Here is a 143,548-nt window from a genome sequence, read left to right as displayed (position 1 = left end):
ACAACTGCCACTAGGTGGCAACACAGGCCACTTTAGTTCATCCCTGATCAGGCACTCTCCTCATGCATGCATAGGCCCACTGTATGGCCAAGGAATGAATCAGTCTCCAGAACTGTACACTGACATATCTAACTAAATATGTCAGAAGAAACAATTATAATATTGTACAATTATTGAGCTATATTTGAATGTATGATGCTTTAAGTAATTGCATAATTTTCCATTGCACGAAGAGAAAACAATAGTTTCTTACATTTACATTTACATTTAAGTCATTTAGCAGTTTCTTACCAGCAGCTCCCTTGGTGTGATGGAGTTGTCTGTGTACATGCACAGCTTTTCTGCAGTTAATGGACGACTCTCCTTTAACTTTGTTGCAAGGAACATGCATACAGCTCCTAGAAGTTGCAAATAACACTTTCTAGTGGGCGCCACCGCTAAAAACCTGTCCAAATAATTAATAGCCAAGGGGAAAACATCTTCCTCACTCTTCTCCTCTTCACAAACCTGGTGGGAGAGAATATATTATATTAGCCCTACTATTTTTTATTTTTTATTCTATCAATATTTACATGAATGTCTGCAGAAACAAGAACATATCCCATTTAAAAATGTGCACGATGGGAAAACCAAATGTGATCTATGTTGTAGATATTCAGTCAGTGGATCCGCATTAAAAGCTTCAATATCAAAGATCTCTCAGTCATCATAGCCTGTAGCGGAAATCGTGCCCAAACACCTACGCTGCGCATTTCGCAGATGTCCGTCATATTTTCAAAAAATAATTACAAATATCAATAAATTAGCTACAGCAGTGAAATTGTATGCGTAATGTTCATAAACCATTCCTAAACCATTCCCGAAAATTGTGAGAGTCATTTGTCTTCGATTATAGTTCATAATGGCAAAAACGAAAGTAGCCTGTGCGTGCTTGTTCTGAGGCAACAACTGGAAATATTTTTAAAAAATTGTCATAATTATTCAGAACTGACAAATTGGATAGATTCAACATGAAAATGAAGATTAGAATGTCTTCTTTCATTTGACTGATTCCATGACCAATACAATCCAGGCTGTTGACATTCAGCGAACTTAAATGCATGGTGATGACTTTAAATAGCCTGGTGGAATTTCCGAGGCACCACATGCCTGGCATGGGTCATTTCTCAGTGAATTAAATTGTAAAAATTCGGCTACATGCCATGCATGTCAGCTCTCAAAACAACCATGCTATGAAACTGTAATAAACCATCTGAATAAATACACAACCTTATTACAGAGTTATTAGAACAGGCGCCTATGAGCAACATGCAAAACTCTTACACAAAAATGCACACACCCCCCTGTAGGTTCATTTGGATTATAGAAATCAAATCGTATTATACATAGCACACTTATTCGAGTGATATAAGTAAATGACATGCCTTCAAACAATATACCAGACCAATGCACACATGCTTTCAAAACAGCAATATACCTGACCAATGCACATGTAGGCTAAAAAAACACAAACCTCGTGCATCCATCCTGCAACCATTCGCCTCATGTGTGGCTGAATGTCCTTCTGGACACATTTAAAATACGAACATTGCGGTAAAAACCTGTCTTCAATGGTTAGCAGATTTTGCAATACTCTGTCGTCATCAAGAATATTGGGGTCACTTTTGGCTAGCACGACTTTGTCCTCGAAGCAAATAAGTTCCATGTTTCGGATCTTGCCCTTGCAGAAAAAATTACGTCAAAACAGTAGTGGGGACAGTGTAAAACAGATGGATAAGTAGTCTATTCGGGAGAAAGCATGGGTGGGTGAGACTGCTGCGTTTATTCCAGCGTAGTCCTGCCACTCGATAGCCTGTTTCCTCTCAGCCCTGGGCTTTAGGCTACTTGCCGCTTATTGAAGTCTGAATAAACGCAGGGTAGGCTATAGGCTATGATGCAAGCATATCTCATTCTGCACAACAGTTGGCTAGGCTATAGTGCTAAATTAAACAACAAGCTTTTGCTCTGTCTCTTGCTGTGCTGCTAGAAGCAGGAACCGGATGAATGCCACCTCACTCGTTTAACTTGTCCCTCTCCCCACCCCAACTCCGGTCTCACACATGCGCTGATGCAGTGAAATCGAAAATTAGGCTATAGAAATGTCAGGCAAAAACCTAATCGATCACACTAGCATTGTGAGGTTTCTGTATCTCTTACATCTTAGTTTGTCATATTTAACCTGGCTACTGCTTCTACTACGGCTAACAAATATGAAATAAATGTGTTATTATAAGATTATAACTAGGCTATTCTTAATTGGCACTTAATTGGTTAATTATCAAGAGCTTGGAATCTATCAAACTAAACTGCAAGCTTTTCTTCAGTTGAACTATTTCAATACTTACAGAACAATATCCTACCTAACCTGTTGAAAGAGGAACTAAACATACTTGAGCTGAAAAAGCAACATCTTACTGGGACAAGTACACAAATGTCCTCTTTCACAATCATTACCAAAATAACAATGAAATATGGAGTTTCATTGAGAGAAACAAACTGCTGCAGCATCTGCTGAGTTTTTGTGAGAACGGAATGCCCAGAAAGAGAGGGGGAATTGTCTCTATGGGAATGTCAAGGTTAGTCAGATTAGTTTTACTTCAAAGAGGACAGGCTGAAAGCATTCAGTTTGCATTCCACTTTCAGGTCAGACAGATATGCAATTAATATACACCTATGGAGGAACAAGTTGACAAACTCAGCTATGGTGTGCAGGAGTCTCAGCTGGGACCCTGGCTGCTATGCTCATACCAGGCAGCCATAATCCAAACCTTGGGGGAAACGGAGGTGTCAGACAGATCAAGCTCCCTTTAGTCAGTGCTGCTGTGTGTGCATGTGTCTAATGATAACACGTGTCAGCTACTATCACACAGTCCAAGTCGCACAGAGGTAACAGAGACTGGGCAGAGCCCTGGGAAAACGTGGAGGAGCGTGAAATCACCTTGATCCAAAGATTCCTGCTGCATACCAGCCCACTGAACCCATTAGAGCAGGGGCTCCGAGACATACAGGCCCCCAGATCAGAGCAGATCACACGATGACACCAGGGTCAGATAAAGAGACACAGACACACAGACACACACACACACTGGGTGAGAGAAAGATAGTGAGGTAAAGAAAGATATTAGCTAATCCCTGAAATTGGCCTAAAGGTCAACGTCATTATATTATGAATGATGTGTGATCGAGTGAGTAATGCAAGCGAAACAGGTAAATAAATACAGCAATGAAGTGTCAGTTAACTGCCAAACCTGATTATACCGTTCCCACATAGCCAGGGACCCCAGTTTTGTACCTGACAGTCTGACCCGTCAGGGAAAACTCAGGGCACCACGATGGGACATGAAGAGGCACAAAGTCTATTTTGGTTTATTTGCAGCAGAGACGAGCATTCCAAGCTGGAATGCCTGTGTGTGAACAGTCAGTGGTGAGAACCTTTCTCAAAGCTGCAGAGTGTTACTGGAAGCCAATGCAGTGAGAAACTCTCTCAGAGCTGCAGAGTGTTACTGGAAGCCAATGCAGTGAGAAACTCTCTCAGAGCTGCGGAGAGTTACTGGAAGCCAATGCAGTGAGAAACTCTCTCAGAGCTGCAGAGTGTTACTGGAAGCCAATGCAGTGAGAAACTCTCTCAGAGCTGCGGAGTGTTACTGGAAGCCAATGCAGTGAGAAACTCTCTCAGAGCTGCGGAGTGTTACTGGAAGCCAATGCAGTGAGAAACTCTCTCAGAGCTGCGGAGTGTTACTGGAAGCCAATGCAGTGAGAAACTCTCTCAGAGCTGCGGAGTGTTACTGGAAGCCAATGCAGTGAGAAACTCTCTCAGAGCTGCGGAGTGTTACTGGAAGCCAATGCAGTGAGAAACTCTCTCAGAGCTGCGGAGTGTTACTGGAAGCCAATGCAGTGAGAAACTCTCTCAGAGCTGCGATGTGTTACTGGAAGCCAATGCAGTGAGAAACTCTCTCAGAGCTGCGGAGTGGTACTGGAAGCCAATGCAGTGAGAAACTCTCTCAGAGCTGCGGAGTGGTACTGGAAGCAAATGCAGTGAGAAACTCTCTCAGAGCTGCGGAGTGGTACTGGAAGCCAATGCAGTGAGAAACTCTCTCAGAGCTGCGGAGTGTTACTGAAAGCCAATGCAGTGAGAAACTCTCTCAGAGCTGCGGAGTGTTACTGGAAGCCAATGCAGTGAGAAACTCTCTCAGAGCTGCGGAGTGTTACTGGAAGCCAATGCAGTGAGAAACTCTCTCAGAGCTGCGGAGTGTTACTGGAAGCCAATGCAGTGAGAAACTCTCTCAGAGCTGCGGAGTGTTACTGGAAGCCAATGCAGTGAGAAACTCTCTCAGAGCTGCGGAGTGGTACTGGAAGCCAATGCAGTGAGAAACTCTCTCAGAGCTGCGGAGTGGTACTGGAAGCAAATGCAGTGAGAAACTCTCTCAGAGCTGCGGAGTGGTACTGGAAGCCAATGCAGTGAGAAACTCTCTCAGAGCTGCGGAGTGTTACTGAAAGCCAATGCAGTGAGAAACTCTCTCAGAGCTGCGGAGTGTTACTGGAAGCCAATGCAGTGAGAAACTCTCTCAGAGCTGCAGAGTGTTACTGGAAGCCAATGCAGTGAGAAACTCTCTCAGAGCTGCGGAGTGTTACTGGAAGCCAATGCAGTGAGAAACTCTCTCAGAGCTGCGGAGTGGTACTGGAAGCCAATGCAGTGAGAAACTCTCTCAGAGCTGCGGAGTGGTACTGGAAGCAAATGCAGTGAGAAACTCTCTCAGAGCTGCGGAGTGGTACTGGAAGCCAATGCAGTGAGAAACTCTCTCAGAGCTGCGGAGTGTTACTGAAAGCCAATGCAGTGAGAAACTCTCTCACAGCTGCGGAGTGTTACTGGAAGCCAATGCAGTGAGAAACTCTCTCAGAGCTGCGGAGTGGTACTGGAAGCCAATGCAGTGAGAAACTCTCTCAGAGCTGCGGAGTGGTACTGGAAGCCAATGCAGTGAGAAACTCTCTCAGAGCTGCGGAGTGTTACTGGAAGCCAATGCAGTGAGAAACTCTCTCAGAGCTGCGGAGTGGTACTGGAAGCCAATGCAGTGAGAAACTCTCTCAGAGCTGCGGAGTGGTACTGGAAGCCAATGCAGTGAGAAACTCTCTCAGAGCTGCGGAGTGGTACTGGAAGCCAATGCAGTGAGAAACTCTCTCAGAGCTGCGGAGTGGCACTGGAAGCAAATGCAGTGAGAAACTCTCTCAGAGCTGCGGAGTGGTACTGGAAGCCAATGCAGTGAGAAACTCTCTCAGAGCTGCGGAGTGGTACTGGAAGCCAATGCAGTGAGAAACTCTCTCAGAGCTGCGGAGTGTTACTGGAAGCCAATGCAGTGAGAAACTCTCTCAGAGCTGCGGAGTGGTACTGGAAGCCAATGCAGTGAGAAACTCTCTCAGAGCTGCGGAGTGGTACTGGAAGCCAATGCAGTGAGAAACTCTCTCAGAGCTGCGGAGTGGTACTGGAAGCCAATGCAGTGAGAAACTCTCTCAGAGCTGCGGAGTGGTACTGGAAGCCAATGCAGTGAGAAACTCTCTCAGAGCTGCGGAGTGGTACTGGAAGCCAATGCAGTGAGAAACTCTCTCAGAGCTGCGGAGTGTTACTGGAAGCCAATGCAGTGAGAAACTCTCTCAGAGCTGCGGAGTGGTACTGGAAGCCAATGCAGTGAGAAACTCTCTCAGAGCTGCGGAGTGGTACTGGAAGCCAATGCAGTGAGAAACTCTCTCAGAGCTGCGGAGTGGTACTGGAAGCCAATGCAGTGAGAAACTCTCTCAGAGCTGCGGAGTGGTACTGGAAGCCAATGCAGTGAGAAACTCTCTCAGAGCTGCAGAGTGTCACTGGAAGCCAATGCAGTGAGAAACTCTCTCAGAGCTGCGGAGTGGTACTGGAAGCCAATGCAGTGAGAAACTCTCTCAGAGCTGCAGAGTGTCACTGGAAGCCAATGCAGTGAGAAACTCTCCCAGAGCTGCGGAGTGGTACTGGAAGCCAATGCAGTGAGAAACTCTCTCAGAGCTGCGGAGTGGTACTGGAAGCCAATGCAGTGAGAAACTCTCTCAGAGCTGCGGAGTGGTACTGGAAGCCAATGCGGTGAGATAATTGCATTACAGATATTGGGTAATGGACATGACATGCACAGCTTCAAGGTTTGTGTGTGGTAATGGGGTTAACACATTTGGTAGAGTTATGTATGTGTAGGGTAGTAGGCATTTTACATAAGAGACTCCCATCCCTCCTATGGTACTTCTGCAGAGCAAAGTGAACCTATGAAGAAGCCAATGAATGCGGAAAAGCTGACCTGGCACAGAATAAAAACAATAGAGAGCAAAAGGCATGTGGGTTGGCCTAACTGAAGCCCTAGTCATTCCTTTCAATTTGAGTCCTGTTGAAGACTGAGGGAAGATTATAAAATATTTACATAGAAAACATAGACAGACACACAGATGTAGTCTATGCAGACATGCATAAACAGACAAATTTACCCTCAGACGAGCAAGATGGAAATTAATGGAAAAAACTATACATTCAGAACAAGAAAAAGAGGGATTTTGCATCGAGAGATTCTCAGGGAAACTGAAAGCCCTTATTTAAAACCCAATGGCAACATTTGAGAAGACTTTGGTCTTGAACACAGACCTGAGTCAATGGTTCTATCCCCCCTTCTCTCAGCCCCTCCTATATACAACTCTCCCTCGATCTCTCTCTCCCTCTATATCTCTCTCCCTCTATCTCTGTCTCTGACATCCATCACTCCATCATAACCAGCATCTCTCCGAGAACATTGGCCTACTCTGTTCCTTCCATACACTCAGGAGTGAGAGAAAGAGAGAGGGCGCAAGAGAAGGAGGGGTGAGGAGGAAGGGAGGAAAGGGGGGAACGCCTAGCACAAAGGGGGAGCTTGGATTAAGTCACGAGCAGCTAGCGAAATAGGTCGGATTTTTACAGGGTGAGATCACATCCTCTCCTCTGAACAGAGAACAAAACTCATCCTCTGATGCCTGAAGAGTGCACTGTGATGAGCCTGAGACAGGGTCTGTGTCTCTGTATGTCAACCTGTACGTACAGTATACAGTATGCGTATATGAGTGTGATGTGTGTGTAGGCTATGAGCGAGTGATGTAGTTCCTGTGAATGCCATTCTTGGTAGAGGGACTCTGCGTTATATAACTAACCAGGCTGAGGCTTAGGCCCCCCCTATGCTGCTCCGTCTGTCAGCTCTACAGTCGGTTCACAGGAGGTTGGTGGCACCCTAATGGGGGAGGATGGGCTTGTGGTAATGGCTGGAGCGGAATTGGTGGAACGGTATCAGCTTCATCAAACATAGTTTCCATGTGTTTGATGCCATTCCATTAGCTCCATTCCAGTCATTATTGTGAGCCGTCCTCCCCTCAGCAGCATTCACTGAGTCAGTTCCCTTCCTCTCCCTCCGGTTGCCTCTCCTCTCCTCACATCACAGACATCTCAAAGCGGTGAAGAAGGGAAGTGGTCTGAGTGGGAGCCAATAGGCAGTGGGCTGCCTGTCACAAGTGGACCGGGTCTGTGTGGTCAAAGATCAGGGGAAGGGAGAACACAAACAACTAAGATTCCGGTGAGGGAGCTCCTGTCAGCAGCAGCGTCGGCTGGTGCTTTCTGAGTGGGGAGGATGCTGTATTTGGTTGTGCTGGGCTGAGGGGGTGTGTCCTTGCGACCACCAGCTTCCTCTTTAAAGGCTGATTCATCAGGGACAGGATGTCCAACAGGAAGACAGGCCCAGGGGGCAGATATACCAACTGAGTAGCTGGTCATACATACAGTTCTGTACAAACTGATGATTGCTGTTTTTCTGTAGCCTGTTGAAAATATGGTGTGTTAATCAGTGGCGAGCAGTTTCCAGTAAAACATTTTCAGCTAAGTTTATTTTAAGGCACTGGCCCCACTTGTCCACAAATAACATTGCTTTCTTTGTCTCTGTGACTTCCCTCTGTCTTTGCAACGTTTCCTCCCCAGCACACTTACATTTCCCTACAGAGAGAAAGGAGGAAATAGGCCCTAGCTCACATGGCTGAAGAAAGTGCTTTGAAAACTGCTATAGCAAGGTGATCCGACTCCCTATAAATCGCTAGCAGGGGAGGGTAGACTCCTGGGTCTGCTCTGGGGGCCCTGTTCCTTTCCTGTGTATGATGCATGCTAACCATGGGCCTCTTATTCCTATACCAGGCACAAAGAGACCTCTGTGAGAGGATAGCCATCTCAGCTCACATCTTAATTCACCTTATTGGTCTCATTGCTTGATTAGATTGAGGGAGGACGCAGGGCGAGAGAGCTTCCCTGTCGCCAGACTCAGCCATTCAACAGGAAGATGGAAGTCATCATGCAGCCCAAAGTGGGACTTGGATTCCATCCTGATAAAAGGGTTGTGCAAGCCAGACCAGGGTTGAAATAATTTGAATATTTCAAAAACTTTACCTGTGCTTGATTGTGCTCGCCTGGTTTACTGGACCAATAGAAAAGTCTCTATAAGTGCAAAACCTGCTCACCTGGCACTCCAGCCAAGCTAAAGCAAACACTCAATGAATTTGAAACATGTCATATAGTATTTGAACCCAGGTCTGGAGCAAGCACAGAGCGTTATCCTCAAACACAGCAATGGCTGGGGACACTGCTGGGCTTCAAGCAATTCAAGGGGGGGGGAAAAGCCTGTGAGGTACAGTAAGTCTTTCTGATTGATTTCCCAACATATTTCTCTCAAAGTGAAAAACCATTCTAGGAATCATGGCTTGGTCAAGTAGAATCTTGCAGCACAGGCTTGGTTAGCCCACTTAGGGACCATAGGGTGGGGGCGGTAGGGCCTATCGCCCAGAGATGGCAGTGGCCATCTACAGTCCACTCCCAACCGCTCACCACAAACCAGTCCAGCAACACAGACCGGCGTTTAACAAATCAAATAAACCAACACTCTCACATTACGATAGTAATTTTAAAAAATCCCAACAAGATTGCATAATCTTACATTCCAAACAGCCTAGAGAAGATCCGAGATAAGCACCAGGCATACCAGTCTTATCGCCTTAACTGCAGGAAATGCCATGATATGAATTAGAGTGGTGAGGTCGGTGTGACCGGCAGTGACCATTCCGCCTGCTACCCCCCGTCCCCCAGGGACACGGCCTGGCTTTGATCCTGTGATTTCTCTTATGGAGTGGAGGACCAGGGAGGCAGAGGAGGCTGACCTGACCCGGGTGGTACCAGTATTGCGGTGGTCTGCCTGGGATCAGAGCGTGTGCCATCAGGCTGGTATGTCAGTGCTCTGTACCCACCAGGGCATTCCTTTGGACCAAGCCAAAGAATTTCACATACTGCACACTGAAATCCTCTAATCTCAAAACTCAATTGGAGAAATATGAGACTCAAACATGAATGGTATGGAGCCAGTGTTGATTGCTCAATAATGTGGTGTTGTGATAAGTCATGTCCTTTTTCTTCTTCTTCCTTGTTCCTCCTCCCCCAAATTACACTGAAAATATGTTTAATTGTTCTCCCATAATTCCCTGCCTGTCCGTTCAGAATTATGGTCACTGTTTTCCAATGTATTTTTTCACATGACACACTACTTTGGGCACAGACCTTTTTTTAGCTGGGAGCCGAAATTCAGTTCGACAGACTGGATCTTTATTTAGCAAGAGGGCAATAAGCACTTTCTTTCTCCACAGTGAAAACCAGTTGAAATACAAACCTGGAGATGAAGAACCTAATAAGACCTGATACTGGTGTTGTCACACAAAGCTAGAGACACCCAAGAAATGGGAGGTGTATCAGAGCAGGCTGATGATGGTGATGGCATTATGATGGGACCAATCAGAGAGCAGGGTTATGATGATTTCATTATGAACGAACACTCAGAGAGCAGGGTTATGTAAGGGATAATCAACGAGAGGCTATGCATGTTATGGAAAATAATGAACGAAGTGGATGGTGTGTTCTCGCGCGATGTGGAACTGACCCTCCACGGAGTTTCATTGTTTCAAGTTGATTATCGCTTTTATACCATGCCTATAATTTAACACATTTGACGCAAGAAATGTGTCCATTTGCAGGTAGAAATGTGTTCAACATCTACTGTAGCTAGCAAGTTTACTAGATAGCTACAGTAGTTTCCTTGGTAACCAAACAGTTGCTAGTTTGGCTAACCAAACCATCAGTCCTAGCTTGCCATTATGAAAATTCAACAATGCCAATAATATTTTCAATTCGACTTTTGCTTTCAAAAACAGCACAAACATAAAACATAAGAATGAACTATAAGCCATTGAATTATACCGTGCTGATACAGTGAGTTGTAGGGAAATAATGCATGCTCTCAAATGCCCTTCAAGCCAATCAAAAATAAGTATTCAACAATGCCATGGTAAGACAATGTGTATAAATGTCAAATTTGTCCCTCATTATTACATCATCATAACACTGCTCTCTGATTTGTCCTTTCTTAATGACAATTATCTTATGATGGACTAATCAGAGAGCAGAGTTATGAAGACGTCACAATGAGGGCCCAATCAGAGAGCAGGGTTATAACGTCATTATGAAGGCACCAATCAGAAAGAAGTGTTACGATGATATCATAATGTCATAATTAAGGCCGGGCCAATCAGAGCGCAGGGTTATGAAGGGACCACTCAGAGAGTAGCAGGTATATTATACACACAACATGTCACACACACAAGCCTTACTTAAACATTTTGAGAAACAAGTGATATACAATCAAGACTAAAACATTCCCACAAGGACTGTTCAGTTCACTCCATTGGGCATTTTAATACCAGATACCCCTCTGAAGAGACATATCCTTCCTCCACCCTGAGGTCAAACGAGAGGAAGTCATCAATTCTTCCCACCAAAATTCTGGGAAGAAGAATATAGGATTTTTCCCCTTAAACATTATTATTCCAATGTCCACTTGTGTGAGAGGAGAGAGCGAGGTTCATAGTGCTTCCGAGTCTTCACTGTGATGCTCCAGGCTCATCCTGGGCCACCATTTCCCAGGACCAAGGTCACATCCCTGGGGACCACTCGTCCAGCTTTGGCCCCCATCGCTCTGGATCCTCCGTGGTCTTCCGGACTGGGAAAATGGCCCACCAGGCCATCACACTGACCTACATAGTGCACTGTTGGATGGCCATTCTATCAAATCCATCAGACATACAGTGCACTCAGATTGTTGTAGCCTTTTCATATCCAGGAATGATGAATGTGACATATCCAATGTTTAAAAAAACAAACTTTCTTCTGCTGGAAGCTGCAGTTTTCCGTTATTCTATGTCAGACTAAAGCCATGTAAACAAATCATAATCACAAATCTTGCTTTATCTGCCTGCTGTCATCAATTTACACAGCGATGCACACTCTGTAATTATATAATCTGGGAATGGCTTGATAAGAAAAAAGCAAGGTTGGGTTACAGAACAATAACCCTATTGGAACTCTCATTGATGCCAAATACAGAGAAAGTGTCCTTGCTGTTTTTGGAATTGAACAACCTTGGATGTCTGTGTTTCCGAGCCTTATGTAAGCATCCATAACAGGAAGTAGTGAGGCATGTGTTATGGTTGGAGTGATGGCTGTGCTGGGGCTCAGGCCCTTGGTCAGGATTCCCACTGCCACTGAGGAATTTAAGGCAAAGGGAGGCTCTCTTTATGGTTAGCCCTGGTAGACATAAATACTCCAAGGGAGATGGAGGAGGACTTTCAATGGGGAAAAATAACAGACAACGTACAAAACTGAGCAATGAATCCGACCACAATGCAACAGGACATTTTCATTGCAAACTAATCGAATTGTCTTGGTAAAGAGACCAAAGACCTTTCAGGAATCTCTGCAATGCACAGTGTGGGAGGAGTGATTATCCAAACCGAGATGTTTGTAGACATGACAGGGCATTGAAGGTGTGTCTCTTTTCTCCATGTCCTTTGCTGTCAAGGTAGTCATTCCTTCTGAGATCACTACTCCTGGGTGTGTAAACTGAGTGTGTGTTTGCAGGCCAAGGGTATACCCACTGGGATAAAAAGTGGTTGAATTAACGTTGTTTCCACATCGTAAAAAAAACAACAACTGCAATGTGATGACATTGAATCATCATGGAAAACTGATTGGATTTGAAAAAGGTCAACGAAAAGGAATTTAGGATTTTCTTCACCCAACTTTTAACCTAACATTTTTTGTTGATTTCCAGTTAAATTCACATGAGTTGACAACTCAATCAAAACTAGATGTTGAAATTATGTCTGTGCCCAGTGAGTACACACTAGTGGGAATATGGGGTCCTGTGGAGATTCCCAGTTCCCCAAAACAAACAGGCTATTAGTCTACACTGTGACCTGCTTGCAAATCTGTTGAAAAGGGAAGAAGAACAACAGAGGTATGACTACCCAGTACATGCAAGGGGAACATCATACAGGCCCTTCCACTGTGTGCTGGGTAACCACAAGAACCAACACGACATTTGGCAAAGGATTTTCAATATACAGTATCAGTCAAAAGTTTTGTACACATCTACTCATTCAAGGGGTTTTCTTATTTTTACTATTTTCTACATTGTAGAATAAGAGTGAAGACATCACAACTATGAAATGACACATATGGAATCATGTATTAACCTAAAAGAAGTGTTAAACAAATCAAAATACACTGCTCACTTAAACAACACAATGTAACTCCAAGTCAATCACACTTCTTTGAAATCAAACTGTCCACTTAGGAAGCAACACTGATTGACAATAATTTTCACATGCTGTTGTGCAAATGGAATAGACAACAGGTGGAAATTATAGACAATTAGCAAGACACCCCCAATAAAGGAATGGTTCTGCAGGTGGTGACCACAGACCACTTCTTAGTTCCTATGCTTCCTGGTTGATGTTTTGGTCACTTTTGAATGCTGGCGGTGCTTTCACTCTAGTGATAGCATGAGACGGAGTCTACAACCCACACAAGTGGCTCAGGTAGTGCAGCTCATCCAGGATGGCACATCAATGTGAGCTGTGGCAAGAAGGTTTGCTGTGTCTGTCAGCGTAGTGTCCAGAGCATGGAGGCGCTACCAGGAGACAGGCCAGTACATCAGGAGACATGGAGGAGGCCGTAGGAGGGCAACAACCCAGCAGCAGGACCGCTACCTCCGCCTTTGTGCAAGGAGGAGCAGGAGGAGCACTGCCAGAGCTCTGCAAAATGACCTCCAGCAGGCCACAAATGTGCATGTGTCTGCTCAAACGGTCAGAAACAGACTCCATGAGGGTGGTATGAGGGCCCGACATCCACAGCTGGGGGTTGAGCTTACAGCCCAACACCGTGCAGGACATTTGGCATTTGCCAGAGAACACCAAGATTGGCAAATTCGCCACTGGCGCCCTGTGCTCTTCACAGATGAAAGCAGGTTCACACTGAGCACATGTGACAGACAGACGTGACAGAGTCTGGAGACGCCGTGGAGAACGTTCTTCTGCCTGCAACATCCTCCAGCATGACCGGTTTGGTGGTGGGTCAGTCATGGTGTGGGGTGGCATTTCTTTGGGGGGCTGCACAGCCCTCCATGTGCTCGCCAGAGGTAGCCTGACTGCCATTAGGTACCGAGATGAGATCCTCAGACTCCTTGTGAAACCATATGCTGGTGCGGTTGGCCCTGGGTTCCTCCTAATGCAAGACAATGCTAGACCTCATGTGGCTGGAGTGTGTCAGCAGTTCCTGCAAGAGGAAGGCATTGGTGCTATGGACTGGCCAGCCCGTTCCCCAGACCTGAATCCAATTGAGCACATTTGGGACATCATGTCTCGCTCCATACACCAACGCCACTTTGCACCACAGACTGTCCAGGAGTTGGCGGATGCTTTAGTCCAGGTCTGGGAGGAGATCCCTCAGGAGACCATCCGCCACCTCATCAGGAGCATGCCCAGGCGTTGTAGGGAGGTCATACAGGCACGTGGAGGCCACACACACTACTGAGCCTCATTTTGACTTGTTTTAAGGACAATACATCAAAGTTGGATCAGCCTGTAGTGTGGGTTTTCACTTTAATTTTGAGTGGGACTCCAAATCCAGACCTCCACGGGTTGATACATTTGATTTCCATTGATCATTTTTGTGTGATTTTGTTGTCAGCACATTCAACTATGTAAATAAACAAGTATTTAATAAGAATATTTCATTCATTCAGATCTAGGATGTGTTATTTTAGTGTTCCCTTTATTTTTTTGAGCAGTGTATATTCGAGATTCTTCAAAGTAGTCACCCTTTGCCTTGATGACAGCTTTGCACACTCTTGGCATTTTTTCAACAAGCTTCACCTGGAATGCTTTCCCAACAGTTTTGAAGGAGTTCCCACATATGCTGAGCATTTGTTGGTTGCTTTTCCTTCATCCCAAACCATCTCACATGGGTTGAGGTCGGGTGATTGTGGAGTCCAGGTTATCTGATGCAGCATTCCATCACACCCCTTCTTGGTCAAATAGCCCTTACACAGCCTGGAGGTGTCATTGTCTTGTTGAAAAACAAATAATACTCCCACTAAGCGCAAACCAGATTGGATGGAGTATCTCTGCAGAATGCTGTGGTAGCCATGCTGGTTAAGTGTGCCTTGAATTCTAAATAAATCACAGTGTCACCAGCAAAGCACCTCCACACCATCACACCTCCTCCACATTACCCACACATGCAGATAACATCTGTTCACCCACTCTGTGTCTTACAAAGACACGGTGGTTGGAAAGAAAATCAGACCAAAGTATTGATTTCCACTGGTCTAATGTCCATTTCTCATGTTTCTTGGCTGAAGCAAGTCTCTTCTTCTTATTGGTGTCCTTTAGTAGTGGTTTCATTGCAGCAATTCGACCATGAATGCCTGATTCACGCAGTCTCCTCTGAACACTTGATGTTGAGATGTGTCTGTCACTTGAAATCTGTCAAACATTTATTTGGGCTGCAATTTTTGAGGCTGGTAACACTAATGAACTGATCCTCTGCAGCAGAGGTAACTCTGGGTCTTCCTTTCCTGTGGCGGTCCTCATGAGAGCCAGTTTCATCATAGCTCTTGATGGTTTTTGTGACTGCACTTGAAGAAACCTTCTTGAAATTTTCTGCATTGACTGACCTTCATGTCTTAAAGTAATGATGGATTGTCGTTTCTCTTTGCTTATTTGAGCTGTTCTTGCCATAATATGGACTTGGTCTTTTACCAAATAGTGCTATCTTCTGTATACCACTCCTACGTATCTTATCACAACACAACTGATTGGCTCAAACAGATTAAGAAGGAAAGAAATTCCACAAATTAACTTTTAACAAGGCACACCTGTTAATGAATTGAAATGCATTCCAGGTGACTACCTCATGAAGCTGGTTGAGATAATGTCAAGAGTGTGTAAAGCTGTCAAGGCAAAGGATGGCTTCTTTGAAGATTCCCAAATATAAAATATATTTGGATTTTTTTAAGCACTGTTTTGGTTACTACATGATTCCATATGTGTTATTTCATAGTTTTGATGTCTTCACACAAAAAAGGGAAGAAGAACAACAGAGGTATGCCTACCCAGCTGTGTCTGCTTCCTCAATACAGTGGTACATGCAAGGGGAACATGATACAGGCACTTTCCACTGTGTGCCGGCTAAACACAAGTACCAACATGACATTTGGCAAACACATTTCAATATGCATGACCTTAGAATAGACATTGGCTGACATTACACGTCAGGAACAATTCACATCAAGAGGTCGGACAGAAAGAAAACATGTCATTCAGTCAGAGCCACCAAATGTGTTTCTTCACACCTTAACTGATAAGTGTGTCGGGTACGGTATGGAGCATGAGGGATCTACTGGGAGAAAGAGGAGAGATAACACATTCCCTTAAGCTACACTCATTTCCTCTCTCAGGCACTGTTGCTGCCTCAACAGCTAGCTCACCAGTTGAGAGAGGATGTGCTGGAAAATATGCCTCAGCATTGAGTTACTGTAGAAGAAAAGGAAAGATGCTTCAGCAGTATTGGAAACGTCTTTTTTCACAGTCAAGGCAATAGGCAGTGTCATGAGATAGGCTTTGGCTGGAGCTAGCTGGGTCACCCTTCACAAGCTGCACTTCGTGTCCCAAGATGACTTGTCACAGGAAGTCAGGAGGCTAGGTCATCACAGCAACGGCGTACACCAGCCAAACTAAAACTAGCATGCATTTCCCAACACAGCCCACAGAGAATAAAATATCATCCGTAATAGTTTATATGAAAAAAAAATACATTTTTTATCTTACATTAAGTGTGATTCAAATATTTCTTCACTTTATAATGGAAATTAATTAAATAGGTGGTGACTGCAAAGACAAAGATACGTGTGATAAATTACATCACTATCTTGCCTAAGATACCCATTTATATGATGCATGAACAAATTCAAGGCCTGGCTATTGCAACAACCACTCTACAGTACACATCTCCTTTCGATAGTCAGTGAGGCATCTTCGTCTGACAGTTCTGCATACTCTGCTCTTTACCCACAGACGCCGAGTTGCACTTTCTTCTTGACAGGAACTGTGATGATCTCTGCTCACCACCCACGAGCCACGCTGAGCCTCTCCCCTGCCCTCCATTCAACCCCCAGACTGCCTCGTATAAATATAGGGGGCACCAGCGCTCACAAACAGGAGGGTGAGAAGGTGGGTGAGATGGGCACATGCCAACACGCTCAGTTCTGCCCTCACTTGTTTGTCATACTCTATGGGTTTTCCCAGACGTGCCAACTGCAGCGAACATGTTCTCACAACATCTACAGATAACAACAAAGATGAGGAGGAAGCTTATGCAACATTTCCACAAACAACAATATCACAGAATCAACATGCCTCGCCTCTGGTGTTGCCTTCAACAACCACATAGCAGGAAACATGGTGGCATGACTGCACAGCTCTCTGTACAAACAAATAGGAGTCTTTGCGAGACAGAGGTGGGTGGCTGGCTGGCCAAAGGGAGGGCAAAAGCATGCTTTTCTTCACATATTCACTGTAGCCAAATAGCCTCTCCTCACGTTGCCGCAACAAATTGCTGGTTACAAAACTAATGGGATTATCTTTTTTTTGTGTTTTTTTTGCATGTTATTGTCCCACTGATGTAATTTGCGTCCCCAAGACACACATCTAAACCGTGAACGAATACATAATCTTATTTCCAGATGTGTAATCTTCCTTCACCATCACCAAACATGAGCTAAGGGTTTCAGAATAAGCGGTGAATGAGTGCCTCGTGGACTTTTGCATTATAAAGACCAAAGACACAAAACCACGCCCCCTGCACGTCCTTAAGACGTTTGCATCCGCTTTGAAACGGGGATACAGAGGGTTGATTTTAATATCACACACCATTATAGGCCTATTGACCAGAGAGATCTCAAGAGGTACAGAGCCTCAATACTACTTCAATTGAAAACTGTGTGGGTAGATGTGCACTCAATGATGTAGGCCTAGCTCTGATTCTGCATAAGCACCCAAGAACACATGAAAATCCTTACTGCCATGTCATAACATCCAGAATAGGCACAGCTCTATCCACTTTGACGTCGACAACAGCGCCACATTGTGAATCAGATCAAACGTCTGGGCTAGCCTGGGGCACATTATATCAGATTCAATTTTAGGTTGAGGCCCCTTCATTCATTTCTGACATTTACAGTTGGAGCAGCTCCCTCTCGGAGGCCTCTTGTATCTGGCTCTCTCTGTGGCCCCAGTCAAGTCAGCCACTCTGGAAAAACCCAGCAGTGCATCTGACTTGCATTGCCTGGCTCCGCCGTGTGTGTTCCGTTTGGCCCGCATCGCTGGTGGAGTAGAGCGCGCCAATTACCAGCAACTGCTCTCTCCGAGACGAGCATGATGTCATCCCCCGGTCCGCCATAACAGACTGCAGATGAGTGGGGGTTTGGACTAGAGAGGGCTGGGTCTCAAGACGAATGAATGTGCCTCACACAGGCACAGCAAAGGCACTGAAGACTTAAAACAAGGAGGATTTGACTGTACAAACTGCAGAAACACAGACTTCTAATACAGAATTCATATTTCCTCAATATTAATAGGTGCTTGCGTCACTTTGCGGTGCAAAATCAAAGGTTGTGTAAGAATTTAATTAGAAACACGCCGACAGTTGATGTTCGTGCACCAGCAGTCTCAGATAACAACCCAGGCTACAGATGGGTGTGGCCGACCACATGGGTATTAATGACTGATGTCATAGCTGTTAGCCAGCAAAAAACGCCTCCAAGGCAGGACCTCTGTAGAGAGGAACCACACCCCTGAATGAACCACACCCCTGAAGACACAACACGGTGTAAAGGAGAGAAAACTACCGACTGAAGGGGTGTGCTCCCCTGGCCTAGGGCTCTGGAGGACAATATTTTTTTTGTGTGGAAAGCCACAGATAGCCAACTGTGTCCTCAGATATCAAAGGAAGGATGAACAATACAGCACAATGAGGCACACACACACTCACACACACACCACTCCATTGATGACTGGGTTTTGGTATCACCCCAGAGGGTTTGGCGCTTTTTAGGAAATGTTATAAAGCCACATCAGAGGCTGTCTCCCCTCCCAGAATGGACCTGTGGGTTACAGAAGGCCTCCTTTCGTTTCCCCATGTAATTCATCCAGAACTCTCCAACCACACACTCCCCACCAGGAGTACAGGCTCTTTCTATAACCCCACTCTAAGAAATAACTATTTGTTTTGCACTATTTAGGCGTGTAACGGAAATAGTTTGAAAAAACTGCTAGTTCAGTGACATTCAATGAATGTTATGACAGGGAAACTCCGTGGCATCATCATCATGTACCACACACCTTTAAAGGACGATTCCACCCCAAAACTATGTTTTGGTATTTGTTTCATCTGTCCATTGTTTTTGCTTGTCAGCAATCACATTTTCAAGATATGTAACTGTCAAAATACAGAAATCATCCACATATGATGCATTTTGCATCACACACCGACGGTTTCTGTATTTTGAAAGTTACATATCCTGAAAATGTGATTGCTGACAAACAGACTATGTCAAGAATGGACTAATGAAACAAATACCAAAATATCGTTTTCGGGTGGAGTTTTCTTTTAAATATAGCAGTGCCCTGAAGGTCTCAGAAACTGCAAGACAGGAATGCACTTAATTATATCTGTGTGTAAGAAGAACCAACCAACACATACATAAAACAAGATCAACAGATGGCAGGTTAAGACAAGAGAAAGTGCTAAACAAAATGACATTTGAAAATGACTGGGGTGTTTATCAACAGATTACATTCAGGATGTTTATCAATCTTCCTGGATGACATCAGGTTAAGCCCAATGTTTATCATCCTCAGAAGTAAGAGGTTTCATGGTAGACACTTTCACTGAGGGAACGTTTTCCAACGTAAGTTGAAAATGCTTTTTCAAGAGCATCTGGGGCTCCTCTTCTGCTGCTGAGAGCAGAGCACTTTGATTTTTTAAATTGAAACTTTATTTAACCAGGCAAGTCAGTTAAGAACAAATTCTTATTTTCAATGACGGCCTCGGAACAGTGGGTTAACTGCCTGTCAGCTCAGGGATTTGAACCTTGCAACCTTTTGGTTACTAGTCCAACGCTCTAACCACTAGGCTACCCTGCCGCCCCAATGGAAAGCCCTCTGTTAATCTTCACAGGAGGGTCATAGAGTAAGGTGAGGTCAGAACCTTAACAAACCTCAATAAACTTTGAACTCTCCTTGTCTCACTCCTTTGAAAGTGTGATTGTGTGTGGTAGAACTAGCCTGGCTACCATAGAACGATGTGGGGCTTCAGACAATGTAACTTAGCTCAACAGAAGACTGATCATTCGTATGCTACGCCATGTTCAAAATCCTCCTCATCTTTAAGAGAACACAATTGAGAAGACCCATAGGACAGTCTGGTCTGGGGTTAAGAGGAAATGACCTCATAATCAGAAGTCCCCTCGCTAAATCTCAGTCAATCATGGCTCATGATAGACTGATGGTTTGTTGAATGTCTACACAACTACGAAAACAACAGTCTAGGCCTAAATGTTAAAATAATAACTCTGCTCTGTCCTCTTGACTAAGATCACACCCTATTATATAGCTGCCCTTCTCTCTCTCTATGGACCTCCACCCTTTCAGTCTGCAAGGCTGTGTGTGTCACTGTCATAGTAACTGGTGAGCTATGCCATGGTTCACATTCCACTGCCATCCACCTCCTGCCCTGCCCACATTTTCCCACAGAACTTTAAACCCTGTGAATGAGAGTCTGCCTTTGTTTTCATGCATTTTTCCTCCAGATCCCAGCAACTTCCCCATGGTAGGAATGCAGCCCGAATGCCAACACCAGCTACCTGCATTAGAGGGCCTTTGTCCGGAAATAGGAGCAGCTGAAGAAGAGAACAGGTCAAAGAGCTTTGACAGTTGATACCTCGGCTCGAAGGAGCCAAGTCCACAATCCTTAGCAAATGAACAGTACATACAGTCTGGATCAAAGTTTAAACATGGCAAAGGGGCACAAGCAGAGAGGCAAAAAAAGCATGTCTGCTCAGTTTGAGTCACAAGAGTTGGAGTCACGGGTCACAAGAGCCTCCCCCCACACGCCCCCCCCGCACAAATCATTAACTTTTCTGCTGATGAGAGAACTGATTGCACGCATAGCACACTCGACACGATCACTATCTAAGGCAGCGTCCCAAATGGCACCCTATTCTCAATATAGTGCACTACTTTTGACAGCCCAAATGTGTCAGGAGCCGATATAACACTGTGCTGTGGACTTATCATTTCAGCCCAGAGCTTGGAATGACGAGGCAGTCATTTAGCCTGGAGTTCTAATTCCATACGTTCCTGCATGCTGACAGTACAGCACAGTGAGAGAGACCTGAGGATGCTAGATTAAATAAGCATAGTCTGGGCTTTCAGCACTGCTAAGAGAAGGGTTATAATCAGTGCATAAATTCATTAAATTCACAGCAATTTGTGATGAAATTCCTAAACCGATGCACCTATTTCCTGACATGATATGGCAGCATGCTGCTCTTCTGATAGCGTATGAATATTGTTAAATTAGATAGGCTACATGAGACATGAGTAACTCCTTGAACAAGAAACCCACATTCTCAAAGTAAACTTGAGAGGAATCTAAACATTTGCAATCATTTCCAATACCAGCCAAAATAAAAAGCCACTGTATGTGTGGGAACCAATGAATGCCGCTGTACATGTTGGAGCAAGAGAATACAGAGGCTTTTGCGATGGCATGCACAGGCAGGGCCAGCTATCAGGGCCCTGTGTGAAGACAACAGAGAGGACCGTTTCTCCCCTGTAACCTGAGAAGGCTTATCTCACGGAGTGAGACAGATCACTGATCTGGCCTGGAATCCCGGTCTGACAACTAACGAAGATAAGGTGCTAACAGAGGGATAGTAATAGAGGTGGAATGAATAGAGACTGGGACATCGTATCATGTTAGCTGTTAGCCAACGCGCTGAAGAAGATTAGACTGTCTGAGTTCATTTCCTGGGTGAGCAGCAGACACTGCCAACTGTCTACAAACACAAAGCGAACCAAATCCGAACCACACTTCTCCCTCAGTCTCGAATCTTTAGTTCTGGTGGTCAGACATATGATACAACATCCTATTAGAAAATGCAGACGTGCGGCTTTAGTTTTACGACCCTCACGCCAACTAGACTCATAGGGAGCAAAGCTGACCGAGGGGAGCGGTAAACTTCATGAGGTCCAGACTCCCTCTGGAGAGGATATATTTTATGAACTCAGAAGGGGAAAGCTGAAGCACGGCAGCCTATAGATGACCTATAGATGTTCCCAGACAGTTTAATTTATGAGTGAATCTTAGACAAGGGTTACTGGTAAGAACCTAGGACTATTAGGAATACCATTTAGCCAGAGTATCGTAGGAACACATGCCTGCATTCACAGTCAGTCAGTTCTGACATCAATATGAGTGAAGGGTCATGACCCTAGAAGCAACGGTGAAGTGTCACAGGCCACCAATCAAAGTACATCACAGGGATACCTCCACAATGAACTGACAGATGGATGTCTCACTGCTCAACAGATGGAAGACCATCTCACAAGAATTAGGCGTTGGCCTACATTTACCACTAGACGGTACAGCTATAATTAATGATAAACCTATTGTGGCAGGTCAGAATCATGCACCTTTGCTTTTCAAGAGACAACAAGTGGATAGTGTTTCAGTGCTACATTCCATTATATTATTCTACATTGATACGAATGGAAATATCAAAGTCATGCAAAAGACATTCCCATTCAGTTCTTGTTTGTTATTATTTACATCCTCCCTTCACCATGGACACCAGGGTCTGCACACTCAACACGGAGAGCAAAGCAGAATCATTTCCTCTTTGAAAACCCATTTCATGACAGCCGGTAGATGAGCTAGAGATTTCACGATGACAGGTTGACTTGGATTAAAGTAGAAGAGTAGGCCTAGTCATGACAGGGTGAATGTCAGAGATGAAAGTCGTGGTCAGTGGACATATGGAGGAACATAGGCTTTTCTTCACGGTGAAGTAAGTGAAAATTCAGCACTAAATCAAACTATTCTAACTAACGCCATTGGCAATGTCCTGGTTCTAGATACGAGATGGTGACTGCAAAGGCAACACAAAGGGGTGGTTTGTCTCTCAATCCTACGAAAGTCAATGTCCTCTGAATAATTAGAAAATGTTGCATTAGACTACTAAGCCTTGAGAGTCAACGGGCATTTCTGTGAATGGAATCCTCTGCACAACAGCATATACTGTAAACACTGCTCAAGAGGAAGGAAGGAAGACTGGACGGATGACACCAGTGATGTAACACCCCTCTTTCACAGCTACTAAGTCGATCAAAGCAGTGAGAAATGCCCGAAGGAAGCCATGTTGAATTCTGAAACTGCCATCTTTGGCAAGACAGACGGAATACTGGGATGGGTAGGGATATGTCACAAAGATTCACTCACATTCTCAAGCAAACCACTGACCTGAGTTCCTGAATTCCACCATAAACCACCCACACTCTCTTAGTAACTGGTACACACACATAAACAAAGAACCCAAAGCATTAGGAAGCCTTGTCCAAAGACAACACTAGCACTTGAGCGCTGCCACACTGCAAAGCCTGTAGAATATCATCGCCTAGATCAGTTTTGGGGGGAATTCAGTCCAGCTTTCAACTTACTCTAGAAACTTGTAATGGTAGAACGAATGCACAAGGTGCAATTTCGAAATTGGGAGGTACATTATCAGTTTTCCTTTTGTCATGTCAGTCATTGCATACCTTAGAGAGCTATTTAGAACTTGTCAGAAATGTCCAGATGAAGTAGCCCATGTCAGCTAAAGCTTTTTAGCTAGGTGTTTCAGCCCATAGATTTTGTAATGATGTTCGAGTCCCTCAAATATCACATCAATACACATTAGACATGGCAAAATATATAGATTTGCAAGAAAATCTGCTTTAAAACTGCAAAATGTTCTCTGCACCCCATGACAAAATGTGTAGAATTGCAGGAAATACGTTTTAAACCTGCAAAATGTTCTCTCTACCAACAAGAGGGCTGTGGACAGTGTGTGTCACGAACAGTGCTTGTGCCCATAGAAATAGATGACACTGTGGTCAGGCAATGAGTTCAGCTGACCTACATGCTAGTTTAGTCTCTTCCCTCGCTCTTGGCATGTTAAAAGAACTGTCATTGTTATGGGCAGAGATAAGTCACCTTGCCAAGATCTAGAAGAGTAGATCCTGTAAACACAATACAGTAACCAATACCCTCCAGACCGACTGAAAACCTTCCAAATACAAGAACGGTTCATAAGGTGCCTCCCATAAGGTGTCCACTGTCCAGGTGGGTAATGACAGTACAAAGGACAGACGACAGACTGGGAGGCTCAACAATGGTGGTTCAGACATGTAGCGTGTGCCACACGTATGAATAGGAGCTAATGTGTCGCTTGTGTTAAGGTAAGTTAAGTGTACACTGGAGCCACATGATGTGCTATGGAGGGGTGTGTCACGGCAGGTGTTCTCCCCGAGTGAAAATTGTGGCACACGCCAGCCATCTTGTGGTTATATAATTCATGCAATAACACCTGGTTCGTGTTGACCTCATTGTAACTGGACATCAATAATTAATTTACAACTATAACAGAAGAGAAAGAGACATAAATAGAGAAAGAGGTCTGTCATCTTACTCCAAGCTCAGCATTATTTTGGACGCATTGTTCTATGTCATTGTTGTACTGAAATTCAAAACTGTTATTTGAACTAACAAGGTCAAATATCTCCAGATGCAAACACACCTGCGTCCTATTTTTCTGTTCATTCCTCGTGTTATTATTTTTCTATTGTTGGAAAGTAAGTAAGAATCTCACTGCTTGTCTACCTACACCCGTTGTTCACGAAGCAAGTGACAAATGACATTTTATTAAAAAACAGAGCAGCATTTATAGGGGGCAGCCCAAAAATATATATCTGCCAATCAAGAGTGAGGTTTAAGACGCAGATACAAAACTGTCACGGTTATTTAGGGTCGAGAGTAGACTCAAGCGTCAACTCTAGAAATGCAACATCTAAAAGGAAGTGACATGCCAGAAAAAGCACTGTACATTTTAATTTAATTTAATCTTTATTTAACCAGGCAAGTCAGTTAAGAACGCATTCTTATTTTCAATGACGGCCTGGGAACAGTGGGTTAACTGCCTGTTCAGGGGCAGAACGACAGATTTGTACCTTGTCAGCTCAGGGGTTTGAACTCGCAACCTTTTTTCAACTAGTCCAACACTCTAACCACTAGGCTATCCTGCCGCCCCATGTACATCACCACTGTACACACTGAATGCATTACTCTGCTACTGTCCGTTGACTGTGGGTGGGAGATGCCCATGTAGGCTACTACCAGTGGCACTGTGCAGATGTCTTCCATTCTGTCAGTGCGAGGCAGGCTGCGAGCACACGGGCACAATTTCCAACTGGTCCTCAGTGTCTTGGCTAAGGTAGTGGGAACAATTTTTTATTAACTATGTGTGAGATTCCCCAGACCGACGGCCTTTACCAAGTTTTACATGTACTCTAAAGTATGTACTGTGAAGTATGTTGAGTAGGAATAGGTGGATTGGAGATATTCTATCTGCCCCTCATTCTCCTTCTCTGAGAGAAAGATTATTGGCAAAGGGCCAATAGAAGAAAAATAATATAGAAGAACAGAAAATAACAGAATAGAGAAGACGACAGAAGAACATAACATTTCAATGCATGTCATTCCAAACCACATTTAAGTACGAGTATTGAGAGAGCCTGTGGCACATAAGGTGGGTGTTTTAGGTCTTGCAGAGCTCACTTCAGTAACTGTAAAAAGACGCAAAACATTTTCAGGTGTTGCCTGGGAAAATTACAGTTTATTTCTCTGTTGACAGCATTATATTGGTAGTGAAATTGAAACAGAACAGAGTACCGGTAACTACTGTCTAAACCAATTGTTCTGAAACAAGGTGAGTCACATATTTCCATGTCAGGCAAATATTATCACCAATGAGTCAATGGCCTTTTTCAGGTTTTTCCCCCAGAATACCTCAACTCAGCACACTCTTCAAACCACCCGTCTTATCGTGGTTTCAGAACGTGTGGTCTCTGAAGCTTACAAGATGACTGTACTAATGACAGGGTGAAGGGTCTTTGCCGCCACCTACTGGCTAAACTCAGTAATGCCCTATGATTGTCCAAAGTATCCAGCATAAACAAGACCTCTAAACATATACACCCCACACCAAATATACTTAAACAAATCCATATAATTGCACATAAACAATGACCCATTACCCATAATTTTAAAGTGACAATTACCAAGATAAATGACATCCCCAATGCTACATGAAGACAACAACCCCTCCACTAGGTAGTTCACCCTGCAGTGAGTGCACCTTGTGTTTGCTCCTTGATTCCTAAGGTCTCCAGTCTCCACTCTTTATCCATTTAGCTCCGTCAGCCTGAGGACCACTCCTGTTGCTTTCCCTCTGGGGTTTGTCTGTAGAGCAGCATATATGCTGTGTCTTCTCTGTTAACATAGGATAAGACACCTGTCAACTGATGCCGCCCCCAGAATTGATCGTGTATATTACTGAGAGATGTCGCCATTCTAAAGAGAAGCAATTGTGTGTTAAAACCTTACCTTTGACTTCCTCCATAGGTGTTCTGTACTTCCTTCCAGCAAACCTGTGTTTGTGCAAATGTTGTTACTTTTAATGATACCAAAGAAAGGTATATGCATAATACAAACTTGCTGTAAACATTCTTCCACTCATTTTCTCTTACCTGCCGTACAGAACTATCATTCGCGTAGTACCAGCTTTGGTTCTTGTGACGAACGTATGCTGTGTAGTGTCCAAACATGGCAATGCCGGAGTGCACTATGACTGCACACAAACTGTACTGGCTGTCACTCTGAAAGAACAAACAAATACAATTTGATGTCTGTCAGTAAAGCTGTACTATTTCCCTCCAATTATGTTGTGAAAAAAATGTAATTGTGTTTGTAGGTCCATGTGTAATTTGTTTGTGAGCATAATGTAGTATATTATTAGCATACCTCAAACAAATATGGTAAACATATGCCTATCTACCTGTACATAACGTTCTGACAGTGCCTCTGCTGTCAAGATCTCAGAAATGTTCAGGGTTTCTGGGAAGGTGACTTTGCAGTGTAGTTTCCTGGTGTAACCATGGGAATTACGGAATCTCTTCAGGTGAAGACACAAGACAAGGGGCAGGGAGATGAGTTTGAAGCCCTACATAAGAAAGAACAAAATGGAGTAATTCAGTTAACAGGCAAATCACAACAGTCTCTACAATGGAACATCCTTTCAGTTATAAAGAGCTGACCTGTTGGGATGGCTTCTTTTCTCCACACCTTTCACAGTAGCACTTATCTCCATCCCATAGCTCCTGACGCTCGAAGAAGAACTGTATGCAGTCCTCCTGGAAGACCACAGAATAGGAAAGACACAGAGACTCCATTTTAATTTTAAACAAACCACATCCTCCCTTTGACAGCTATCAAGAAAGGACAATGTAACATTCACGGCTAAGTACATTGAATAGAATCCCAATATAAGAGAAAACTCAAGCCAAGTTTGAGGGAACCCTCACCAGGGAGTCATGGCTCTCCCTTATGTGCATGGGGAGGCTGAGTAGAAAGCTGGTCCCAGTTTCGATGTGTTTACATTCTAGACACTGAAGGTATGTCTCCATGGTAACCTTGTACAGAGACTGAATCTCCTGAGCCTGGGGATGGAGAACACAGACAGAGAAACTTCCTATCGTATCATCTCCAACATGCTTTTTGCTGGATGTCTCTGTTGTTATTTTTTAGTTGATCTAATATTATGTCAATTTAAGTAGTACATACCAAGGCCTTGTCACTCATCTGTTGTTGGATAAGGTTTAGAATGGAGAGGAATACCTCATCTGCATCCTGCTGAACATAGACTGAGAAACACATTCTTGTCAATGTTAAAGTTGCAGACAGAAAAATTATATTCTTTATAATCCATAAATGTCGTTGCTTTTTCTCTCCATGTAATGCCACGTGGACTATTCATACAGCAGATGTCATTTCTGTCCAGGCAGTGCAGGAAGTCTCGATGAGGAGCAGGCTGGGATTGGTCACTCTGCATGGCTAGTAGCGCCTTCCTCAGATACAGAGGGACACTCTCCTTGTCAACTGGGTTCCACCTAAGAACATAGCATTCCCAGCACTCAATGCTTTCCCACAAGCAGCCTGATAACTACCAGTAAGCTAACTAATGTCTTTGTTACATGTTGATTCTTAATAGCAAAGTATTGTAACCTGCCACCTGGCTTACCCTTCTAGCAGATCTACCAGCTCCCAGGTGGCAGAGAAGGACTGCAGCAGAGCGTTCACACAGCATGACAGGCCATAGTTCCTCAGACCTCTTAGGCCTATGGGCATCAATATGATCAGAACAACATAGCTGCATGCCTCAATTCTATCCAGACAGTTAAGTAATAATAATAATGTCTCACAGGAGGTTGGTGGCACCTTAATTTGGGGTGGACCGGCTTATGGTAATGGCTGGAGCAGAATCAGTGGAATGGTATCAAATACATCAAACCTATGGTTTCCATGTGTTTGATGCCATTCCATTCACTCAGCAGGCTTCTGTGCTTGTGTCCATATTGATCAATGCAAAGTGTGTGGTGTAAATTGCAGTGATGCTACTGCTGATTATGTTCAGAATTTCTTCCTGACCATGTGATCGGAACAGGCAAAACTCAGGACCCTATAGCGCCTCAGTAGGGTTCAGTTATAGGGAAAAGTGTAAAACAGGTCCCGTGATCAGGGAAAAATAACCAGCCCATTGGCTTGTTTCAGAATCTACTTTCCATCATATGCATTCAATCCAAGCCCCTACCTTGTGACCTACTCCCTATCGGTAGACTCCAACGACGGCCGCACATTGAGAACATTCTTCGTGACATCGTGGCTATCGTTTTAGCTGATCTATTGCTGGACTACTGTTGTTGAGTTAAGAAGTCCAAGGGGTCCACCTCCCTGTGAGTGAAATACAAATTAATAACTGGATCGTCATCATACATTCTTACATAGCTGAGTTTACTCAACTTTGAGAAACTAGTCTAACATTAGAGGTGCATTTTTTTGTGAATCCAAAACACTGCATATAGCATAATATGTATTTATTTTCAGCAACTATTTCACTTACTTTATCGATCTCATTGACGACCCACAGCCCTGAAAAAATCATATGGAAAAGACGCGACTTGACGCGACTACCGCAGCATCACTTTCACTTTCTATTTCTGGCAAACTTTTGGTAAAAACGAAACTAACGAAAATGAGTCCATGATATCGCCATCTGCCGGCCTTTGGGCTAAGTGCCATTCATTTCTACCGATTTCTATCTTATCTTATTGTTGGGCTTTGTTGGGGTCGCCACATACAGTATTTTAAAACAGCATTGACCGTCATTTGCCTGTAAAATTCCATGTCAGGACTATAAAGTAGTTGACAGCGACAGTTTACACAAAATGACCCTCTGTTATGTAAAAGGTTGTCCACATAGTTCTAGACAGCTGTGTACGCAACAATTTTAAATCAGCATGGAGGCAACCTTGGGCAGCAAGAGAAAATATGGGACTTATTATGGGACAAGATACATAACTATTGATGGGGACCTCCCTCAGAGCGGTATGAAACCCACATAGTTGGTTGGATGACATTCCCTAGTGACAAACCTGATCAAACTAATTTATTCCATGGAGAATGAGGATGAAGCTCCCAGGAGTTGAGGTTTTCATGTCAGGGGCGTCATTTCCTAATCCTAGGGTTAGCCAGCTAACCATAGTCCTAAAGCTAGCTAACCGGGCAAACAGTCCGCATGTCCCTAAAGCCAGCCCTATAATACCGCTAAACTGGATTTGCCTTTTAATTGGGATTGGAATTATTTTAGTTGCCAATTTTAAATTGTTGAGCTAGGTAGGATATGGTGACTGCCATACTCTGCCATACCCAAATGACACCCTACTTCACAGGTCCAAAACGTTGGTCCCAGACCCGAACGAGGACAATCAGACCCGGATCCAAAGTCATTTAAAATTAAAATAAAAAGTGACCAGACCCGAATGGATACAATGACAAGTCCGATTTTTGGACCCGGTCACTTGTTTTATTTTTTATTTATTTTTTTACCAATGATGATAAACCCTAAATTGCTGATATTTGTATTTCCCAATGAGAGGTTTTGAAGCCACCGTCCGCCATATTGGTACTCCTCAGCAGGAGCAGTCCTCATAGACGGGTTGGATGTTAAGCAACAAAATCGATTTATGCGCAACTTATGGGGCAAAACAGATGGGGTTATCTTAGATGGTCGACAACACGTTAACTCTTATTATTTCTCCAAATGTTTAATGGAAACATAAATATATTTGCATAATGAGCACTTGTTGTCTCTCAAATACATCGTTACAGTTGTTGATTGGCTTGCTAGTGAATTTTTGCCACATTAGCACTGACATAAAATCAGTCCCCAAAAAAATCTAAACAAGACATGGTATCAAGCACAAGATAAAACTAGCTGAAACGAGCCATCTACAATTCCCCACACGGCAACTTCTTGTCATTGTTAACAGCTATCGCCACATCAATGCTCATGCATTATTTATGTGACGTTGTCAGCCAACCCATCATTACAATTACAATCACTTGGTTTAATTTCATTCTTGGCGCATAACTTTACACTTACATTCTGGTGTGTTCATAAGAATGAATAAAGTGCTACTTTAATGAGCAAAAATATACTTTTCAAAATGTTTACAAAATTGTGTTTAATGCAAAGAATACAGATGGATTATATTTAAAAAATGAAGGAAACCCCTAATTATGCAAACATTCAACTAATGCACAGCAGCAGATACTGTAAATGTACTGTACTACAAATGTATAAAGCTTATAATGTACACAACTACTTCATGTTGTGAGGTTCGCAATTTGCCATTATTTAATAAAGTGTGCAAAGCTATCATCAAGGCAAATGCTGGCTACTTTGAAGATTCTCAAATATACATTATATATATATTTTTTTTTTATAAACACTTTTTGGGTTACTACATGATCCCATGTGTTATTTCATAGTTTTGATGTATTCACTATTATTCTACAATGTAGAAAATAGTAAAAAAAAAAAATCCCTGGAATGAGTAGGTGTGTTCAAACTTGTGACTGGTACTGTATATTTTTATGTAGCTATCCCACTTCGCAGAGAGTAGTTACGGTATCGGTACCTAATAATTTGGTCACTGGATCTGATACCTTGTATTAGAAACAATACTGAAGCTTCTGACAATTGTGGGAGCAAAATTGCAAGATTATGTTATAATTCTGTAATTGCATCAACTGGTTGTTTTATGGAACAGAATAGAGGGTTCTTATAACTCTACTGTGTGAACTGAAAGTGGGCCTCTGGGGGATTTAACACTGACAGGAGATTTATGATGTCTTTGGATGACACCGCATTCCAGAGTTAATGTTTCTGTACTGGGGTACCAGGGGGAGATGGCTCCAGTATGGAGCTGGGGGGCCAGACCCTGGTCTATACACAGTTTTTACAGCAGATACTGTCTGTGAATTACAAGTATCTTTCATACAAATCTTTACATTGTGGCCCATTCCATACATCTGTTGTTTACCATGTATACTGAAGGAGGATGGACTTTGCTATAAAATGCTGTAACTGAAACAAGCTTGTTCAGTTCTTAGTGATCACCTCCAGGGGTGATTACCGACCAGCTCCATTACTGCACTAATTAAATAATAAAGTTTGATTGTTTTGAAGAAATCTAAGCCTCTCCTTTTGATTACAATAATTTTACCACACAATGTACTACTGGAGAATACGGGTGACCACATGTCTTATTCAAATATCATTGTTGTTGACAATTTATGTAACCAAAATTATTCACAGTTGTCTTCTCATTTCCATATAATCTGTCACGGTCCTGCGCCCCTATAGGGCATAAGCCAAAATCTCTCCTTATATCGCTGTCTGCTAATACATTCAAATCATGTTCAAACAACATTTGAATATCTTTTTCCTTTCTAACCATGGATGAGGCTTTCCTCCAGAACTTATAGGCAACCTTTTACCACTATCTTCATACACTCTACTGCCTCAATGTCGCTGTGGCTGGGACTTTCGTCCCTCTTACAGATCTCAGAGCGGAATACCCCCACCATTGTCGAAAACGGATAATTGCACGCACTAGTAATCATAGTAAGGTGCATCCCAAGATTAGCTGTAATTTGTCAAACACATTTAACAGAGTGCTAAATCCATTTCTCTAATTCAAGAAAGCACAAGTTTTTGCCTCAGTTTAATATCAAAGGGTTCACAGTTCACACCTCACAGTCAGCCTCAACTAATGACACATGAGTTGTCAGATTTAGGTGCAGGGGTTGGTGCTGGTCTGTATTTTGGTGCTGGTCTAGGTGTTGGAGCAGGTACAGGTACAGGAGCTGGACGGTAGTATTGCTGGTAGTCTTGCGACCATGCGTCGTCATCACCATAATGGATGAGGTACTCTGGGTACACCTGGTGCTTCTCAAACACCACAAAGATGGACGGGTTGCTGACGTCATCCACACAGCTGTCGTAGAAGATGGTGTCCCCTCCGTCTTTCGAGGGGGGCCGGAGGTAGTGGGAGTGCCCTTCGGTGTAATCTCCCACTAACACACGACAGACAAACATGGACCTCATATTTGATTGGCCAGTGTAGCTGTTGGAGTATTTGGCATCCCTGGCAAAGTAACTCCCTGAAATTGGATGTTAGGGGGATGAAGGGGTAAGCAGTAATCGTTAATCACAGGAAAATATATTATATCAATGATATATCATCTCGCTTTATGTTAATAATGAGAAAGAAATGTAATAGCACAAGCACATGACACAGCTCACCTTTCCCATAGGCTGTTCCGTTTAGTCCACAGATCCGCCAGTCAAAGTTGTTAAGGCAGATGGCATCGAGGTATTTGGAGTCTGTGCCATGGAAAAGCTGTTTCTCCGTCACATTCCTCCCTCTGTTGTTCTTCTTCATGAGATCCCTTTGCCTTGCAATCAGAATTACACAAATACATCTCTTTGCCTTGCAATCAGTGTATGTCCTCTAGAAGCACTGTAGATAGTGTGCAGAATGTATTGGAAATATAAAAAAAAATGTATTTTTATTTCTTTTGAGATGATATTTGTGACAGAAAGTTAGTCGAGAGAGAGAATGCTTGTATAATGTGCAATTATTGTGGGTGCAGTCAGGAAGTGAGCATCAATCTGTAGCACATCCGGCCGCGATTGGGAGTTCCGTAGGTCGGCGCACAATTGGCCCAGCGTCGTCCGGGTTTGGCCACCATTGTAAATAAGAATTTGTTCTTAACTGACTTGCATATATATATATATATATATATATATATATATATATATATATATATATATATATATATATATATATATATATATATATACACAAATACATTTAAAAAAAATATCAGCAAAAAATATGAAAAAATACATCTATTCTAGACCAATCAATAACTCAGGTGATTGTCAGTTGAAAGTGTATGTAGTCTTAGGGAACGTACCACTGAAAGACTTCCCAAAGGGCTTTGTTCTGAATCCTCTCGATTTGGCGGATGCTGAAGCCTCTCATGGTCTTCTGAAAAAACCCTTGAATCTCCTTAAACTCCACTGACAAGCACAGAAGGTCGACTCTCTAATAGGGACATGACGGGAGAGAGAGAAACTGTCATAATACACCATTAGCCTACCATGTAGGGACAGATTGGAGCAGTTATTTGCCCAGGAACAAAACAAACAGCCATCTCCATTGGTCTAAATAGCAGGTTCCTTGCATCTGGTATGTACTGTATATAATACCTTGTATCCTGTTTCAGGAGTTTGTGCCTTGTCCCAGTGTCCTGGTAAAGCTCTGAAATTTGAGTGATTGATCGGAGCCCTTTTGCTGAAATGTAGAAGAACAATAAATATTTTCCTTGGTGCCCCGACTTCCTAGTTAATAACATTTACATGATTAGTTTAATCACGTAATAACAATTACAGATAATTAAATTTGATAAAATAACAGTGTTCACTTTAATGATGCCAAAGACACGACATCTGACACCATTTTAATCAGGAGTATCTCCTCTTTGTAATGATGTAAGGCTGGGCAGCGAGCTCTGCTGTCATCAAACTCTAGTCTTTAAAATGTCAGAAATCACACATTACTGTTGGAACGAGGCTGCCCCATTGTTTCTCTATGGGGAAATTGTACAAGGACATGACATGACAGATTTTTTTTCACATCGGACATAATAATTTTATCAGGAGAATCTCCTCTTTTTAATGATGCACCAAGTCTGGGCAGCGAGGTCTTGCGGTCACCGATCGCTACACCAGAAATAGTCCGAAGTTAACATTTTTCCCTACTTCCTTGTTAGATGTAAGCACACTTGCCATCGAGTTGTTATTTATCAGTTTTGTCCTAAGTACAGATTGTAGTTGTAAAATAAAAAGGGATACTTTCTTTGGTGCCATTTAGGGGAAATGGAATTCTAAGTATCACTTCAGTCAGAAGAGGCTTATCGAAGGTTCGCTTCAATTCATTTGCTATTCGCGCTGGTGTTCCAGCTCAGCCAACGTTCCTTGGCCATTTTTCAGCCTTGGGTGAATTTTTACTTATTCTATTGGCCAGCCTACCAGCAGAGCTAGCTGATAAATCGAGCTCTTGCCAAATCCAGTCAGGAGGAGAGCGAAAACATATTCTCCCCCAAGAAAATCCTTCAATGCAGATATTTGCTGTTCTTTCGATTAAGCTATTCCCTCCAGTTCTTATATAACTGCTGCTATGGCAGCATCAACACCAACCTCCAGGCGCTTCTCGTTGTCATCATCAACTAAACCACCCCCACAGATTATCAGAGGATGCTGAGGGAGAGGGATGTGCTCAAATGGTCTTAATCTGGTTGTTGACAGACTGTATCCGTGTGGCGAAACAGAATGTAAGCTTGCGTGATCAGGATGGTTCGTACGAGGCTATAGTGCTACGGCAAAAATCAAAACGTGCCCCCAGTCAGCTACTCCTCTTCTATAGACATCTTTCAGGGCAAGAGAACACACGAGGAGCCTAGTGGTGAAGTGAGTGAACAATCCCCAGGAGAGTCATTTATAGATCAAATTGATCCATACAAAAAACATTTACAGCTTTATCTTACCTGGTTTTGATAGTTTGTGCATCAGCTGAAGAGACAAACACAGGCCGTCTTCTCACAATCTTCTTGGTGCTGTACTGCTTGTTTGTTTGAATCATGTCTGAAAAGGAACAGAGCTGTTGTAACAACAGACAGTTCACTTTACATTCAGATGTCATTCTCTTGCCATAGTGACCATTCAGAACTATCTCAATTTGTCACATACAGTAGTAGGTGTAAGAATCACTGCATATCTGTTCGTAATATGCTATGTATGGTGTATATGGTTTTAAGGCTGCAGTTGGTTTATCTTGGATATCATGTCATTTGTGCTCACCTGGGAAACTGAGTTCATAGGTCTGTGACCCCGCGGTGAACTCCATCACAGCCTTGTTGTCTTCCTGGAACCTCTTCTCCAGGTCTTCACTGGTGATGGTGGCTGCCCTGTGTCCACTGATCTGTAGGGCAAGACAGAAAACATGGGGGTTATGCATTGTTAGCATAATTGTGATTCAAAGAGGGACTGAACTCTGTCCTATTCAACCATCACTATTCAACAGTGCTCGTCGTCACTCACTGCTGATGCGTACTTGATCCAGTTTCCAAACTCATCCTCCCAGAACCAGGCCCACTCTGTGGTGAGGATGAATATAGGCTGTAGCACAGAGGAGACGGTGGAGAGACGCCGGGCTTTGTTCAGGCCGCAGGTCATCGTATCGAAACACACAGGCTGGACTCCACGACTAGACAAGAGAGAATAAAAGACAGCGAACAATCAGCAATCACAATAGGATAAGCTGTATATCACACTAACTAGAAGCGTATATGGCATTAATAACTCATTGTATTAGCAACTAGCAACATTTGCCCACCATTGACCAAGTGGCCTACGTGTTACTGTTCATTCAAGTTCGTTCTTCTTAAAGGTAGAGCCCACCTGTATGTCTTTGCTGGGTCGCAATAGTCCTTCTCAATCACCTCGTTGTCTTGTAGAGCTGTCCAGTTTAGTCCCTTCCTCACCTCCCATTGGTAGGGCATGGTAGAGTGGGCTTTAAAGCACTTATCTGAAATATGAGTAAAGTTAGGTGTTGAAGTCTTATGTTTATTAAGCTGTACGCATTGATTATTCTTAAAATTATGCTTTGAAAATGCTGTCTTACCACCGTGTATGCAACTGCCCTTGATGAAATACATACATATTTCAGATTTATCTGAAAAAGAGAACAGGATATTTAATTTACCATGCCAATAGAATCAACATCTATAAATTTTGATAGCTTGTGACTGGGAATGTTCATCATTCATCTGCTCTTAATACCAGTTAATAACCATGTAAATACACTGTAACTGAGCGCATGACATAGTTTCTGCTAAATTCTAGGTTAATTTAAACAAGAAACCCACAATTAACCTACGTATTGATTCTTGTCATCAATTATGGGCTATGACTGCATGACCACCATGCTATGTGCAGTTGCCTAGTGGTTAGAGCGTTGGGCCAGTAACCGAAAGTTTGCCCGCATCAAATCCCTGAGCTGACAAGGTACAAATCTGTCGTTCTGCACCTGAGCAAGGCAGTTAATCCCCATTTCAGTTGAATGCATTCAGTTGTACAACTGACTAGGTATCCCCCTTTCCTCTTGCCATTACCATGACGAGGTTTGTTGGACCGCTGGCTTATGTTAACGGTGGCAATAGCAGCATCATGCTCAATCTCTTGGAGTGCCCTGAATCTGGCAAGCATAGGAGTGGGGAATAGGGGTGCTGGAGTTGCTGCAGCACCCTCCAAAAATATATAATTAGCCTACTCCTGTCTAAATAATACACCAAAGAGACGCAATTTGGGCAGCAAGCGCACCAAATATCCAACTGCTTGTTGCGTTGTGGCCATAGAAATAGAATCAATGGAAGGGTCTTGGAACCTCTAACCCTGGCAATTTGTCTGGTAAACTCATGAGTACATTCAAGATGGCTGCCAGTCCTGACTTCAATGGACACAACCGTTCTATGGATTCTATTTCTATCATTGCGGTTGTCAGCGAAGAGCAGCTATAGGCCTTTTGTAAATGTCTAAATACAATCGCGGGAAAAATGTAGTTTGAAAATAAAATGCCTCTTGCTGAAAAGAGAAGACTAATCTGTCTGCAGATGCTACCAAATGTTTTCTCAACAACTCCCAATATTAAGCGAACAGCACATTTTTTTTTTATTGGCACAAGCGAATCGGCCATCACCGGGGAGTAGCCTACTATTCATGCCTTCTTTAACAATGGGTAAGCCAGTGCCAATGGATATTTTATTTAGCAGCCTATACTCTTGCCCAGGTTCTCTTAAACAATGAGTTGGGCCACAAAGTGGGCCCTTGTCATGTGAGAGGTGGGTTGCTGTTATGAGAATGCATCTATAATCACACACTATTTCTTCTAACACCTACAAGATATTAGGAAGTAGCATTAGGTTCCACTAAATGCTATGTTCTCATAAATTATACAAACTCACTTTATTTAATGACTATTTAATGACTTATGACATGCTAATAACAGTGTAGCCCTTATCGTGACTACTCGGTGGGCCTCTGTTAGACTTGTTACTTGTGTTAGCAGTTGCATTAGCTTTACCTCTTTGATGTTGCCCCTTGCCTTGCTTGGCATGGTCTTGCTTTTGCAACCACTCCCTGTTCATGTACACAGACTTCAGGGAGGCAATGAGCTCGTTGGGCACCCCTCTGTCCTGCAGGATTTTTAATGGGTGGGGTTCGTAGAAATCATGACACCTGGGACAGTTGCAGCTACCCCTGAGATACATCTCACAGATGTGGAGCCTCTTGCATGTCTCGCCATCCTGGCATTTGCCATACTCTCCAACACCGTTGTTGTAGTTGTGGCACACCTAGCAGAAGGAAAATGTTTGTATGAGAAAAAAAATACACACAAACACACATGCATGCACGCACACACACACACACACACACACACACATGCATGTAGGAGTACACACACACACAATATTCTGGGATATTCCATTTATATTTCTGCACACTACAGCACAAGACTGGAGGAACATGAACTTAATTTAGATCATGATCACTAAACACAAGGCCTTAACCAGACAGAGTATACTTTAGCAAAGGGGCCTACTGCAGTGTTACGTACTGGTGGTAAGAGGAAGCCATCATTCTGAAGCAGCAGGGTGCACAGCTCAGATCTGTTCAGTTTCTCCAGTCCGTGTTCTTTCAGGACTCTGCTGTTGTCCCCCGAAGTCAGGTCATGGTTGAAGCGACATCCTCCTCTGTTGTCAGAAGGAAACATTTTCTTGACATACCCTTCCATCACACTGGGCACAAACTGGTTGAATCAGCGTTATTTGTCAATGTATTGTAACGTGAAATCTACGTGGAAAATACACTGAGTGTGCAAAACATTAGGAACACCTTCCAAATATTGAGTTGCACCCCCTTTTGCCCTCAGAACAGCCTCAATTTGTCGGGACATGGACTCTACAAGGTGTAGACAGCGTTCCACAGGGATGCTGGCCAACATTGACTCCAATGCTTCCCACAGTTGTGTCAAGTTGGCTGGATGTCCTTTGGGTGGTGGACGATTCTTTTTTCTTTCTTTTTACCCCCTTTTTCTCATGATATCCAAATTACGATCCAATTCCAATCTTGTCTCATCGCTGCAACTCCCCAACGGGCTCGGGAGAGGCGAAAGTCGAGTCATGTGTCCTCCGCAACATGACCCACCAAACACCCGCCCGCTTAACCCGGAAGACAGCCGCACCAATGTGTAGGAGGAAACACCGTTCAACTGACGACCGAAGTCAGTCTGCAGGCAGCTGGCCCGCCTGTCACATCTGCTCCGGCAATGCCCTCTACTGCTCATCCTGTGTCTCCTTGACCTGCCGCCACTCCCCCAGTACTCTCTCCATCTCCATTGCTCTGTGTGTGTGTGTGTATGTGTGTGTGTGTGTGTGTGTGTGTGTGTGTGTGTGTGTGTGTGTGTGTGTGTGTGTGTGTGTGTGTGTGTGTGTGTGTGTGTGTGTGTGTGTGTGTGTGTGTGTGTGTGTGTGTGCGAGTGTGTGGGTGGAGACAGGTGTGCTGGAGTCAGAGCATATCCCCACCAGCTGCAACCTGTTCCAGTCTCCTTGACCTGCCGCCACTCCCCCAGTACTCTCTCCATCTCCATTGCTCTGTGTGTGTGTGTGTGTGTGTGTGTGTGTGTGTGTGTGTGTGTGTGTGTGTGTGTGTGTGTGTGTGTGTGTGTGTGTGTGTGTGTGTGTGTGTGTGTGTGTGTGTGTGTGTGTGGGTGGAGACAGGTGTGCTGGAGTCAGAGCATATCCTCACCAGCTGCAACCTGTTCCAGAATCAAGACCTCTATAAACACTCAGCCCTGCCACTTCCACGCTGCCAGATCGTAATCTCTGATCAGTCAGTCTACGTTTCTAGCCGTTTGTTACTATTCAGATCCTGTTATCCTGTTGTGCCTGTTTTCCTTTCCGCTACAGTCCTGCCCGCTCTGACTCTAGTCCCTGTATCCAGTCCCACGTCTTGTCATCCTTCTACTCGGTCCTGGATTCCCCACTCTACTACTCCCTTGGATTCCCCTCCGGACCTGCTTACCCTGTCTCAACCCTTCGCGCCTCAGCCTCCACACCTGGTTTCCAGCAACCCGCCCAAGCTTCCCCTAACCTCCACTCCATCTCCCCCCTGTGTTTCAATAAATACCTTGGTTACTTCTTCCCAGTCTCCTCGTCTGGGTCTGCTCTTGTGTTCCCCTGTTCCACTCCACATAACACTGCCACAGAGTCGCTAGAGCACCTGGCCAAACCCTCCCATAACCAGGACAACGCTGGGCCAATTGTGCACCGACCTATGGGACTCCCGGTCACAACCGGTTGTGACACAGCCTGGGATCGCCCCGAGTCTGTAGTGACACCTCATAGACCGCTGCGCCACTCGGGAGGCCGTGGACCATTCTTGATACACACGGGAAACTGTTGAGCATAAAAAACCCAGCAGCGTTGCAGTTCTTGACACATTCAAACCGGTGCACCTGGCACCAACTACCCTGCCCCGTTCACAGGCACTTTAATCTTATGTGTCAAACCCATTCACCCTCTGAATGTCACACATACACAATCCATGTCTCGAGGCTTAAAAATCCTTCTTTAACCTGTCTCCTCCCCTTCATCTACACTGATTGAAGTGGGTTTGACAAGTCAATAAGCGATCATAGCTTTCACCTGGATTCACCTTGTCAGTCTATGTCATGGAAAAAGCAGGTGACCCTAATGTTTTGTACACTCAGTGTACATGTTACGATATTGTGTCTACATGTAGGTGAAGGAGTCAAGCGCAGGAGAGCAGAGATGTCCGAGTAGCGTTTTTTAATAGGCAAGTCCACCGAAACATATAGGTCAGGTACAATACCAAAATAAACGCTTTCGACAAAAAAGAAACCAGTTACTCACGGAAGTAGGAAAAAAAACGCTCCTAGAACTTATACACACTCGGTATATTATGTGAAAATAAACGGTCACAAACTAAACAAGCAACATAACATGAATAATCCCGCACAAACCTAAGCAGTCAACAGGGGTAATTATACACACAGAAATTAAAGCAAATGAAACCAGGTGTGAAAGAACCAGACAAAACTAACAGAAAAAGAAAAAGGATCGTTGATGGCTAGTAGGCCGGCGACGCCGACCGCCGAGCACCGCCCGAACAGGGAGAGGAACCACCTTCGGTGGAAGTCTTGACAGTACATTTGATTTGAAAAGTTTTTGAGGGTGAAATTTCCATGTAGACAAAGCTTGTATAAAATATGTTGAATTTGTACCTTTGAAATCATGTCAGATCTTCAACGTTATATCCAATATCAGATTTTAAAAAACAGACTGGACAGCATATCCTACTGGATAATTGATTTACAGCTCCTCTTTGGTCTCCCAAACAGGATTTTAACCAAGCCCAGCCCTGATATTTGTCACTGACTACAACCAATGTGCTATTGTGAGAATTATTATTAAGAGAATTAATAACCAAATAGATTTACTGTTGCTATCGAAGTCATTCCAAAGTGCAAGCACAGCGCTGTTTATGACTTCAAGCCTATCAGCCTAATGGCTAGTGTAACCAATGTGAAATGGCTAGCTAGTTAGCTGGGTGTGCGCTAATACTGTTTCAAACGTCACTCGCTTTTAGATTTGGAGTAGTTATTCCCCTTGTGCTGCAAGGGCCGCGGCTTTTGTGGAGCGATGGGTAACGATGCTTCGAGTGTGGCTGATGTCGATGTGTTCCTGATTCAAGCCCAGATAGGGGAGAGGGGGACGGAAGCTATACTGTTACACTGGCAATACTATAGTGCCTATAAGAACATCCAATATTCAAAGGTATATGAAATACAAATGGTATAGAGAGAAATAGTCCTATAAATACTATATTAACTACAACCTAAAACCTCTTACCTTGGAATATTGAAGTCTCATGTTAAAAAGAACCACCAACTTTCATATGTTCTCAAGTTCTGAGCAAGAACTTAAACGTTAGCTTTTTTACATGGCACATATTTTACATGGCAAATATTACTTTCTTCTCCAACACTTTGTTTTTGCATTATTTAAACCAAATTGAACATGTTTCATTGTTTATTTGAGGCTAAATTGAGTTTATTGATGTTTTATATTAAGTTAAAATAAGTGTTAATTCAGTATTCTTGTAATTGCCATTATTACAAATAAAAAATAAAATAAAAATTGGCAGATTAATTGGCATTGGCTTTTTTGGTCCTCCAATAATCGGTATTGGTATCGGTATCGGCGTTGAAAAATCATAGTCGGTCGACCACTAGCTAAAAGAGCAAGGATTTCCTTGTTACCAATGCCAATTCTAAAGTATAGTTTTAACAGTCATGTACTAATGTGGCGCGCACAGCAAAAGGGCAGCCAACAGGCAGCCAATTAATAACTAAAACCCCTTCTTTAATCTTGAAATACAACTGTGAGTTTATTCTCGAACTATAGACACTTTGTTCTCAAAATATTTTCACTTTAATCTCGAAATATTGCCACTTTATTCTTAAAATGTCATTTTAACTTTCTCAAAATATTGCCACTTTATTCATGAAATGTATATTTTCAAAGTACTATCCGTGCAAATCAAAGTGCCACCACCCATCACCATTTTTGTTTCTCTTCACTTGGCCCTAAAACTAGGCTACAGATTATATTGTTTTCCTGGGTTAGGCCCAACATGTTATCTAATTGCAAATACCTAATAGAGCCCCACAGTGGAGGTGTCATTATACCCCCCCAAAAAACTAGCGGTCAAACAGGGAAATGGTTTTTCCAACATTCATTTTTCTCATATGGAGTTTTAGAAACACTTAAAATAAGGGCTGTGTTTTGTGTCGGCTCACCCTGGGGTGACGTTTTGATAACCATGTAAATCTCTCTCAGAGAAGGTGACTTTTATCAATATATTTGGCCCTATTTACTCTCATATTCGAAAATGATAATTAGCTTCAAAGTAGACATCATACAGGACTACAAATCCCAGCAAACTCCTGCACATCATCTCTCGCTGACACCTTTGCGAACAGTATTGTGTCAATATAAAACTTACACAAGACAGTTCACAGAATTGTCAATTTAAAAGAAATGTAGCCAATGTATTCGTTAGTAAATTTGCCTCGATTCGGCAGTCTCATCCAGATCATCATAGCATTTGTAGTTCCTTATGATAGCCAAGTTAGCAGCTAATTAGCATTTCATTTTGGGGGGGTAAATACAGGGGAATATATTGATAAAAGTCACCTTGTCCTAGAGAGATTTACATGGTTATCAAAATGTCACACCAGGGTAAGCCTACACAGAACACAGCCCTTATTTTAAATGTTTCTAAAATCCCCTATAGGAAAAATGTATGGTGGAAATTTCACTGTGACCTGCTGCTGACTATCAGTCAGTGAGCAGGTTGTTACTGAGTGAGTGGTGGGAAGAGGTGCTTGTGTGTGTTGAGAGCACTAGTTGAGAGAGCACTGCAGCAGGCAGCTGAGTCATGGTGACAGAGCAGCACACGCACATGTTGTGACAACTTTTTACCAATTGTAGGTAGGTTATTTAGATTAGTCATTATGGAGACACCTATTTCCAAATCTTTTTCCATAAAACATATTCATGTGCAAGAAGTGAAATGACGGAGACAAAGCATTGGAAAACGACTTTAGGCACACTAGAGTGCTTTAGATTGTTGGTTTAACGTAAACTGCATTCTAATGTTTACTTTTCTTAGGGAAAACCAAATCAAGCAAAGGGTTTTATGCATGCGCAGTTCTTGGGTCTCGAGTGCTGTGCAAGTGGAAATTTGAAATGGAAGTTATGGAATTCCCCTATGTGCTTCTGTTGTAGGACAACGTGACTTTAAATGTGGAGAATGATAGATAGATTTGTATATGTTGGCCATCAAGTAGGCTATTAATTTCTATGCCATTTGATACAATAAATACGTTGAAATTACGATATCACTTGAGTCATTGCAAATCAATTTGTGCCACTTGTGTTGCCTACCTGGAGCTGAAAAACATATTTAATAAATAGCCTATAACTTCAGTTTGTTGTTGTAGCCTTGTGTTATTATGCAATTATTAATGGCAATGTTAAGTTAATTAAATTGGAAGTTATCAATTGTGATCATGATCACAGCTCAATGTCAGTTTCATTGAAATTAGATGTAGGTGGCCTATCAGGGGCTATGGGCTACATGCATCTAGTTCAGCAAACCATGACAAAGTTGAATTGCAATTATAAACCCTGTTTTTAGAAAAAGGAGTTTATTGGATAAATGTGGCAACTCCTCTCTTGCTGTAAAAAAAAAAAAACTACTGCGGGGCTAGATCTCAGGCCGTGTGGGTTGGTTTTGAGGGGTCATTTGTTAAAAATATTAGCTACACCTGGCAACCCTGGTGGTTCTCTATATACACCAATAACGCCATAAAGCAGGGTTCCCAACTGGCAGTAACGGTTGTTGTTTATTGGCTCCCCAAAGTTTTCTGAGCAAAAAAAACAAATATATATATATATTTTTAATGATTTGTTTATTTTTTTTTTTTACATAAAAGACTAATAACACCAGCAGATTAGCTCCAATTGATTTTAATTTCAGAAATCTGTTCCCAAGTATTCCCACCCATAATAGGAGAGCCACTTGATCGTTTACAAATGTGTGGGATACTTGCGGTCAATTTGCAGCAAAAATATTGGTAATTATGATCCCTGCCATAAAGCAAAGGGAAAGGCTATGTGCCAAAAGTTCCCCAGAGCGGGCCTTGTGGTTAAAATAACGTCACTCACAAACGATTATAACAACAGTAACACAATTGCGAAGAATTGAAGTTCCATACCTTCTCCGACTGAACGGGCAATCTCCAAGCAGGAATCGTTTACAAAAATGTAAATTTCGGCATCCCTGGCAATCGCTGGATCTGCACAGTCGAACTCCAGTCCTGGCTAACACCCTTTGCTCTTCGTCAAAAACAACAAAACAAAATTTAGCTTGATTCGTAATTACATCCCGCACCGAGACGGGCAAGTCACTGTAAAAAATCGCATCTAATTCATCGACGGTCATTGATCCATGGTTAGCACAAATACGTTTAGTAATGGTCGATTCCGTCATTTCTTCAACCGGTTAAAAAACGTTCTATTCTTTCCAATTGGTTCGGAACACTAACAAGAACACTATATGTTTAGAAGGGAGCTGGTGAGTGAATCGAAACTGAAACTTAGCATAACCTTTATGATCTTTCCTTCTTCTGCAAATGCAATGAAGCCTTCATATTGCACAAAATAATTAGCAAGATCTTGACACTAGCCAATGTGTTATATACTATTTATATAAATAGGCCTGGAATCTTTATCATTGGAACGTAAATATGGAGGTCTACTATCGCCTGTCTACTGTAATAAAAATACCAACTATGCCCAGTAGATGTCAGATGCATCCCATCCAAACTCTAGGCCTAGGGGAAATTTATGTCAGTCAAATCACTTTGAGTGATCAGAATTATTTAACATGTCATTGTCAATATATTGCCATGAATTTGTTGTAATGTCCATCCTTTACATGTCTGAATATTTTTTCTAGTGTAATGCTGCATACAACGTTAGTGTAAGTGGAGGTTGCGGAGGGAAGGATGACTCATAATAATATCTGGAATGGAATGGTATCAAACATGTGGTTGTGGTTGATACCATTTTATTGACTCCATTCCAGCCATTATTATGAGCCATCCTCCCCTCAGCAGCCTCCACTGGTGATTGTGCTGCTGTTACCATATGCCAGGGAGTTACACACTACACCCACGGCTGCACAGCAGGATTGAAACCCTCTCATATTACGTTGGTGGCAGAGGTGGGATCGCCCCTGTTGCCTGGCTTATGTTGTAAGTGTACTATTGAGTGCCGTTTTGGGCTTCATGCAAAAGTACACATAGGGAGAGTAGGGCCAATTAGCCGATATTAAGCATATAATATCCTACATCAGTGGTCGTCAACTCTTACCCTACGCGGTTCGGAGTCTTCTGGTTTTCAGTCTGCTGGGTTTTTTCTACCTAATAATTAATTCCCAGGTATAAATTTATTTTTTTTTTTTTTTAACTAGGCAAGTCAGTTAAGAACAAATTATTATTTACAATGACCGCCTACCGGAGAACAGTGTCTTGTTCAGGGGCAGAATAGCAGATTTTACCTTGTCAGCTCATGGATTTGATCCAGCAACCTTTTGGTTACTGGCCCAACGCTCTAACCACTAGGTCACAACACTAGGCCTGTGCAACAAGGGGGCCGGACTCAATGCTGGAAATTCACCTAATTTCGCCGTTTACACATCAAAGTCAATGAGCAGCACCACAGAGATGTCCAACTTTTAGTCCAGTCTTTCAGGAAGATAATTAAATCAGTCCCCGATTAGAGAGGAACAATTTAAACATCCAGTGGAACTGGCTTCAAGGTCCCGAGTTTCGTTTGAGGGGCCTATGTGGCCCCTGGGCCACTAATTTACATTTTTATTGGGCCCACTTTTGATGGCAATGAATGGACATCTCATTCCAAACTCATTCCACCGAGGGCCGAGTGTCTGCAGGTTTGAGTTTTTTCCTTTCATTTAAGACCTAGACAACCAACCACTCAAGTACAAGGGTGATGCGAAGACATGCTGACACTCGCTCTTCCCTGTATAAATATAATCTGCAATATCCAGATATGGGGTATCCCTTTAAGAGAGTAGTGGCTACAGAGGAGTCTGGCTGCAGGGTAGACTTAAGTGTGTTTCTTGAATATTATTATTTAATTGGCTCCCTGGATCTCGTAGGCGTCTCTTTCTAGCAATGAACAATTTGGAGATCTTTCTCCCCAATAAGAAACCCCTACGAAACTCGGGAAGCCAATAAGATAATTCTGCACAAGGAACGCCTTTTTATCTAGGCTGCAATCAAACCCTCTGCAACAAGGGGGCTGGGCTCAATGCTGGGAATTCACGTCATTTCGCCGTTTACACATCCAAGTCAATGAGCAGCACCACGGAGATGTCCGCCTTTTAGTCCAGTCTTCCAGGAAGAGAATTAACCAACGCGTCGCCGAAATGTAGAGCACAGCACCAACAGAAAACAAAGAACTTTCACGCGTTTATGATGAACATGGTCATATAATGGATTGATAACAAACCTTAAACGTATTTATTACGTGGCCCGTAACCCTCCAAGTCAGGGAGTCGGGTGTGGGTGTTTTCTTTCTGGTTTATTTCAAAGAGGAGAACGGGAAAAGGAAAGTGGGAAGAGGAGAACTTCCTGAATTTAGCGAGACATGTCAGAATCCCCATCGCAGATCATAACCAAGGTATTTGTTGATTTTATAAAGCAGAATCAAGTTCTAGGACCCCGGGGTGAGATGCGCTTGACGCAGTCGTGTTGTTGACAACTGCATCGTATGTGTCTATAATCATCTGTTGCTGAGGGGAACGTTTCGCCGCTCTGTTGTAGACTATATCAGCGCATGGTAAGTCCATCCATGCTGTGCGCAAGTTTACCGACTTCGCAGCACACCTGAGATAAACGTTTTTCGTCACGACGTTCATTTTCATAGGCTATTGGTGCTTTCAAGAAAACTGGGAACTCGGGTGAAAAAACGAGGTCAAATCATGACGTCAGTGATCTTCAGGTCGGAGCTGTAGAAAGAAGCCCGCGTCTCCGACTTGGAATTCCGAGTTGGATGACCATTGAAACGATTTTTTTCCCAGTCGGAGCTCGTTTTTTTCCCGAGTTAACAGTTGTCCTGAACGCGCTAAAGTCGGAGATTTTCGAGTTCCCAGTTGTTTTGAACGCGCCATATGTCTTGTTTTAAAACCACCAGAAATGTTACTATCCTTATGGATCATATTAGCCTACAATTAATGTTACCGGTTGAAACTATTAATGGGAACATACATGTATCTGTCACTATTATATAGCATACACACAGGTAACTCATTTTCTATACAATACATTTTGTATATGTAAACCTGAAATATGTAGGCCTAAAATATGTAAAACAGTTCCAGTGCAAAAATGCATGCTGTTTATCATGTTATTACATTACAATAATGGTCTAAAGATGGATCTTCAAATTTTCAAGTGACAAGGAAACCATTTGGTATTGTTGGGATGCAGCCTAAACGAGTAGGCCTAAAGATATTTTGGAATGATAATGTTTTGCAGAGATAATGTAGGAAACTCAGTCTCTTGCTCCCTTCTTGGCCCTATCTGTACCTGCACCCCTTTTTGACCGTACACAACCTTGTCAAATCTGGGCTGTACAAATGCAAAATCTCTTAAAAGTAAGACTTGATATAGTGTGTTACTGTTGGCTATAGGCTACTGAAAACACAAAGTATTCTTGAAGAGTAGGGCGGTCTGCATAATAAAATGAGATTAAAAGCTCATTGCTACATATGCCACAGTGAGTTCCTAGTACAGTAAGCTAATAGGAACTAGCCATTTTAGATTGACTGGTTGGATGAATCACCAATCCATGTTATAAGATGTTGCTGTTGGCAAACAAGCCTATAAACATCATATTCAGCAGCACTGATTGGCCCATACATACTCACCTGTTAACTGTTGCTGTCTATAGAAGGTACAGAGTAGAAAGAGGCAAAATAATGATGTTAGAATATCGTTGTACACAACAGCACATGCATATATTGTCGTGTTGACGGGTTACATTTTGTATAAGTAAATGTGCACAAATATCAGTAAGTTCAACCTCCTGTTTAGTGACTGTCTGCATTGACCTTTTTATGAATAAAAAGATTGGCTATGTGTAGGTACCTTTATCCCGTAGATAAAGAATCTCTTTAAATGGTGTTATAGTTTCTCGGCGTGGTGATTCTCAGGCTGTTTGGATTTAAAGATGGTTTTCGGGGAGGTTTGTAACTAAGGCATGCTTTGTGTCTCTGTGTATCTATTCATAGCAGGAGAGGAGCTCATTCAGTCCTTCCTCCGCGAGCCCCCTGCCAAACTCCACTTCCTCCCCCGTCCATGCTCCCACAGCCAGGCCAGCCAGCCGAATGGAGGATGAGCCTGCCAGGCTGCCCGTGCACCTGCGTGAGTCACACACAAACATACACACACACACACACACACACACACACACACACACACACACACACACACACACACACACACACACACACACACACACACACACACACACACACACACACACAACTCATGACAGGCACACACAGAGAATGAATACATGACAGTCATAATCAACAAAACAAAAATGGTGTTTTCAGCCTGCATTTCCCTTATTCCATAAACATTTGTTTTGAGAGCTTTTGACCTCAGAAAATGGCAGATTGAAAGCCATGATTTACTTTAGCTACTTGCATGTCACGTCATGACGCCAACGGGCATCATTCTCCCCATGTGGACAGACAGACCTACTCATGTGTCCCTCCTCTGAGGTGCAGCAGACCCAGGGTCAAGGACCAACACAAGACGTCTTTCCTGGACCATAGCAGAGTCACTGTACTGGAACACTACACAGTAGAACACAGCAGGACAGTGACAGCCAACACAACTCAGTACACGGCAGTACAGCAGGGTTCAGTACAAAAACACCTCAGGGTACTAAAGGACAGCACACAACACAACATAGCTCAGTACAAGAGGATAGCGAACAGCACAGAATAATAGCCCAGTGTAATGGAGGAGTATAACATGTAAAGGTAGGAGAAGAGAGGAAGTAGGAGATGGGCTGGGCTGGGGAGAGTCTAGAATTAGGGAGAGAGAGTGAGGTATTACAGGATAGAATAGGACAGGGCGGACAAGAAGGAAAGTAGGGAGATGACTGTAAATTTGAGGTAAGGTGAAGAGAGGATTTGATTTGTATCGAGAGGGCAGATGCGTATATTGATTTACTTTGCTACTTTACATTATTCTGCACTGATGAGGAAGAGCGGCATGTAAGCATTTCACTGTATCATTTACACCCGCTGTATCCTGTGCACGTGACAAATAAACTTCGATTTGAGGTGTTTACTGATCTGACATGGTTGGAAAAGTGAGAGCATTGGTCGAAACCATGTTTTTTATTTTATTTTTTTACCTATTCTTAAGACCAGTAAAATCACCAAGGGCCTCAAAAAAGAGAGGAATCAAGAGGGACGAGGAGAAAAGGGAACATGACAACCGTGTGCTGTCTGGTGGAGCTGACGGCAGGTCTCAACCGGCCACTGCCTGACCCAATAAAACAACAGGCGGGGTTGGATCACGGCCAGGATATAGACTGGGTGTTTATAGAGTCGTAGAGTCACTGGGCCTGCTCTGTGTGAAAAACTATTCATATTTAACCAGGCACCTTTTAACATGTATGACTTTTAGGACTTGAGAGATTCATCTTTGTAGTTCTTCAGTGAGTTTGGATATAAATCTTCCCACTGGGCACAGCCGTCAATTAAACGTCTATTCCACGTTGGTTCAACGCAATTTCATTAAAACTATGTGGAAACCACGTTAATTATACCAGTATGTGCCAATGAGTTGTTGTGGGAACTTTTGAGGGTAATTGACCTAAATATTGGCGGTTTGTTGATGTGTGTTTGGCAAAGATATGGTGCAGTACTCATAAATTAGACCAGTATATTAACACACTTTGTGGTAATCTCAATATCTAAAAGAAATGACCTGTAGTGTCTATGCATGTGGACCATATAGAGGAAATTCCCCATTTCCACTTCCCCTTTTGTATTGTCATAGAAAAAGGAAGAACGTTTAACATGTCTGTTTTGGTCTGAGGTTGTCTGTTAGGGCCGTTTATCTGGGCGTGGTGAATGTGGTCTGCTGGACTGTGAGATTCGATTCAACTTTTTGTTTGAATCTTTTGATTATGCAAGATTTCCCTCTCTTCTACATGTCTTTAACTCTGTTGAATATATAAACTACCCTTCACCTACAGTACCCAAACTTCTTATTGGAACCTTCTTTGGCTCAAAGCCATCACTCTTCCTGACAATGATCTTTTAGACAACTTGTAACACGTTTGCTCCCCTTCCGAACACATCACACAGCTGGATCCAACTGGCACACATACTGCGAGAGACAAACCGTCCACATTCACATTCAAAGGCAATTTGTCCAGGGAGAAAGAAAGAATGAAAGGGGGGATTGCACTGTGGGCAGAAATCCGCCTTGTCTATTTCCTGAGGAGGAAGTGGATTAGATCAGGGTGAGAGTTGCAGCCTTCTCCCCACACTCAAAGAAGGCTTCTTTTCTTTTGAACCCTTTTAGCCAGGAGTGTTAGAAACCACCCCACTCTGAATGGGAGAGGTTTGCCTCTCCCTGTGTGAATGTTCTTGAAGTGGTGAAGTTAGTTACATTTCTCCATCACATTGGCGGATTTTCACGTTAATCCTCCCAATTTCCTTTCTGTTAGTTGTCTCATTGTTGAACTATAGAACATGCAAATGAAAAGAAAATAAGCTCAGCTGTAAAACACTATTAATTCTACTGTTTGGTTGCACTAGATGTCAGCACTTGAGTGAAGTGGATGACTTTTCAACTCACAATTCCATTCCATTAATCGTGTTTACTTAATTGTCTTGTGATGTGTCAGCCTCAAGGTCACCCACCGAGCAGACACTAAGAAGCGCAGCAGAGTCATTCAGGCTCACTGCAGTCAGGGATTCACGCTATTTACTGACGTCACAGCGAGTCGGGTGGGCACTGATGGGGATGTAACATTGAGACACCTGTGCAAAGGGACAAGTTCAAAGAATAGGGAGTGAGTGTCTATGGGAATGTGTATGGAGAGTACAGTTTACATTGAACATGGAAGCTTATTGAGCATGAGAAATCACTTGCTGGGTAACTGAGAATGAAGCCTCTTCTTGGAAACTTGGCTTGCTGCTGTTTTTCTTTGTAAACCTTTCTCAATAGATTGTGTTTGCTTTGCTCACAGCTGGGGTTCTACTGTGTGTGTGGCTGAGAGTGTGACTGTGTGTGAGAATGTCTTTGTGCACAGGCATGTTGGTGTGTGTGTGTGTGTCCGCATGTCACTCTGTGAGTAATTGTACAGTGTGCCTGCATATTCGTTTGTGGAGTCTTTCTGTATGTGTAAAGATGTTTGCGTGCATATCAATGGTGCAGTACATACAAAGGGTGTGTGTGTGTGTGTGTGTGTGTGTGTGTGACTATGTATACCCCAGTGCCTTTCAGAGGGGAAATTTCCTGCCCCTGGAAGCCGTTCTCATCCTCAGGAATTTCCTGAGTGGGCAGACTGCGCTTCCTGAATAAATGTTGTTTTTCCCCCCTTCGTTCCCTTTTCTCCCTCTGAAAGGGGAAACTGTTCTCACATGCCAACAGCCAAGTGGAGAGAAGCCCCTTCTCTTCCTGTATGAAACACTCCACATGCCATCATGGAAGGAAGGGGGTCATAGTTCCCCACCCCAAACCCGACAGGGAGCAAACTGAGCCCACCAGACAGACTGATGCTTAAAAGACATCGCTATGTTGAGGATGCTACCCATTCTCCCTTTTAAAGGGCGACTGCACTTCCTTTGGCTTTGTTTTGACGGTTGCTCAATGGAGACCATGACTGAAGCCAAACCAGAGTTGTCTTCGGGGTGTGGTTTGATGTGGGTGTGTTATGTTTGTATATAGACCCTTACCAGTACACGACACACTGACAGATGCACGGGGCTCTTGGCTGCAGTAAGAAAGCCATTGCCATCTGTGCCCATTCAACAGCCTAGATTTAGATTTTATTACTTCTAAACAAAATAACTTTTTGTGGTTCTCATACACTTACAATGACGTTTTGATTATAGCTTGAACAGTCGCTAAGATTATATTTGGTTGTGATCTTTGCAAAATAAGTATTTTGGATGCCGCATTTGTTAGCTAGAATGCTAACGCTCATTGACATAGTCTGTAGCAAAAGCTAGCCAAAGAGCCATTTTACTTGTTGAAGTGTTTAAAAAAAAAAAGTAAAATGCAGTTGATTTGTGATGATGACAAACAATCATATGAGCCTTAATCCAATTATAATCCAAAAGTAGTGTGAAATTCCATCAAAAGCAACATGTAAATATAGAGGCTTTTTTTGCTGGCGTTCTATAAGAACTCCCCAGTGTTCTTCCACCAACTTGTGTGTATCGCCCTCGTGAGGCAATGTTTGCAACACAGAAATGGGTCTATTGTACCTTGGCAGGTGTTTGTCCCTCCTGAGTCACTGTTGCAACAACAACCACTTCATCAAAATGTTAATTAATTTAGACGGTTTTGCAGAGGTCTTAGTCACGCAATTTTACATCTAGCATCTAGCTAAGGTGTTTGGTGCAGTAATTCTTAAGTAAAAACATTTGCATGAAAAACTAGTCTGTGCACTGCATACAGTCTATCGAGCCGGGAAAGTTTGACTCCGCGCTCAGGACTGATTTCTGAGAACAATATCTTTACAATATCATCTGCAAGCTGTCAAATTATTGTAAAGAAAGCACAAGCAACACACTGTTTATCAGTGTACAAAATCACTTGCTAACTCTGTGTTTGTCAATGAAGCTAGCAAGTGGAAGCTAGCAAGTGGAAGCTAGACTGCTTATCAAGTCAGTGGAGAGTTGTGTGCTTTGGTGCTGTTATTTTTTTAAAAATATATATTTTTTACTTTCTCAGTGTCTATTACCAGAATGTGAGTCTGCCTGGCAGTGTTTAATAGGGAATCGTGTTACAAAACAGGTCGCTGGGGGACACAAGGTGGGTTTCAGAATATTGAAAAGTGGTCTCTGATCTCAATACTCATTTTGCCGAAAAAAGTGGCTGACTTGAGTGATTGACACTATCAAACATCAGGAAATGGCCACTCCATAGAGGGCTTAGGGTCAAGGGTTATTTCAATGTAACATTGGCGAATCAGTCGTCTTATGTAAACAAGTCAAGAGGCGCTGTGTAATGGGCAGATCTGTTTCACTGTCTGGAGGTTCTGGCTGCTATGATTGGATAGAGCGCGTGCAGCTGATGGAGCGCAATCAGTACAGCTGCTTCTCTTGTGTTAGTAGCCATGATGATTGTAATCCATACCCAACCCCCCCAGTAAGTCGCAACAAACTATTTTACAGAACACTGTTTTGGATGAGACTGATTTTATGACCAAAATTATCGTATTTACACATTGTAGATATTTTTGACCCTAGAATTCATGTTTCAAACTCATATCGATGCCACATATAACCAACTTTGGTTTTAAACGGCCTAAGGGGCAGTTGACCTTTTTTAAATGAAGAGTCTACTGCAGATTTCATTAGCATAGATGACATGCTAATTTCCATGACATTGTGGTATAATACAGAATAGTTCTGGATTGAACAATGAGATCAAACTGAGAACATCTATTCACTTGAACATCTCTGAAACCTCTAGCTGGGCTGATGTATGTTCCTATTACATCTGTATAATTTTGTATGCAGCATTGTATGTATGCATGCATGTGTGTATACATACATGCATGCATACATACATACAGTTGAAGTTGGAAGTTTACATACACCTTAGCCAAATGCATTTAAACTCAGTTTTTCACAATTCCTGACATTTAATCTTCGTAACAATTCCCTGTCTGAGGTCAGTTAGGATCACCACTTTATTTTAAGAATGTGAAATGTCAGAATAATAGTAGAGTGATTTATTTCAGCTTTTATTTCTTTCATCGCATTCCCAGAAGTTTACATACTCAATTAGTATTTGGTAGCATTGCCTTTAAATTGTTTGACTTGAGTCAAATGTTTCGGGGAGCCTTCCACAAGCTTCCCACAATAAGTTGGGTGAATTTTGGCCCATTCCTCCTGACAGAGCTGGTGTAACTGAGTCAGGTTTGTAGGCCTCCTTGCTCGCACACGCTTTTTCAGTTCTGCCCACAAATTTTCTATAGGATTGAGGTCAGGGCTTTGTGATGGTCACTCCAATACCTTAGCTTTTTAACCTCTACAACAAAGTCAACGTTTTAAGTTCCTTGCTCAGAACATATGAAAGCTGGTGGTTCCTTTTTAACATGAGTTTTCAATATTCCCAGGTTAGAAGTTTAGGTTGTAGTTATTATAGGACTATTTCTCTCTATACCATTTGTATTTCATATACCTTTGACTATTGGATGTTCTAATAGGTACTTTAGTATTGCCAGTCTAATCTCGGGAGTTGATGAAGTCCTAAACAGCGCAATGCTTGAAGCACAGCGAAGAGCTGCTGGCAAATGCAGGAAAGTGCTGTTTGAATGAATGCTTATGAGCCTGCTGGTGCCTACCACTGTCAGACTGCTCTATCAAATCATAGATTTAATTATAATATAATAACACACAGAAATACGAGCCTTCGGTCATTAATATGGTCAAATCTGTAAACTATCATTTCGAAAACCAACCGTTTATTCTTTCAGTGAAATACGGAACCATTCCGTATTTTATCTAACGGGTGGCATCCCTAAGTCTAAATATTGCTGTTACATTGCACAACCTTCAATGTTATGTCATAATTCTGTACAATTCTGGTCAATTTAATTACGGTCTTTGTTAGGAAGAAATGGTCTTCACACAGTTCGCAACGATCCAGGCGGCCCAAACTGCTACATATACCCTGACTCTGCTTGCACAGAACACAAGAGAAGTGACAATTTCCCTAGTTAAAATAAATTCATGTTAGCGGGCAATATTAACTAAATATGCAGGTTTAAAATATATACTTGTGTATTGATTTTAAGAAAGGCATTGATGTTTATGGTTAGGTACACATTGATGTTTATGGTTAGGTACACATTGATGTTTATGGTTAGGTACACATTGATGTTTATGATTAGGTACACATTGATGTTTATGATTAGGTACATATTGATGTTTATGATTAGGTACACATTGATGTTCATGGTTAGGTACACATTGATGTTTATGATTAGGTACACATTGATGTTTATGATTAGGTATACATTGATGTTTATGGTTAGGTACACATTGATGTTTATGATTAGGTACACATTGATGTTTATGATTAGGTACACATTGATGTTTATGATTAGGTACACATTGGTGCAACGACTGTGCTTTTTTTTGCGAATGCGCTTGTTAAATCACCCGTTTGGCGAAGTAGGTTGTGATTCAATGATGCATTAATAGGCACCGCATTGATTATATGCAACGCAGGACAAGCTAGATAAACTAGTAATATCATCAACCATGTGTAGTTAACTAGTGATTATGTTAAGATTGTTTTTTTATAAGATAATTTTAATGCTAGCTAGCACCTTACCGTGGCTCCTTGCTGCACTGGCATAACAGATAGTCAGCCTGCCACGCAGTCTCCTCGTGGAGTGCAATGTAATCGGCCATGATCGGTGTCAAAAAATGCCGATTACCGATTGTTATGAAAACTTGAAAAATGCCCTAATTAATCAGCCATTCCGATGAATTGGTCGACGTCTACTTTGTTGTCCTTAAGCCATTTTGCCACAACTTTGGAAGTATGCTTGGGGTCATTGTCCATTTGGAAGACCCATTTGCAACCAAGCTTTAACTTCCTGACTGATGTCTTGAGATGTTGGTTGCTTCAATATATCCACATAATATTCCTACCTCATGATGTCATCTATTTTGTGAAGTGCACCAGTCCCTCCTGCAGCAAAGCACCTCCACAACATGATGCTGCCACCCCCGTGCTTCACGGTTGGGATGGTGTTCTTCGGCTTGCAAGCCTCCCCCTTCTTCCTCCAAACATAACGAGGGTCATTTACGGCCAAACAGTTCTATTTTTGTTTCATCAGACCAGAGGACATTTCTCAAAAGCACGATCTTTGTCCCCATGTGCAGTTGGAAACCGTAGTCTGGCTTTTTTTATGGCGGTTTTGGAGCAGTGGCTTCTTCATTGCTGAGTGGCCTTTCAGGTTATGTCGATATAGGACTCGTTTTACTGTGGATATAGATACCTTTGTACCCGTTTCCTCCAGCATCTTCACAAGGTCCTTTGCTGTTGTTCTGGGATTGATTTGCACTTTTCGCACCAAAGTACGTTAATCTCTAGGAGACAGAACGTGTCTCCTTCCTGAGCGGTATGACGGCTGCGTGGCCCCATGGTGTTTATACTTGCGTACTATTTGTACAGATGAATGTGGTACCTTCAGGCATTTGAAAATTGCTCCCAAGGATGAACCAGACTTGTGGAGGTCTACATTTTTTTTCTGAGGTCTTGGCTGATTTCTTTAGATTTTCCCATGATGTCAAGCAAAGAGGAACTGAGTTTGAAGGTAGGCCTTGAAATACATCCACATGTACACCTCCAATTGACTCAAATGATGTAAATTAGCCTATCAGAAGCTTCTAAAGCCATGACATTATTTTCTGGAATTTTCCAAGCTGTTGAAACACACAGTCAACTTGATGTATATAAACTTCTGACCCACTGGAATTGTGATACAGTGAAATAATCTGTCAGTAAACAATTGTTGGAAAAAATTACTTGTGTCATGCACAAAGTAGATGTCCTAACCGACTTGCCAAAACTATAGTTTGTTAACAAGACATTTGTGGAGTGGTTAAAAAACAAGTTTCAATGACTCCAACCTAAGTGTATGTAAACTTCTGACTTCAACTGTATGTGTGTGTGACCTTCAATCCTGTAAGCGTCTGTTAACGTGAAACATTGTATTTATTCTAATTTCTTGGTTGTTATTCTATGGCTCTAAGCTCACATTTGAGAACCAGTGTCCACAATAAGATTTTAAAAAGCAGTCAGTTGAAACATTCAAGGGCATAGCTGGCCCTGTTTGGTCTGTTTGAACAATAACCTCTATCTAGCACGTACATGTTCAGTGGTCTGTTTACCCAAAGAGAAGGAAAGCATGGTAGCTGGTAGGTGTGCATTTTAAGATTCACAAGTGTAGCTTATGAGGTACAGCATTAGTACAGTACTACTCGTTGCTGCATTTTCTAAAAGAGGGTTGGCCTTCTCTCATAAAAAAAAGCATAAATAGAATCAGTGAAGGCGGGAACCTATTGAAAACAAAATACAGTACATGAGCCAGCTTGCCCCCAATGTGCAACATACTATCAAACAGGTTGCGCAACTTCCTGCCCAATAACCGAGCGTTTGATTGGTCACCTGTTTTTACGCTTGTTTTGACTGGATGAAGTCCAATCTGGCTGCATTTGGAACACAGTTTCTGATGAGGTGAAGTATGTTGTTTGCATATTGACCTGGAGCGAGAGAAAGAGAGGAGGGTATGAAGTGAAGGACAGAAGCAGGGAGAGTGAGAGAAGAGAGGGTGTGAGTAGGGGAAATGTGTAAGGTGTCACCCTCCATGTCTGACTCACAAGGTCAAAAGGCCTCCCTTTTCCTCCGACTCTGCATGATGAAAAGCTATTTTCAATCAAGAATGAAAGAGCAATATCCGCCTCTCATTCAAGAGGTGAATGACTAGAGAGAGGAAACGTACTTGATGTTTTGACCAACGTCCTGAGCTGTCAAAAGCATTTGCAAACTTCTATAGCATTTACAGTACAACATGTACAAAACATATTTTGTTATTCATTCCAGGTAAAACTGTACACACACTACCGGTCAGACCTTTAGCGGTCTACACAATGGACCCATATTTCCCCTGAATGTTCTGTTTTGCCGAGAGAGGAGTAAAAGAGGTTGGGGGGTTGTGGAGGGTAACAACGAAACAAGATACCAGTGATCTCATCCGTTCCTCTCCTTCATTCATCCCATGCGCTTACGAGTTGCCCCGGCAACAGCGTGCATCACTGTGTGTGTGTGTGTGTGTGTGTGCGCGTGCGGGGGCCTGCAAATCCACAGAGTGAAAATTATGTGTCATCAGAGAGGATTAGTAGCCCATGGTTTAGTCAAGGGCCTTTCGGGTGGATTCGCCGGTTGTGTTCTGGAGTGTTTCATCCCATACACAAACACGCTGCACACCAGAAACCCGAGATGGTGTCCAACAAAGACACGGATGGTGAAACGAGAGCGGGGGCTGAAATTGATTTGGTCATGAACACTGAAACAATAAATCTGCAGGTTCTTACACAACTGAAATGTGAACAGGATTGGGCAAAAAGGGCAACTTCTCTGAGCCTGTGAGGGACAGAGTAAGATGTAGGGCTAATCAAAGAGGCACGGCCACTCTCTTTCCTCCTGCTCTTTTTCTGGCTGCCTCAGCTTGTCTCTCTGTGTGTGTGTGTGTGTCTGCTGACTCTTAATATCCGTTTCTCTTCCTGTTGGTCTTCTTTTTTCTACCACTTCTCCGTTATTGTTTCTGGTTCCCATCACTATCTCTCTCCTCCCCTCCCTGCTCTATCCTTTTTTCTCTCTCTGCTCTCTACTTTGCTGCTGACTGTTGATAAACCTCACAGCGTTGCTCCCTAACCTTACCGCAGGAAGTTTCCTGTGCTGAAACGGAGCCCATGCTGGATCGCTTCCTGCCCAAGTGCGTTGTGGGACACGTTTGTTTGGGCCTCCCTCCCCCACTCCTTCCTCCGCTGGGCCCTGTGCAGATGGCTTGGTCCGGCAGGCCGGATCTCAGAGGAGTTTTGGCAGTGTTGTGCCTTCCCTCTTTTGCTCTCTCTTTCCCCTCTCTCAATCCAGCCCGGGAGAGAACATACCACTGCAGTGACCTCACAACCAGGTCCTCCCTGCATGCTGTACGCATCACTAAGGTCACGTGATTAAGGGGTCACCCGTAGGCGACACAGCTGGTGGATGCTAAGCATATGGTAATTAGATCTGTTCTCTTGTTAGGTGCTACCGGTAACTTACTGATGGTGTTTGTTCTCACCATGGCAGTCAATGGCATTGTTCGGTTGTTCAATCTAAAATCTAGAGCTGCCATTAGAAAAATAAATCTAGTTGAAAGGATATGAAAACACATTTCATTGGGACATTCTAAAATCCCGACATACAATGGGCTGTAGTCTTCATGTTATTCTTGAACACCGGTATCCAACTGTTGTAAGATTTACACCTTTACTCATAACAGGACTCTTTACTTGTCATATGTGACCCATCGGGGGCCAATTGGCCCCTGATTGAAAATCCAGCTCAACCAGATGCATGGCCCCTGTGACAATCTGTAGTATTTTTCACAGACTGGTTCTGGCTTGACTGTTTGTGGAGACTATGTAAGTAGACCCTTTGTAGTGATGGAATGGGCCACATAAAACATTCCATTACACATCAGGTTCTTCACTGGCTATATAGTTATGTTCATCCGCTATATTCTAGATTAACTTCCCTTCACAAGTCTACCACAAGCCCTGCCAATGTCTCTTCTCTCTATCTGAATATGGAAGGGAAATGGGAAACTGGCAGTCTACGAGCCGTTTCTTTTTATATTGATTGTTCCCTGTATAAAACGTCCTTTGTTTGACGGGTGGGGGGGGAGCGATCGCTCTGAAACCGCGCACGGGTTCCGATTACTCCTGTGACAGTGACATTGCGCGCGCCGCTGGCCAAAGATAACAGCTGTCCCATTCCAAGAGGAAGTGTTTGAGGCCTGGTGATAAGTGAGACGTAGAAACTGCTGCCCTTTGTCTGGTGTACGCGTGATGGATGCTGCTCTGGTGGTTTGGTGTGTGTGTGTGTGAGGTGAAGCACAGCGATACTGTAAATCTGTTCACAGGTTAAAGGTTAGAGCCTAGTATGAATGTAAATATAGGCCACCCAGTACCCAATGAAGTCATCTAGATCAAGGCTCTCCAATGCTGTTCCTGGAGAGATACCCTCCTGCTACAGACAAAGAAACAGTTCCTGACAAACAACAATGACTTTTCTGTCAATGATTTATGTGCTAAACATCTAGTACTCTCAATTGCAATACGATGAGCAAGACTGGAAAAACAATACGACTTCACTCATATGCCGTATAAACCCATTGTAAGGCTTTCTAGCTGATATGAATTACATGCGGTTTACTTTCTAGACATCCACTGCTCTCTGATTCCCGCACTCACCCACACCATTGTTTTCTCTTTGAATACTATTGTATTGTCCATGTGTGGGTTGAACGAAAAATGTAAAGTTATTTAAAAAAAAACTTTTTATGTCAGTTTCCTAAATGAATGAATTGAATGTACCTCCAGGTTTGAATCAACCACATTGTTATTGTTTAGGTTACAAGGAACAAGTTTATAATTTTCCAAGTAATGGTGTCGGACACACATTTGTGGTGAGTGTTGATTCCTGGGCTGTTGCTCATTGCAGTCAGTCACTAATGCGTTTGGGCGATCCATCAGTGCAGATGTTTCGCTCTCGTAAGTTCCCACGGCAGTGAAATAAATATTTCAGAGCCTGCAGGGTGAAAAACGTCAGAGCTGTTTCCTTTGGTATTCCTCAGTGTGTCCTTGCCATTTATCCACTATGTGTTAGTGTATAAATACATGTGTATTAGACTAATCTACCTTTTAGACTGACTGAGAAAAGCCACAGGTTTTCCTTTGCAATCTACCAAGGTTAACTCAAAAGTACTGACAAACAAGAAGCAAATATGAAATGAACATACTGTATGTGAGTACGCCTGACTGAAGTTAACTCTTATTCGACACCTCCTCCACTCCTGCACTCTGCTTATCTCCCCTCATACCCTCCCCCCTTCTCTCCCCCCCTCTCCGCTAATCTTCGAATCAATCCCTCTTACTTTGATCTCCTTCCCTCATTTCCCTTTTTGCTGCCACCTCTGTCTCCTTCCTCCCTCTCTCCCTTTTCTCCTTCCTTTTACTTCCCCTGGTCTCCCTCCTTCCCAACACTTTCTTCTCATTTCTCCCCCCTCGCTCCCTCCACCCCCAGGCCTGCAGCCGGTGTTCTGGAGCAGGGAGGACGTGGGCCAATGGTTGCGCTGGGCCGAGAGGGAGTTTGCCCTGCGTCCCAACACCAGTGGCAGTTTCCAGATGAACGGCAAGGCCCTGCTCCTTCTCACCAAGGAGGACTTCCGCTACCGGTCGCCCCACTCCGGTACGCCCACCTCCCACGCCTCTGCCCTTATTAATTCAAACGGTTGCTATGTTATTAGAACACATTTTTTTCTAACAACATGCTCATGTTTAACAATAATGCATTTTGAAGGGGGAATGACTTTGGAGAAATGGCACACTGACCTAAGATAATGGCCATGTGTCAAGAGCATACAATGAGTGTCTTTTGATAGACCTTTAGCCTATATTTGTCAAATATGTTGATGGATCTGCTTAGCTGGAAGAAAGCAAGCGGAAGAGCAATATCAGGTGACTCAGCAGCTTCCTTAGTGGCGTTGCGGTCTGTCTTTGTTGTTGGGGGCAGGCAGTAGGAGACTGGTTGGGTAAACGGCCGATCAGGAAGTGCAAACCAAACTCAACCGTCACCTGCTAACACCAGGAATTTCCCCTGCAGTGCCGTGTTAAACAGCAGGGCCAGAAAGTGAGAACTGAAAGGGGTTTATGTGTGCAAGAGTGTGTGCCTGTGGCGTCTTCACTTCCTATATGAGAACTATTTCCTTGATGATCTGACGGGAAGCCTCGCAAATTGAAGTGAAAAAAACTCCCTCCATTCTATTGATTCTCTTTGAGGGAAATACTCTCTGAGCCCTTCATATACAGGTAGCAAGTTAAATCTTTCAGGGTGGCTTAATAATGCCATTTTTTTTACACATTGAGCATAAACCATGTTATGCTAATGCCATCTCTGTTGTAGAAGATACTACAGGCTTTTGTTCATATTGTCTTGACACAATCAACCGTGCCTTAGCACAGGAATCTTGGAGGTGCTACAAAGTGAGTCACATGGTTGGTTTACGACTAGACTTGCCATTAGGATTCTGTCACGTCCATGACCACCTCAAATAGGCTGCTTTGTAGGAGAACAGATGAGGTATGGAAGTTGCCAGGCAATAATATCAAGTCTTGAACTGCCTCTTGGCAGGCTGACTCATTAGCAACACTATGACTCTTGTCTTGGTCTGTTGGCCTCATTTACCATCTGTTTGGTCCAGACCATGTTTTTAAACTCCAGTAAAGATCTCTGGTCGGAGCCTGATCCTTGTGATGACATTGACTGACAGCTGCTGCCCTGTCTATGGGGTGCACCATTGGAGGGGCTCATACGCTAACATCTGACCTCTAACCACTGACCTGTGTATCCTGCAGGGGACGTCCTGTACGAGCTGCTGCAGCACATCCTGAAGCAGAGGAAGCCGCACGCCTCCTACCCCTCCGCCTACTTCCCCGGCAACTCCTTCCACCCTCTGCCAGAGGGAGCTCTCCAGCACCACAAACTGGAAGGTCAGTGATGTTCATTAGGGCACACTGTAGCAAAAGGCTTTGTAATGGCATATGTAAATCTGTGTTCAGACAAGTTCAGGTTATACATTACATTTCACTCTCCCTACTGAACACCAGCCTGATGATGTTCTTGAGATCACACTTACTGAAGTAAGCAGCATACCACCCTGCATACCACTGCTGGCTTGCTAAGCAGGGTCAGTCCTGGTCAGTCCCTGGATGGGAGACCAGATGCTGCTGGAAGTGGTGTTGGAGGGCCAGTAGGAGGCACTCTTTCCTCTGGTCTAAAAAATATCCCAATGCCCCAGGCCAGTGATTGGGGACAATGCCCTGTGTAGGGTGCCGTCTTTCAGATGGGACGTTAAACGGGTGTATTGACTCTCTGCGGTCATTAAAGATCCCATGGCACTTATCATAAGAGTGGCTAAATTCCCAATCTGGCCATCAAACCATCACGGTCACCTAATAATCCCCAGTTTACAATTGGCTCATTCATCCCCCCTCCTCTCCCCTGTAACTATTCCCCAGGTCGTTGCTGCAAATGAGAATGTGTTCTCAGTCAACTTACCTGGTAAAATCACAGATAAATAAATAAAAAGGAAGAATAGAGAGAGGTGATTACAGGAGAGCATTGAATGTGGGGGGGGTGCAGTGGCATTGAGTTCAATATCCTTAGGATGGCTGTTCATTATTGGAACATGATCTTAGAGAGCCAGTCCAATTGGAAAGCATTTCTCAGACCAATATGAAATCAACTTATTAGCCCATGGGGGGGAAAGACAACATTTGAGGCCCATTATGGAGTGGAATATTGAACGCATTACCATTGCGTCACTTTCCTGACAATATTATTTTGTTTATTCATCCAACTTTTCTGCCAGAAGGATTTCACAATTCTGTTCTTGCCTCGGGGAATTTGTCGTGAGTAATTTCCCCTGAAGAACCCAACTGATCTGACTTCTGTTTCACAGGAGTTACTCAACAATCTTATACAGTTGCTTCAATTCAAGTATTTAATTACACATGATCAGATAAAATCAGTTGGTCATGTAGCAATACAATTGCAAGAAAGCATCGCAAATATGCTTTAAGTGAATCTGACAAAAGTAACAAGTGGTGCAATGGTCTACTCTAGACTCTCTCTCGAGAGAGAGAGGTGTTTAAGTCTCTTTTTACTATCCACCTGAAAAGAGGAAGAACTTCACCTTCTTTGTGCTACACTTTGGACTCCTTTCACTGGAATGGTTAGAATGAAATGGGAGAAGAGTGGAGAGGTGTTGACATTGAAACCTGCTCCACAAGGAAATGCTTCTATTTAAACAACCTTTGGTCTAGGAGTTGATTATCTACAGTTCCTCATCTCTACATGTTTTATAGGGGAAGTGATTGGGTTAGATGATTCAGATGCTCAGGACTTCCTTGTTGTTCGGTATGCCAGTTTTGGTATGCAGAAGCAAAGATATTTCTTTCTTGCTTAGAGGCAAAGCATACTAGCTATTCACATGTTAACACTAAGTAAATGTGTACTCAACATGTTGTAATATTCTACCCAGTAGAGGGCAGTCCAAACCAATCACTAATAATCCACCACCCACATACATTGAGACATGATGAAGTTTGTAAATGTGTGTAGTGACATCTACTGGACATCATGTAAATATGTTGGAAACATATCCTAGGGGCTGCAGGTAGCCTAGCGGTTAGAGCGTTGGGCCAGTAACCGAAAGGGTGCTGGATCGAATCCCCGAGCTGACAAGGTAAAAATCTGTCATTCTGCCCCTGAGCAAGGTAGTTAACCCACAGTTCCCAAAGCACCGTGGATGTCGATTTGGGGGGTTAGGTTAAATGCGGAAGACACATTTTAGTTGAAGGCATTCAGTTGTACAACTGACTAGGTATCCTCCTTTCCCCTTTATGCAGAAACGGTACGGCGAACACCACGTGGTACAGAGCCCCAACCCCAGCACCCACCCACCATTGAGCTCCGACACCGCTCCCGCTCGCCTCCCCGCCTCTCCCCCCTGGACCCCAACTACCCACGTCCTGGTGCCGAGGACCACCTCCAGACGTCCTCCCAGCTGCCCGACAGCAACCACCACCTGCCCGAGGACTTGTACACTCTGTCGGTGTCCCCTGCTGCCCCTAACGGCCGCTGTGCCACGCCCCGCGAAGCCCCCTGCCCAGGCAGCCCCGGGTGCCAGGACGCTGCCCCCCCCCGTGTCATCCAGCTCATGCCCAGCGCCATCATGCACCCCCTGCTGCTTAGCCCAGGGAGAGGAGGTGTCGCTGGAGACTTCAGGCACGGTCGTGGTGGGCCACCACTTCAGGCCCCCCATGAAAATGGGCGTGAGGGGAAGGGCCACATCCAGCTGGCACTGGCCCACCACCAGCAGCACGCTCTACATCAGCAGGAGGAGGCGCTCTACAGGAACCACCACGTCATTGTGCCCGTCTCACCACCAGAGGAACAGGCAATGCCCATTGGACGGATAGCAGGTAACTAACGCTCCTGAAGGTTAATCTTAGAGGGTGGTGTTCACGGCTTCAACCAACTCTGGAGGAAGTGTGGCTAAAGTTGAAGTTAACAGGTACTGTCTGAAATGTGTCACCTCTGACGTGTTTGTGTTCCCAGACTGCAGGCTGCTGTGGGACTACGTCTACCAGCTCCTCTCAGACAGCCGGTACGAGAACTACATCCGCTGGGAGGACACAGAGACCAAAGTCTTCCGCATCATGGACCCCAACGGCCTGGCTCGCCTGTGGGGGAACCACAAGGTAACGAACTACACCCCACAGTGTTTGATTGGAAAAGGCATTTTCCCGCAGTGCTGGTTTTCTTAAAGTTCTGTGTTAACATTCTATCTTGTTCTATTGGTTGTAACAGAACAGGACCAATATGACGTACGAGAAGATGTCACGAGCACTGAGACACTACTACAAACTGAACATTATCAGGAAAGAGCCAGGACAGAGACTCTTATTCAGGTATGGTAGGGTTTAGTTAAAACCCAATATTTATTTGAAGTAATAAAAACAAAATGTATATACACTTGTCCAGTTTGAGTTAACTAATGATTAAACTAATGATTAACCACTGTGTATGTGTGGTTCAGGTTCATGAAAACCCCAGATGAGATTATGAGTGGACAAACTGACAGGCTGGAGCACATAGAGTCGGACACAGACGATCAAATCTACATCAAAGAGGAATGCTGAGGCCTCTGGGAAATGGAGTCCACTAAAAGTGATGAACTACTACAGCCGCTGATGCCTTTCAGAAAGCTGCTCGAACAATCGTTTCAAACCAAGAGCGCCCGGACATTCACTCTATCCAAAACTCAGAGGAACTTGATGGTGACGTCTCTCTGCCTTTTAAAACATTAGAAGATTTTCTTTCCAGACAAATCTTATCAGTTGTTTTCTGTCTTAATGCAAGGAGTTCAAAGGACCTGGTGAAAAGTATATCTCATAAGACATTCCTTTTCCCTGAACTGCCACAGCAAATCAAATCATTTCATGCTTGTCATGTCATACATTGTTGATTTTTCTTCCCCATGTGTGCATTAAGTATAAGAAAATGTTGCAATTTGTGCAACTAATGGGAGGGGGTGTGTAGCTGGAACGTTTTCACCACAGAATAAATCTTTTTGATCAATTTGTATGGCTGATCTCTTAAAAATGCATCTGACCTTATTGCTTGACGCCTAAGTCTAGCAATCATTCCTGAAACGATTGAATGAAGTGATATGTAGGCTAAATGTTTGGTGATTTTTATTTTTTTAAACATTTCTTTTTTTTTTTACTGCCAACGTGAAGTTTGGAACTTATTCTGAAACAATCCACATGGTGGCAATGCTGCACCACTTCTGACTGTAAAACCAACATAGTTCACTGCACTGTAGTCCAAGTCCAGCTCTGCTGAAGTTCACAAGGAATCAAAGGTCCAGTGCAGCCATTTTTATCTCAATATCAAATCGTTTTCTAACAATTGTGATTTTGTTTAAAATTATAATGGTCAAAATTACTTCTTGGCAAAGAGCAATTTCTCATTCACAATTTCACAGTATTATTCCAACCTCCATAGTGTGGAAATATATATATATATATATATATATATATACAAACAAGACAATCACGTTTTTGCCTGCACTGGGCCTTTTTAAGAGGTTCATTTAATTAAGTCGGTGCGATATCCAAACACACCTGTTCCCACGTGACAATTAAAAGGTATACAATATATCTATTTGTGCAAAATTGTCCCCTAAGGCTCACATCTGCCAAAGTTAAATTAAATCTCGCACGTTAATAGACCAATGCAAATATTACTCCTAGGCTATGATGTCATGTCTCCTACAACGTTCAAAAATCATATTTAACGACATGATGCCGTTCAATGTCATGAATCGAAATTCCCATTGATCTTATTTGCGTAAAACTGGGCAAAGACATTTTTGTGTAGTCCCTTAATGTGATTGACCAATGTAGGCTTATTAGTGTGTTTACGCCAGTGGCGATTGATGGTGTTAGTGGCCTTGTGTGCCACTATGATGGGTTATTCCAGAGTCTGTGATGAGCGCTGCGGTCGGTAGGTGTCTGTATGATAATAAGTTAGTGCGCACGGCGTGCATGCAGTCAGTCTCTGATGGAACTCAGTGGAATACAGACTGGTGCCGCAACTGAGGCAGAAGTCGGGACAATTTCACTTCAATTTTGAGTTTATTACTCAATTTTATATGAGATTTTATTTTCTCTCACTTCAAGGGTGATCACACTCGGTTAAGACTGAGAAACAATAATGACAGTGTATTCACACGTTGGACAATACATAGTCTGACTCTTATCAGAAAGCATAAGAGGAAGAGAAAGCACTGAATAATTTTCTGTGCTCTATCAATCTACAGTCAAGCATTTGTTCCAAGAAAACGAGCAGTGTTGCGTTTGTGTGCGCGTGGATTTAATTTTCGGATATCTATCACTGTGTCAAGCAATATTGGACCAGTCCTACACACATCTAGGCTGTGCTGATGTCGCCCGCGGACAGACGCACCGCTGGATTGTAGCAGTGCCGATGGATTAAAGGGCAACCTTAAAACATTTGGAGGGCGCGAAGGTAGCGGGCAGCAGGTATGAAAATCATGATTTTAGCATACTTGGTCAATTTTGTGCGCCCTTTAAACCATTGTGGTTCAAGTCCCTCTGGAGCTTTTCTGTAGTGTCTGGCTTGACCTTTCATTAAGAGTCAATGAGGCATCCTAGCTAGTGGCACTTTTTTTCTTTAGTGTGCGCAGTCAATCATTTATTTTTTTATTGCGTGCTACAAGATAATTCGTCTACAAGGAGCTCACCTTCTGGGCACATGCCATTTCAACATCTAGTTTTGATTTACAGTTGATTCAGTTGTCAACTAACTTGAATTTAATGTGAAATAAACAATGTCACCATGTCATTGGATTTAGGTTAAAAATTGGGTGAAAAAAAGAGGACCTTTCCTTAGGATTTGCAAAAAGTAATTGACTCAGTTTTCCACCTTGATTCAACGTCATCACATTTGTTATTGTTGAAATGATGTGGAAACAACGTTGATTCAACCACTTTTTTTCCCCCCAGTGGGCAATCTCAAGAAGTTCTTAACTTGAATCTCATCAATATCCAATCAGGTCTGAAATAATTAGCGCGATAATGACTGGGTTCGTTTTAGTCTTGATGTTGATCATACTAGCTCACAGCACGAGTTTAATTGCCAGTCAATCGCCCTCATCTCGAGAAAGTGCACCTCGAGTGATGTGTGGACCAGCATTTATTAGGCTATGCTAACAGCATCCGCTCATTATTTATTTTCTCGAGATCAAAAGTTTAACCACTGAAATTTCTGCCATCATTGTAACTATTTAGATTATAATTACAAATTAGACATCCCTTAATCCTTATGTCCCCTAAATATGGTTCAACTGTCAAATTAGTTGTCTATTTGGTCTTGGGGACGTTAATAAGGGAAAACCATATATGGTGATTCTCCATCCACTCATTTTATGCACAGACATCCATTGGTCTGCCGACAGTGCAACCATTGTTTATTCAGTGGGCTGCCATACAAGTCAGAGTTGCTGCTTCAACATTGGTCCACTGTCGAGGTCCAATACTAAATAGGCTTGTAAATTCACAGGCTAAAAGCATCAGAAGGGCAAGTGTGTCCTCTGGATAGTCATGCAACCTAATGACTAGCTGTTCAACCCAAGACAGTATACCAGAACAAAAGCATAGGGGATTTATGTAGGCCAACTGAAATCTATGATAGCATTTAAAAACAACAGGGATGCAAAACTACAAACATGCTCTCTCACTGTGGAGAAGCCAAATGTGTTTTTGTCTGATCAAAACCTGGCTTTTCAATCAAATAGGTTGTCTGTCTCTTTCTATTTTTATGTGTGCCTGCACCTTACACCCCTCCATGCCAATTCAGAGGCACGAGGTGTTCTTGCATCACCACCAGCAGCGTAAAGATTTACTGAGAGGCTTGATATGAAATAGACTGCAAAATGTGGTCTCATCCTACTGGCAGCCATGGCAAGCTAATGACAGCCTTGATACATACCATGATACACTATAAATTCTATCAAGTAAATGTGGAGTCTGAAGAGCATTGTGGTGTTCAGGTATGACGTTATCATAAATCTCAGTCAGTAGAATATCTAAGCTGTTTGTCAGGCTGCTACTTCTTAAAATATCCCATATTTGTATCTCTCCTGCTCATCTCGTCTCACACTGACATTGTTAATCAGATGACATGAGCATTTGTCACCAGTGACAATTATATTACACCTCAGGGAGAAGGGATATGGATTTCAAAGACAGGAAGAATTTGCACTCGCAGGAGGACGAACACGCACGTTAGTGAACACGCACACACAGGTGCATGCATAGTAGTTAATCAACATCAATAACATCTACTGATAACTGCCTCAACTCCCTCAGACAGACAATTGATGGGCACATCCCTGGCTCTTATCAGACTGGCTACACTGTGAGGGGACATATCACAGAGGAATGCCCTCTCCAGCTGGGTGACCTGGTGCCAACTGTCTGCAGCTGTCTGGCCAGAGCCAGATGATGATTCTCCAATGTCACATCCCTGGTGTGTACTGTGCCCTTTCCCATTCAGGGCATTACCATTGATCCATCCATCTATGAATTTGAGAGTGGTTACATTTCCCTCAGCTCATTCCTTTATTTTATCAAATAAAGTGGCAGGGGTTAGGCTGTTGAAATGGCAGATTAGGCCTTTACATGAGCAAAATGTCTTATTGGTGAACCCTACATTGACCTGCTGCTATATTAACCCATAAACCATTGTGGTTCAAGTCCCTCTGGAGCTTTTCTGTAGTGTTTGGCTTGACCTTTCAGTAAGAGTCAATGAGCCATCCGAGTTCAGGTGTTCCCAAAGTGGAGTCTGAGGAGATACTGCAGGGGGTCTATTGCAAGACCTCAATATATGTCTATATATTTTTTTTAAATACCCTTTTATGAATATTTCTAGCAAGAACCATTTAATGAATTGTGTACGAGATGCGTGGAAAAAGTTGGGGGTACAATACAATGTCATATTATTCATCCACAATTTCTGTTCTTAACCTTTCAGATGCCCAACATGGGCATGGGAGGCTCACGGGGATATTTGTATCCACAGTACTCCATCATTTCCATTTTTTTCTACTCAATTCTTCTTGTATTCCCCCAAAATGTTGTTTTGAACATAATGCAGTGTAATTTAAGCTTTAAAAATGCAGCTCTTGTCACGACTCCCGTGGGTTGAAGAAGGAGACCAAGGAGCAGCGTGGTAGGCGTTCATATTTATTAAACTGAACACCGCAACAAAATAACAAAGTAGAAACATTAAAGTGCACAGTTCTGTCAGGCAGCTAAACAGAAAATAACTACCCACAAAACACAGGTGGGGAAAAGGCTGCCTAAGTATGATTCCCAATCAGACACAACGATAGACAGCTGTCCCTGATTGAGAACCATACCTGGCCAAAACGTAGAAATAAAGAGACTAGAATGCCCACCCTAGTCACACCCTGGCCTAACCAAAATAGAGAATAAAAGCCTCTCTATGGCCAGGGCGTGACAGCTCTTTTACTCTGCCCTATGGCAAAATGTGTAGAATTGCAAGAAATTAGCTTTAAAACTGCAAAATGTTCTCTCTGATTCCAGAGAATGTAAAATGTTCTTTCTCAGGGTCCGAGACTTGATTAGTCTGGCCATGCACTGCAGAAGTCTTTAGATGCACTATTGTAAAGTGGCTGTTCCACTGGATGTCATAAGGTGAATGCACCAATTTGTAAGTCGCTCTGGATAAGAGCGTCTGCTAAATGACTTAAATGTAAAATGTAATGTAAAGTCATAGTAAAACTGCTTGTATGCTATTTTAGTCACACTAAATAGGAGTTGTGTTCTGGTATTCTGAGAGGGTCCCTGATATATTTGCTATCACAAAAGGTGTCCCGGATGCAAAACAAGATTGGGAACCTTTCTCCTAGTTCACTGACAGCAACCTTTTGACACTGTGCTGATGTTTAGTTTTGGTGGTTCAGCTGACATTTCTGAGCTGTAAAACTCATTCCACGGTCACAGATTGATAAGGGTCACGGGTACATGACCTATAATCCTAATGGTGATTCTATAAAATCAATACATTTTGGATTTAATCTAGTAGACAATTTCTCTAATCAGGCCTAGATTACATGGTTAGAATATCCTTCAGAAGGACACACAGACAAACTAAATAGATGTAGCCTATGACCTTAAGTACTTTTGTCACAACTTTTAATATCATTGTGACATATCTGTGGTGTCACTTGAAAGACATTGTAATGTGATACATTTTATATTACTCCGCAAAGAGAGAACCTATACTGTAGCTCTCGACTGTTCTGGGCTCCATTTTCTTTGTGATCAAAACAAAAGACTTCAGAGGCCAAGCTCTCGCTCCTTTCTCCAGAAACTATAGAAATGTATGAAAAAAATTGGTCGTTGATTGGCACCCGCTGTGCCTGCGTTTGATGTAAGTCGGAAGCGAGGGGTTTTTCCCCCTCTTTCTCTGCCTGCCCCATTCTTTTTGATCAGCCTTTTCCAATTGGAGTTTAAACAAATTCACCAGCCGCAGAATAAATAAGGGAGCAGAAATGCCAAAATAACAGCAAGTCCCGCCCCTCACCACCTTCCCTATCTAACACAACCCCCCCCACACACACTCTTAACATACACCTCATAGATGTTATTTCCCTCTCTCCTACTCTCTCGCCCTTGCTCTCTATCCAATCTTCCATTTGTGGGCTTTGGCATTGTAGTGCCAGGGTTTTGATAGGTCCTCTCAGGGTCCATTTGCCAATGCCGTGCGGATGCGTTCGTTAGCATCATGTCCGCCTTCGTTAGTCTTTGTTTAGAGGCTGAAGGCTTTGTTCCTTTTCCAATTGAACACATTGTCCATGGTGTTTTCGACAATGTTCGCATCTCTCTGCCTTCTCCATCTCTTTTGCGCTCTCTCACTCTTTTGTTATCTCTCTCTCATTCTCTCTTTACCCTCTTGTCTCTGGAGAGGTGCATTGTATATTTCACCATGAAATAATACAGAGTGAAGCACAGCTGTTTGGCACTGTGTTGTGCATCACATGCTTCTATAAGTGGTGGTTTCAATTTAGTAGGAGGAAAGAGGTTTATAGTAGGATTAGCTATTGTGAAATATAGAGCATTTCACCATGCTTTGAGTCACTTCCTGTTTGTGTGTCCTACTGACTAAAGGGTACCACATTGGCCTATCAAACTGGCCCTGTGAATCGTCTGTTTACTGTGGATGGTGATGGTTTTAAGTGGGTGGCCGAGAAGGTCTTTGCCGTTGTCGACATTCGGTTTCAGCAATTGAGATGTGAGGCCGCTACCTTTTTAGACTCACAGACAACATTACTTACACAATTATAAAACAGTAGGTTATTGAACTTGATGCTCCTCTAAGTTCCATGTTGTTGACCATGTTTCCACGTATTTTTAACCAAAAATGAAATGTGATGACATTGAATCAATGTGAAACACTGATTGGATTTTCAAAAAGTCATCAGTGTAAAGGGAATTTCGTATTTTTTTCATCCAACTTTTAACCTAAATCCAACGACAGGGTGTTTGGTTGAATTCACGTTAGTTGACAACTCAACCAAATGTAAATCAAAACTAGACGTTGAATTGACGTCAGTGCCCAGTGGGATGCTTCGTTACGGATTCCATGCTCATTACATGCGGACTCCATGTGTGCACACCAATCGAACATACTGTATCTATAACCTCTCCCTTTCTCTATACTTGTGATTGTCTCCGAAGATGGCTGGCAGCCATTGCTGTCCCAGAATCCTTCTCTTCTGGTGCGGTGGCTCTCCCCTTCCTCCCCCTCTTCCACCCCCTCCTTCTTCATGGGCCGTCCTCCAGCCGTCTGTGATCCTGTTTCACACCGCTGGTCTGCGTCCGCCTTTTCCCCACCAAGGCCGTTTTATCTCTCCTGCAGGGTCTTAGCAGGGCTCTGCGTGTGGCCCAGTGGCTTAAAAACATGCGGCCTTCACGCAGCTTGCCAGCAAGGCCCAGAGAAGTCGCCACAAATACCAATACACTTTTGACAGTAGGAAGAAAAATCTTTTCATTGCATTTTGTTGGTTTGTGGGGCAAATCTGTAGCTACATCAAACTGTTGTTTACCAGTAGGTCTCTGGCTCTTCAGAACTGACAGCATTAATCCTTTGAGCTAAAGCCAAGGTTATAGCTCCTGGAGGCAATTGCTGTCTTTAGGTCAAAGACAAGGTGACATCACAACCTCCAGGCTGTCAATACCTGACTAGAGATTTAGACTAGCGCCCTTTACAAATCTCTGGCATCACACATACCTTCAACATAACTATGCAGTGCAAATAGTTTAGCAGATAGCTTACTTCCTGTTCAAGTAAAATACATTTGTATTTGTAACATGCTGTGTAGACTAACAGGGAAAGGCTTACTTACAGGTCCTTTTCCAACAATGCAGAGGTAAAAAAACAAGATAAAAGGGAATACACAGTGAATAAGGAATAAAAATAACATGTAAACAAATATCATGGCTATATACAAGGAGTGAAACAATAACATGGCTATATACAGGGATTAGAACAATAACATGGCTATATACAAGGAATGAAACAATAACATGGCTATATACAGGGAGTAGAACAATGACATGGCTATATACAGGGATTAGAACAATAACATGGCTATATACAGGGAGTAGAACAATAACATGGCTATATACAGGGAGTAGAACAATAACATGGCTATATACAGGGAGTAGAACAATAACATGGCTATATACAGGGAGTAGAACAATAACATGGCTATATACAGGGAGTATAACAATAACATGGCTATATACAGGGAGTAGAACAATAACATGGCTATATACAGGGAGTGAAACAATAACATGGCTATATACAGGGAGTAGAACAATAACATGGCTATATACAGGGAGTAGAACAATAACATGGCTATATACAGGGAGTAGAACAATAACATGGCTATATACAGGGAGTGAAACAATAACATGGCTATATACAGGGAGTAGAACAATAACATGGCTATATACAGGGAGTAGAACAATAACATGGCTATATACAGGGAGTGAAACAATAACATGGCTATATACAGGGAGTAGAACAATAACATGGCTATATACAGGGAGTAGAACAATAACATGGCTATATACAGGGAGTAGAACAATAACATGGCTTTCTACAGGGAGTAGAACAATAACATGGCTATATACAGGGATTAGAACAATAACATGGCTATATACAGGGATTAGAACAATAACATGGCTATATACAGGGATTAGAACAATAACATGGCTATATACAGGGAGTAGAACAATAACATGGCTATATACAGGGAGTAGAACAATAACATGGCTATATACAGGGATTAGAACAATAACATGGCTTTCTACAGGGAGTAGAACAATAACATGGCTATATACAGGGATTAGAACAATAACATGGCTATATACAGGGATTAGAACAATAACATGGCTATATACAGGGATTAGAACAATAACATGGCTATATACAGGGAGTAGAACAATAACATGGCTATATACAGGGAGTAGACAATAACATGGCTATATACAGGGATTAGAACAATAACATGGCTTTCTACAGGGAGTAGAACAATAACATGGCTATATACAGGGAGTAGAACAATAACATGGCTTTCTACAGGGAATAGAAGTACCAAGTCGAGGTAATTGAGGTAGCCCTGTGCTCTACATACAGTATAGGTAAGAGTAAAGTGACCAGGCAACAGGATAGATAATAGACAACAGCAGCAGTGTGTGTGGGGGGGGGCAGTATGCATGTGTGTGGGTGTAAGTATTGTGTGTGTTTTGGGGTGTCAGTGTAAGTACTGTATGTATGAATGTTTGGGTAGTGGCCAGTGTGTGTCCATAGAGTCAGTGCAAGAGAATTGGTGCTAAAAAGGGTCAATGCATTTAGTCCTGATAACCATCTGATTAGGTATTTAGCCGTCTTGTTTAGAGGTCTTATGGCTTGGGGGTAGCAGTTGTTCAGGGTCCTGTTGGTCCCAGACTTGGTACAATGGTACCACTTGCCATGCGGAAGCAGTGAGAACAGTCTGTGGCTTGGGTGGCTGAAGTCTTTGATTAAAAAATGTGACACCGCCTGGTATAGAGGTCCTGGATGGCAGGGAGCTCCGCCCCAGCGATGTACTGGGCCTTACACACTACCCTTTTTAGCGCCTTGTGTTCGGATACCAAGCAGTTGCGATTTTCTATTTTCAGGTATTTCCAGAGATGTTCGATCGGGTTCAAGTCCGGGCATTCAGAGACATGTTCCAAAGCCACTTCTGTGTTGTCTTGGCTGTGTGCTTAGAGTTTTTGTCCTGTTGGAAGGTGAAACATTACCCCAGTCCTAGTGTCTGAGCGCAATGGTGCAGATCTCTCTGTACTTTGCTTTCCCTCGGTGAAGCATGGTGGTGGCAGCATCATGCTGTGGGCAGTTGTAATGAACATGATGGGTGACAGAGAGCTGGTTTCAAGCGCAGGGCGCTGCAGGTGTTTATTATTAAAGGACCACAGGAGGAGGCAGGTAGCTGGGTCCAGGGGTAGGCAGAAGATCATACACAGGGGGTCCAAACTAGGCAACAGTACAGGCAGGGAAAAGGCTAGTAACGTCATCCGGGAGATCAGGTAATAGGTTGATAACAGAAAATCCAATAGGCTAAAGTACAGGCAGGGAATAGGCGTCGCAGGCAAAAACTGTCATACACGGGAAGATTAAACAGAGCTCCGACTAGAAATGTGTTATAAAGCAAACAATACCTCACAATGATGGGGTGCAAAGAACTGAACTTAATAGTGTGTGATAATGACATACAGGTGTGTGAACAGGTGATCAGAATTCAAATGATTGGGATCTGGAGAGTGAGCTGCTTTCAGGGGATCTATGTGGTTGAGAGTGTGAGCTGGAAAGTGGGCTGGAAAGTGAGCTGCTTTCAGGGGATCTATGTGGTTGAGAGTGTGAGTTGGAAGCAGATGGTACAGCAGTGGTGTAAAGTACTTAAGAAAAAATACTTAAAAGTACTACTTTACTAGTTTTTTGTGTTATCTTTACTATTTATATTTTTGACAACTTTTACTCCATTACATTCTGTCAGAGTTGTGTGTACAGGTGGCAGGGAAGTCAGGCGCAGGAGAATCAAACTGAGTGTAATGGAGTTATTTAATAACAATGAACGAAACATACTCCAAACACTAAATGTAACAAATAACAAAAATGGGTACAAGGACCCGATGCGCACCAATAGAAGAATATATACAACACCGCCCTCAAGGACGACCCGGTGAGCGAGGTGCAGGGCAATCCGGATGGAGGCGGTGGAATTCTTGCAACATGGAAGGATCTAATACGTCCTCCAACGGAACCCAGCATCTCTCCTCCGGACCGTACCCCTCCCAGTCCACGAGGTACTGAAGGCCCCTCGCCCGACGTCTCAAATCCAAGATGGATCGAACGGAGTACGCCGGGACCCCCTCGATGTCTAGAGGGGGCGGAGGAACATCACGCACTTCAGCCTCCTGGAGCGGGCCAGCCACCACCGGCCTGAGGAGAGACACATGGAACGAGGGGTTAATACGGTAATTAGTGGGTAGCTGTAACCTATAACATACCTCGTTCACTCTCCTCAGGACTTTAAAAGGCCCCACAAACCGCGGACCCAGCTTCCGGCAGGGCAGGCGGAGGGGTAGGTTTCGGGTCGAGAGCCAGATCCTGTCCCCTGGTGCGAACACCGGGGCCTCACTGCGGTGAAGGTCTGCACCAACTTTCTGGCGGACGTGGGCGGCCTCCCAGGTTCCCTCCGCGTGCCTGAACCAATTGTCCACAGCAGGAGCCTCGGTCTGACTCTGTGGCCAAGGAGCCAGAACCGGCTGATACCCTAATACACATTGACAGGGAGAAAGGTTAGTGGAGGAGTGGCGTAGAGAGTTCTGGGCCATCTCTGCCCAGGGCACAAACTTCGCCCACTCCTCCGTCCTGGCAATAAGACCGCAGAAATCTACCCACATCCTGATTAACTCTCTCCACCTGCCCATTACTCTCAGACTGAAAACCTGAGGTAAGACTGACCGAGACCCCCAGACGTTCCATGAACGCCTTCCAGACCCTTGATGTGAACTGGGGACCCCGATCAGACACTATATCCTCAGGCACCCCATAGTGCCGGAAAACGGGTGTAAACAGGGCTTCTGCAGTTTGTAAGGCCGTACGGAGACCGGGCAAAGGGAGGAGACGACTTAGAAAAACGATCCACAGCAACCAGGATCGTGGTATTACCCTGTGGAGGTGGAAAATCAGTTAAACAATCCACCGACAGGTGCGACCACGGCCGTTGTGGAACGGGTTAGGGATGTAACTTACCTCTGGGCAGGTGTCGAGGAGCCTTGCACTGGGCGCACACTGAGCAGGAGGAAACTCTAAATATATATAAATATAAATCCTCACGTCCTTAGCTAAAGTGGGCCACCAGTACCTCCCATCAAGACAGCGCATCGTCCGACCTATCCCAGGATGACTAGAGGAGTGTGACGTGTGAGCCCAATAGATCAATCGGTCGCGGACAGCAGACGGAACATACATACGCCCAGCTGGACACTGACGGGGAGAGGGCTCTGCACATGACGCCCGATCAATGTCCGCGTCCAGCTCCCACACTACAGGCGCCACCAGACAAGAAACTGGGAGTATGGGAGTGGGATCCATGGACCGCTCCTCTGTGTCATACAGCCGGGACAATGCGTCTGCCTTAACGTTCTGGGAGCCTGGTCTGTAAGAGAGGGTAAACGCAAAACGTGTGAAAAACATGGCCCACCTTGGCTGACGAGGATTCAGTCTCCTCGCCTCCCGGATATACTCCAGATTTCGATGGTCAGTTCAGATGAGAAAAGAGTGTTTAGCCCCCTCAAGCCAATGTCTCCACGCCTTCAAGGCTTTTACGACAGCTAACAGCTCCCTGTCCCCCACATCATAGTTTCGCTCCGCTGGGCTGAGCTTCTTCGAAAAGAAGGCACAGGGGCGGAGCTTCAGTGGATTACCCGAACGCTGAGAGAGCACTGCTCCTATCCCAGCTTCGGATGCGTTCACCTCCACTATGAATGGCAAAGAGGGATCCGGATGAGCCAACACAGGAACCGAGGGAAACAGAGTCTTCAGGTGCCTAAAAGCCCTGTTTGCCTCAGCCGACAACTGCAAGCGCACCCCCCCCCCCTTTAGCAGTGAGGTAATGAGAGCAGTAACCTGACCAAAACCCCGGGTAAACCTCCGGTAGTACTTGGCAAACCCTAAAAAACGCTGCACCTCCTTTACTGTGGTGGGATTCGGCCAATTACGCACAGCTGCAATGCGGTCGCTCTCCATCGCTCTTCATCTCCACTCCTGACGTCCACTCCTATGCCCTATGAAGGAGACGGATTGTTGGAAGAACAAGAATTTCTCAGCCTTGACATATAGATCATGCTGCAACAGGCGAACAAGCACTTTGCGCACCAGGGACACATGCTTGGCGCGTGTAGCGGAGTATATCAGGATATCATCGATATACACCACTACAGTGGTAGTAATAAGAGGTGTAGGGTAACTGTATCTCACCGTGATTTTATTGAGACCTCGATAATCAATGCACGGGCGCAAACCGCCATCCTTCTTCTTCACAAAAAATAAACTTGAGGAGACGGGTGAAATGGAGGGCTGAATGTACCCCTGACGCAGGGATTCGGAAGACATATGTCTCCATAGTCACCGTCTCCGCTTGCGACAGGGGATACACGTGACTCCTGGGAAATGCAGCGTCTACCAGGAGATCTATCGCACAATCCCCCCGTCGATGGGGTGATAATTGAGTCTCCTTCTTTTTACAGAAGGTGAGAGCCAAATCGGCATATTCTGGGGGAATGCGCACGGTGGAGACCTGGTCTGGACTTTCCACCGTAGTAGCACCAACGGAAACCCCTAAACACCTACCTGAGCACTCTCGCGACCACCCCGTGAGAGCCCTCTGTGGCCAAGAAACAGTGGGGTTATGACAAGCTAACCAGGGTAGGCATAGCACCACAGAATACGCAGGAGAATCAATAAGGAAAATAATAATCTTCTCCTTGTGACCCCCCTGCGTTACCATACAGAAAGGAGTGGTGACCTCCCTGATAAACCCTGACCCTAATGGTCGACTATCCAAGGCATGAACAGGGAAAGGCATATCCACAGGAACAATGGGGATCCCTAAACTATGAGCTAAACTTTTATTAAATGAAATTCCCAGCCGCGCCTGAATCTACTAGCGCCTTATACTGGGAACGCGGGGAAAATTCATGAAAAGTGACAGAGACAAAGAAATGTGCAACAGAGGGCTCTGGATGAGAATGGTGCCTACTCACCTGGGGTGATGCTAGAGTGCCCTGCCTGCTGCCTCTATTCCCAGAGGAACCAACCCCGCACCGACCAGCAGTGTGACCTCTGCGCACCATCCCTCCCAACTCCATGGGTACGGGAGAGAGGGTGCGGGAGGATGGAACAACCAGACCCCGATCTAGACATCCACGAGTAGCCAGCATGTTGTCCAGCCAGATGGACATGTCCACCAGCTGGTCGAAGGTGAGGGTGGTGTCTCTACAGGCCAGCTCCCGACGGACGTCCTCACGTAGACTACAGCGGTAATGGTTGATCAGGGCCCTGTCGCTCCATCCCGCGCCGGCAGCCAGGGTCATAAACTCCAGAGCAAACTCCTGTGCGCTCCTCGTCTCCTGCCTCAGATGGTAGAGGCGCTCACCCGCCGCTCTGCCTTCGGGTGGGTGGTCGAAAACTGTCATGAAATGGCGGGTGAACTCCTCAAAATGGTCCAACGCCACATCTTCTCCACACACAGCGCTGGCCCACTCCAGGGCTTTCCCGGTGAGGCACAAGACGAGGCTGTAACTCTTTTCACAGTCCGAAGGAACTGGGTGGACCGTGGCCAGATACAAGCTTACTTTAAGGAGAAAACCCTGGCAGTATCTCCATTGTACCCCTTAGGCAGGGATAAATGGATCCTGCTGAGTTCAGAAGGGGAAAAAGCATTCAAGGGAGACCCCGGATGTGCTGGTGAAGGCGCTGGAAAAAACTTTGTCTCTCCCAGTGGGTCATATTCTGGACAACGCGATCCATGGCGGCGCTCAGATTGTCAATCATCTCCTTTTGTTCCAAGACGTGTTCCTCCACCTCCATGGCCGAGGTACCTTCTCCTGCTGACTTCATTTTATGGGTCAGAGATTCTGTCAGAGTCGTGTGTATAGATGACAGGGAAGTCAGGCGCAGGAGAATCAAACTGAGTATAATGGAGTTATTTAATAACAATGAACGAAACATACTCCAAACACTAAATGTAACAAATAACAAAAATGGGTACGAGGACCCGATGCGCACCAATAGAAGAATATATACAACACTGAAATACAAACAATCTCTGACAAAGACATGAGTGGAAACAGAGGGTTAAATACACAACAGGTAATGAATGGGATTGAAACCAGGAGTGTAGGAAGACAAGACAAAACCAATGGAAAATGACAAATGGATCAATGATGGCTAGAGGACCGGTGACGTCGACCTCCGAGCACCGCCCGAACAAGGAGAGACTTCGACTTCGGCAGAAGTCGTGACACATTCCTAAAGAAAGGAATGTACTTTTTACTCCTTACATTTTCCCTGACACCCAAAAGTACTCGTTACATTTTGAATTTTTAGCAGGATAGGAAAATGGTCTAATTCACGCACTTATCAAGAGAAAATTCCTGGTCATCCCTACTGCCTTTGATCTGGCAGACTCACTAAACACTAATGTTTCGTTTGTAAATTATGTCTGACTGTTGAAGTGTGTCCCTGGCTATCATAAATAAATTAAAAACAAGAAAATTGTGCTGTCTGGGTTGCTTAATAGAAGAATTTTAAATGCTTTATACTTTTACTTTTGATACTTAAGAATATTTGGGTGCGACAGATAGCCTAGTGGTTAGAGCATTGGACTAGTAACCAAAAGGGTGCAAGATTGGATCCCCAAGCTGAAAAGGTAAAAATCTGTCGTTCTGCTCCTGAACAAGGCAGTTAACCCACTGTTCCTAGGCCATCATTGAAAATAAGAATTTGTTCTTAACTGACTTGCCTAATAAAATAAATATTTAAAACCAAATACTTTTAGACTTTTATTCAAGTACTATTTTACTGGGTGACTTTCTCTTTTACTTGAGTCATTTTCTTTGAAGGTATCTTTTACGTTTACTCAAGTAGAAAAATTGTGTACCACTGGCTGTGGGGATGTTTTTCAGCGGCGGAGACTAGTCAGGATTGAGGGAAAGACGAAGGAGCAAAGTACAGAGAGATACTTGCTAAAAAAAACTGCTCCAGAGCGCTCCGGCACTAGGACTGGGGTAAAGTTTCACTTTCCAATAGGACAAAAACCCTAAACACACAGCTAAGTCAACACAAGAGTGGCTTTGGGAAATGTCTCTGAATGCCCGGACTTGAACCTGATTGAACATATCTGGAATTACCTGAAAATAGCTATGCAGTGACGCTCCCCATCCAACCTGACAGAGCTTGAGATGATCTGCAGAGAAGAATGGGAGAAACTCCCCAAATACAGGTGTGCCAAGCTTGTAGAATCATACCCAAGAAGACTTGAGGCTGTAATCGCTGCCAGAGTTGCTTCAACAAAGTACTAAGTAAAAGGGTCTGAATACTTATTTCCGTATTTTTTTATTTATACATTTGCAAAAATGTCTAAAAACCTGTTTTTGCTTTGTCATTATTGGGTATTATGTGTAGATTGATGAGGGATCTTTTAAAAATCAATTTTATAATAAGGATTTGGAGACTCTAAGATGCGACAGACACATACACACATACATACATACATACATACACACATACACACATACACACACACACGGAGCCTGGCTTGATCTGGCTCTCTGCCTCCCTCAGGCTATTTAACACGGGGGCTGTAACCTAAAGACTACCCTCAGAGACTGTGGCTTTCAATGTGACCACTTTCCTGCTCTTATCTGGTGAAGAGGCCATTTTAATAGCTTACAGCCAGTGTGCTCTATCAGGCAGCCGACTGTAGTGACGATGGAGATAAGGCTGACATGGAGTCTTGCGAGACTAACAGGATAAGAAGACCACAGAAAAACAGGGGTTGAGTCTTCCTCAAGGGAAAACACTGGCCTCAGGAATGCTGAGAAATATTAATAAGAGGACCCCATTCAATTAATTAAAACTAACATTGTTAGTTATCTGGTAGTCAAATATCTGGTAGTCAAATGCTATGACATAGTGATATAGCAGTCAATGGAATCGGCAGTTAAGTGTTTGTATATTTTGTGTAGGCGTGCTGTGCATGCATGTGTTTGTATTGTAATTTTTTTTTAAAGAAAATTGACAAAGTTTTTATTTGTTTTGTTATTTTTTGTTTACAGGTCCAATATCAAATTCTATGAATAGATTTTGGCTGCCACTGAAAATAAAAACAATAGTAAGAAATACAAATGACCATATTGAGGATATTGTAAAAGTCAAATTGGTAGTTAAAGACAAATAAATAAAGAGATGGGCCTACCCGAAACAGACTATACTTGTGTAAACTGACACAGAGACAGGAACAAGTACACTAAGGACAATCACCCACGAAACACACAAAGAATATGGCTGCCTAAATATGGTTCCCAATCAGAGACAACGATAAACACCTGCCTCTGATTGAGAACCACTTCAGACAGCCATAGACTTAACTAGAACACCCCACTAAGCTACAATCCTAATACATACACACCACATACAAAAACCCATGTCACACCCTGTCCTGACCAAAGAAATAAAGATAAACACAAAATACTTCGACCAGGGCGTGACAATGTGGCATCAATATATTTTATTTTATATTCATTTTTTTAAAATTGCACCTTTATTTAACCAGGTAGGCTAGTTGAGAACAAGTTCTCATTTACAACTGTGACTTGGCCAAGATGTGTGACACAAACAACAACACAGAGTTACACATGGAATAAACACATATAGAGTCAATATTACAATAGAGAAAGTCTATATGCAGTGTGTGCAAATGAGGTAGGATAAGGGGGTGTGGCAATAAATAGGCCATAGTGGCAAAATTATTATAGTATGGCAAATTAAACACTGGGGTGTTCCTACCTCATGCAGCAAAGCACCCCCACAACAAGATGCTGCCACCCCCGTGCTTCACGGTCGGGATGGTGTTCTTTGGCTTGCAAGCATTTCCCTTTTTCCTCCAAACATAACGATGGTCATTATGGCCAAACATTTATACACTGCTCCAAAAAATAAAGGGAACACTTAAACAACACAATGTAACTCCAAGTCAATCACACTTCTGTGAAATCAAGCTGTCCACTTAGGAAGCAACACTGATTGACAATAAATTTCACATGCTGTTGTGCAAATGGAATAGACAACAGGTGGAAATTATAGGCAATTAGCAAGACACCCCCAATAAAGGAGTGGTTCTGCAGGTGGGGACCACAGACCACTTCTCAGTTCCTATGCTTCCTGGCTGATGTTTTGGTCACTTTTGAATACTGGCGGTGCTTTCACTCTAGTGGTAGCATGAGACGGAGTCTACAACCCACACAAGTGGCTCAGGTAGTGCAGCTCATCCAGGATGGAACATCAATGCGAGCTGTGGCAAGAAGGTTTGCTGTGTCTGTCAGCGTAGTGTCCAGAGCATGGAGGCGCTACCAGGAGACAGGCGAGTACATCAGGAGACGTGGAGGAGGCCGTAGGAGGGCAACAACCCAGCAGCAGGACCGCTACCTCCGCCTTTGTGCAAGGAGGAGCAGGAGGAGCACTGCCAGAGCCCTGCAAAATTACCTCCAGCAGGCCACAAATGTGCATGTGTCTGCTCAAATGGTCAGAAACAGACTCCATGAGGGTGGTATGAGGGCCCGACGTCCATAGGTGGGGGTTGTGCTTACAGCCCAACACCTTGCAGGCGTTTAGCATTTGCCAGAGATCACCAAGATTGGCAAATTCGCCACTGGCGCCCTGTGCTCTTCACAGATGAAAGCAGGTTCACACTGAGCACGTGACAGACGTGACAGAGTCTGGAGACGCTGTGGAGAACGTTCTGCTGCCTGCAACATCCTCCAGCATGACCGGTTTGGCGGTGGGTCAGGCATGGTGTGGGATGGCATTTCTTTGGGGGGCCGCACAGCCCTCCATGTGCTCGCCAGAGGTAGCCTGACTGCCATTAGGTACAGCATATGTGAGACCATATGCTGGTGCGGTTGGCCCTGGGTTCCTCCTAATGCAAGACAATGCTAGACCTCATGTGGCTGGAGTGTGTCAGCAGTTCCTGCAAGAGGAAGGCATTGGTGCTATGGACCGCTCGTTCCCCAGACCTGAATCCAATTGAGCACATCATGTCTTGCTCCATCCACCAACGCCACGTTGCACCACAGACTGTCCAGGAGTTGGCGGATGCTTTAGTCCAGGTCTGGGAGGAGATCCCTCAGGAGACCATCCGCCACCTCATCAGGAGCATGCCCAGGCATTGTAGGGAGGTCATACAGGCACGTGGAGGCCACACACACTACTGAGCCTCATTTTGACTTGTTTTAAGGACATTACATCAAAGTTGGATCAGCCTGTAGTGTGGTTTTCCACTTTAATTTTGAGTGGGACTCCAAATCCAGACCTCCATGGGTTGATAAATTTGATTTCCATTGATCATTTTTGTGTGATTTTGTTGTCGGCACATTCAAATATGCGAAGAAAAAAGTAATTAATAAGAATATTTCATTCATTCAGATCCAGGATGTGTTATTTTAGTGTTCTCTTTATTTTTTTGAGCAGTGTATTATTGTTTCATCAGGCCAGAGGACATTTCTCCAAAAAGTATGGTCTTTGTCCCCATGTGAAGTTTTTTGATCAGTGGCTTCCTCCATGTTGAGTGGCCTTTCAGGTTATGTCGATATAGGACTCGTTTTACTGTGGATATAGATAATTTTGTACCTGTTTCCTCCAGCATCTTCACAAGGTCCTTTGCTGTTGTTCTGGGATTGATTTGCACTTTTCGCACCAAAGTACGTTCATCTCTAGGAGACAGAACGCGTCTCATTCCTGAGCGGTATGACAGCTGTGTGGCCCCATGGTGTTTATACTTGCGTACTATTGTTTGTACAGATGAATATTGTTTGTACAGATGAACCAGAATTGTGGAGTTCTACAATTTTTTTTCTGAGGTCTTGGCTGATTTCTTTTGATTTTTCCATGATGTCAAGCAAAGAGGCACTGGGTTTGAAGTTAGGCCCTGAAATACATCCACAGGTACACCTCCAATTGACTCAAATGATGTCAATTAGCCTATCAGAAGCTTCTAAAGCCATGACATCATTTTCTGGAATTCTCCAAGCTGTTTAAAGGCACAGTCAACTTGGTGCATGTAAACTTCTGACCCACTGGTAATGTGATACAGTGAATTATAAGTGAAGTCATCTTTTTTGTAAACAATTGTTGGAAAAAGTACTTGTGTCATGCACAAAGTAGATATCTTAAACGACTTGCCTGAACTATAGTTTGTTAATAACTTCTTATGGCTGCAGGGGCAGTATTGAGTAGCTTGGATGAAAGGAGCCCAGAGGTAGAAAACACTGTGAAATTTCTAAAACTGTTTGAATGACGTCTGTGAGTATAACAGAACTCATATGGCAGGCAAAAACCTGAGAAGAAATACAAACAGGAAGTGGGAAATCTGAGGTTGGTCGATTTTCAACCCAACCCCTATTGAATACACAGTGGGATATTGGTTATGTTGCACTTCCTAAGGCACTTCCAGATGTCAACCATCTTTAGAAACTTGAATGAGGCTTCTACTGTGTTGTGGAGCCGGATGGGAGCTGTTTGAGTCAGTGGTCTGGCAGAGAGCCAGGTCATGGTCACCCGCATTTCACATGATAGCGACCTGGGTTCCATGGCTTTCCTACAGACAATGGAATTCTCCGGTTGGAACGTTATTGAAGATTTATGATAACAACTACCTAAAGATTGATTCTATACCTAGTTTGACAAGTTTCTTCGACCTGTCATAATTTCTTGAAGTTTTTGTCCGACGTTCGGTTGGACCTGCACGAGTGACATTATCGAACAAATCAAGCATTTATTGTCTAACTAGGATTCCTGGGAGTGCATTCTGATGAAGATCGTCAAAGGTAAGGGAATATTTATAATATTATTTCTGATTTCTGTTGACTCCAACATGGCGGATACATTTTTTTTATTCTTCTGAGCACAGTCTCAGATTATTGCATGGTTTGCTTTTTCCGTCAAGTTTTTTTGAAATCTGACACAGTGGTTGCATTAAGGAGAGGTATTTCCACGTCTAACAATTGTATTTATCGACATTTATAATGAGTATTTCTGTAAATTGATGTGACTCTCTGCAATATCACCTGATGTTCTTGGAACTAGTGAATGTAACGTGCCAATGTATACTGAGATTGTTTTAAATATGAACTTTATCAAACATAACATACATGTATTGTGTAACATTAAGTCCTATGAGTGTCATCTGATGAAGATCATCAAAGGTTAGTGATTCATTTTATCTCCATTTGTGCTTTTTGTGACTCCTCTCTTTGGCTGGAAAAATGGACAGGTTTTTCTGTGAGTTGGTGGTGACCTATAATCGTTTGTGGTGCTTTCACTGTAAAGCCTATTTGAAATTGGATACCGTGGTGGGATTAACAACAAGATTACCTTTAAAACGGTATAAAATACACGTATGTTTGAGGAATTTTAATTATGATATTTCTGTTGTTTTGAATCCCGTTAACGGGATTGCAGCCCTAAGAAGAAATTTGTGGAGTGGTTGAAAAACAAGTTTTAATGAATCCAACCTAAGTGCATATAAACTTCCAACTTCAACTGTTTACATTCCACCTATAAGACCCTATGATCTGTGAACTGTACATGGAACAGATATCTTGGTGTCATTATACTCCTTATAGTGTGCTCTAAAATACCAGCCAAAGGTTTTAGAACATCTACTTTAGAACATTCAAGGTTTTTTTTTTACTCTTTTCTACATTGTAGAATAATAGTGAAGACATCAACTATGAAATAACACATATGGAATCATGTTGTAACCAAAACAGTGTTAAACAAATCAAAACATATTTTATATTTGAGATTCTTCAAATAGCCACCCTTTGCCTTGATGACAGCTTTGCACACTCAATCAGCTTCACCTGGAATGTTTTTCGAACAGTCTTGAAGGAGTTCCCATCTATGCTGAGCACTTGTTGGCTGCTTTTCCTTCACTGTGCAGTCAAACTCATCCCAAACCATCTCAATTGGGTTGAGGTCGTTTGATTGTGGAGGCCATGTCATCTGATGCAGCACTCCATCACTCTCCTTTGTCAAATAGCCCTTACACTGAATAGAGGTGTGTTTTGGGTCATTGTCCTGTAGAAAAACAAATGATAGTGGGACTAAGAGCAAACCAGATGGGATGGTGTATCGCTGCAGAATGCTGTGGTAGCCACGCTGGTTAAGTGTGCCTTGAATTCTAAATAAATCACTGACAGTGTCACCAGCAAAGCATCTCCACACCACTACACCTCCTCCTCCATGCTTCACGGTGAGAATCACACATGCAGAGATCATCCGTTCACCTACTCTGGGTCTCACAAAGACACGGTTGTTGGAACCAAAAATCTCAAATTTGGACTCATCAGACAGACCAAAGGACAGATTTCCACCAGTCTTATATCCATTGCTTGTGTTTCTTGGGCCAAGCAAGTCTCTTCTTATTATTGGTGTCCTTTTGTAGTGGAGTCTTTGCAGCAATTCGACCATGAAGGCCTGGTTCACGCAGTGTCCTCTGAACAGTTGATGTTGACTACCTCATGAAGCTAGGAAGAGTCTTGGTGGTTCCAAACTCCTTACATTTAAGAATAATGGAGGTCACTGTGTTCTTGGGGACCTTCAAGGCTGCAGAAATGTTGTGGTACCATTTCCCAGATCTGTGCCTCGACACAATCCTGTCTCAGAACTCTATGGACAATTCCTTTGACATCACGGCTTGGTTTTTGCTCTGGATTGCACTGTCAACAGTGGGAACTTATATAGAGGTGGGTGCCTTTCCAAATCATGTCCAATCAATTGAATTTACCACAGGTGGACTTCAATCAAGTTGTAGAAACGTATTAAGGATGATCAATGAAAACAGGATGCTCCTGAGCTCAATTTTGTGTCTCATAGCAAAGGATATGAATGTAAATAAGTATGTAAGTATGTACAACCCGTTTTGTCATTGTCATTATGGGGTATTGTCTGTAGATTTCTGAGAATTTTGTTTTATTTAATCCATTTAGATTAAAGCTGTAACGTAACAAAGTGTAGAAAAAGTCAAGGGGTCTGAATACTTTCCAAAGGCACTGTATATACTACACGAGCAGAAGTATGTGGACACCTGCTTGTGAACATCTCATTCCAAAATCATGGGCATTAATATGGAGTTGGTCCCCCCTTTGGTGCTAAAACATTCTCCACTCTTCTGTGGGTGGAGGGCAGGGTCGAGATATGTTATTACAATTGACTTCTGGAAAGTTCCTCGGCATACACATCACAGACAAACTGAATTGGTCCACCCACACAGACAGCATTGTGAAGAAGGCGCAGCAGCGCCTCTTCAACCTCAGGAGGATGAAGAAATTCGGCTTGTCACCAAAAGCACTCACAAACTTCTACAGATGCACAATCGAGAGCATCCTGTCGGGCTGTATCACCGCCTGGTACGGCAACTGCTCCGCCCACAACCGTAAGGCTCTCCAGAGGGTAGTGAGGTCTGCACAACGCATCACCGGGGGCAAACTACCTGCCCTCCAGGACACCTAACAACCCGATGTTACAGGAAGGCCATAAAGATCATCAAGGACAACAACCACCGAGCCACTGCCTGTTCACCCCGCTATCATCCAGAAGGCGAGGTCAGTACAGGTGCATCAAAGCTGGGACCGAGAGACTGAAAAACAGCTTCTATCTCAAGGCCATCAGACTGTTAAACAGCCACCACTAACATTGAGTGGCTGCTGCCAACACACTGACTCAACTCCAGCCACTTTAATAATGGGAATAGATGGGAAATTATGTAAAATATATCACTAGCCACTTTAAACAATGCTACCTAATATAATGTTTACATACCCTACATTATTAATCTCATATGTATATATATATATGTATGTATATATATATACTGTATTCTATATCATCTACTGCATCTTTATGTAATACATGTATCACTAGCCACTTTAACTATGCCACTTTGTTTACATACTCATCTCATATGTATATACTGTACTCAATACCATCTACTGTATCTTGCCTATGCCGCTCTGTACCATCACTCATTCATATATCTTTATGTACATATTCTTTATCCCCTTACACTTGTGTCTATAAGATAGTCGTTTTGGAATTGTTAGCTAGATTACTTGTTGGTTATTACTGCATTGTCGGAACTAGAAGCACAAGCATTTCGCTACACTCGCATTAACATCTGCTAACCATGTGTATGTGACAAATAAAATTTGATTTGATTTGGGAAGGCTTTCTACTACATGTTGGAACATTGCTCCGGGGACTTGCTTCCATTCAGACACAAGAGCATTACTGAGGTTAGGCACTGATGTTGGACGATTAGGCCTAGCTCACAGTCAACATCCCAATTCATCCCAAAGGTGTTCGATGGGGTTGAGGTCAGGGCTCTGTGCAGGCCAGTCAAGTTCTTCCACACCAATCTCAACAAACTATTTCTGTATGGACCTCACTTTGTGCATGGGGGCATTGTCATGCTGAAACAGGAAAGGGCCTCCTCCAAACTGTTGCCGCAAAGTTGGAAGCACAGAATTGTTTAGAATGTAGCTTTCTCCTGGCATCCTCCAAACCCAGATTTGTCCGTGGTGAAGCGTGATTCCTCACTCCAGAGAATTTCCACTGCTCCAGAGTCCAATGGTGGCGAGCTTTACACCACTCCAGCCAACGCTTTGTATTGCGCATGGTGATCTTAGGCTTGTGTGCGGCTGCTTGGCCATGGAAACCCCTTTCATGAAGCTCCCGACGAACAGTTCTTGTGCTGGTGTTGCTTCCACGGGTAGTTTGGAACTCAGTAGTGAGTGTTGCAACCGAGGACAGACAAATCAAATTACGCGCTATGCGTTTGAGCACATTAGCTTGTGTGGCCTACCCCTTCATGGCTGAGCGGTTGCTCCTAGACATTTCCACTTCACAATAACAGCACTTACTGAGGCAGCTCTAGCAGGGCAGAAATTTGACGAACTAACTTGTTGGAAAAGTTGCATCCTATTGAAAGTCACTGAGCTCTTCAGTAAGGCCATTCTGCTGCCAATGTTTGGCTATGGAGATCACATGACTGTGTGCTTTATACACCTGTCAGCAACGGGTGTGGTTGAAATAGCCGAATCCACTAATTTTAAGGGGTGTCCACATACGTTTGTATGTATAGTGTTTGCATGTACATTGATTGCATGTATGTGTTGGGCTTTATGGATTTTTCAGTTGTATGTGCTAGGCTTTAGCTGAGATTATACTTCCCGGAGTCAAGTATATTTGTTCAGGCCTCAATTGTTCCTTTACTAGCACTATTCATTCTCCCTGTCGATAATTCTAATGTTCTAACTTCTAATAGTAACTGTATCCACTGGCGAATTGGGAGAGAGTGGGGTGATTGCCATCTAAGAGGCAACATTTTTTTTTGCGGCCATGCTAACTGTCAACAGTCATCTTCTCTGATTGATTGAGAGATTCAAGGAGAGCTATCATCAACAAGTAACATAGTAGATGCAACGCATACATTCATGCACTTCAAAATGTAAAAAAAAACTAAACAAACTTGTATAAATTGATGGTTGGGATTACGTGATGCCAAGGAAGTATTTGTACATATTCCTTTTCAGTTAAAGAGTTGTTAGGATTCACACAGACCATACTTTTTTAATGGCTAGCTCAGAATATGAGCTTTCCAAAAGTTGTTTATATATTATAGAGATCAGTCCTTTCGGGAGCCCAGATAATCCATTTTAAAAATCCATCATTGGATGATTCTGTAGTTGAGTTTCCCAAGGGACGCCATAGGCCATCATAGCTGACCTAAATTGATAATATAGAAAAAAGATTTTTAACTGGTAATGTTTACGAGTCTTTCAAATCTTGGAATGTTCTCAAACCAATTACTATCCATGATATCGTCAAGGGTACGCATTCCACAATTAGACCATTGTGGGGGATGCAAAATGCCACCCTTAGGTGGCATTATTATGAAGTATGGGTATGCCATTTTGATTCCCAGATACATCGTTTTTTTTACATTTTGCACCAAATAGAAATTGTGTGAGCAATAATAGGACCAAAGCATAGTTTATATTGTTTAAGGAATATATCAGTGAAAACCACCTCTTCCAGGGGGCGGAAGAATTATGTCTAAACCAATTAAGGATGGGACGAAATGCTAGTGCATGGAAATACAATTTAAAGTTTTACAATAAATAAATAAATACAAACCTTGCAATAAATATGTTTAATCCACACTATGGATTTTATCCCAATAGCCAGAAGGGGGAGCCAAGGGAAGCAAACTACAGAAATTCAGTCATGGCAATATTTTCATTTTGACAATAGATATTCTGCCTGTTAAAGCAACTGGGATATTAGTCCATCTACTGAGGTTGGATTGAAATTATTTTAGCTTTCTGTTAATGGTTCTGGCAATGATGGTATTTAAGGGAGGAAATATATCTATTCACAAATATTTAGAATGGAAAACATTTGGGATTCCATAAGTAGAGATGGAGTACTTCATCGTGGTCTTGAGAGGCAGCAGGGCAGATTTGGTTAGATGTATTTCATAACTTGAGATGGAGCTGAATTAGTCTATGATCTTCAAAGTCTTTGGGGGGGACTGAGAGACATTGTCTAAGTAAGATATTGTCTGCGTATAATGAGATGACGGGATCTGTAGAATTGAGAGATTAGTGTAATTTATTTTGATTGTCGAATTGCCTGGGCCAGGGGCTCGATAGACAATAAAAATAGCAGAGTTGAGATGGGATCACTTTGCCTGCTACTTCTAGTTATTCTGAATGGAACAGAGCAGGTATTGCCAGTTATTACTATGGCTGAGGGGCTGGCATATAATATTTTAATGAAACTGAAGCCAAGTGCAACCAAATTCTAGTCTATCAAAAGCTTTTTCTGTGTTCACATTTCTGTGCAACACATGGCGAATCAACACACTCCCTGGGTAAATGTCAACCCGGGTCCTAACGAGATCTGGGACCACAGCGGGGCCCACACTAGCACGGACGCTTCACTCATGCTCTCATTTGCATTCTACCGGGGTGACTGTACCAGAAATGATTCCACAGGAGAGAGAGAGGAGGAGGGAGGGAACGAGAGAGAGAAAGTGAGAGAGGTGGAGGAGGAGGAGGAGGAGGAGGAGGAGGAGGAGGAGGAGGAAGAAACTGAGGAGTTCAAAGCCACGTCTTTGGCCCTGTAGTACCCTGTCAACCCGGGCACACTTCCTGAATGTCAGACTACGGCAGACTTGAGGGGAAGAGAAATAAATCCAATCACACCAGTATGCACGTACAGTAACATGCCGTGAATGCATAAAAACAAGGCTTCTTGTTGCTAAGCCAATGGCACAAGCCTGTAGACTCCAAGCTCTTGTTGGTTGTTATGGTTGCAGGCAGGGACTCTAGTCTAGGTCACATGAATCATTTAGCAATGAAGAAGTTTGTCACTCATTAATCAAGAGAAGACGGTTCATGCAGGAAACCAGAGTGATAGCTTCAGCTGATATTGCACCAATTACATTCATCACTACCTGCTGCCCACAAGCCATACGGCGGAGTTTAGTGGTGCCATGCTGTTGCTTTAACATGCATTACTCGCTTTGCATGTCTGTTTTCTGTTATCCCACCAGCACACCAGCCTCCACCTGTTTGGCTCTGCTTTTTCTTCAGTCAGAGGGATTTGTATAGTATACCTTGCTCACTGCCTGTAAATATCATTATCTTAACATGATGCATGCTTTATCTGTACATTGTCAGCCCCTAAAGGGTCACACATTGTGGCAACATGCAGGATGTTGGGCAATACCACATACTGTACACACCAGGGATCATCAACTAGATTCAGCTGTGGGCAGATTTATTTTCTTGAGCGGATGGTCGGGGGGCCGGGATAGAGTTACAAATCATTTGTAGACTGCAAATTGACCTCAAGAAGCCCAAACAGATATAATGTTTGACTAAAACATAATAATTTCAAACCTTGCTTACATGTATACGATCACGTGTCTTCCTATTATGCATGGGAATACTTGGAATAGATTTCCTGAATAAAAATAACTTGGAGCTGATTTCCTGTTGTTTTTAGTCATTTTTATTTTTTAGCTTTATTTACTAAAAAAAAAACTTGGGGAGCCAAACAAATTCCCCCACAGGTGCCAATTCGGGAAACCTGATGTACACTCTTGGAAAAATGGGTTCCAAAAAAAGGTTCTTCGGCTGCCCCCATAGGATAACCCTTTCTGATTCCAGGTAGAACCCTTTTTGCTTCCATGTAGAACCCTCTGGGAATTGTTGTATATACATGGAACCCAAAAGGCTTCTATCTGGAACCAAAAAAAGATTATTGAAAGGGTTCTCATAAGGGAACAGCCAAACAAACCTTTTAGGTTCTAGATAGTACCTTTTCTTCTAAGACCGTAGTTGATAATTGAGTGTTAGCCTAATTGGATTTCTTGTAAACTATAGAGTGAGCGAAATTAGACGAACTGATGTAAATCTGTTTCAAGTGTGTCCCATCACGTGTCAAGTGTTGTTGCAAGCTACTCATCTGCAGTTAACGACAAAGTCAACTCAATGTGTGCCTATAGCAGAGAAATCTATACTGGATGGTCGTTTAATCTCAGTAGTTGTCAAGGACAGAGCTTCACCTTCTGTCCATGCATCAGGCTTTTCCCCCTCACTATCAGTCTGCTTTTTAAACAGCAAATCCATAATCCTATCAATAAGCTGCAAAAGGGTGGCAAAAAAAGGTGGGTTCCTGTTTATTAAAGGTTGTGAAAAATGCAGGCCTATTATGGGGTCTTTGCAGTATACAGTGTGTGAAGGACACTATTGCAGTGTAGCTTGATTGTATTTTCTTCCGAAGGCTGATTCAGTCACCTATTAGGTTCATCAATATTATATTATGTTCATATGTCAGTCCTCTATGCTCATATGTATTTCCTAGGCCATGCTGTTATAGAACTACCCAGACAGTGCCACACTCCACCAATTTGCAGCAGTTTTCGGAGGTGTCAGTTTTTCACACCAGACTTTACTTAAAGGCACAAGATCAGACACATACTCAGCAGCATCTGCTCAGCGATGCATTTTTCTGTTCTGTGTGTGTGTGTGTGTGTGTGTGTGTTGAGATGACACAAGGGGAAATAGTGTGTTCAACACATTCTTATTCAGAAAAGGCAAACAATTAATCAGAAGTCCTTCTCAAAAGAAATAGGCTTATTTTTTGAACCTATTGTTTGAAGTTACGGCAGATAGATTTTTTAAATTAGAATCTTAATATTGTGGCTATAGGCTATACATTCATAAGCTCAGGACAATTGTACCCTGCACCACTATCCAGCATGCATTTGGAAAAAGGGGCAATTTGGTTTGGATCATACAGTACATCACAGTGTATATCCGGGCCCAATTGTTCATCATGGAAATGTGAGCTGAACAGTTGATATACTTAGATTTTTTTCTCTTGTAATTCTTCAGCCTGTCCCTCATAGCCCTCTGACTATGTAGGCTACCACAGAGGGCTCTCAGACAACAGTTCCTACTCATGCTTGAGTTTTGTAGCTTAATGATGCCCCCCAGTCATGGCTTTGTATCCACTGGTGGCTTTGGAGAGCGACTGCCACTTCCAACAACGCATCAACTTCTGTATGCCTTACAAACCAGACAATCATTTTGGGGTCTTAACACATTCCCTGAATGTAGGCATAAGGCTCAAAAAAAAATTTCTCAGTGTCCAAGTGTCCAACTTTGTGTTCTTGTCAAGTCAAGATCACTTTCTCTGGCAAAAAGCAAGCCAAGATCTTACCGCTCAGGTCATTTAAAAAAAAAAAAAACATGCCTATGCAACATTAACGTAATGCAAACAGTTCTGTAGGAATGAGGTTTACCACTGGAGCACAGATGTCAATTCAACATCTGTTCCATGTTGGTTCAACGTCATTTCATTGAAATTACGTGGAAACAATGTAGATTCAACCAGTGTGTGCCCAGTGGGTTGTGCCATAGGTTTAATACAATATCATAGTATATTGGCTATGCTTGGCCTGCCAATATTGTTAATCTCAGACCATGTTATATTTAAAAACTCAAGCCTAGATCAGTTGTTGTATCAATTTCAAGGTACAGCTGAGCATAAATTGAAGTAATTTGCTGATAATTTAAAGGTCATTTTACTGGACTGATGGTATCGGCAAATTATTAGAGGAGGGAGGGAGAGAGCAGTAGATGGTCTTACCTCTCGCAGTCCCTGCTCTCTCCTTTCCTCCGGTGAGACCAGAGAGAGGGGACACAGTCTTTCACCTGATGGCGAAACTCGAGTCGCACTGCATTATTTCTGCCTCATGCACAAATTCATGTTGTTCCCATGACAAGAGAAAGTGAAATATTATTTTATATTAAAATAGACACTACAGGCTGCTGATAATAAAAACGCAGGGCTATCTATACACTTGGATACTCATTCATTGCAGCTGCAATGCGAGTGGAAGTAGGGAAAAAGAGCGTTTTGTTTTGTTAATATGTTGACTAAAACAGTGTTGACAGTGCTGAATAAAAACTTAAACATGAACCCCCTCATAAAAACACCAGGTCTTCTGTATTCTTTCACAGTCTCTCTCTGGTCATGGTTTTTTAAATGATGAAATCTCACATAGGCTTGTATCAAACTTTACTGTGGGGTCGTGGAAACTGTAGGTAGGCACAGTGATTTGAGCTATCCGATTGGCCAGCACAGTAGGTGCACTTGATTTAGCCACAGCTCTCCTGGTCCACCAGGTAGGCGGAGTTTGTCCTTTCAGACCAATGCACAGCGGGGATTCTGAATCAAGTGCACCTACCGCCAGCAGTGCAAGACGAAGAAAGCGCAAGGCTTTATCGTTGGCTTTTCAAAAGAAATGTTTGGTGATCGACTAGAAATGCCTTGAAGATGGACCGGTTGGTGACCACTGGTCTAGAATGGTTCAGAGAACCATGGCACTGCACTATAGGGTGGTGGAACCTGTAGGATATATATGCTCTAAACAGCATGTCTAAGTCACTTTCAGGTTAATTTACTGTAAACCATGTTTTAAATTAGTCCTATTAGGACATTCTAGCAACAGGCCACAAATAGATAAACAGCCTGGTCATTTCTCACCCATCAAAGATGGCTGCCGCTGCTCTGTATTTTATGCTCTCCTTAAACAGGGTCACGTCACAAGAATTAATACAGAAATAAGTTTAGCCATTTGGAGGTTTGGTTCAGTTTTGGACGTGTTCTGAGTGATAGTAATGAGCTCCTGGAGACAGGCTCGGCGTGCTTCCCGTCCACACGGCAACCAATTATCGGCCCGCACCTGTCCAACTTGGTCGCAGCTGTACGGAACAGTGAAGTAGTCAGGCTGTTTGCTCCAGTCCCTCCCGACAGAGCATCGAGCATCGAGCATCGAGCACTGCTTCCAGTTTTCTATTCCTGGTTGTAATGAGGGCGGAGCCTGTTCTGATCCACAGCCATCAGCGATCAGCTCTCCATTTGAGTGTCAGAGCCCATCACATTCCCCATCTTGTCTTTCTACCCACCCAGCCACCCATCTACTGAGGCTGTTAGTGTTTGTCTCTGATGTCGACTCAGACTAGAGTAAGCTGCTTTTGCTTTCAACAAACTGTGTGTGTGAGTCTTAAATACTGTGCACACAATAGAAGCTACAGCTGGCTGAGTAAAACAAAAAATGATACAAACTACAACCTGTTAACATCTAAGTATCATGTCGATAAATGTATTTAATGGTGCAAGGAATTGTTTGCAGACGCTCACTGTTACACGCCACACAAATGTCCATTATCACCCCCCTTGATAACTAATACATTTAAATGACATGCATTTCCAGAATGGCGGATATGGATTGTGTCTCTGGGTCACATGGCCTGTATTTTGAATAAGAGAAAATAAAATGTATTTCTTAAATGGCGGATTTCATATTTTAGCATTCATTGTCACATTTTACTTTTCTCTGCACAAAGAGAGCCCCGGCCACCATGTTCCTAATCATTTAAATCCACATGCAATCTCACTCAGCCATCTTATCCAGGCCTGGCCATCCATTAGCTACTTCTCATTTCAGGGAGAAGCTGCAGCCCCATTAGTTCTGCCATGCTCAGCTACATTTCCATATCGTTCCATTTCAGCATTTTCAGCCCAGAAAATGAGAAAAGTTGCGGATTAATTCCAACTAATCCTCATTTTTCTATTGCCTTTAATGACTTGTTCTGGCCTCTGACATTCTGAATGGTCTCCTGCAATAACTTGACTTAGATGCATTTCCCATTGTGACTTTAAGAAATGTTTGCTTATGTTTTTGCTTCTCTCTGTCTCTCCCTCTCTCTCTGTGTCTCTCTCTGTGTCTGTTTGTCTCTTTCCGTCTCCGTCTCTCTCTCTCTGTGTCTCTGTTTCTCTTTCCGTCTCCGTCTCTCTCTCTCTCTGTGTCTCTCTTCGTGTCTCTGTTTGTCTCTTTCCGTCTCCGTCTCTCTCACACTCTCTCTCTGTGTCTCTCTGTCTCTCCCTCTCTCTCTGTGTGTCTCTCTGTGTCTCTGTTTGTCTGTCTCCGTCTCTCTCTCTCTGTGTCTCTGTTTCTCTTTCAGTCTCCGTCTCTCTCTCTCTCTCTGAGTCTCTCTGTCTCTCCCTCTCTCTCTGTGTGTCTCTCTGTGTCTCTGTTTGTCTGTCTCCGTCTCTCTCTCTCTGTGTCTCTGTTTCTCTTTCCGTCTCTCTCTCTCTCTGTGTCTCTCTTCGTGTCTCTGTTTGTCTCTTTCCGTCTCCGTCACTCTCACGCCCTCTCTTTCTGTGTGTGTGTGTGTGTGTGTGTGTGTGTGTGTGTGTGTGTGTGTGTGTGTGTGTGGTCTCCTATAGTTTGGTAATGAGTGATACCTTGTTCTGGTGGATCCTCACTTGAGATGACTAGCTAGGCAGGTCATTTTTCATTTCTGAACCATATTCATAAAGGTTTTAGACAGCTGTTGTGGACTGTGAACTGATGCTTGTCCAGGTGGTCTACTTAATGATCCCTTAATGTTACATTCAAGCTCTGTAAGAGTATTCTGTCAATGTCTCTGGCAACATAACCTTTGCGAGCCACTTGCATAGTACTGCAATGCAATGCCAGACACCTGCTAAAAGGACACAATTCTAACATGCCACATCTGTGTAGAATCCATGTACACATTTTTTCATAGTGAGTCATCAAGGAGTTGGAACAAGGCAATGGGCAAGTGTGTGTGACTCCTCTGAGCCACCACGGTGTTGTGATACCCCCCTTGACAGCCCTCGTGAACAGCACACGAGTCACCGTGGCCATCCAAGCAGAGCGGCCGTTTATGCCCCTTTGCGTTCAAAGGAGGTCCCAACGAAACGCGCTGATGAAAGTAATCTAATACCACAAATTAGCCTGTCGCTTAGGCCGGATTATATCCCCCGCGAGAGCACAAGCTCAAATAACTTCTGCTTCGTTGTTCTAGGATGTAAATGGGAGAAAAAGAGAGGGAAGAGGGAAGAGGAAGAGGGAGAGGGGGAGGGGGTAGAGTGAGGGATGAGAGGAGAGGAGAGGGAGGAGAGGGAGAGAGACAAGATGGAGAGGGAGGGGGGAGAGAGGAGAGGGGGGAGAGGAGAGTGGAGAGCGGGAGAAAGGCGAGATGGAGAGGAAGGGGAGAGAGGAGGAGGAGAGAGGAGAGAGGCGAGATGGAGATGGGGAGAGAGGCGAGATGGAGATGAGGAGAGAGGCGAGATGGAGATGAGGAGAGAGGCGAGATGGAGATGAGGAGAGAGGCGAGATGGAGATGAGGAGAGAGGCGAGATGGAGGTGAGGAGAGAGGCGAGATGGAGATGAGGAGAGAGGCGAGATGGAGATGAGGAGAGAGGCGAGATGGAGGTGAGGAGAGAGGCGAGATGGAGATGGGGAGAGGGAGAGATGAAGATGGGGAGAGGGAGAGAGGAGGGGAAGGAGAGGGATAGAGGTGAGATGGCGAGGGAGGGGGAGAGAGGAGGGGAGTGAGGAGAGTGAGGAAGGAGAGGGAGAAAGGTGAGATGGAGAGGGAGAGGGGAGGAGAAAGGAGAGGGAGAGAGGTGAGATGGGGAGAGGGAGAGGGAGACAGGCGAGATGGAGATGGGGAGAAGGAGAGAGGAGGGAGAGGAGAGGGAGAGAGGTGAGATGGAGAGGGAGAGAGGAGAGGAGAGAGGAGGAGGAGGGAGAGAGGAGGAGGACAGGGGAGAGGAGAGGGAGGGGGAGAGAGGAGAGTGAGGAAGGAGAGGGAGAGAGGCGAGATGGAGATGGGGAGAGGGAGAGAGGAGGGGGGAGGAGAGGGAGAGAGGTGAGATGGAGAGAAGGGGGATGGAGAGAGGAGGACAGGGGGAGACAGGAGAGGGAGGGGGAGAGAGGAGAGGGAGGGGGAGAGAGGAGAGAGGAGAGGGAGAAAGGAGAGGGAGAGAGAAGCGAGATGGAGAGGGAGGGAAGGAGAAGAGAGGAAGGGGGAGAGAGGAGAGAGGGAGAGAGGAGAGTGAGCAGTAGAGAGGCAAGATGGAGGGAGGGAGGGAGGCAAGATGGAGAGGGAGGGAGAGGAGGAGAGGGAGGAGAGGAAGGGATGGAGATGGAGGAGATAGAGGAGAGGATGGAGAGAGGAGAGAGAGAGAAGGAAGAAAAAAGTGTACCATTTCATTTTAATCCGCTCAATCACTCTCTGTGTAATTAAAAACATTTTTTTGTCACCTCTCTCCTTCTCCCCCCATTAAAATAAGGCCTGCCTGTTTCATTTGAACACACCCTGATCCCCTTCTGGACTTCGAGGAGCCACCCTCGCTAATCTAAATCAATGCCTGGTTGGCCCCAGCCACCCACTCCACCCCTATGCCTACGTAGCTGTGCTGACGTGTGAATGAGGCTGACATGAGTGAGAGAAAGAGAAAGAGAATGAAAGGTGTTGTTAATTCATGGCCTGCTCTGGCATAGCTTGTCATAGGCTGTGCATTCGGAATGGTCAGTGGCACTGACCTACAAATTATCACTGAAGAAAGGTTTTGAAGCCTGGTTTTGATAAGCTGTCAGGGTCACACACACACACACACACACACACACACACACACACACACACACACACACACACACACACACACACACACACACGGTTCTATTCTGGGGAAGGGCTGCTCACCTTGTCTCTCCCCCCTATCAGTCTTAACTTGAACCTCTGAACAAATGGTTCCCCGGCTTCAATGGGGGAAAGAAGGAGCTGTTGAAACATTGTTCCACAAGGTCTCTCCACTCGCAGGCAGGCAAGGACAGCAGAACACAAATCTCCAGTCACTCTTTTGAATAGCGTCTCCAATAGCTACAGTTACAATTACGCTACTGTATATAACCTCAGATGAAGACAGCAACTCTTCTACAGAATCATGTCAGGCTAATCACCGGCTTGATCATGCACATGATCTTGATGAATGATAATGGCATGATGACATTTTCTGCAAGGTGTTACTATTGCAACTGAGGTACTGTAAAATCACACCTAACGGTTCTTGGGCAGCTTGACAATGTGGCAGGCAGGGTGCTTTACAACACCTTTTTATACGTTAATCTGTCACCAAGGTAGTCTGTACAGATAGCATAATAAAGCCCTACCATTGTCTTAGAAATTCATACATCTTGAATACTTGAAATGAAAACTTCAGTACCAAACAACATACAGTACTACCCATTATTTGCTGTGCATCATTTCCCATCCCTGGCTATGGTTTACTGCGCAATAAAGCAACATATTCAGTTCCATGTTTTCCAGGAAGTGATATATTACAGCTTCAGTTATTAGAGTCGGGTGCAGAGTGCTCAGACGATAATTGGCTAACAGGTAGAACAGTCAGTCTCTGTGGCTAATTAAAGGCATTAAATAATCACCTGTCTCTTCTCGCCTGTCCTTGGTACAGAAATGAGAAGTTTCATCAAGCCTCCTAAAAATAGAGCGCTCCCTCGCTCTGACGCCTCACTTTTCACCTTCTCTTTCTCATCAAAGAGGAGCTCAGCGCGCCCGAGCACGGCTTAGACACTCTATTCATGTTTCCTCTCGCTTATTGGCTTCCGTTAATCCGAGGTAGGAATTTTTGGTTTCCGATCACACCAAGTTAGGCTAAGAAAATTGAGCCTGTGACTTTGAATGCGGGATGCGGCCCCTGGGGGGATACATTGTGTCGTTATTTAACGGTACAATATCTTAACTTTAAAGGAACAGTGCAGTCAAAAATGTGATTTATATATATATTTCCACATTATGAAGTTGAAATAATGCTGTGAAAATGATGATTAAAGGACCCTTTAGTGTAATAACTATTTGGAAAGAGCGGCTGAAATTTGTTTGTTTTGGTGGGATGGAGTTTGGCTTGCCTGCTGTCATCAAATTAGTTAATAGACCAATAAGAAAGACAGTTCCAAACAATTCTGCCAATAACAGCTAGTTTTCAGTTTTCCCCTCCCCACTCAGACTTCTCTCAGACTGTCCCAGCAAAATAATTGCTTGAGAAACTGCTCTATGCTACGCAATTTGTATTCATTTTTGACGATTTTAATTGAAAACAATGACAGTAAGGGACCTAATTGTTACCCAGAAATGATTTGAAATTGAGGTAAAAATGGCTGCACTGGACCTTTAAAGGGAATGTCGTTTTAGTCACAACAGATTGAGTCTGAGGTAACAACTGTTTAGAGGTGTGTTAAACAGCCAAGCCCATGAACACAACTCTACTATGACATATAAACAAAGTCAGTGCATTAACACTGGTGAAATATGTGATCCCGAGGTTTCTGGAACTAAATTAGTTCTCAGCTCTCCTGTCCGATCGCATCAACAGCTCCTTAAATTACATGTAATATTAGGCTTGTTTAAACCAAATTACTGCTACAGGTGTGAATGCGCCTCAGCATCGGTGTACCCGCCAGCTCTCCCAAGGGTCTGGATTGAAGGTCACTTTCCCTAGTGGGCAAAGTAGGAGGTGTCGTCATCATGACAGTTCCTGGTTGCAATGATGTCATAACGACAGTTTTTGTTATAAGGACGTCATGATTGAAAACAAGAGGGGTGTTCAGGTTTCTTATTTGTCCCAAATTAGCGTCCCATCACCCACGTGGATGCTACAAAACAATGGTGGTGGATCAGGAACGGTACCCTTTACTGTGTCCTTTACGAGCCCCATCTTGTAATTGCAGATAACAGGTCACATTTCATTGTCTTTTGTTCTAAGAAGAATCAATGCAACCCCCGTCTTGTGGTGACTCTGTTGGGCTGCGTTGATTCCCATACGGTGGTTAAGTGTTTGTGAAAAGCGGCCTACCTTAAAAGGTCAGACCACTTGGCACCCTCGGTTTGTTTTATATGTTGCTACTGCACCTCAAGCAAATACTGGGGGAAAACACTCCGAAGCCTAGGTGGTTCTATACAAGAATAAATTACAGTGTTTTGGGGTTTAATGCTAGCACACAGCAATGTGTAGACATAGCCTATATACACGCATGCACGCGCAAACGCACACATATACACACCCACGGCCTCACACACTACAGGCATGGCCACGTGCACACTCCCGCATGCACACCTTCCGTAACAATCTGCATCATTCACCATGATTGGATAATTCAAGTGGCTCTCCGTTTTCGACATGTTGTCAAGTGCCAGATCTTTGAAGTCATTTGCTCCCTGCTGAACAGCTAGGACCTATTCACCCTGCAGCACGAAGGCATAATGTGGTGCCACTTCTCTATGGAAGCATCCCAAAATGGCACCCTAGTCCCTACATAGTGCACTACTTTTGACAAGAGCCCTATGTAATATAGGCCTATAGGGGGATAGGATACCATTTGGGACGTAGCCTATGTTCCCTACACAATGCACTGCTTTCTTTCTGTAGCATCGTCTTCTGGGGTTAGGTTGTAAAGGGATGGAAACATTGCTTTAAAAAATATTGCACATGAATATTTCAAAAGGCTGCCTTAGCATGTCAATAGCCGTAACGAGTGTTGCACTTCTGAAGAGAGAATGGTAAAGAGTGACGAGAGGGGAAATATGCTGCATACAGTTAGGGAAGACATCCCACATCATACCCTCATCTAGTGGCATTCATGATACATGTTATTGTAATAGTGTAATTCATACTGCGGTGCAGCCCAAAGGCCTTGCCACAAATAGATGACCAAAGCATAATAAAGCAACATGATTAAACATAAAGGATGAAAGATGAGAAAAAATGTCAAATCAAAACCAATACATTTTATGACAGACACTGAAGACAATGGTGATGTGTGGTTAGATAATGTCAAGATAGATATGTCAAGGCTCCAACTCTTTGAGACTGGTGGAGACCAGTGTCTGAATTGCACAGGAAGTGACTATCTGGCGTGATAATCTATCTCCACAATTTGGTTGTATTCTAACGTGTCTGTTTGCGCAGACAGCGCCAGCCTGGGTGGCGGTGTGGATGCTGCATATAAATAACACAAACCTCATCAGGTCATTACTAGTACAGGCAGGTGATGCACACTTCCTCTGCGGATGCGACAAAGGTCACCCACAACAATAATCAACACTTCATCAATATCAGCTGTGCACATAAGAAATGTCCCGTGGAGGTAGGCCTAATGTGGTGTGTGTTGATGAGAGAGAAAAAAAGTAAGTAATATTACCATTGTTATCAAGTTTGACAAGACCAATATGTGTTAAAGCGGTGGCAGGGTAGCCTAGTGGTTAGAGCGTTGGACTAGTAACCGGAAGGTTGCAAGTTCAAACCCCCAAGCTGACAAGGTACAAATCTGTCATTCTGCTCCTGAACAGGCAGTTAACCCACCGTTTCTAGGCTGTCATTGAAAATAAGAATTTGTTCTTAACTGACTTGCCTAGTAAAATAAAGGTTTAAAAAAAGGAAAATAGCTCTTGCTGGGTTCTTTACATTTATTTCAGTCGCATCAATCAAGAAGACAAACTTAATAGAACGTACAAAAGGGCATACCTAGTGAATGTAAACGGCAGAACTCAAAGATGTTATTTCATAGTCCCCCCTATATTAATCTCTCTCTGATCAATCGGTTTCATCATGTGGAAGTCATTATTGGGTAGCAGTCAAGGAGCCCATCCTGTATGACTACTTCCTGTACTACCCTTCATTAAAGTAAACACTCAAAAGATATGCAATGCCTTACTACTAAAATGTTTAGACTACATTCATTCATAATTCATAAAGCCATTCCAAAATAGACCATTGTACTATGACCTCATAACTCATAGGAGGAGGAAGTGGGAAAAGGAGAGCAAGAGAGGCAGCCATCTAATCCATTGGTGTGAATGCACTGGTTTCTCCTGATTGGTGCCCGAGTGAACTTGATGGGAAACGGATTGAAATATCACACTGGCACCCATACGCCTGTCTGAGACGGGGTTGAATGTTGCAGCCTGCTACGTTTATGAGCTTGCCCTCTCAAATGGCTTCACATCTCCGATGTGTGATTACGGAAGGTGTCATTACAGAAGGTCATTATGGCGGTTACCACTCGGAAAGGGCACTCAGCGTTGGTGTCTGGTAACAAGTGAACACTTGGAAGGGAAAACTTTTGAAAGGGTTCCAAACTGAAGTCAGGTCATGCATTTAGGGTTCCCTACATTTTCATGTCAGTTACTTACAGTTTATTGGGAAGCTTCTACATGTTGTTTGTGTTTTTTTTAATCTCTTCCGGACATGCATTGCAATTTCCATTAGCCAGAGTGACCCGGTTAGCTCAAGATAGACATTGAACCAGAGAATATTTTGTGACAGGGTTTGGTCATTTTGTTGATAGTTTCGACCTAAAAATCACAGACTGTTATGACTGGTGTCACGTCTCGTTTACATTCACATTAAAGCAGGATCATGAAAAGTGTTTGGTGTGACAGAGGGGGAAAAGCATTACTTTCGCTTCATACTGTCAGTGGAGAACATCTGTGTAGCAGAGATGCTTGTTCTGTGACCGTGCAATCGGCCCACTGCAGCTGTCCGAGGTGACAGTCCCTGTCACGGTCGAAGAAAAGAGAGAAAGAGAGGGGGGAGTGAGAGAGAGAGACGAGAGAGATAATCCCTGTATCAAATCCAGCTCCAGGGACAGAGAGGAAAGTCCAGGTTTTTGCAGTTTAACGATTTCACTCGCTTGCCTGCCAATCTCCCCATCCACAGCTTTGTCTGTCTCCCACGCCACCCTCTCCCTCACTTTATTACACTGAGGCTTTTATCATATGTTGGGCCATGTCTATAGGAATAAAAGCCCATGTTTGTTCGCCGAATGTGTCAGGGCTCTTTGTTGTTATGGCCTCACAAATCCCTCTGTCGGTTACTGTGGGTCGTCTCAAAGAGGTTTGCACAGCACAGTGGCGTAGGAACAGCTCTCATCATGCGTGGCTTAACTGTGTAATAGCTTTGCAACTTCAGCAGATCTTACTTACTATAATGGCTCCACCATTACAGTACCATCAGAGTCTCCTCTCCTGTATGGCCTCTGTCTTTGCTAATAGGGTCCTTACTTTTTTTCACTATGTAAATACAGATGTAGGATCTTAATTTGATCTCCCTGTTGCAGGAGAACTGTTCTGCAATACAGGAAATGTAAATCTTGTCATGTATTTGAGGTATAAAAAGGCTTCTGAAGATAGTAATTTCCACTATGAAATGTAATCAAGCCCCCAAAAAATGTCCATTCATTATAATCCACATAATAATTCACATTTCCTGTTGCCGCAGGATTATTTTCCTGCTGTTGCAAACTGGCTCAAATGAAGATCCTACGTCTGTAAGTCTTGATGAATAAATGTCTTCCCTTCCTGAGTTCTTTCCTCTTTACAGTATGTATGTAGGCCAAGGTCGATGGAGTCTTTTGTCCACATTATGAAACCTATTATAGATTGGTCCTTCAAGGCTGGGATATGAGTGACATATGTGTTACGCGGCAAAATATTTTTAGGTTTAACAAATAGGACAGAATGATTTGACATGTATCCCGTTGATACAGTCTGTCTTCACAAGGGAATACAGCTTTTCCGCTATCTGTTCCCCTTGGCAAACGTGGTCTTAGATTTCAGCCCCGCTCTTAAATTATTGAATCTCAAGTTTCTTAAAAAGTAACCTAGTTATGCTATCCATCCCTGACAAAAGTTCTAAAACCCGCAGCAGCTTGACCCGTTGGCTGTGAGAACACTCCATCGCTCGTCTTTGTTCTTGTATCAGCCTGAATAGACTTACTGATGCAAACACTCACTCTGGGTTGAAAGAGATCTTGGTATGTTGCTCTGTCTGTAGAGTGCCAGCATCTCGCTTCTAACTCAGGTCAGAATCCATCAGTCTGTCCATGGGGAAGGCTGACCTACGACCTTCTCCTCACCACAACGGCACAGGGGGAACTTATCAAAGTCTGTGAACACGACCTCGCTCTCCACAGATCAGCCAAGGAGCTCGGCAGAATCGAGTAATGATTTTGGGGAATAGGCTAACATTCAGTGGAAGGCTGACCATAACTCCTCAGGAAACTAAAAAGATTTTGCATGGGTCCTGAGATCCTCAAAAGGTTCTATAGCTGCAACATCGAGAGCATCCTGACTGGTTGCATCACTGCCTAGTTCGGCAATTGCTCGGCCTCCGACAGCAAGGCACTACAGAGGGTAGTGCGTATGGCCCAGTACATCACTGAGGCTAAGCTGCCTGCCATCCAGGACCTCTACACCAGGCGGTGTCAGAGGAAGGCCCTAAAAGTTGTCAAAGATCCCAGTCATAGACTGTTCTCTCTACTACTGCATGGCAAGTGGTACCGGAGTGCCAAGTCTAGGACAAAAAGGCTTCTCGTCAGTTTTTACCCCCAAGCCATAAGACTCCTGAACAGGTAATTAAATGACTAGCGGACTATTTGCATTGTGTGCCCCCCCAACCCCTCTTTCACGCTGCTGCTACTCTCCTTTTATCATATATGCACAGTCACTTTAACTATACATTCATGTACATAAGTACATACTACCTCAAATGGCCCAACCAACCAGTGCTCCCGCACATTGGCTAACCGGGCTATCTGCATTGTGTCCCGCCACCCACCACCCGCCAGCCCCTCTTTACGCTACTGCTACTCTCTGTTCATCATATATGCATAGTCACTTGAACCATATCTACATGTACATACAACCTCAAGCTGCCTACCTAACCGGTGTCTGAATGTAGCCTCACTACTTTTATAGCCTCGCTACTGTACATGGTCTCGCTACTATTTTTCAGTGTCTTTTTACTGTTGTTTTTCTTTCTTTACCTACCTGTTGTTCACCTAATACATTTTTTTTTGCACTATTGGTTAAAGCCTGTAAGTAAAGCATTTCACTGTAAGGTCTAAACCTGTTGTATTCGGCGCACATGACAAATCAACTTTGATTTGATTTGATTTGAACCACATGCTGACATAATGACCTGTTGGAACCACAGTGAGGACCAGCCTCGTAAGCAGTCCATTCTAGCTTGTGGATAGGAATGAATCACATGGTCTTCATCCATTCACAGTTGGCCTATTTAGTAATACTACCCAGTCTAACCAATAATTGTACTCCAGAGTATTTGGTGTTATGTGGCAAACACTCAGTTCACAGCTAGAAGTGGCAATGTTTTCATATCAAAGCCATGCATTATGACACAGTTTCAGATATTTATCAAGAATATAGTAATTAACATGAATATGTGCAAAAACAGCATAATTACATAATTCTGTCATATTTGCATTAGTAATCGTTGGCGCTCAATGAAGACCTGTGTTATTTCTGGTCATTCAACAGTAACAGCATTTAACATCCAACACCTGACTTTATGAAAACCTGCTAAATATAGATATTATTACATTAAATAGGTAATAATGCGTATTTACATCTTATTAATGCAATATAATATAACCTTTTATACCTTTTTATATTACAATTTAATTCGATCAAAATATACAGTCAATTCCCTTATTTTTCATTGAACTCACTTCCGCTAATTTTACATATAGATCAGCTGTGTATGCATGGTTTTTCTGTGCGGGAAAACTATTTTTGAAGTGGTCCTTCGATAGCCAATGCAACATTGGTCTGTAACTATTCCATTTGTTTCAGAGAGCGAAGAAGTCAATAGAATAGGAAGGGGTAAACGAACAGTGAAAGGAAAAATGTTTCTTGCTTCATTCAGTTTAAAACGAATGCACTTTTGTACTCTTGAAAGAAAATCAAATCCACACTCCATAGGCCATACATCGAACAGCAGACCTTACTGCAACAGCGATATAAAGGGAGAAAAGTCCCATTCCAAATGAATTTGAACACATATCAATTAAGGCAAACCACTGAGGTGGGACAAGTGAACAATGCTATGTTCTTCAAATTAACCATTTTAATAGAGGTATTGTACCGTTAATACCAGCGCACATCCATAGAGTAGAGGCGAAAGAAAAAGAAACTCATCCTCACAAACCATATTTTAATTATACAGTACATTTCTATGTGGTTTATTACTGTTTGGTTTGTTTTTGCTCTCCTCTAAACTTTTGTGTGATATTCGTGTTTTGTGCCTGCAGCAATCAGTGGCATACATTATGTATATTTCCTCTGGGTCTATTCTGTGACAAAACCATGCATTAAACATGAAGTTGTATTTGAATAAAACACACAAATTAGAACTTGACGCTTGCACTTTGACACTATCTTAACTCGAAAATAAGTGCAAGTCTCCTCCTTTCTGTCTAAAACTACAGTACAATTAAAAATAGTAATTTCACACAATGGTGATGTGGAATATGGAGGTAACTCAAATCCCACGGCTTGAAGTGGGACTGTTATTATCTGCACCCTTTCATAGTTTCCCTTGCAATCAAAAGCCTTTTCAAGAATACTAATAATGCACAAAATGGTTCTTTACTTCACAGACTTGTGCTTTCTCAGAGAAACCACTCATGTGAGGTAGTGGTATATGTGAGTGTTCAGGGAGGAGTGAAGATTTAGGAAGAGGATGAATAGTTTGCTAAATCAACACTTTCCCTGATCCCTCATGATTATCGGAATAATTTTGAACAGTCAGAGAGCAAGGTGAAAAATGGGGTTGTTGACTAGAAAGTAATAATAATGTGTTTGTTTGTGCTGTGCATGGCTGATATACTGGCACAGTTATTCAGCGTCATAGTAACATCCACTTATTATGGGAGACGTGGAATGAACAGTACATTTGACAAATCTTTCATTGAAAAAATGTAATCCTGTGCAAGGCCACAATGGCAGCTCAGTTCTATATTAGAGTGGTCAGACTTGTATATGTTTTATCGACCTGCCATCTTTTAATCACTATTTCCGCACTCAAAGGCCGGCTCCCGTTTCATGATGGCAAAAATAAAATGAACTACATGAATAATCTGATAATCCCTGTGAGAGATATGCAATCTATATGTCAATGACCGAGGTGGAGAAAGACAGGGGATGGTGAAATAAAAAGGGTAGACAAAGCATGTAACTGTCTCTGCCTCATGGCATCTGATACCTCGCCTCTTCCAGTAATTACTGCACCACTTGTGTCTTGTGTTCGAAATTTGATCATTTCCTGTCAAGGATAGCAAGCAATGCCAAATGATTTATGTATTCCGTCCCAATCTCAACCACACTTCATTAGGGAGAAAAGAGTGCAAGGCCCAGGGTAAGGCAGAAGGAATGGATTAATTCCGAGTAGAAGAACCCAGGATCTTCTCTCGTCACCTCCCTGTGTGGAGCCACAGCCCACGGGCCTCTGCCCTACTGCCCTACTGAAATGGCAAGGGCCTGTGTGGGGGTGGCAGAGGGACTCACCTGCTCTGAGTGGCCCTTTGGCTCCGTCATAGAGAGAGTGAGAGAGAGTTAATTAGGAAATATGGTAGAGACTGAGGTAAAGCAAGTGAATGAAACTGGAGATGAGGGGATGGGCAGAAAAAGATAGAGAGGGAGAGTGCGATAGAGAGGGGGATAATGAAGGAGAAGGTGGAGATGAGTAGTTGGCTAGTGTGTAGGCTTCTGGTCAGCAGAGGTTGGCATGATGCCTGATGCAATTTAAAGCGCATCTCCTACAACACTAGAGAAGACACTACTAGATGGACGTTGTTGTGCCTTTCTTGGAAGTGGATTTGAAAAGGCAGGAGCAGAATGAATGTGAACCATGGGACTTCAATAGTCAAATGTATTCCTCTTTTCGCACTGATCCAAATAGACACAATTGGTGAAAGTAATATGGCAGAAACCAACGGGATGATTTTCTTTCACCTGTCCAGTTGTTACAGATCAACGTTGATGAATAATAGCTGTGTGGAGAGAGGAAGTCTCATAAGACCACTGAGTTGAAATGGCCAGGTTTTGGATGACCTAAATGCCTAACGTGCGAGATGCTGAAATAGACAATGAGATGCTTGTGTATAAGTGTATAACCATTGTTAAAACAAACTAAGTGTAGCCGTACATCTCTCTTCACCCTCTCTGTTTTTCTCTCGCAGGATGAGTGAGAGACACACACAGCAAGGAAGTAAAGGGGTTCTACTTCTAATGGTCTGCATGGTGACTCTGCTGGAGATGGCTAGACCAACCGAAGGTCACAGAGGTAAGGACAGTACAGTACACCTGTAAGAAGGTGCATGTTATGATGAGCGTCTGTTGGCTGTCATGGACAAAGTGGAGCATGCACATTGCATTTTTTTATGCTAATTTTGGCAGATGCCTACTCTATATGTACTGAGTGTACAAAACATTATGACTGACCAGGTGAATCCAGGTGAAAGCTATGATCCCTTATTGATGTCACTTGTTAAATCCACTTCAATCAGTGTAGATGAAGGGGAGAAGACGGGTTAAAGAAGGATTTTCATGCCTCGAGACAATAGAGACATGAATTGTTTATGTGTGCCATTTAGAGAGTGAATGGGCAAGATAGAATATTTAAGTGCCTTTGAACGTGTATGGTACTGTAGTAGGTGCCAGGCGGACCGATGGAATGCTTTCGACACCTTGTTGAGTCCATGCCTCAACGAATTTAGGCTGTTATGAGAGCAAAAGGGGGTGCAACTCCAGTCATCATGCTAGTTTAGGTGATGTCTGATCTCTGAGCCTTCACATTAAGAACACCTCCTCCCAGCTGCCCACTGCACTGAAGATAGGAAACATTGTCACCACTGATAAATCCACCATAATTGAGAATTTCAATAAGCATTTTTCTACGGCTGGCCATGCTTTCCACCTGGCTACTCCTACCCCGGTCAACAGCACTGCACCCCCCACAGCAACTCGCCCAAGCCTTCCCCATTTCTCCTTCTCCCAAATCCATTCAGCTGATGTTCTGAAAGAGCTGAAAAATCTGGACCCCTACAAATCAGCCGGGCTAGACAATCTGGACCCTTTCTTTCTAAAATTATCTGCCGAAATTGTTGCCACCCCTATTACTAGCCTGCTCAACCTCTCTTTCGTGTCGTCTGAGATTCCCAAAGATTGGAAAGCAGCTGCGGTCATCCCCCTCTTCAAAGGGGGGACACTCTTGACCCAAACTGCTACAGACCTATATCTATCCTACCATGCCTTTCTAAGATCTTCGAAAGCCAAGTCAACAAACAGATTACCGACCATTTCGAATCTCACCATACCTTCTCTGCTATGCAATCTGGTTTCAGAGCTGGTCATGGGTGCACCTCAGCCACGCTCAAGGTCCTAAACGATATCTTAACCGCCATTGATAAGAAACATTACTGTGCAGCCGTATTCATTGATCTGGCCAAGGCTTTCGACTTTGTCAACCACCACATCCTCATCGGCAGACTCGACAGCCTTGGTTTCTCAAATGATTGCCTCGCCTGGTTCACCAACTACTTCTCTGATAGAATTCAGTGTGTCAAATCAGAGGGTCTGCTGTCCGGACCTCTGGCAGTCTCTATGGGAGTGCCACAGGGTTCAATTCTTGGACCGACTCTCTTCTCTGTATACATCAATGAGGTCGCTCTTGATGCTGGTGAGTCCCTGATACACCTCTACGCAGACGACACCATTCTGTATACTTCCGGCCCTTCTTTGGACACTGTGTTAACAACCCTCCAGGCAAGCTTCAATGCCATACAACTCTCCTTCCGTGGCCTCCAATTGCTCTTAAATACAAGTAAAACTAAATGCATGCTCTTCAACCGATCGCTACCTGCACCTACCCGCCTGTCCAACACCACTACTCTGGACGGCTCTGACTTAGAATACGTGGACAACTACAAATACTTAGGTGTCTGGTTAGACTGTAAACTCTCCTTCCAGAGCCATATCAAACATCTCCAATCCAAAGTTAAATCTAGAATTGGCTTCCTATTTCGCAACAAAGCATCCTTCACTCATGCTGCCAAACATACCCTTGTAAAACTGACCATCCTACCAATCCTCGACTTTGGCGATGTCATTTACAAAATAGCCTCCAATACCCTACTCAACAAATTGGATGCAGTCTATCACAGTGCAATCCGTTTTGTCACCAAAGCCCCATATACTACCCACCATTGCGACCTGTACGCTCTCGTTGGCTGGCCCTCGCTTCATACTCGTCGCCAAACCCACTGGCTCCATGTCATCTACAAGACCCTGCTAGGTAAAGTCCCCCCTTATCTCAGCTCGCTGGTCACCATAGCATCTCCCACCTGTAGCACACGCTCCAGCAGGTATATCTCTCTAGTCACCCCCAAAACCAATTCTTTCTTTGGCCGCCTCTCCTTCCAGTTCTCTGCTGCCAATGACTGGAACGAACTACAAAAATCTCTGAAACTGGAAACACTTATCTCCCTCACTAGCTTTAAGCACTAACTGTCAGAGCATCTTACAGATTACTGCACCTGTACATAGCCCACCTATAATTTAGCCCAAACAACTACCTCTTTCCCAACTGTATTTCATTTATTTATTTATTTATTTTGCTCCTTTGCACCCCATTATTTGTATTTCTACTTTGCACATTCTTCCATTGCAAAACTACCATTCCAGTGTTTTACTTGCTATATTGTATTTACTTTGCCACCATGGCCTTTTTTGCCTTTACCTCCCTTCTCACCTAATTTGCTCACATTGTATATAGACTTGTTTATACTGTATTATTGACTGTATGTTTGTTTTACTCCATGTGTAACTCTGTGTCGTTGTATCTGTCAAACTGCTTTGCTTTATCTTGGCCAGGTCGCAATTGTAAATGAGAACTTGTTCTCAACTTGCCTACCTGGTTAAATAAAGGTGATATAAATAAATAAATAAAATAAACATTATAATAACTTGTTATAGCCTATAGTATGCCTAGACGTTTTATCTTAGGTCATAGATGATTAAATACGCCTGATGTTCCATCGGTAAAGTGATAGGGATTAAATGTGTCAAAGAGATAGTTCAAAATAGTTCCCTTGTTAAGACTGTTGACACTCTGGGACACCACTAGAACATCACTAGAACCCAGTGAGATCAATTATGGCATCTCAGTAACATTACAAGTGTGGGGCAACTAGAATGCTTTAACCTCATTGGTTTCAACACTGAGAGCCTCACTGACAATCCACTTTCGCAGATAATTGGCAAGGTGATTCCGTAGACATGCAGGATGGCCATTCATGGACATGACAGAAAATATTTAGCTTTCTTCTGTCGACCAATTAAAGTAGGGCATGGGCCTCCAGCATGTGGCTTTTGATTGGCAGCGATCCTTACTCAAGGCGCTCATCATTTCTGCAGGAATTGGATCAGAATAATCTCGCACACGTTCAATTTCTATCTGATAGCTTCAGCAGCCCTCTAATTTCCCTCGGGTGTTATTTCTGTTGCTGTAAACCTGTTATCATTCCAGGGATGAAATCAATCCAGAACACGTTCAAAGTCGAAGCAAAAAAATTATTCCCAGAGAACACAAGAAAAAAATAAATTATACCATTGAAAAAAAGATCCACCCTTAGTAAATATTGTTGGTTTCGGCAAGCAAAGAAATTGATTTTCTAATGCACTTTGTGTCCTATTTGAGTGCTCGCAATACTTTTTTATATTAGCGGCTTCTGTCAGCAAAAAGCTGCATAAATTTGTATATCTTCAAAACACTCTTCCCTCTTTTCGCTTTGACGTGTCTGCTTTAATTTGCTGAGATGTGCAGGAAGAGCGATCTGCCTCGCCTTCCGAGTTGCTCTCTCTGGTTCACCTTGTATTTGCCATTGTATTGAGTTGTTTACACGGTCAAGGTGCAATACTGTAGAAGCACAACAAGAGCACATGACCCTATGGGCACTCCTACCGGATACACATCCTTGGAATAAGATGTCCAAGGATCTTTACAATCCTTATCACTACAATGGTCCACTGTCCTTGTAAAGTCAGTGGAGGAATGTTTCTGATCATCTATATTTTTCCTAATATTCCAAGTATTGATCCAATGGGAAAACACTGGACATATACAATTCGCACTGAGACTAATCATATAGCTTTAGTTTGTCCAATTACTGTCATAGACCATTAGCGCATTGCAATAAAATGTACAATGGTCTCACTCCAGAGGTTTACGACCTATTCAGCCTACTTAAAAACATTATGAGAATGTCCTTATCCCCCCATTATACGGGAGCAATTCTAATTGAATTATGGGCAACCCAGAACGAGTGTCCTATTATGTCTGTAAGTGCATTTGATCTTCTTTGTCGATTTCCAGTGTTTGTTGGGAAATCAGTTGGCTGGTAACAGTGCAAATGGATTGCCCAAAAAAATAAACATCGTTATTTTCCTCAAGAGCACAGTTCCCAACCATTTGGGAGTCTTATTTTTCTTTTCTTTTTTTCTGAAACAGCATAATCAATACTTCTTGGTGAGGAATAGATCAGCAATTGCATCGCCCTCGGAAAATACATTTGATTTCACTTCTTAATCTGATTTGTAGTGTGCCTTGAGGATTTCACTACAGAGACTGTCCGCTTCAGTGGAGCCCTGCAATAAAATGTGTCTTATGTGTTCACGACCAATTTACATGATCAAAACGAGAAGAAACGTTTCTATCTATGGCCCAAGCTTTACGGATGTCAGATGCAGAACACCATACGGATCAATGATTTGAAAAGCTACTTGTGCCGCTGGTTGTCTTCACTTGCACTATTGCTAAAATTGCATATTCAGAATTGATTTGAAGGTTTAAAAAATCGAGACATTCTGTACTGTACATCTGAGACCGGCCTGGCCAAAAGCCTCTCAAACAGAGAGAAATAATGTCTATATAAAAAATAAAAAGTGAATATAATCATGAACTGCAGTGTTGGTACCACTTTCGTAACACGGACCCAGAGAATCAATTTGTAGTCAGTGCATAGCAATTACATGGGTCACCAGTTCTTCATCACCTTGGAATATGCTTTTCACCAGTCTATAAAGCCACTTACTCCTTTCCCATGCACCGGCCCAGCAGGGAAAGGCGCTTCTCTGGGACTCTGGGAAAAGACTCATTCCCAAGTACATAAAGAAAACTCTGTTTCATAGCAGGACAGCACAGTGGTCATACGGCTAGAGCTCCAAATCTACTCAAAAAAACTCTTCCTCTCTGTGTGAAGCGTGGTGCTACTTTTACATAGATCTAAGCAATGCCGGCAGAAACGTATTTGTCTTTCATATCTTTTTTGATACGACTAGAGTTTGAGTCAAACTCCCGCTACGTTCAAGCGATTGCTCCTCAGTTATTTTGATGTATGAGCAGGGACAGGGGGGACGGCGATAGCAGAAGCGCTATCAAAACTTGTGTATTATCAAAAAAGAACTCCGCCTCCCCCACGACTACCAATCTGCTTCAACTCCTAACAGTTAGTGTGAGGAATCTCACCTGAGCAATAATACTCTTATCTGCTACTGTGAGCTCATCAACCACTGCATTCAGTTTGATCGAAGCCATTGGAGACATTTAAATGTTATTGATTGAGGTGTGATTCTTCCACATTGTGTCCCAGTGATGGTGGTGTTGAGGATGTTACTTTAGGTGTTGATGCAACTGCAATACAGTCGACTCAATACCCTACCTCCTCCTACGACATTTCTGCCTAATAGAAAAAAAGAAAATAACATAACAAGGCATGCAAAAGCTATTTAATTAAATAAGCTTGGCTGGCTTCACTGGTATAAAGTAAAGCAATCAGTGGGAAGGTTCCACAGCACTTTTAAATTGTTGTTTACCAAATGAGCAATAACTGCCTCTGCAGAAGGACGGACTCCTCGTGAAAATGTCACATGTAATTAAAAGAGCAGGAAGCAGCAGTCTCTAAATAATTCAGACAATTTTATTTTTTTATTTTTTTTATTTCACCTTTATTTAACCAGGTAGGCTAGTTGATAACAAGTTCTCATTTGCAAATGCGACCTGGCCAAGATAAAGCATAGCAGTGTGAACAGACAACACAGAGTTACACATGGAGTAAACAATTAACAAGTCAATAACACAGTAGAAAAAAAGGGGAGTCTATATATAATGTGTGCAAAAGGCATGAGGAGGTAGGTGAATAATTACAATATTGCAGATTAACACTGGAGTGATAAATGATCAGATGATCATGTACAGGTAGATAGATATATTAGTGTGCAAAAGAGCAGAAAAGTAAATAAATAAAAACTGTGGGGATGAGGTAGGTGAAAATGGGTGGGCTATTTACCAATAGATTATGTACAGCTGCAGCGATCGGTTAGCTGCTCAGATAGCTGATGTTTGAAGTTGGTGAGGGAGATAAAGGTCTCCAACTTCAGCGATTTTTGCAATTCGTTCCAGTCATAGGCAGCAGAGTACTGGAACGAAAGGCGGCCGAATGAGGTGTTGGCTTTAGGGATGATCAGTGAGATACACCTGCTGGAGCGCGTGCTACGGATGGGTGTTGCCATCGTGACCAGTGAACTGAGATAAGGCGGAGCTTTACCTAGCATGGCCTTGTAGATGACCTGGAGCCAGTGGGTCTGGCGACGAATATGTAGCGAGGGCCAGCCGACTAGAGCATACAAGTCGCAGTGGTGGGTAGTATAAGGCGCTTTAGTGACAAAACGGATGGCACTGTGATAAACTGCATCCAGTTTGCTGAGTAGAGTGTTGGAAGCAATTTTGTAGATGACATCGCCGAAGTCGAGGATCGGTAGGATAGTCAGTTTTACTAGGGTAAGCTTGGCAGCGTGAGTGAAGGAGGCTTTGTTGCGGAATAGAAAGCCGACTCTTGATTTGATTTTCAATTGGAGATGTTTGATATGGGTCTGGAAGGAGAGTTTGCAGTCTAGCCAGACACCTAGGTACTTATAGGTGTCCACATATTCAAGGTCGGAACCATCCAGTGTGGTGATGCTAGTCGGGCATGCAGGTGCAGGCAGCGATCGGTTGAAAAGCATGCATTTGGTTTTACTAGCGTTTAAGAGCAGTTGGAGGCCAAGGAAGGAGTGTTGTATGGCATTGAAGCTCGTTTGGAGGTTAGATAGCACAGTGTCCAATGACGGGCCGAAAGTATATAGAATGGTGTCGTCTGCGTAGAGGTGTATCAGGGAATCGCCCGCAGCAAGACCAACATCATTGATATATACAGAGAAAAGAGTCGGCTCGAGAATTGAACCCTGTGGCACCCCCATAGAGACTGCCAGAGGACCAGACAGCATGCCCTCCGATTTGACACACTGAACTCTGTCTGCAAAGTAATTGGTGAACCAGGCAAGGCAGTCATCCGAAAAACCGAGGCTACTGAGTCGGCCGATAAGAATCTGGTGATTGACAGAGTCGAAAGCCTTGGCAAGGTCGATGAAGACGGCTGCACATTACTGTCTTTTACAGGATGCAAACTTCTGCCTGAAGAAGCTGGCCTTAGCTTTCCTGACTGACTGCGTGTATTGGTTCCTGACTTCGCGGGGACTGTTCGATGCTATTGCAGTCCGCCACAGGATGTTTTTGTGCTGGTCGAGGGCAGTCAGGTCTGGAGTGAACCAAGGGCTGCATTTTTTGAACGGAGCATGCTTATCTAAAATGGTGAGGAAGTTACTCTTAAAGAATGACCAGGCATCCTCAACTGACGGGATGAGGTCAATGTCCTTCCAGGATACCCGGGCCAGGTCGATTAGAAAGGCCTGCTCACAAGAAGTGTTTTAGGGAGCGTTTGACACTGATGAGGGGTGGTCGTTTGACTGCGGCACCGTAGCGGATACAGGCAATGAGGCAGTTGTCGCTGAGATCCTGGTTGAAGACAGCGGAGGTGTATTTGGAGGGCCAGTTGGTCAGGATGACGTCTATGAGGGTGCCCTTGCTTACAGAGTTAGGGTTGTACCTGGTGGGTTCCTTGATGATTTGTGTGAGATTGAGGGCATCTAGCTTAGATTGTAGGACTGCCGGGGTGTTAAGCATATCCCAGTTTAGGTCACCTAACAGAACAAACTCTGAAGCGAGATGGGGGGCAATCAATTCACAAATGGTGTCCAGGGCACAGCTGGGAGCTGAGGGGGGTCGGTAGCAGGCGGCAACAGTGAGAGACTTATTTCTGGAGAGAGTAATTTTCAGAATTAGTAGTTCGAACTGTTTGGGTATGGACCTGGAAAGTATGACATTACTTTGCAGGCTATCTCTGCAGTAGACTGCAACTCCTCCCCCTTTGGCAGTTCTATCTTGACGGAAGATGTTATAGTTGGGTATGGAAATCTCTGAATTTTTGGTGGCCTTCCTGAGCCAGGATTCAGACACGGCAAGGACATCAGGGTTAGCAGAGTGTGCTAAAGCAGTGAGTAAAACAAACTTAGGGAGGAGGCTTCTGATGTTGACATGCATGAAACCAAGGCTTTTTCGATCACAGAAGTCAACAAATGAGGGTGCCTGGGGACATGCAGGGCCTGGGTTTACCTCCACATCACCCGCGGAACAGAGAAGGAGCAGTATGAGGGTGCGGCTAAAGGCTATCAAAACTGGTCGCCTAGAGCGTTAGGGACAGAGAATAAGAAGAGCAGGTTTCTGGGCATGGTTGAATATATTCAGGGCATAATGCGCAGACAGGGGTATGGTGGGGTGACGGGTACGGCGGAGGTAGGCCCAGGCACTGGGTGATGATGAGAGAGGTTTTATCTCTGGACATGCTGGTTGTAATGGGTGAGGTCACCGCATATGTGGGAGGTGGGACAAAGGAGGTATCGGGGGCATGAGGAGTGGGACTAGGGGCTCCATTGTGAACTAAAACAATGATAACTAACCTGAGCAACAGTATACAAGGCATATTGACATTTGAGAGAGACATACAGCGAGGCATACAGTAATCACAGGTGTTGAATTGGGAAAGCTAGCTAAAACAGTGGGTGAGACAACAGCTAATCAGCTAGCATAACAACAGCAGGTAAAATGGCATTGACTAGGCAACGGGGTCGACAGATAAAACAAAAAGCAGAATGGAGTACCGTGATTAATGGACAGTCCAGCGTGCATCAGCTATGTAGCCAAGTGATCAGAGTCCAGGGGCAGCGGTGGATGGGGCAGCGGGGCTGGACTGGCGAGTGTTATCCAGGTTTAAAAAAACTAACAATGACTAAATAGCTTGTAGCTAGTTAGCTGGTTAGCTTCTGGAGGTTCTTGAGTGTGTTCTAAAAATTAAAAATAATAGCGATTCCGTATCACATTGGGTGAGGCAGGTTTCCGGAAGGTATAAACAAATTTTTAAAATCGGGAAGAGATAGAAAGTACATATGGGCCACTGCGATGCAGACGGTTAGCAGGCCTGTGCTAACAAGCTAACAGATTAGCAGGCCGGGGTAAACAAGGTAGTAGTTAGCAGACCTGGGCTAAACAAGCTAGCAGTTAGCATGCCGAATTAGCAAGCAAGGAGATAGCGAGGGCTAGAGAGTTAGCCTTTGGAGGACGTCGCGATGGGGTGAGTCTGTTTATTCCTCTTCATGCAGGGACATCGATAGACCGGTCGTGGGTCCGGGTATAGAAGCCCATGAGTATGCTAGGAACACAGGAGCTTTGGCCGGGCTAGCTTCAAGCTACGTGGGTGGAAACGCTAGCCAGGAGTAATCAACCAGGGTTGCGGTTTAGCTCGATAGCTAGTTGTGAAGATCCAGCTGAAAAAAATGTTCAGTTTGCGGAGGGAATCCGGGGATAAAAAAATAAATAGGTCCGTTATGCTCTGGTTAGCGTCGCGTTGTTTGAACTGGCGAGAGCTTTCCGAGCTAAAGGTTAGCTGATGACCGGTTAGCTGAAGACCGCTAGCATAGCTGGTGGTTAGCTGCCTAGCTTCAGTTGAGGGGTTCCGGTTCCGAAGTAAATATAAATACTTTAGGAAAAGTAGCTACATTGGGTGAGGCGGATTGCAGGAGAGTATTTGGAAGCTTAGGTTTAGCAAAATGTTTTTCAAGATACGCAAAGAAAAATATCTAAAACGAAAAAGAGACGATATTTACAGATATTTACAGAGAGACGATACGACAGGACGACTTACTGCTACGCCAGTAAGTCGTCCTGAGCCTGAGCTGTAAATTGGCTCAAAATACAGCAACTCCTAAGATAGGTATTTTTCAATTGTTTTTTGAATGGCAGAATAACCTACTAATTCCTCGGCTGATACTTGCATTTAAAAACTCCTTTAAAGCTTAATTGTAGTTATTCTGTACCTTCAGGGTTTGGATACCGCATAAGTATTTGGGAGCCTCCCTTGACAGGTATATTTTACTTATTTAACTAGGCAAGTCACAAATTCTTATTTTCAATTACAGCTTAGGAGCAGTGAGTTAACTGCCTTTTTCAGGGGCAGAATGACAGATTTTTACCTAGTCAGCTCAGGGATTTGATCTGGCAACCTTCCGGTTACATGTCCAACGCTCTAACCAATAGGCTACCTGCCTCCAGCATTCTGATTATGTGAACAGGCTGTTAGCCAATCGAATACAAAGTTAACTCTACAATGGACATACTGTATAGTAGGCCTACTCTATTGCCTGTTAAAAATGAATGCTTGATTCTAACTTTTTTTGCAGTCACACAGCATAAGTAATACAATAGTATTTGCGTTGTGGCTCTTTTCTTGTGCTGCACTTTGACGAGAACCTGAGTTTTAGGCTATGTGGAAGTACTGTTGCATTATTTTAGTTCTGGCAAGCATTTACTGACTTATCAAGTGGCTAATTCTGATTTCAATCTGTTTTATGTTTTCTACAGTGCATCAAGTCAGAACCGGCACTTGCGAGGTTGTGGCTTTGCATCGATGCTGCAACAAGAACAAAATAGAAGAACGCTCCCAAACGGTTAAATGCTCCTGCTTCCCTGGACAAGTGGCTGGGACGACCAGAGCTGCCCCGTCCTGTGTAGATGGTACGTTCCAGCTGAATATTTAATGTGCTATCGATGTGTCATTTTTTTGCCGATGGTCTGTTCCACTCGGACTAATAGGAGGAGGTTAGGCTGAGATCATCATTAAATCTTTATTTTGTGAGCTCGCACCGTCTTCCTTAGTGAAACTGCTGTTAAGAATTGTTGTTAATTTTGTAACACTTCAGACCACAAGGTGCTTAGTCATAGCCATCCACAGAGGCTTCATTTATACTTTGTTTTATACTTAAACTTTACAATGCACTTTACAAGTGTTAAACTGTAATGAAATGTGTTAAAACGTGTTTACCAGAAGTGCTCCTGTGCCATAGTCGTATCCTCAGGGGAAATTAGTTTGGTCCCCTGTTTTTCAACCTAAAATTCCTTACATTTATTGGAGTATGGTGCTTTACAACTCAGTAGTGTCTCTGCCTTTTACAGTAATGGCCTTGCTGAATTGTACTCCATGTGGTCCTATTAGAATGAGCTGAACATGCCAAATACACTGCCATCAGAAAGTATTCACACCCCGTGACTTTTTCCACATTTTGTTGTGTTACAGCCCGTGTTTAAAATTAATTAAAGTTAGATTTTTTTGTCACTGGCCTACACAAAATACCCCATAATGTCAAAGCGGAATTATGTTTTAATGTTTTTTTTTCAAATTAAATAAAACATGAAAAGCTGAAATGTCTTCAGTCAATAGGTATTCAACCCCTTTGTTATGGCAAGCCTAAATACGTTCAGGAGTAAAAGATGTGCTTAACAAGTAACATAATAAGTTGAAAGGACTTTGTGCAATAATAGTGTTTAACATGATCTTTGAATTACTACCTCTTCTCTGTAAGTTCCCTCAGTCGAGCAGTGAATTTCAAACACAGATTCAACAACAAAGACCAGGGATGTTTTCCAATGCCTCACAAAGAAGGGCACCTGTTGGTAGATGGGTATACATTTAAAAAAAAGCAGACATTGAATATCCCTTTGAGCATTGTGAAGTTATTAAGTTATTAATTACACTTTGGATGTATCAATACACTCAGTCACTACAAAGATACAGGCATCCTTCTTAACTCAGTTGCCAGAGAGGAAGGAAACCACTCAGGGATTTCACCAGGCCAATGTTGACTTTAAAACAGTTAGAGTTGATTGGCTGTTATAGGAGAAAAGTGAGGAGGGGTCAACGACATTGTGGTTACTCCACAATACTAACCTAATTGACAGAGTGAAAAGAATGAAGGCCTATACAGAAAGTAATACTGCTAAAAATGTGGCAAAGAAATACATTTTATGTCCTGAATACAAAGCGTTATGTTTGGGGCAAATCCAACACAACACATCATTGAGTACCATTCTTCAAGCATGGTGGTGGCTGCGGCATGTTATTGGTATGCTTGTCATCAGCAAGGACTAGGGAGTTTTTTTAATGATTAAAAGAAATGGAATAGAGCTAACCACAAGCAAAATCATAGAGGAAATCCTGGTTCAGTCTGCTTTCCAACAGACACTGTGAGACAAATTCAACCTTCAGCAGGACAATAACCTAAAATATACATTGGAGTTGCGTACCAAGATGACATTGCATTTTCCTGAGTTGCCTAGTTACAGTTTTGACTTAAATTGGTTTGAAAATCTATGTCAAGACTTGAAAATGGCTGTCTAGGAAAGATCAACAAGAATAACGCGCAAATACTGTACAATCCAGGTGTGCAAAGCTCTTAGAGACTTACCCAGAAAGACTCACAGCTGTAATCGCTGCCAACGGTGATTCTAACATGTATTGACTCAAGGGGTGTGAATCACAGGAGGTTGGTGGCACCTTAATTGGGGAGAACAGGCACGTAATAATGATTGGAGCAGAATGCATCAATACACATGGTTTCCAGGGGTTTGGTGCCATTCCTTTTTCTCACTTCCGGCCATTATTATGAGCCGTTCTCCCCTCAGCAGCCTCTACTGGTGTGAATACTTTCTGAAGGCACTGTACCTATAGGACGTGAAAGTAGATGTTGTGAATCTCAGAGCCGTTTCAATGAGTGTTATCTTCAGGCACCCAGAAATGTGTTGTCTTTTCCCACCAGAACCCAATTTTACGCCTTCAGTGCAACGTTGGGCCCAAGCCCGCTACAGCACAGCAGCGTTGCCGGAGTGCCAAGTCTAGGTCCAAGAAGCTTCTAAAAAGCTTCTACCCCCAAGCCATAAGACTCCTGAACATCTAGTCAAATGGCTACCCAGACTATTCACATTGCCCCCCTATTTTACACCGCTGCTACTCTCTGTTGTTATCATCTATGCATAGTCACCCCTGTATATAGTCTCGCTGTTGTTATTTTACTGCTGCTCTTTAATTACTTGTTACTTTTATTTCTTATTCTTATCCGTATTTTTTAAAACTGTATTGTTGTTCAGGGGCTCGTAAGTAAGCATTTCACTGTAAGGTCTACCTACACCTGTTGTATTCGGCTTATGTGACTAATACAATTTGATTTGATTTGAAGCCGGATTCACCTACCGTTGATACCGTACGACTTAATCCTCAAATTACTGACAGATCAGGGGTATAAGTGACTGCTCCTTGTTTTGGAGTGAATCTCATGTGTGGCAAGCAGGGAATGTGTTTCCGTGAAATAAGTGTGAAATTAGATATACATTTGATTCATATGTGGTGAGCGAAGTATGCCAAGAGTATTCTTGGCTTTCAAAAACAAATGTCTTCCTTAAATCTCTTCAATTCTCTTCTATGTTTTCTGGATTCGTAAGAGGTTTTCAATGTACAGGATAAGAATGTCAATACTGACCATCATTTTATAGGTCTAATGCTGAATCAATGATGAAATCAGTGTATGTTTGCATGTGAACTGTAAATTTGTGCTTCAAAATTGCCAGTAGAAAGAAATGTACTTGATTTACTTATCTTTATTTAAACTAGGCAAGTCAGTTAAGAACAAATTCTTATTTACAATGATGGCCTACCCAGGCCAAACCTTAACGACGCTGAGCCAATTGTGCACCGCCTTATGGGACTCCCAATCACGGCTGGTGATAGCCTGGAATCGAACCAGGGTCTGTAGTGACTCCTCTAGCCCCGAGATGCAGTGCCTCAGACAGTTGCGCCACTCGGAAGCCCTCATGGTAAATGTGCTTCTTCTGAAGCATAAAGCTGACGACTGCTGCGTCATGTTTCCTTTCATTGCGTTATATCACACAGCCACTCTGATTTCCACATTCAAAGTTTAGCTACACTTCAACAGGCCTCACTGCAAAGTCAACTCAGCTTTACATATCCTCAAAACCGCTTTATAATTCCACAAGGCTGAAGTTTTGACCACAGAACCGTGAATTCACAACCCTCCCAGTTTTGCTAATCTGATATTATATTTGCTGCATTCCTTGTGCACCTGGTATCATATTCAAAAGCTCACAGATTAATTTGCAAGGCTCCAAACCTGTTCCCTTGTATATTGCACAGTGAACGTAGGTGATTAACAGTGGTGTATAACAGAATGTTAAGACTATTGTATCATTGTCCCATAAAGTCCTTATTATGCTACTAGGTCTACGGGAAGTGGGAAAAGAACAATCATTTCTGCTTTGAAATGAATAGAAAGAGCACAGCAATCACTATGTTTTCTAAGGGAAGGGGACGATTTAAAACTCTCACATTTTCGAAAAAGGCACTTGAAGTTGACTTACATCTATGCCATGTCAGTCCCAGAACATCACTTACCCACACTAATGTGGCAGTCAGACCACCAACCAGGCAGAAAGAGCTGCCTCAATTTGGGCTTGAAAAGCAGTTCACACCTAAAGTCTGGCACCAGATGCGTTTGACCTATTCGATGACATTTGAGTATTGACATTCTCAGCAAATTAAAGCGCTGTGCCAATGGAGCCCAGTTTAAAGTGCTCCACGGGTGATCTGTGAAAAATGATCAGCACTTAACCTTTTAATTATTATTTTTTATACATCCAGGGATTACCTGAGCTCTCATCTCAGTTTGAGCCTGATCACCTCCTCAAAGCATTGTTAAGTGTTTGAAATGTATTCTGTTCCAACAGTTTGCTTGGACATCAAACCGTATGATACAGCCAACATTGTACAATTACTGTCACTTCTAAAGGTGCTTTCCACAAAATTGCTGTTATAATCATGCCTGTGGGATACAAATAAGTCCCTGTGCACGATGGTTTGGCTCTCATTAAATACAATACAACTACTTCATGGTATTTTGTGGTGATGGGGGGGGGGGGAATCTATACCGTTACCTTTCACCATATTATTTTTTGCCAATATTGTATCAATATTTGACTCCAAGTATTGATTTGTAAAATAAATAGGTAGGTAGCTAAGCGTTAGGTGGCGATGGTCGGCTGCACCTGCACCAAAACGCCGCTATTTTTCATCCTATAGCTTGTTCTCCATCTAAATTTTTAAATTGTGAGCCAACATGTTTTCAGCACTTTTATTTCCCTGACTGATCAAAACTTTCAAAATGTTCTCATGGCTCTCTAATGTCTCTCTCTGCAGCAGACATATAGTGACCAATACGTTTGGGAACATCAAATCGCAGTACATATAGAATCGTGAGAATCGCAATACATATCGTATTGACACCTAAGTAATTGCCAGCCCTAGTGTTGAGTAAAACAAGGAACATGTCTGTTCCTTTATGTCTCCCTAGTATCTCTCAAAGCTGCTCATTGTAACGATGTCTCTGTTCTCCCCTAGCCTCTATAGTGGCGCAGAAGTGGTGGTGTCAGATGCATCCATGTCTGGATGGGGAGGAGTGTAAAGTCCTCCCAGATCTGAAGGGATGGAGCTGCGCCACAGGGAACAAGATAAAGACTACCAAGGTAAGGGTCATCGTAATCAACACATTGCACTTTAGACAGTGGCAACAAGGCATTGAATGTAATTTCAGCTGTACAGAGTACCAACATGGTAGTGGCATAGTAGTCCTCATAGTAACCAAGTACAGCTGAACCACTGCTTTTAATCAGGGCAAGGTGTCTGGTAACATGTCCGAATATAAACAATGCAGTTATTCCCTCCGCAAGGCTATTAAACAAGCTAAGCGTCAGTACAGAGACAAAGTAGAATCTCAATTCAATGGCTCAGACACAAGAGGCATGTGGCAGGGTCTACAGACAATCACGGACTACAAGAAGAAACTCAGCCCAGTCACGGACCAGGATGTCTTGCTCCCAGGCAGACTAAATAACTTTTTTGCCCGCTTTGAGGACAATACAGTGCCACTGACACGGCCTGCAACGAAAACATGCGGTCTCTCCTTCACTGCAGCCGAGGTGAGTAAGACATTTAAACGTGTTAACCCTCGCAAGGCTGCAGGCCCAGACGGCATCCCCAGCCGCGCCCTCAGAGCATGCGCAGACCAGCTGGCCGGTGTGTTTACGGACATATTCAATCAATCCCTATACCAGTCTGCTGTTCCCACATGCTTCAAGAGGGCCACCATTGTTCCTGTTCCCAAGAAAGCTAAGGTAACTGAGCTAAACGACTACCGCCCCGTAGCACTCACTTCCGTCATCATGAAGTGCTTTGAGAGACTAGTCAAGGACCATATCACCTCCACCCTACCTGACACCCTAGACCCACTCCAATTTGCTTACCGCCCAAATAGGTCCACAGACGATGCAATCTCAACCACACTGCACACTGCCCTAACCCACCTGGACAAGAGGAATACCTATGTGAGAATGCTGTTCATTGACTACAGCTCGGCATTCAACACCATAGTACCCTCCAAGCTCGTCATCAAGCTCGAGACCCTGGGTCTCGACCCCGCCCTGTGCAACTGGGTACTGGACTTCCTGACGGGCCGCCCCCAGGTGGTGAGGGTAGGCAACAACATCTCCTCCCCGCTGATCCTCAACACGGGGCCCCACAAGGGTGCGTTCTGAGCCCTCTCCTGTACTCCCTGTTCACCCACGACTGCGTGGCCACGCACGCCTCCAACTCAATCATCAAGTTTGCGGACGACACAACAGTGGTAGGCTTGATTACCAACAACGACGAGACGGCCTACAGGGAGGAGGTGAGGGCCCTCGGAGTGTGGTGTCAGGAAAATAACCTCACACTCAATGTCAACAAAACTAAGGAGATGATTGTGGACTTCAGGAAACAGCAGAGGGAACACCCCCTATCCACATCGATGGAACAGTAGTGGAGAGGGTAGCAAGTTTTAAGTTCCTCGGCATACACATCACAGACAAACTGAATTGGTCCACTCACACTGACAGCGTCATGAAGAAGGCGCAGCAGCGCCTCTTCAACCTCAGGAGGCTGAAGAAATTCGGCTTGTCACCAAAAGCACTCACAAACTTCTACAGATGCACAATCGAGAGCATCCTGGCGGGCTGTATCACCGCCTGGTACGGCAACTGCTCCGCCCTCAACCGTAAGGCTCTCCAGAGGGTAGTGAGGTCTGCACAACGCATCACCGGGGGCAAACTACCTGCCCTCCAGGACACCTACACCACCCGATGTTACAGGAAGGCCATAAAGATCATCAAGGACATCAACCACCGAACCACTGCCTGTTCACCCCGCTATCATCCAGAAGGCGAGGTCAGTACAGGTGCATCAAAGCTGGGACCGAGAGACTGAAAAACAGCTTCTATCTCAAGGCCATCAGACTGTTAAACAGCCACCACTAACATTGAGTGGCTGCTGCCAACACACTGTCATTGACACTGACCCAACTCCAGCCACTTTAATAATGGGAATTGATGGGAAATTATGTAAATATATCACTAGCCACTTTAAACAATGCTACCTTATATACTGTTACTTACCCTACATTATTCATCTCATATGCATACGTATATACTGTACTCTACATCATCGACTGCATCCTTATGTAATACATGTATCACTAGCCACTTTAACTATGCCACTTTGTTTACTTTGTCTACATACTCATCTCATATGTATATACTGTACTCTATATCATCTACTGCATCCTTATGTAATACATGTATCACTAGCCACTTTAACTATGCCACTTTGTTTACTTTGTCTACATACTCATCTCATATGTATATACTGTACTCGATACCATCTACTGTATGCTGCTCTGTACCATCACTCATTCATATATCCTTATGTACATATTCCTTATCCCCTTACACTGTGTATAAGACAGTAGTTTTGGAATTGTTAGTTAGATTACTTGTTGGTTATCACTGCATTGTCGGAACTAGAAGCACAAGCATTTCGCTACACTCGCATTAACATCTGCTAACCATGTGTATGTGACAAATACAATTTGATTTGATTTTATTTACAGTCAACTTCAGTTTAAGAAGGCACCTGTTGTTTCTCAACCTATTGACCTTGCCTACTTGTATCATTGGTCAAGGTCAAACTGTTTAGTCTGAAATTACAGCACTCTGGCGTGCCATTGCTAAAACTGTCTAATGTTTGCAGTCACTACTGGGACCCAGGGGGCCTATATCTGAGGGGCCAACATGTCTCCTTAGCACTATCAGAGCCATTTTGAGGACCGAAACGTGCAAATTACTCACTCCAATTACATGCTTTTAACGCGGTAACCCGATGCCCATATCCTTCCCTGGGTTATGACGACCCCTAGACTTGAGTTCTGCCTCCTTCCATGTGCTTAATTATTTAAACTGGCCACACCACACCTGTCTGGAGCCTGTAATTATCGATCCAGGGATTAGTCGGCACCTCAAAATGGAATGTATTTTTTTTGCTGGCCGGTATTGCTGCAGCAGTATTGATGGTTTGATCAACCGTAATAACCTCACGCACGTGTTAATTCCGCCCGGGTTGAAATTTAAAACTCCTCTCTTCACTTCTTCTTTTTCCCCTGTCTTTGTTCACACGGAACGCCGGAAAGATCTCATCGGACAGGGATCAGCTCTGGTAACCCTTGATGCTACGGGAACCGAATCAAGGTGATGCAATCGTGTTAGATGAATTTGATTGAATTAGACCAGTATCAGTGTTAATGTTCATTGTTTTCTGAATTCAGACTATAGCCTTTAATGCAAGTATTGAATATTACAGTTGAAACATTATCTGCATCCTACTGTGTCAAGTGCTGGTGAGAAACGGCAAACAAACCATTTCTATTAGTTTGAACATTTGCTTAATGAGGAAATACGATTTACACCATGCTCCTAATTGTACTTATTAGGATGCAAGTAATGACTATTCATGGATCATTTATGGTTTAAATAGATAAATTCAACAAAACAGCTGGGGAGAGTGTTCTAATTGCTTTACCTGCCATCCAAGATACTTCAACATCTTTTGGAAGATGGAAAATACATTGCTTCCCCATAATGTGATTATGCCATCTCAATAAAATTGCCTTACATTAAAATGAAAGCATATTTCCATCTACCCGCTAATGTGCTTCCCTGCCACAGGCAAAACCTATTGAGAATGCAGGAGAATGAACAGGAGAATGATTATCTAGCATAACATGTCCAAATAACCCATTTAGCCATTATAGATTGGAAAATGATAATTGTACAGTGAATAATGAGCCGAGCCAGGTTGGGTATCTTTCTGTTACAGATTTCATGAGTCACCCTCTGACCCATGCAGCTATAGGCCTGTTTCGCTCATTGTTTTCCCTCAGCCTTAGGTTTAACACAATGTATGTGATTGAATATGATTCCGAAAGAGATTGTGAGTTAAATGTTTTATAAGCCGCCTGAAAAACCTTCAGAAGGTGCCACATTCCTATTTAATTCCCCCTGTCTTCTGTTGGTGATGATGATCTCAGTCGATGCATTAATTTCCCCCTTTCTGCGACAACTCCACGGAGATGCCGTTAGATCTGTCTCGTGTTGGCTCCTTTCTCTGCTGACAAAAGCCCGCACCTTCTCTTTGTCTTTGTAGCATGGAATTATTCTCAAATTAGTACCACATTAATCACAGTGACAGCTCGGAAATGTAAATGGCTCTTTGTGGGGGAGAATTTATTGCAATATGAACGACAAGAAGACGCTCTTTCCTTACACATATGCAAAGTGGCGTAGTGCTAACCTAAATATCTGTGGAATTTACTGAGAGTATGTTTGATATGATTATGAGAGATTTTTTAATATGAAGTTAGGCGATGCCTGGGGGTTGTCATTGAATTTTTTGATCGCTATATTTTAAGATAATTTATTCAGAGACAGAGAATGCAGTGTATTATGACATATGAAAAATGTGCCTGTCCACAGTCTGATTAGTCTGTCAAAGGTGCCTGTTTTCTTTGCAAAGTTCAGCAGTAAAAATGTAGCTTGACAACTCCCGTGGCAGCTGTCAGACTGGCCTCGTCAGGAGACAGTCTGCTGGAATCGATAGTGGAACGTCGTTATGAAGGTGTTATGGGTGTTCCTCGCAAGGCACGTTTCTTAAGCCCTTTCCGGAATGTACTTTTGCCTGAGCCGAGGAGCTGTCAGTCAGAGCCGGAGCTTCATGACGGGCAATTTAATCTTGTGAAGGGTCCGAAGTGCTGAGAGTATCTGACAGCATTAAACTAGGGGAGGCAGAAAACCTCAGTCTGTAAGGTAAGGCAAATTCTATCCACACAAGTCCTAAAAACACCATCCCTGTCAGGATAGGCTACAATCTTTTATAGAAGGTGAAACAGGAACATGTTTGAACAACAACTTGGCCTTAACTGCAAAACATATTCTCTGTTTCAATTTTCTTCAAGGAATTTCCTCCCACTGAGTGTAGCCTACAACTACAAATAATTTCCCAGCACGGATGGGGATAGGCATTTTGTTGGAAAAGCACATTTCTATCCCGGGGAAAGCACTTGTGCCTTTCAAATCTTGATTTAGTATTATGCTTATCATTATTGTTTTGCCCCTATCTGGAAAAAGAAGTGGACAAAATCATGTGTGACTTGTGCAGCCAGTGTGACAGAGGTAATTTCAGTGACTGAGAACGCTAATGAGTTTGCTTTGTTTGTTGACCACTGTGAGTGAAGACGCTAATATCTCCTGATAGCTTTTCTTTGCTCACTTTATTGCCCTTTCTCATTAAAACTAGCAAAGAAAACCAACCACCTAATTCATACAAGATTAGGTCATGAGATTAAGAATTGTAAACTTTTCAAAAAAGGTCATTTCATAATACGGGCAGATGAACCGTAAACCTTAGATGCAAAAGGCCTTGCGATTGACTTGTGATTACTTTGCACCAAATAACCTCAAATTCTTCTGGGAAAAGTACAAGATAGAAACTGACTCTGTAGTCACTCGGGATTGAATGTAGAACAATGGATTTTTAATTAATTTGTTCATTAACCTTTATGTCTACACTTCAATGACACTCTTTAGAATCCTTTGCTAACTCAACAACTGGGTGGTGAAAACACTGACGTTGGTTGTATTGCACATACTGTATTAATTGTGAGATGGAATCAGGATGGCCTGATGTTCATGGAAATGTGTTTGTGTTACAGGTGGATCAATAAATGTTACTGGGTCTTTACCTGTGGAATACCATCATGGACTCAAGAACATTGCAGCGACCCTTTTTGTAAATAGAGACTCCCTCTATTGGAGACTATACTATGAATCTTCTGGAAGACTTACAAGCACAGGGTAACAAAGGACATCTGGATGAGAAGAGTGGACACTACTAAATGATTGCTCAGTAGAGGGGACCTTTATTTTGAAAAGCCCGGACATGACTACCACCACATTGGACATTAGGATGTCTTTTTATTCTCTAACATTGTTCTGCTTATAGTGGATTACAATGGTGAATTTTGCCAAAACATTAAAAACATTATTTGGAAAGTGATAGTTTTTTCCCCCTCAGAATGCATTGTGCATCATTACTGTAACAGAGTATCATCAATATCAAGAATTTCCCCCATGAATATTAGGGACGAGTAGAATTCGATCCAGTTTTTATCAATTAAATGATGCTCAGAAAATGGTAATAAGAAGAAATATAAAATTGGTGAACCTTATTGTATTGAGCCAATCATTGAACATGCAGGGTGATTTTCAAAGGAGCACAAAAAAAGGCACAGGTACTGGAATTGGCATATGTACACTTCCATGTTTTTTAAATGGGTGGCCATCATTGTGGGTGGCCATTCTCGATGGTGCTGCGCGCAGGGAACATGGCTTATTCAAATGAGAGTTGCAATCAATGGCCAACCAATGACAGTTGAGAGAATGTGATGTATCCAAGGACAAATCGATGTAGACTACTGATCTATAAGGCAGGCTACAATGTAGGATTTCCACCACCAAAACTGAAAACTGAAGGTTATGTTTGATTTGCATGTTTTATTCCAAGGGCATCATCTTTAATTTTGTCTAGAGCAGATTGGGGCACTAGGTGCATACTTTTGAAAATGTACACATGAATGAAAGTGGTGCACAAATGAGTTACCCCTCGTGTGCTTAGCGTTTGCTTATGTTCTTTTGAAAATCCTCCTATCAACTGCTAGCTGATCCAGTTAGTTTGTCTATGTTGCACAATGCTGAAGCTCAGATTCGAATGTCCATGTAATGTTTATGTTAATGTATGCAAGCTAAAATGCATTCATTCTACAATACTGGCTATAGTCCATGGGGTTAGTAGGGGCCGGTTAAGTGTTAAGTACTTTTTAAAATTACTTTCTGATTCGCTGATAACTTTTCAACAGGTATCTCTGACGCTTCCTTCGTCTGTGCAAGTGATAACATCTTCGAATAATAAACTGTGGTTGTGTCTTAACTTAATGCTTGTGTTGTGACCCTTAACCTCCTCAGGTGTAGGAAGAAGAAACCAGTGATTGACTCTGTTTAGCTATGCTTCACACAGTGTAGGCTACAGTATGAAGCTGATAAGGCTTCATAATGATTATGCACCACCCTTAGAATGAGTATCTCTATTGTGGAATGGAACATTGATTCCTTTCAGAGTCCTCTTTATGGGCTATGCCACAACACATAGTGTACACAAGACAAATATGTGTATACACCTATACTTAACCTTAACCCAAAAACCTAACCTTGACCCTAAACCTAACCCTATTTCCTAACCCTAAACCTAATTCTAACCTTAACCCTAAACCCCCAAGAAATAGCATTTGACCCTGTGGGGATGAACAAAATGTCCCCAGTTGGTCCAATTTTTGTTTGTTTGCTAGAATAGTTAAACACGTACACACACACTTTGAAAATGTAGAGATTCATTCCATATCTATACTGTAAAGATTTTCATGATAAAAGATAAAAACATAGCAAACTACAAATCATAAATTGGTAATGTGTGGGACATTTTCAACCATTATGAAAGCAAAGCCCACAAACTCAAAATCAGTTGTCATCCCCACTCAACTAGAACCTACCTTTTCAAATGTTCCCCCACAAGAATACCATTGTTTGCCTTTCATGGGCAGACAAACATTGATGTCACCAGAGTAAATACATCACACTGAGAGAGGAGCTAATGAAATCTAGGGGTTATTGAGTTCCAAGAACATGACAGCCAGGAGAGAAAAAATCTTCATAAAATCACAACTGAAAAGGCATGGGACTGCGAGAATAATACCAGTAAATGGATGGCGTACTGGCATAATGTCAACATAATAATAATGCTTTTCTTGAAGCTCTTTAAATGTGTATTTCCAGTGCAGTAATTCTATGAGCGTATAGTTGCTTTGGGGCAATATAACATAGAAAAACAGCATGTTCACTTAGATTGTCAGTTGTATGGAAAGGACTAGGCTCAAAACAGTAGGCTACTTATTTTGTTTTCTTAGGTCATGGCAATATGGATCCTTTACTGTATTCTAGTCCGCTTGACGAAGGTACGGTATATACAGTAAGGTTAAAGGTGGTGCCTCATGTTTATGTAGTTAATTTGGCTCCTCTTTAGATTTTCATGGACACATGTTTTATTCTTGCACAATCCTTGTACGATTGACTCATATCATCTCCCAGCAGCCTCAATGCCCTCTCTTACTGAACCACTGAGGTTTCTTTGCAACGCACCGCTTCCGACTATGTCAAACAACACCGTCTTGAATGACATGGCTTCCCAAGCCTGCTAACGCACTCCCACCCGTAAGTCTGTGAAATGTGTTGAAGCGGCAGCAGAAGACGAAGGGCTGCTGCCCCGAGCGTCTCAGTTTGTCATGTTTTGCGCATTCCTCTTAGACGAGCAAGTGCTTCCTTTAAACACAGAGCTTCACCTTCGATTACAAAGGGCGCCCCATTCAGAACAACACATACTCTCCACCATCAGAAGGCCATGACACCCCGCGAGCCTCAGAGCGTTAAAACGGGTTGACATTTTAACAACCCTCACAGATTCTCTGCCGCTTTCTGACACGTCTCAATGCTGTGATGGGTAAGGTGAGGGAGGTGGTGGAGTTAGCAATGAAAGAGAGAACTGAACTAGGAAGCTCTCTCTTTCTTTCTCTGATGCTTCTTGATTCAAATGAGGTAAAGGCATTTGTCTCGTTCTTTTTTCCACTGCTGCCATTACAAATGTACATCAAAGGAATCCCGTTCCTCTCACCATATGCTGTATAGTTTCATAATCTTACGTGGGTTTTGTAATTAAATGCTCCGCCAGGGGAATGGAGCTTGTCGATTCTCTGGGAAAGGAAAATTTCATTAAAGAAGCTCAGTGTAAAACATTGGTGATGCTATCGCCAGCTTTGTACTTTCATTTCATTTTATAGTTTTGCATAACAAAAGGACTTGTCAGGCTTACATGTTGGAAAAAGTATAGATATGGAATGAATCGTTCTAATCATTTTAAGACAGGGAGTGTTGATAGCCTATAGTTTTCCCACCCTAAACTTTCCTCGGGCTTGGAGATATGTGTGGACTTGGAAAAGAGACAGCATATGGGGAGATTATTTGGCCGATAATGAACTTTCTGGATAACGCATTTAGCCAGACAATTTATTTTTTAATTCCCTAGACAATTAATAGTATTTAATTTGACAGTAGGTGTAGTGACTAGTCAACAGCATGTGTGGAGAACCAGCAAAAGGACACCATTTCCTGTTCTTAATAATTACTGGCCGAGCATAGTTTCTCTGGACACCCCCCGCAAATAGGCACAACTATATTGTCTGTCTGTTTCAGATTGGACAACACAAACAATTCACTCGCTACATGTGGAAATAAAAAAATCAGGTTACTGTCAAATTATTATAATAAAAAATAAATCAAATGTAGACATAGGTGTGAGATGGGGGTGCATGGGTCCCCAGAGTTAGTGCCTTGCGGGGCTGCAGGGGTTTCTGCTACGCCAGGGCTAATAATAAGAGCTCCCAGGTAAGCACAGCTCTAGGATCAGCAGTACACCTGCACTTTAAGCACAAAAAAACAGCTTTTATATTGATGCATTCTGTAGACCCAGGTCCTAATACTCTAATTGCTAATGGTCCATACAACCTGTATGTTGGACAACCTTCTGCCACTAGAACATTTTGTCCTACTCATCAATTTCACTGTTGCCAAACTTCAAATTGCCCTCCTCTGACCTGCTATATTGAAGCAGCTCCATGACGGACTGAACGAGTCACAGCCTATGATTCATTCTGCTTCTCAGCTGCTAATGATGATCACCTGTTCGGTCAAATTTCTTTCTCAAACGCTTTAAAATGAGCTGCTATTAACAGGTCATGGGAATCATAAAAAACACTGCAACATGGTGTCCTCCAATAAGAAACAGTTAAAGCTCGAACACAAAGCCCTAAACAATCACATTGTGGTAGGACTGGTGGTCAGATTGGCCGATACTTGTATAGTTTTCATGTTCCCTACGTCAGTCCAAGGTGTACCAGTTTTCTTAGGCACAGCCAGCAGCCAGAGCCCTCATTAAACCTTAATCACTCATAGCCACACACACACACACACACACACACACACACACACACACACACACACACACACACACACACACACACACACACACACACACACACACACACACACACACACACACACACACACACACACACACACACACACACACACACACACACACACACACACACACACACACACACACACACAAATGTTGGATCTTAATTTGACCAGTATTGTTGCAGCTAAATAACCACAAACCCCCTAAGGTCTGTATCCAGGCACTCCGTGTTGTGTTTTGCATAAGAACAGCCCTTATCCGTGGTATATTGGCGATATACCACACCCCCTCGGGCCTTATTGCTTAATTAAGTCATTTGCATATGCTTCCATGTTCGATCGTGAATACGATCTTGACATGACCTATTTAACAACACCAACACTTGTATAAAACAACAACAACATGGAAAAGCCCCACAATCCTAAGCTCTTTTTCTAATGATGATGGTGAGATCAAAGATCAACATGGGGCATTCGTCATCATCAAACGGCACTCCCAAATGCAACTGTGGTTTTACTACAACTGGGGTTTCACTGGAAGTGTGAGAGTAAGGGTTACAACCCACCACCGAGCTGCTGCATTACCATACATTTGTGTGTACAGGTATTTGTATGAGTGTGTGCATGCTTGTATGCGAGAGAGAGATAGAGAGAGAGAACGCAAATTGAGTGTAGTGTATATGAGGTTGTAAGTATTTGAAGTTGGTTTGGGGGCATAAAATGCATCATTGCTCAAGGCAGCAGACCACAGTGCTCACACAATAACCAATAATGAATGTGATTTACTGTCTATCATAAACTGGGTGGTTTGAGCCCTGAATGCTGATTGGCTGACAGCTGTGGTATATCGGGTACGACAAAACAGTTATTTTTACTGCTCTAATTACGTTGGTAATGTCACAAGTGTAGAGAGGAGTAGGCAGGAGGCAGTCGCTGGTTAGAACTACTGAGTTTATTAAAGCACTATAATTATAAAAGCGGGACGAAATCCAATGTGCAAAATAATAAAGTGCTCAGGAAATAGTAGGAGAAATTCCTCTCAGCAAAACAAGCAACATTTACAATGACCGACAAAGACAAATGACCGAGGGAGTATATATACAGCGATAGAGTGGGGATTGGAACCAGGTGTGTGTAATGATGATGAGACAAGTCCAGGGTTGAGGAGTGAAGGGCGTTTACCAACAGCAAGTTCGGCAGCAGCTAGAAGGCCGGCAACGCAGAACGCCTGAGCTGGACAGGAGGAGGAGCCAAAGCGAAGGCTGGTGTGACAGGTAAACAGTTTATAATAGCAATAAGGCACCTCGGGGGTTTGTGGTATACGGCCAATATACCACGGCTAAGGGCTGTATCTAGGCACTCCGCGTTGCGTCATGCATAAGAACAGTCCTTAGCCATGGTACATTGGCCATATACCACACATCCTCAGGCCTTATTGCTTAATTCTAAACTGGGTGATTCGAGCCCTGAATGGTGATTGGCTGACAGCCGTGGTATATTTAAGCAATAAGGCCAGAGGAGGTGTGGTATATGGCCAATATTCCACTGTTTACCAACTTAATTAGAGCAGTAAAAATAACTGTTTTGTCATACCCGTGGTGTGTGGTATGATATACCACGGCTGTCAGCCAATCAGCATTCAGGGCTCGAACCACCCAGTTTATAATAGACCATATACCACGGGTATGACAAAACATTACTTTGGTAACCCTCGGGGTTTGTGGTATATGGCCAATATACCACGGCTAAGGTCTGTATCCAGGCACTCCATGTTGTGTTTTGCATAAGAACAGCCCTTAGCCGTGGTATATTGGTGATATACCACACCCCCTCAGGCCTTATTGCTTAATTATGTCATTTGCATATGCTTCCATGTTCGATCGTGAATACGATCTTGACATGACCTATTTAACAACACCAACACTTGTATAAAACAACAACAACAACATGGAAAAGCCCCACAATCCTAAGTTTTCTCCTGAAAGGACCATGTAAAACACCTCATTATTTCATCTTCTTGAAGACTTCAAGTGTTCGATTTTCGTTATCTAATCATGGCTTGTAATGGTGCGTTTGCTTGTTTGAAACCAAAGAACAGCAAACCCAGTCAACCATGACTAGCAAAAAAAACCCTGAACCCTCCTAATGGCCAAGTGGACATTTTGCTTGCATATATCATGCATAGCATAAATGGCAAAGTTCACTTAGAATACAATAATGCTATGGCACACCATTATACAGCTATAACACATTCAATTGAGCTGAACATTATTTGAGCGAAACCAAATTTGCCTACAAAATCAATAGAAATAATCGATACTAGCTGCGCATTGCCCTTCCCTTAAAGGTGCTACACATATCCCAGGGGAACACTTTCGACAGCTTTTAGAGTCCATTCCCCGAAAAATTGAGGCTGTTCTGAGGGCAAAAAGGGGTGCAACTCAATATTACACAGGTGTTCCTAATGTTTTGTACACTCCGTGTATATCTGCAGTAGTAGTGTCATGATAGTGTTTCACAGTATTACTTACCTGCCAGTGTTGTGATTCGCTGTGATATTTGCCTATTGATTTCTCAAGCCGGCGCGGCATCTGTTGTCAAAATGGGAAAGCTGTTTTGACTTTGTGGCTGTGTTATCTAGTGGAAATTGGGTCAAATGGCCAATGTAGAAATCACTCTGTCATTTCCTGGTTGCTAACATTCTACACCGTTCGCTCAATTTCAGTTTATGTGAGAAAACAATCATTGTACCATCTAAATCGATGTGAAATATATTTTCAACAATGTTAACTAAATATTAGCTCTTGGGGATGGGAGGTATCCTATACAATAGATCATGGATCTAGTAAGCCATGCAGGATAGCAAACTAGATGAATAAGCCATTAAAGACAAAATGGTTATAAGGCGACAATGTCAGCAGTCAAATTGGAGGCTCTGTCTCCAGTTCAGCATTTTTTCCACATACCAAGGTAATTGTAAATCTAGAGTTTTTCAGAGTGGTCCATCTCATATAGCCCGTGGGTACTACTGTACTCTAGTACTTGCAATTATTTGAAAGAAGGTTACTTTCCGACTTCATTATGTACTTGAGGATAAGGCCACTAGATCTGCCTTTGACACATTTTAATATTCAAGGAGAGCGTGGCTAAAAATCTCCCTGTTAGAACATTAAACCATGTGTGGTAGTGTTACAGTAAAGTACTGTTGAAGTGAGACAAGTCAGTCTAGCAAAGACAAAAGGAGTTGCGGGAACTTCCAAACGAGTAAGCTTTCTGAGTCAATTAGCACAGGTTGTATTCCAGTTCATAGCTCACTACTTATTTTCACTTGACAATGTCAATATATGAGTCTGACAATGATACTGCATTGCCAATTCAAAAAGAGTGACTAGATTTAAACTTTTTAGTCCTTATTCTTACGTCTTACCTTTTCTGGAATGATTACTGTTTCAAAAAGTAGTTAGGGCGACATCTATTTTTTTGGCTAACCCCATAAAAGGTCACACGATGTCACAGATCTCTGATACATTGCACTGACAGAGGTGATACATTATTAAGAGAGGATACTTTTATTAACCTATTTTACTTTGCCCATCTGTCAGCATATGCAATTTCAAAATTTGGTTGTGCATCACCAATTTTTCTCTTGTTATGTCAGTCACTCAATTAGCCAGCTATCTAAACTTGTAGTGATCATGGTCCCCCAACTAAATTTCACTAGAGCCGGCCCTGTGAAAGCTACATTCTGAATTGGAATGGGGGGATGGGGGAGGATCAGGAAATGACTGAGCAGAAATTTTGGATAATATTTGATAATATTTCAACATGTGTCCTGTCTATCTCAGTCCAAATTCAACAGTGAGAGAGCGAGAGACACTAATTAAGACCATGACGGATCATGCTGGGCAGGCTCATTCCCCCGAGCTCACCGGAACATCGTTCATACAGCACAGTGAGGGAACATACTGGTATAACACAGGAGGCGGAGGAGATTCGTTTCCAGTGATAGATTAAATACTTTTCGCCCCTCTTTCTCATATGCCTTGCCTCTGTGTAAAAGTACAGGCTTGGCTGTGCTCTCCACATTTCATCAGTGCACTCTCTAATCAAGTGCCTAGGGAGGTCTGCAAAGTTCTCATCCGCTCGGCTGATACCACTGTACTTCCATAACCGTATGTTGATAGGGTTAGTGAACATGATAACGTGTTATGGTTAAATTGGAGTCTCTCTCTCCAGGTGTCATGGCAAGATGGGATGCCCTTGCCATATTTGTAGGCCTATGTTGGAATTTTGATCCCACTGGGCACAGACATCGTTTTCAACGTCTAGTTTTGGTTTACATTTGGTTGAGTTGTCAATTAATGTGAATTCAATGTGAAATCAACAAAACATGTCACTCTGTCATTGGATTTAAGTTGAAAGTTGGCTGAAAAAAGACATGGCCTTAAGTTGATGACTTTTTGCAAATCCAGTCAGTTTTCCACATATATTCAACATCATCACATATATTTTTGGGGTTGAAATGACATGGACACAATGTTGATTCCACCAGTCTTTGCCCAGTAGGATGTTGGGAGTTCAACTGACTAGATTTCAAAAGTATAGATTTTTGTTTGTCTAGTTTAGTTTCTATGTAATCAGGTCAATGGAATCACTAAGTGAAGGGCAGCCATCAAGAATTCTTGCTTTCAGAGTTGCATCACATCCACCCTAATTATTATTCATAGCAGTTATTTTTATGATAATTTTTCTGGACACAGAACCTTGTAGTTAGAGGAGCAGTCAATGAATTATTTTGGGGAAAAACACCAAAATTGATTAGCAATATAAACCTGCGTAGGCGGTGTCAGGTCTTTGCTATCATTAAACTGAAGACTTATGGTTTTTATCAAAGATTCTCTGTAATTAGTATTACGCGATTAGACTGATTAATCATGTAACCGTAATTAACTAGGAAGTCGGGGCACCAAGGAAAAATATTCAAATTACAAAGTTATCATTTCCTAAAATAACTTTTCAGACATTTTATCTGATCAATTATTCTTCGAATTAATGAATTATTTACTTGTCCTCACGTTAGTCTCATTCCAAACATCATAAATCTGCACGAACCTAGTCTTCACTATGAGTCATGCATACATAAAGTGTCTTAAATCATTTATTTATTGCTAACTAAGGAATTCACAGAAATGCATAAACTAACAAAAAAGGTAAATGTGTTATCAAGAAATGATAGGAGAATGTGCCCTATTGGGCTAAACCGGCATGGCGGCTTGTTAGACAAAAGGGAAGTGGGGGTCGACTGAGATAAGACACTACAAAGTTGATAATTATAACAATTGAAATGCTAATCCTTTGCACATGAACGCTCACTCATTCGGGAACAATTGCAGTCAATATATATATTTACGCTCAGTGTGTCGTCTTGATCGCTGGTGAAAAGTTTGTTTATTTTGTAGAATTGTCCGTCTCTCTCCCTCTCTCTCTCGGTTGTGGTTAGAGGGGATAGTGCAGAGTGACATTCATTCATTTGTTTAAGGATGGATGTTTCGGCAGTTGTCGTTCTTCTTCGTTCAATGATACCGAATTCCTAGCTGCAGACTAGTAATTAGTATCAAAGACTTGTTCTTGTTCTGTCGGTATCGATAGTCTAAGAGTTTAACCACGTGGTATGGTTAAAAGATTCAGCAATGGTCCACAACCCTTGTCCTCTCCTAATGGAGAAAAACATGGTCTGGTGATAATTTCTCAAAGTTGGGTTTTATTCGGAATGGCAGAAAAGGTCTGTCCCAGGATGCCTGACCCTAACTGGGCTCAGGGGCAGTCCTCTGATTTAGTTCAAATCAAAAGGGAATTGTATTTTTCTTCATTAAACAGTCCAAAATCATATTACACAATTATACAAACAGTATCATACTCACTCATTCATCTTATACAACAATTAGATGTAAACCTCATATCTGAGGCTATTATATAAACAGTGTTATGGTAATGTGGCTACACCGTCTCCCATGAGCTTCTCCAAGTTGTAACAAACGGACCAGTTCGTAGCTGGATTCTTCACCGATCTTTTATACTTTCCCCGGAACATGAAATTTGTTAGTACCTCAAGTTCTGTGAGGGGGAAGAAACTCCATGAAAATCTACTCTTCCTCTTATACTATGTGGCCATGTGGCAGGGTTTTCTCAGGAATTTACAACCTCTCTCTGACCACAGCAGCCTAGTTGAAGGAGGCAAGGGGGAGGAAGGGAGAGGGGGATGGGGCTTGCTATACCCAAAGAGGCCAACGTCATGGCAGCGGTAACTTCCTAAGCCAAAATAAATGTATTAAAAAGCGTCACATTATTCTGGTGTGAGCACAAGAAATCAACAACACAACAAACATATATACGATAGAAATCTGGCCATCTGACATAGGATGCTTTTTGGGGAGAAAAGACATTTAACAAAGCCATCTGTTCATTGTCTGTCATTCCCCGCTTTATTAATGTGTGGAAAATGGATTCATTCCCTGTGAAAGGGGTGGTAAATTAGGTGTTGGCTCGCAGTTCAACCAATTGTGAATAAATAAAGCAAACGAATGATGTTTTGGATGAGCCGGTGACCCTCCCTATCACTGTCATC

General features: G+C 43.1%; 5 protein-coding genes across 9 annotated transcripts in view; 2 read left to right on the top strand and 3 right to left on the bottom strand.

The window, feature by feature from the left end:
• The window catches only part of LOC118392456 (G1/S-specific cyclin-D2-like), a 14,083-nt gene extending 12,029 nt beyond the window's left edge, over nt 1-2,054 (bottom strand). The window contains exons 1-2 of the mRNA XM_035784464.2: nt 1,514-2,054; nt 292-507 (exon numbers count right to left, since the gene is read on the bottom strand). Of these exons, the coding sequence (XP_035640357.1) occupies nt 292-507; nt 1,514-1,705 (408 nt within the window). The 5' untranslated portion in view covers nt 1,706-2,054. The remainder of the gene's footprint in view (nt 1-291; nt 508-1,513) is intronic.
• Nucleotides 2,055-25,451: 23,397 nt separating this feature from the next.
• LOC118392455 (ubl carboxyl-terminal hydrolase 18-like) lies at nt 25,452-28,970 on the bottom strand. The gene is made up of 11 exons (XM_035784463.2): nt 28,824-28,970; nt 28,515-28,654; nt 27,945-28,041; nt 27,683-27,813; nt 27,488-27,567; nt 27,229-27,363; nt 26,962-27,057; nt 26,703-26,867; nt 26,395-26,523; nt 26,252-26,295; nt 25,452-26,137 (listed from the first exon to the last, which is right to left on the bottom strand). The coding sequence occupies exons 2-11, from the start codon at nt 28,579-28,581 to the stop codon at nt 26,065-26,067; spliced, it is 1,017 nt and encodes a 338-aa protein (XP_035640356.1). The 5' UTR covers nt 28,582-28,654; nt 28,824-28,970; the 3' UTR covers nt 25,452-26,064.
• Nucleotides 28,971-30,430: 1,460 nt separating this feature from the next.
• On the bottom strand, nt 30,431-44,798 carry si:ch73-252i11.1 (uncharacterized protein LOC553517 homolog). Its single transcript, XM_035784461.2, has 12 exons — nt 44,260-44,798; nt 38,011-38,146; nt 37,477-37,747; nt 36,019-36,069; nt 35,796-35,922; nt 35,436-35,601; nt 35,196-35,316; nt 34,883-34,979; nt 33,546-33,630; nt 33,251-33,381; nt 32,574-32,725; nt 30,431-32,431 (listed from the first exon to the last, which is right to left on the bottom strand). The coding sequence occupies exons 1-12, from the start codon at nt 44,532-44,534 to the stop codon at nt 32,034-32,036; spliced, it is 2,010 nt and encodes a 669-aa protein (XP_035640354.1). The 5' UTR covers nt 44,535-44,798; the 3' UTR covers nt 30,431-32,033.
• Nucleotides 44,799-46,366: 1,568 nt separating this feature from the next.
• Nucleotides 46,367-66,330, top strand: LOC118392452 (transcription factor ETV6-like). Of its 4 annotated transcripts, none has more exons than XM_035784457.2 (8): nt 46,367-46,750; nt 48,366-48,495; nt 61,210-61,374; nt 62,541-62,675; nt 64,596-65,171; nt 65,308-65,450; nt 65,560-65,660; nt 65,789-66,330. In XM_035784457.2, exons 1-8 carry the CDS (start codon nt 46,718-46,720, stop codon nt 65,889-65,891), a joined length of 1,386 nt encoding a protein of 461 aa, XP_035640350.1. In that variant the 5' UTR covers nt 46,367-46,717; the 3' UTR covers nt 65,892-66,330. The 4 variants fall into 4 exon arrangements, with proteins under 4 accessions (XP_035640350.1, XP_035640349.1, XP_035640351.1 ...); XM_035784456.2 differs by having other exon boundaries at nt 48,363-48,495; XM_035784458.2 differs by lacking the exon at nt 46,367-46,750 and adding an exon at nt 46,757-46,909 and having other exon boundaries at nt 48,363-48,495.
• A 962-nt stretch (nt 66,331-67,292) lies between these two features.
• LOC118392451 (chemokine-like protein TAFA-2) lies at nt 67,293-133,773 on the top strand. 2 transcript variants are annotated; one of them, XM_052460337.1, is made up of 6 exons: nt 101,619-101,795; nt 111,215-111,318; nt 121,882-122,034; nt 126,761-126,885; nt 129,918-129,975; nt 132,495-133,773. In XM_052460337.1, the coding sequence occupies exons 2-5, from the start codon at nt 111,216-111,218 to the stop codon at nt 129,945-129,947; spliced, it is 411 nt and encodes a 136-aa protein (XP_052316297.1). In that variant the 5' UTR covers nt 101,619-101,795; nt 111,215; the 3' UTR covers nt 129,948-129,975; nt 132,495-133,773. The 2 variants fall into 2 exon arrangements, with proteins under 2 accessions (XP_052316298.1, XP_052316297.1); XM_052460338.1 differs by lacking the exons at nt 101,619-101,795; nt 129,918-129,975 and adding an exon at nt 67,293-67,799.
• The last annotated feature ends 9,775 nt before the right edge of the window (nt 133,774-143,548 follow it).

The sequence above is a fragment of the Oncorhynchus keta genome, chromosome 13, assembly GCF_023373465.1.
Source record: "Oncorhynchus keta strain PuntledgeMale-10-30-2019 chromosome 13, Oket_V2, whole genome shotgun sequence".
Classification (NCBI taxonomy): domain Eukaryota; kingdom Metazoa; phylum Chordata; class Actinopteri; order Salmoniformes; family Salmonidae; genus Oncorhynchus; species Oncorhynchus keta.
Note: the sequence above shows the minus strand (reverse complement) of the source record. Positions and strands in the feature narration are given on the sequence as shown.

What these genes read in the sequence shown, in the direction of transcription:
- LOC118392455 (XM_035784463.2), bottom strand. Translation starts at nt 28,581, where the DNA reads ATGTCACGAAGAATGTTCTCAATGTGCGGCCGTCGTTGGAGTCTACCG. An exon ending in GATAGGGAGTAGGTCACAAG is followed by an intron (nt 28,042 to 28,514) that starts GTAGGGGCTTGG and finishes TGATGCCCATAG; the next exon opens with GCCTAAGAGGTCTGAGGAAC. An exon ending in ACCTATGGAGGAAGTCAAAG is followed by an intron (nt 26,138 to 26,251) that starts GTAAGGTTTTAA and finishes CTATGTTAACAG; the next exon opens with AGAAGACACAGCATATATGC.
- LOC118392451 (XM_052460337.1), top strand. Translation starts at nt 111,216, where the DNA reads ATGAGTGAGAGACACACACAGCAAGGAAGTAAAGGGGTTCTACTTCTA. An exon ending in ACCAACCGAAGGTCACAGAG is followed by an intron (nt 111,319 to 121,881) that starts GTAAGGACAGTA and finishes TGTTTTCTACAG; the next exon opens with TGCATCAAGTCAGAACCGGC. An exon ending in TGCCCCGTCCTGTGTAGATG is followed by an intron (nt 122,035 to 126,760) that starts GTACGTTCCAGC and finishes GTTCTCCCCTAG; the next exon opens with CCTCTATAGTGGCGCAGAAG.
- LOC118392452 (XM_035784456.2), top strand. Translation starts at nt 46,718, where the DNA reads ATGTCAGAATCCCCATCGCAGATCATAACCAAG. An exon ending in CTACCGGTCGCCCCACTCCG is followed by an intron (nt 61,375 to 62,540) that starts GTACGCCCACCT and finishes TGTATCCTGCAG; the next exon opens with GGGACGTCCTGTACGAGCTG. An exon ending in GCCCATTGGACGGATAGCAG is followed by an intron (nt 65,172 to 65,307) that starts GTAACTAACGCT and finishes TTGTGTTCCCAG; the next exon opens with ACTGCAGGCTGCTGTGGGAC.
- si:ch73-252i11.1 (XM_035784461.2), bottom strand. Translation starts at nt 44,534, where the DNA reads ATGACGGAATCGACCATTACTAAACGTATTTGTGCTAACCATGGATCA. An exon ending in ATGGCTTCCTCTTACCACCA is followed by an intron (nt 37,748 to 38,010) that starts GTACGTAACACT and finishes TCCTTCTGCTAG; the next exon opens with GTGTGCCACAACTACAACAA. An exon ending in CTCCTGAAACAGGATACAAG is followed by an intron (nt 33,382 to 33,545) that starts GTATTATATACA and finishes TGTCCCTATTAG; the next exon opens with AGAGTCGACCTTCTGTGCTT.